The following is a 140,384-nucleotide window of genomic DNA, read 5'->3' as shown; positions in this document are numbered from 1 at the left end:
TCGACCGTGATTCAGCTGCCTAGCATGGGTCCCTGTGCCTTAAGGTTCAGACTCCTCAGAGAGGATGTGACTGGCCCAGCCTGGGTCCACCCTGCTCTGGCCAGGAGGGCAGATTCAGGGGGAATGAACTTGGCTGCTAGGGAACTGTGTTTGTTTGATATAGTTGGAGGCCTAACCCTAACCCTAACCCCAGTGGAGGAGCTGGACAGACACTCACCCAGATGATACTCTTTTGTGTCTCCTTTTTCTCCCCCAATTCCCAGGTTCCTAAGAGAGGGGATTTTTTTCAATGAATTCATCTGGAGCCTGAAAACCTTAAGAAAAAAAGCTGTTCTGTGGGATATTAAATCCACACAGAAGGACCATCTCTTGAGGAGGGAGAAGAGCTCTCCTCTCTGTGGATACACGTGGCCCCTGGGAGCTAGGAAGTGGAAGGAATGTCAGAAAACAGCAGACAGGGGACACGGCCAAGGAATTGACTTGCCCATTGTGGCTCACCGCCACGGAAACCTTGTTTACTGTGTTTACCGTGGATGGGCAGCAGGGTGAGGGATTGAGGCACATGCCCCTTTTCTGACCACCCAGCTCTGGTGCCGCCACATGGAGGCGGGCGGGTGGGAGGGAGGGATGCTGGGTAGAAAGCAAACAAGTGTGGGGGGGTGGGGGGCAAGGGGGTGGTTGGGGACAGCCCCTGGCCCCCCATCCCTGGCAGAATGTTCACTGTTACAGCTGAGTTCACAGTCATGACCATCATGCTGTGCTGCCTCCCCGGAGGGGAGAAGGGACAACCACTGGGATCAGGTGGACTTGCGTTGAAATTTCTGCTCCCAGATTCCCGGAATTCAGTTCTCATCTCTGACCCTCTTCTCTCCCCCGACCTCCCCCATTCTTAGCACTTGATCCCTCGTTTTGATTCTCGGCCTCCCACCCCTGCCTACGGAGGGTAGTTCAAATTTGGATTCCGTGGAGGCCAAGGGCCCTCCCCTGGGCCTTGTCCTGCTTTTTCTGAGCCCAAGGTGGGGCTCAGAGCCTTCCTGAGCCTCCACGGACAGGAGGAGGATGAGGAGGCAGGAGGACACAGCCCAGGGGATGGGCTCAGAGTCAGAATACCTGATTCTGCTCCCGCACCTGCTGCTGACTCACTGGGCAGACTTCGGCAAGTCCTTTTCCTCCAGTGGAGAGGGTGGTACAATGTTAGCAGCCACCGCTTCCTGAGGGGGGGAGCACCCGCCAGGCTCTGTGCATCATGTGCGTGGCCCCCCGTAAGCCTGCGGTTGGGTACTGTGAAGATTCCTATTTCACAGATGATGAAACTGAGGCTCAGGAAGTGCATTGGTTGAGTTAAGGTGGGGAAGCTTTGTGCGAAAGCCTAGATGCGGTCCGGGGACCCTGACCCCCGCCTTCCCTCCGCTGTATACGAACCTGCCTAAAATAGCCTTCGATGGTCTGGAGCATGTGCTGTTTTCCGGAAACCGTGCCAAGCACTTTGCATCCATTTATCTCCTTGAGTCCTGGCTCCTTCACATCACAATCGTACCTTAAACGGCACCTCTGAGCCATCTTCTGAGGCTTCTCCCATCCCATCACCCACCCCATCCCTCCGCTTGCTGAGTTCCTTGATTATGAGAAACCCCTTCATCTGCTTACTTGTCTCCGCTCCCTGTTGCACATCACAGGCGTCTCAAGGGCTGCTGTGTCCTCGACACGTCTGTGCCTGTGTGGCACACGGGAGGCCCGATAAATATTTGTTAAATAAATGAGTCCCGACAACAACTCTACGGAGTACCATGAGCTGCGTTTTACGGAGAAGGAAACCGAGGTCCAGGCAGGAAACAGCTTGCCCAGAGCCCCAGGGTCCGCGGGTGATGGAGCAAGGAGTCAGACTCCAGCAGGAAGGCTCCAGCAGCTTCCTCGATGAGCCCTCGCGGCCCCTCCCAGCTGCAAATGTGGAAGTGTGGACGCGCTTGGTCTTTATCTCCTAGAAAAGGGAGGGACCGTGCTCCTCCCGGGCCCCAGTACCAACCCTCTTGAGTGGGCAGGACTGGGAAGGAAGGCCTTGTGCTTGTTTTCACTCTCCAGGAGAGTGCAGAGGTTTGCACCCCTGTCGAGGCCAGGCTGACGGGATTAGAGGAAACAGCTGGCCCGAGCCCGTGCCCTGCGGGAGGGAGCTCACATTCCCGGGACTCAGGGAGGGAGCAGCTCCCCACAGCCCAGTCACATTCCAGGTCGGTCATTTTCTTGAGCCCAGATGTTTGCTAATGAGCTGGGGAGAGAGGCTTTCAGCCCTCTCCCCCAGCTCTGGGCCCCACATTACTCGGCCCCAAGAGGCTGGCCCAGGGCCAGCAGGCTCTGGCTTCAGGCCCGTGCCCTGTGCCAGCCAGGCCTGTCGGGGCAACTGGCACACTGTTGCCAACCAGGTGCATCTCCGTGAGCCCGGAGACTCTGACGTGACAGGTTCTGCCTTTCCTGTGGGGGCCCCGTCGCCCAGGCTCCCGGTGGGGTAGCATCCCCACCGCAGCCTGGTGGGGGGAGGCTGGGAGGCAGCCAAGAGGGTGTGGCAGGCAGAGGAGCACAGGCTTGGGACTTGTCAGGTCTGGGTTCAGGTTCGTCTTCTTCTTCAAGTCACATGTAGCCGTGTGACCTTGGGCAGGTCGCTGAACGTTCTGGGGCCTCGATTTTTCTTACCCGTTAAATGGGGATGACGTTGAGACTGGGGTAAGGATTCCGTACGATCAGGCAGGCCTCGTGCTTTGCACGCTACCTGGCACGTAGGGGCGGCTGTTGATATTACTGACAAGTCGTTTTCCAGACCCCCTGCCCACACTGCAGTCGTTCTGCGATGGCCAGTCTTCCCCAGACATGTGTGACACCAAGCCCCGTGTCCTTGATGAGGTGGTCGGGATTGGTCTAGAACCTCCCTGGGTTTGAGAGAGTGGCGGCTGAGCCGTCAAGGCCTTCTAACCCCAGGCTCTCTGTGTGATCAGATAATCTTATTGGGCTACGCAATTAGCTTCCCGCAGTGCCCGAGAGGCTTCTTTCGAAACGCAGGCATCCCCTCCCTGCCCTACCCAAGGTCTGCACTGAGAATGGTGGTGGCATTTCCTGAGTGCCTCGTGTGTCCCAGGCAGCGAGGCCAGGCTTTGTGGGACACGGTCATCCACCAGACCGTAGCTGGCCTCATCCCCTACTGTGTGATTTGAGCCACTCACTCGACCTCCCTCTAGGTTTTGCGTCTTTCTTCTGTAAAATGGGGACAACGATACTGTTGATCTTACGGAATTATCTTACAACGGGGACCAGGCACCCACCGAGGTGCTCAGTGTGTGTGAGCTAGCATGACTGTTATTGGACCTACAAATACACATTGTCAAGAATATGCATATTATATGCCGCATGATGGTTATTATGGTTGTTCTCCTGGGAACACTTACCTATGGCGAATCGAGCCAAATACAACAGGTGATCACTGCCCTCAAGGGGCCGGACCGTCTAATGGAGGGAAGAGATGTGCACTGATAGAGGTATGTAGTCCATGCTTCAGGATTACACCTGAGGAGGGAGAAGTTTATGCTACCTGAGGGCCTTGGAAGTCTTCCCAATCTGGTGCTTGAAGAATGCTTTTACCAGGTGAAAGGGGGAGAAGGGTACCCCGGGCGGACAGACCAGCATAAGCAGGAGCTAGGAGGCGTGCGGATGCGCCTGGGTTTGGACTCATCGCAGCACACCTCGGAGTCCCCAGCAGGCCACCAGCAGCCACCCAGGATGCTCTGCAACCTGGGAGACCGATCGGCCGCGAGCTTCCAGCCAGGCTGGGGCAAGATACTTGGGCACGCACAAATCTGATAGGAAAGCACGATCTCCCAGTCCCACGATTGTGTTCTGGGCCGTTACTTTCCAGGAGCAAAGCTGTTTTCTCGTTCCACCGAGAGCATACGGAATAGATAGGGCACGACCGCCACCCACCCGGGTGCGGACCGATCAGTTGGACCTCCGAGGCGGAGTCGCGCGCTGGGCCTGCGCTCTGCTCTTCCCGGGAACCGGACAAGTGAGTCTTTTCCCGGCGCTCCGGCGCCGTAGAGCCCACCTCCGGGGGCTCTCACACCCTTCTCCGCACGCTTAGACCAGCGCCCGAGCTGAGAGGAGGCTGGGCGGAGGGCGAGGGGCACCGGGGTACCAAGAGCCGGACGTGCCCCCGGGGTCGTGCCCGGGAGCGGATAGGTTGGGCGCACCGCGGGACTGTGGGGCGAGGGCGGTCGCCCGGAGCGCCACACTCTCGGAGCAAGACTGCAATGCCCGGTCCCCACAAAAAGGAACACCTCCATCTTTGTCACCCCGAGGCCCGGCCCGGGAAAAGTTAGGCGGGGGGGGGGGGGGGGGGCAGTCGGCGCGCACAGAAAGCCGGCGGAGGGCGCTTTAGGACGGGTCGGGGCGCCGGGCTCTCGGCCCCCATCCCCGGGGCGCCGGCCGGGGCGGCCCGAAGCTCCGCCGCGCCGTCGGGTCTCCGCGAAGGCCGGCCGCGGCTCGCAGGCGGGGACAGGGGCCGGGCCGGGCGGCCGAGGCGCCCCCTCCCGCGAGCCCGGAGGGAGCGGCCGTGCGCGCCCGCCCGCTCTTTCTTTTTCGCGTCCCTCCCTCCGCTGCCCCCGCCCTCGCTCCCTATTTGGAGCGGAGACACCCCTGACGTCGGAGCCGCTCGGCTCGCCGCTCCCCCGCACCGCGCGCCCGCCCGGGGCCGCAGACGGCGCGCAGCGCAGCCCAGCCGAGCCTCGCGGGGCCGCCGCCAGCCCTGCCGGCCGCCTCCCGAGCCTCCCGGGGGCGCCGGGCCTGCCGCCCCCGCCGCCCGCACGCAGCTCCGCAGGAACCGGCGGGCGCGCCGCGCTCCCCGCCCGCCGCTGCTGCCGCCGCGCGCGCGGTAAGTCCCGCCCGGGCCGGCACGCGGGCGCCCGGCTTCCAGAGGCTTCGGCCGCAGGGGCAGCGCCGCGCCCCCGGGCCCGCCGGGGCACGGTGCGGAGGCGCCTCCGGACGCCGGGGCCGGGGCCGTGGGCGCGGGGCGGCTGGGGGCACCGCTGCGCCCCGAGCCCGTCCCCGGACTCGCCGGGGGTGGGGGGGGTGGGGGGGTGGGGGTGGGGGGTTCCAGTCCTTGCTGGGAGTTTCGGCGGCCGCGAGAGAAAGGGAGGGAGGTGCGTGGCGAGCGCACGCCGGGCGGGTCGAGGGCGGGTCGGGCCGCGCGGGCGCCGGGGCAGCGGCCGGGGTTCGGCCGCGGGGCTCGCGCGTCTCCCCGGCTCTGCCCGGGCCTCGCCGCGCCGCGAGCCGCTCCGCTCCGGTACGTCTCTGCCTCCTTTTTGTCCCTCTCCTTGTCTTTCTGTCTCCCCATCCGACTGCCTGTGTCTCTCGTCTCTCTGTTTCCGTCCCTTTCTTTCTGTTTCTTCTCCCCTTCTGCCTTCGTGTTGGCTCTCCCTGGGTTCGTGCCTCTCCGCCTTTCTGTTCTCTCTGTCTCTCCGTGCTGCCCCTCTGGGCGAGTCTCTCCATGTCTCTGCGTCTCCCTGATCCCCCACCCTCAAACTCCGACAGTCCCCCAGTATGGGCGGCACGAACCGCCCCCCACCCCACCCCATTGGGGTTCATGAATAGTTTCCTAGACCCGGTAAAAGAAGCGAAACCCTCCCCCTACCTTCCGCCTGCCCCCGGGGCCTGGCCTGGGTCATCCCCCTGGAATTGAGTCTGGGGCAGGGGGAGCCAGCCTTTCCGGGGGCTCAGTTTTCTTAAGAATTCCACCCCCGCGAGGCGGCCTGGACAACGGGGCCGTGCCGCCGGCCACCTGCCCGCCCCGCTCCCTGGGCGGGGCGATTCTGATCTTTTACAAGCCGCAGTAAAGGGGGCGGCTGCCTGCCTTGGCGTGGCCAGGGGCTTGGCAGGCATCAGAGGAGAAGGGCACATTTTCAGGCTTTCTGAGGCCCTCGCCCAGCTGGAGGACACCAGCCTGTAACTACGGGAACCCCAGGAAAACAGAGGTCAGGGCTGGAGGCCAAAGGCTGGGCGCTGGTGGGGGAGGGGGGTGGGGAAGCAATTTGTCAACAAGGAGCCCCTCACCCTTTGTTACTGTGGAAACCATCAGCCTCCAGAAACTCCCCCAGATGCTGGGACTGCTTGGGTGTGGTTTGCCTGTAGTTGGGGCCAAAGAAAAGACGAGAGGAGCATTTCCTTGGCGACCCTTGCCCCTCTCCCCCCCCCCCCCCAGCCCCTGCGAGCTGGACCTCTTTCTCCTGGGCCTGCCCTGTTGGAGGGGTGGAGGGGGGAAGTAGGTGGTCTGCATTAGCCACGGATATATCCTCATTCTTTTGACGTGAGGTTTTAGACCGAGTCTGGCTCTTTCTCCCCACCCCCAGCCCCTAGGGTCGGTGGCTGCAGAATGGGCAGGGGTGCTGGTGAGGTCTGCAGTAGGACTTCTGCTGAGCAGATGTGCGGCCAGCCCTGCAGCAGCTCATTAGCATAGATTTGTTTTGGAGACAGTTTTTGGTCTGTGGGCAGGAGAGTCTGCAGGTGGGAGGGCCGTGGCCTGGGTGGGGAGGTTGGGGTGGGGTGGGGGTTTGTAGCCCGGAAGGTGGAGCTGCCTGGCGTGATGGAGGGGCAGGCCTTTGGGGCATGGGCTTGGCCCTGTGTGTCCACCCCCCGGACAGTCAGTTCATGGCCTTGCCAGCGCTGACGGCCGAGGGAAGGAAGGAAGCCACCCTGCGGTGAGATGGGTCATGGAGTCACAGTGGCCTTCAGCAACACGACGGAGCCGGCCTGTCCTTGGGGGAATCTGCTAAAATGGACTTCCCCAGGCCATGCTCCCCGTTGTGGAGGGTGCAGGTGTGAGGCTTACGGAGGCAAAGCAGATGGTCAGTGGCTCCGTCTGTAACTACTAAACTCTCCGCGCCCAGGCACACAGTGAGTCAACAGATGAGCTTGGGCCTGAGCTTGTCCTTGCACCCCAGAGCGGGCGCAGGGGAGCCCGCAGAGCTGAGCGAGGCTGGGGTCTGACGCAGCTTGGCGGGCCTCCCAGAGCGACCTTGCCAGCCGCACCTTTCACGGAAGTCCTGGAAGTCCCGGCGTTCCTTCCAAGACCTGCAGGGACGGCCCCACCCTCACCGAGTCCCAAGCCTAGGGCTGTGGCCACAAAGGCCACACCTTCTGCACCAGCAGTGAGGACAGCCTGGCAGCCATGCCCAGCCTGTTTTCTCCAGGAGGGGGTTTTAGGGGGCTGATCTCTCCAAGACCCTGTTCCTTCCGTCAGTGGCCCCCGGGGTGAAGGTCTGAGTGGCCTCTTCCTCTCAGCTCCCACCCTGGCTAGTCAGTGTGCTGGGTAGTGCTCCACAGTTTATAAAACCCTTTCTGAGCCATCATCTCGAATGGTTGAGTTTCCCCTGAATCCACTTTTACCCGGGCGGCTGCAACCCCGGATTTCGATATTTTCAGGACCCGCCCAGGATCTGGTGGGAGGGGGTGGGGGAGAGGGGAGGGCGAGGGGCATCGTGTGGGAGGGAGGAGGGTGCGGGCAGAGTTCAGGGACCCCAGGCTAGCACTAATGGTGACCTCAGGATTTATCCCGTGGTGGCCACGCTCTCCAGACCTTTCCACGCACTGCTCAATTCGGTGCTCCCAGCTGGCCTTTGAGGCAGGTGTTATCGTTGTCCCCACTTTGCAGATGAGGACATCGAGGCACAGAAAGGTTAAAGCGGCAGAGCCAGGATCTGAACCTGGGTCTGTGGCAGTCGGTTATGGAGAATATGTTGTGGAGAACCCAGATCTTTCTCTCTGTGTGTGTGGACAGGAAAAGAAGGAGAGGGAGGGACTTGGGTCACCCTGTCTGATCAGTTTGAAAACAACACGCGACAAACCCCACGTGCTTGCCACGGGAATCGCGACGTCTCCCGAATGCTGAGCACCACAGTTCAAGCCTCCATCCGGGTCAGTTGGGGCCCAGAGTGGGAAGGGTTCCCGGAGGAGGTTCCGGAAGCAGGAGCTGAAGTTGGCGAGAGGCTTACTTTGCTACCAAGGATTTGCCAGCCCCGCCCTCACCTGCTTCCACACCAGGCTGCTTGTTTGCTGGGAACAGTGACACCAGGGGCCTGGGTGTGTGTGTGGCCGGTGGTGAGTGGACCATTCTACCCAGAAAATCCTCATGTGCCTGGCCTGAATGTTCAGATTGACTCAGAAGAGGAAACGGGCAGCCAACTTTTCGCTTCTTATACAGAACAGACTCTTCGCTCTCTATAGTGTTTCCCAGGGGGTGTGGGTGTGGGTGTGGGTGTGGGTGGGCTGGAGGAACCCCTTGAAAGCCAGGCCCCTCCAGTGACTTGAGGACTTGATTCCAGGCCCTAGAATCCAGACAGCAGGATGGTGACTGCCGTCAGCAGTGCTGTTATGGGGGATCCTTTCCTGGGGAGTTTGGGGGGGGCCGTGGCTCCTAACCTGGATGGGCCTCAGAATCCTGTGGGAGCACTTGCAGATGCCCAGGTCACAGCCCGGACCTGTGGGGTCAGAATTTCCAGGGCTGTGGCCCCAGGGCATCTGGGTTTTGGCAGACATCCCCGGGAAGATGCTGGGTTCTGGTAGGTGTGGAGAGAGAGGACCCCGAAGACCCTCCCACGAAGCCTATTCTTACTGCCCCACCCCCTGCCCTTCCCCAGGGACCTTCTGAACCAAGGATCCCCAGAAAAGCACTCAGCGGCTCCCCTCTGTTCGTCCACTGCCTTGTGCCTCAGTGTGAGAGATCTGGGTGCTCACCTCCTTGATCTGTGCCTCAGTTTCCATGGTGCTGGAATGGGTCAGCCATTGTCCCCTCCCTTCCCCCCGGGAGCTTCCTTTCTGTCTTGTTGGCAGCCTCAGATGTGTCCGGTGTTTGCAGGTCCTCTGAGGATCTGGGGGGTTTGGATTTGGGTGGCAGTGGGGTGAGGTGCCTCCATTGAAGCTTCTCCATGATGCTGAGGAAGAGTTGTATCCAAGGAGTCAGGGATCGGCCATGGCTGCATGCTCGTCAGCGGGGGCGTCTCATAGGCGGCGGTGGGGGGTGGGGGGGTGTCTCGTGAAGGAGTGGGACTTGAACTCTGCTCTGAGGGGGTGCGAATAAGGATAAGAGACACAGCCTGCTGGGGCAAAGGCAGGAAGCCCCAGGCCTCTTGCCAGCTCCAGACCATTCCCTGGATTCCCCGGATGCCTTCTCTTCCTCTGTTCCTGGCTTTGTCCTCTGGGAGCCTTTCCATCTGCAAAGGTAGCTGGTGGTTACCTTGCTTCTGTCCATGTTCAAATCTTGGTGTTCGTAAATCCAAAGTTTGTAAGCTTAAATCTCTTAACCTCCCCGTGCCTCAGTTTCTTCATCTCTAGAACGGGGGAAATAGTAGTAACTATCTTGTGGAGTTGTCGTAAGGACGTGTAAATGACTACGTGTAAAAGTGCCTCGAACAGTACGTAGACCACAGCACCAGCTCTTGCTACCGTGAGATGGGCAGGGGATGTGCTGGGCCGTTAGGGATAAAGCCTCCCCTTCTTGCCTTTGCTTGTGCGGTGCCCTCAGCCAGCAGCTCCCTCCTCTCCCCATCATTGGTAACTAACTGTCATCCTGAATTAAATCCAGAATCACAAATCTCTCCTTCCCTCCGCCCCAGCCATCTCTGACTGCCCGTCCGAATAACTACTTCCTCCAAGCCCATCTCCCTCGACCTCCCTCTTTAGGCTCTGAGTTCTGAGTGGGCGTAGAGTCTGGACCCCCAGCTCCCCTGCCCTCGCCCTCGCCTCTGTCTCCACCCGCCTAGAAGGTGCTTAGTGAACTGAGTTTGACCTGCAGGGAACTGCATGCCTCAGTGGAAAAGCATTGCTTGGCCTGACTTGCTGGGGGGCCTTGGGATGACTCCTTGGTGGGTGCGTGGGGGAATCCCTCTTCCCACCCTGGCGTTCTAGGAGTCCCCTGACTTGTGGTGTGACCTTCAGGGAGGGAGGAAGAGATGAGAATCTGTGGGTGAGGCTCTCATCTGAAGAAGGAAGGTCCCCCTACTGTGTAAAAAAAATCAGCTAATTTGCTGCTTGAAAAAACAACAAAAAAGCATAAACCAACAAAAACAACAACAAACTCACTAGCAAAGAGCCCGACCCAGTGTGTGTGGGGGGCAGCAGGGGTTCCTGGGGGTTGGGTGTGAGAGTGGGCCGAGGGTGGGTGCGTCCTGATGACAAGTGTCTGTGGGAGAGGCTAGCCTGGGGTCCACCCTGCCCCGCCCCCCTGCTCCAGTGCCCCACCCTCTGCTGCCTGGCCCGCCTTTCCCTCGCTCTCCCAGGGGAAGAGGGCTGGCCCGAGCTGGGTGCCCGCTGATTGCATCCGCCCAGTCGTTCTCCCCAACAGGGCCCTGCTCCCCATCTTAGGGTTGAGGCCGGCACAAGCATGCAGAGAGATGAGCTTTATTTCTGGAAGTCACACAGGCCCTGGTGGGAGGGCCAGACTTGAACTAGGAGACTCCAGGGGCCCCGTGCTTGTGCTGTGAGCTGGGCAGTTGGCTGGAGATCAGGGCTGCTGGCCTGGGTAAGCAGAGTGTGGCTCCAGCCCCCTCTGAGGTCCCGGTTGGGCCTCGCAGGTTGGCTTATGGCACGACAACCCCCCCCCCTCCCCACTCCTTCCCTTCACGCTGTGGGCACAGCTGGATTAGTTCTGGGCTATGTGCTAGAGACGGAGACTCACTTTCTGCTATAACTTGGCCCTAATAACCAGTCCCCATGCTCCAGGCCCCTGACTCCCAACAAAAACTCACCCTTGCCCTGTCTCCCAATAAACGTTGCTTTATTAACCCCACCCCCAATCACAGCTCTGCCCCCCTGTAGCCTGGTTCCAGCCCATGGCCTCCATTCCAGCCCCCACAACCCCCTCACCAAACTGAACTGCAAAGCAGACCCAGCTGGGCTCCAGGCTGCTTCCAGTCAACCCCAGTCTCAACTCCCAGTGAACACCGCTCCCGGCCCCAGTCCACTCCTGGCCTGGACCCGATTTTCCTGAGGACTCTCCATAGGGTCAGGTATAGGACAAAGTCCCCAGACCTCTCTGAGGTCTCTGAGGGGCTGGTCCAGCCTGGGGAGGCCTAGGGAGCTCTGGCCTCAAGTGGGCCTCCAGGGCCCCCTCGTGGGCCTGACTCAGAGGCCAATTCCCTGGACACGGGAGAGGACCTGGTGGGGTCAGGAAGCCTCCTGGATGTGCAGCTTGTTGAAAAATTAGTTCGGTTGCCAGTTAGGAACAAGCCCATTCTGTTTTGTTGGGATGTGGTTGTACTGAAAACATGGGCTTCGCTGCCCATCTTATGAGTGAGACCGGAAATGCGTGGGTGAGAGCTGGGGTCATGACACAAACACATTTGGGACGGGGCAGAACACCCTTCCCCCTTCCCCACTGGCTGGAGCAGGGGTCACCCAGGCACTGGGGTCCAGTGACATGGGGCTTGTCTCTTCTCCTGGAGACCTCCGGCAGGGAGAAGGGGCTGAGCAGAACTTTCTGGGTGGAGACAACAGATCGAACAGCCCTGCAGGCTGGCCCAGGCTCTCCGAGCAAGCCCAGCAGAGCCAGCCCACCTAGGTTTTCCCTCCTCGGGGCACTTCCGGGACACTCCCTCCCCCTTCCTGGGCTTTTCACCAAGGACCTGCCACTTTCTGCAGGAGGTGGGCTGAGGGTAGGGTCGTTCTGAATGCGATGTTCCCCTCTGGTGCCTGGGGGACAGCACCTGGCCCCTGATCCCGAGTCAGCCACCCCCAGGCCCCTCTTGGGGGTGCCTGAAGACACCGAATCCGGGACCGACTGAGCTGGACCAGTTCTCAAGCCTGGCTCCATACCAGAAGCACCTTGGGAGCTTCCTAGAGGCTCAGTCTGATCTAGAACCTCACCCCACAAGCCCCCAGGGGATTCTCATGCTCCACCAGGTTTAGAAACCAGTGGTCCAGGGCATTTCACTCATTTTTTGGACGGGGACGCTGAGGCCTGGGTGTCCAGGGTCGCACAGGCACGAGCACTCCTGGCTCCCTGTCCAGTGCCCTTTCTCGTGTCCTGTCCCCAGAAACCCCCTTGCAGGCACTGACCTCGTTTCCTAGCTGCTCTGAATCCTCCCTCGTCCACACGTTTGGAGGTGGGGGAGAGGGCGAAGTCTACAGAAGATGAAGTTGGGGAACAAACCCCGGGAGAGCCCCCTCTGAGTGGAATCCTTCAGACACACGCTGCCCTGCAGCGCCATCTTCTGGCAAATTCTGGTATTACTGTCTCCTTCCGTCCGGTTTACAGAGAGGGTCCAGCGCTTGGCTTGGCCTGCCTCGGAGGTTGGGATGGAGCTGGGAGACGAATACACATTCGTCTCAGGGCTTGAGGCTCTGGTGGGGCAGCCAAAGAATAAATGGTCTGGTCCAAGGTTAGCTGTTTCACCCGACGCCCAGCCAGCCGGGGCGGCACCAGACTTCACGGTGACGGACGAAGGTTTTCCTGGTGGCTGACCCCCGGGGCGGCATGCCCAGGAGACGTGCTGGGTGGCCAGCCCCTGGAGGGCAGGCGCTGTGCGGGCAGTCTTTTGTGTTTCCCGGAGGGCCCACAGCATCACAGCAAGGAGGGAGCTAACGCTTGCTCAACACTCACCACGCGCTCGGAGACTCTGCGTCACGTTGGGCACTCGTCCTTTGCCATCCGGTCTCACCATCCCCATTTCTTAGATGAAGAAACTGAGGCACAGACATAAAAGGTGACTTGCTCAAAGCTGCACAGTAAGTTGGAAAAGTAACGCACGTGGAGTGTGTGTTACCTGCCAGCCTCACTGCCGAGGGCTTTGCAGCTCGTCTTTGTGACCCCCGCCCCATGCACATCTATCAGCAGCCCCATTGTCGAGGTTCAGAAAGGAGAAATAACTTGTCTGAGGTCGTGCTTCGCTGGTAAGCGGTAGAGCTCGGATTTGCACCCCGGCAGCCAGGGGTCAGAGCCCATGCTTGTAACACCACCGTCCGCTCTGCCCACGGCCCGCTGGGCCCTGCTGGCCTCACCTACTGTCTGCGCTCCGTTCCAGGGCTCTAGAGGCCACGGGCATGATGCTTCAGGTCCTGGTTGGGGCTTTCCTCCCCGCGATGCTGCTGGCCGCCCCACCGCCCATCAACAAGCTGGCACTGTTCCCGGACAAGAGTGCCTGGTGTGAGGCCAAGAACATCACCCAGATCGTGGGCCACAGCGGCTGTGAGGCCAAGTCCATCCAGAACAGGTGGGAACCCCGGGGGTGTGAGGGGAGTGGATGCGTCCAGAGGCCCGGAGGGAGGCGGAGACAGGGCTGGCCGCCCGTCCCTGCCTCCGCCATGGTGTCACGGGTGCCGTGACCGTCTCCTCCCACAGGGCCTGCCTAGGACAGTGCTTCAGCTACAGCGTTCCCAACACCTTCCCACAGTCTACGGAGTCCCTGGTTCACTGTGACTCCTGCATGCCGGCCCAGTCCATGTGGGAGATTGTGAGTATGGCTGCCCGCCCCTGCCCAGCCTCCCCGCAGAGACTTCCCGGGCCTTGGCCCCAGTGCTTATGAGTAAGGCCCCACTGTGTGCAGGGTCCAGGGCTTGTGCTGGGGATACACGTGTGGTCCTTGCCACGTGATGGCTTATGAGTCTGACACCAGCGTGTACAGGACAAGGGATCTCTTGAAGCTCCATTCTGATGTCAGTCACATTCCGAAGTCCTTTTAGTGGTTTCCCATTGTCTTAAGATGAGACCGAACTCCTTGTCGTGACCCGCAGTGCCTGGCGTGGCCTGGCTCACCAGTCTGTTGAGCTTTGGCCTCTCTCATTTCCTTTACTAGCTCGACACTTGACATCAGTGTACTTTCTTTCAGTCTCTCATGCCTACTCTTCTTGCTGCCACCACAGGGCCTTTGCACATACATGCTCTTTCCCCTGTTTGCTTCTCCTCCTCACCCAGTTAACGTCTGTTTATTCTTCTGCTTGTGGCTCAGCAGCGTTTTCTCGGGGCCCTAGCCCACCGCCTTGACCGCTGTGTGCCACTGCTTTGACTCCTGTCACAGTTTCCCATCTGCATTTGGGTGATTTTGACAAATCTGTTTCCCCCACAAGATTCTGAATTCTTTGAGGAATCATGCCTGTCCTTGTGTCCCTAGAGCTGGCAGGGAGTAGGTGCTCCGTGGAAGGAAGGAAGGAAAGGAAAAGGAAAGGCCGTTGGAAAAGTGTGACCTTAGGAGAAGAGCAAAACCCTGGAGGGCTCAGTGGGGCTGACCTAGGCTGGGCTGGGGGTTTGGGATTGGGCTCCTTGAAGAAGTGATGTCTGAGCACAGATCCAGAGGTTGCATACAAGTTAACTGGGCCAGTTTGGTGCGGGTGGTAGGGGTGGGTTAGGCAAGGACCTTTCAGGCAGAGGGAACAGCATGTGCAAAGTCTCAGATCAGGCAGCTCAGAGTTGGCGGTGGGAGGGGCTCAAGGTCAGGGGCAGAGAGGTCAGCTGGAGGCAGCCTGAGGGTCCTGCGGGGTCTTAGTAAGGAGTCTGAACTTTTCTTTAAGTGCACTGGGGAGCACTGAGGGGAGTTTTAGGCAGGGGCAGGCCCTGTTGGGTTTTCCCCTCAGGCCTCTGTGAGGGAATGGTAGGGAGGCGGCAGGACTGGGTGTGAGGAGACAGGTTGGGTGGGACCTGCAGGGGCTCACCCCCACCCCCAGTGGAGGGGCCCACAGAGGTAACTGGGGTATCTCGGGTGGGCTCAGGGATTCTGGGGTCTCTGGGATTGCTGGTCCCGTGAGGAATGTTGCCCTCGGGGCCTCCCTGCCAGCCCCGGGCCTTTGGAAATATGTCTTCCCTTCTCTCCTGCCCTCCCCAGGTGACCTTGGAGTGCCCCGGCCACGAGGAGGTGCCCAGGGTGGACAAGCTGGTGGAGAAGATCCTGCACTGTAGCTGCCAGGCATGTGGCAAGGAGCCTAGTCACGGGCTGAGTGTCTACGTGCAGGGCGAGGACGCGCCGGGCTCCCAGCCGGGCACCCGTCCCCACCCCCACCCTGGAGGGCAGACCCCTGAGCCCGAGGACCCGCCCGGGGCCCCCCACGTGGAGGAAGAGGGGGCTGAGGACTGAGGCCCCAACTCTTCCTCCCCTCTCATCCCCTGCGGAATGTTGGGTGTCACCCTTGGGGGAAAGGTGGGGAGAAAGGCTGAAGCCCCCCTTTGGCACTGGACGGACTTGGATTCAGACTTGGACTTGGAATGCTCTCTGGTTGCCGTGGAGATCCGAGGGGAGGGGTCGGGGGCCAAGCTGCACAATTTAATATATTCACGAGTGAGGGGAGGGAGCAGTGGATCTTCAGGGTTCTTTTTCGGAGGGCGGGGGGTTCTCTTCCTTTCTGCCTCCTAGTGATGTGCCTTTGGGAGGGGGAGGAGGTTGGCCACGCTGCTGAGGTGGGTGCGCGGTCCTCACAGCCCCTAGTGGGGCCCTGAGTCCGGCGGGGGCGGGGGGGGGGGTTGCCTTGCCAGGAGCAGCCTTGAGGGAGGGGCTGGGTCCAGGCTGGGGGGACCACAGGAGAAGCTGGAGCCCCACAGGCTCCCCCAAAGGCCTCCCGTGCCCAGGGCAGCTGCTCCCAGGTGGCACCGAAGTGGCCCTCCCTCGATGGCGTGCTTGGGAGTCAGGTCTGGGCAGGACCCTGCTGACTCATGGCCCTGGAGCTGGGAGCCAGGCTCTCTGGGCCTCTCTGGCTTCCTTGGCTTTCCAGAGGGTGGAGGGAGGCAAGGAAGGAGCCTTCCTGGGCCAGGGAGAGGGGAGGGCTCCCAGACCATCACCAGAGTGTCCCTCCCTCTCCCTCTCCCTCTCCCACTCCCCCCCCCCCCACCCCCCCAGTTCCAGGTCCCTCGGAGAGCTGGTGGAGCCAGCCTTTCCCCTCCTGGGGGGCGCTTTCTAAATATCTGACGGTGGGGAGGCTCCAAAGAGGGACCTGGGTGGGGTGGACTCTGGCTGAGCCTCAAGAAACTAGGGAGAGGAGGGGGTGGGTCCTTGGTGGCCAGTGTCCCCATAGCTCTCCAGCAGCTCTCCACCCATCACCTCCCGCCCAGCTGCACTTTAACCCAGAGGGGGAGTGGGGTCCTGGGGACAGGGCAGGCGGGCAGTGAGGAGTGCCCCTCGGGACCCCTTCCCGCCTGTGTCTGCTCCTCTGACCCCAGGGCGGCTGGTAGCTCCCCCAGCCCCCTGCCTGGGGGTGCCCCCGGCCCTCACGGCTGTTCCGACAAGAGCTTCTGGAGCTTGTAACCAGCAGATTGTTTCCCTGACGGACCCTGAGTTTTCTCATGAATAAATTCGTTCAATGCTTGTGTTCTCTTCCTTACTAGGGGTGGGGGTGGGGGCTCTGTTGACCCAGGGTACCCCAAGGGGCCCTTGCTGAGGCCTAGGGGGAGGGGGTCAGGCTGCACAGTGAGCCCCCCCTCCCCCAGCACACCCTCCCTGCGGGCTAGTGACCCTCTCACTTTCCTGCCGTGTTGTGCGCTGTGGCTCCTGCTTTCCTGGCTCCCACCTCTTTCCTTGGGCGCCCACTTCTGGCCTTCTATATGTCTTGGGTGGGCCTCCAGACCAGGCACTTCCAATCTTGACCTTGGTCCCTTGGGCTTGCCTCCCGTCAGCCCTCTTCACCCTCACAGTGAGCCAGCATCAGCCCTTTCCTGGACCCCAGCCTAGCCCGGCCCAGAAGAAGGGGACAGAAACAAAGCCAGTGGTTCTAAATGAATATACGAGGTGGGGTGTTGTACCGACTACGTGCCAGGCTGGGCACCTGACCACCTCACAATGACCCTATGGGTTTGGTATCATTGCCCCCATGCCATTTGGTCCCCCCACATTCTCCATTGAGACGCCGCGGAGCTGGTGGTGTGGGTGAGGACTCTGACCCTTTCTTCCTCACACACATCGCTGTAAACACCATGTACCAGGCAATTTACATATATTATTTCTAATCCATGGAAAATCCTCCTTTTGCAACTGAGCGCGTGCGTTCATGCCCCGGGAAGGCTGTGCCCAGGCTGGGAGGCAGCGGTGCCGGGAGTCTAACCTTGCGCCCTCTAGCGACAAGGGCTGTGTACTACACACGTGGTTTCCCCAGTGGACACAGCCTTCCCTTCTTGGCTGCTCCGCGCTGTTGTGTACTTCCCAGCTCCAGGACGTCGCTCCTTGCAGTTGTTTGGACATACCCATCTATGGGTATGACCTGGACTTGGATTGGAGAGAAGTATACCTCCTGTATGCAGACTTTAGTGACCCCTAGTCTGGTAGGGACAAGCCCTGGCCATCTTAGTAGCCATTCTTTACGGCTAGTGGTGAGGACTGACGGGAGGGCACAGAGAAGATGCTGCGGCGCTTCCAAGGACTCAGAGACCAGGTCCAAAAGAAGGACTTCCTGGGACCGTGTCCTTGGTGCTGGACCTCTGAGGCCCAAGGACCGTCTTGGCAGGATGAATCTTGGTCAGGAGCCGCCTCCATCCTGTGTGTGGAACAAGGCAGTGTAGACATACAAAGAGATTAAGAGGCTGGTTGGAAAGAAAGCAGGAAGGTGGGTTGGCGCGGCTGGTGGCACGTCTGGAATGTGAGCCAGAGTTCAGACTTCATTCCCTTTGCAGTAAGCGCCCCGGAGGCGTCTGCACAGAGCTGGGTTTCTGGGAGAGCGGAGACCCGCGGCGGTGACTGCAGTGGTCCAGGCAGGAGAGGACGGACGCCAGAATTGGGCGGGGGCAAAGGCGCGCTGGGGAGGCGGGGCGAGGAGGAGAGGCGCCGATGATTGGATGCGGGAGCAGCAAATGGGAGGAGCCAGACTTGATTGCGGGCAAACCCTTGAGAAGCGGCGCTAGCTGTGCCAGCCTGCCCCCGGGAGTGAGGTGCACGGAGCAGTGACTTCGATTTTCCTCCTGGCCAACCTCAAGCTGAACCACCCAGAGAGCCCCCCGCCCCACAGCGATGGTGGAAGGACCTAAAATCTTTACAAGGGATTAACGCTGACAGCACAGGCCCCTCCCCGCAAGGGCGGGCGAGTAATTAGCTCCAGCTTCCCCACCTCGTTGGCTTACGTGGAACCTACAACTCCCAGCTAGTTTTCTTCCCCTGCTGCATGCCTCTGGGAATATCCAGTCGCCCTGGGTTCAAATCCTGATCGGGCCACTTCTTAGCTGTGTAATCTTGAGGAGGTCGGTTAAACTCTGAGGCTCAGTCTCCCCATCTGTAGCATGGGGACTAATGATCACACCTCTCTTAACCCCAGGGTCGTGGTGAGCTTTACATAGATTGATGTACAAATGGAGCTTGGAACGGTGCCTGGAAAGTAGGAAGACCTTGAAAAATGAGCTGTTGGTGCAGCTGGCTGGCTCAGCCGGTAGAGGATGTGACTTTCCATCTCAGGGTCCTGAGTTCAAGCCCCACATTGGGTGTAGAGTTTACATTAAAAAACAAAACACACATACACAAGAAAAATGCCAGCTGTCATTCTAATTATTGAGAATGAGTGATTGGGTCACAACTGCTGGTGGATGGGCTGATAGTTTTGTTCACTCATTCATTCATTCATTCATTCACTGAACAGGTGTTTACTGAGGAGCTTAATATATGCTGAGCCTACAGCAGTGATTGAAACTGACCACGAACACAAGGAATTTATCCAGTTAATCAGCATCTTCTGCAAAAGCAGCTTTGGGCAGACCTCACAACCTCCCTGGACCTCAGTTTCTCCCTCCCTGTAATGCAGAACTCTGGCAGGCATAATAGAGGTGGCACCAGCCTTCTCCTCCAGAGAGGGAGCTCCCCATGGCTAGAAGTAATCAAGAAGAGACTGAGCATCCCTGAAGGCCCCTCTCTACCCTGAGACATTAAGGGTGTTTAGGACTTTATTATTCCATGACAGAGATGATAAACTTTAAGAGCACACACATGGAGCTTTAAGAAAGTTCTTACATTCAAGATAATAACAGTGTGGCCACAAGGTGGCACCACTACCCAGCCCAATCTAGACAATTTTTTTTTTTTTTTTTTAATTATAGTTAAGTACAGATCACAATATAACAAACATCTTGGGGGGTGCCTGGAGGGCTCAGTCAGTTAAGCGTCCGACTCTTTATTTCAACTCAGGTCATGATCTCCCAGTTCGGGAATTGAGCCCCACATCAGGCTCTGCACTGACAGCTTGGAGCCTACTTGGGATTCTCTCTCCCCACCCCCTACCCCCACACCCCTCCCCGGTTCACGTGTGCACGCTCTCTTCCTCCCTCTCTCTCTCAAAATAAATAAATAAACATGAAAAAAATCCTCAAACATTTGTGAATCTGGCACCCAGAATGAACAAATAATAAAGTTGTCATGTTTTCTTTAGACTTATAAATGAATGAATGAATGAATGGATGAATAAAGGCCTCCTCCTCCTCCTCCACAGCCCCATCTGTGGGCAAGCCTGGGACTCTGAGCACCAAATAGTGACTTGAGGGTGGATGGGGTGCTGCAGGGTCTTGAGGTTTTTCTGTCTTGGGCGTTGGACGGTCCTGAGTTTCAGTTCCACTAGACTTGCTGACCTTGGGTGAGTCCCAGCTTAACACCCACATATCAGCATTATGTAGGGGTAGGAATAATGGAGTAAAGCCTCTGGAACATGGCGCGAATCGTGTACGTGGGAGGTACTCCTTTTCAGTTTCTGTGGAGGGGAAAAGACCCCCTCCCCCCTCAGATTCCCTCAGGTTGCTTGCTCTCCGTGTTTTCTTTTTTTCCCCATAGCAGTGATCCCTTTACGGCGACTTTAAAAGTTTATTATGCTTATTGTTTACTGTCTGTCTCCTTCGACTAGAATGTAAACTCCGTGAAGCTGGATGTCGGTTGTGGTTACTCTCGTGTCCTGATTGGTCAGAATAGTGCCTAACACCTAGTAGGTGCTCAATAAATGTTTGTTGAATGAATGAGTGGAAGCCCCAGTATTGATCTGTGAAGTTTCTGGTAGAGATTCTTCTTAGCTAGGGGAAGAGACACACAGAGGGGTCACCTTCCGGGGGTGTTACACCCAACCTCTCTACCTGCGGTGTCTCCACCGCATCTGGCCTAAGGATTCCCGAATCGGAGACTTCACCCTCAGTGAGGCTGTCGGGAATGTAGGTTTCTGCTCAAAGGAACCCAAGGAGGAGGTAACCTGCTGTTTAAAGGTTTGAAGGACTACATATACTATTCTATACGCACATATGTGCACATATGCGTGTGTGTACACACTGGAGGGCAAGCGAGCTCCCCAGTAGCTCCCAACGGGCTCCCCCTGCTAGCGCGACGACCCCCGCTGCGGGTGGGCAGCCCCCCATTGGGGAGCAGTCCTCGGTAGCCGCGGCCACAGCCTGTCCTTTGAGTTCCTCCTGCGCCGCCGCCGCGAGAGGGTCGGAGAGGGGTGTGCGGGGTGGAGGAGGCCGAGGCTGGGGCGGCGACCTGGGGGTGCGGAGGGCCCCATGCGCGGCGGGGCGGGGGCTCGGCTGTCCCCGCCCACCGCGGGGCGGGGCGCAGGCTCCGCGGCGCGGGGGACCGCGCGCTCCTGGAAGCGCCACCGGCTCCTTCGCGCGCGCCTGCCCCTCGCGGCGCCTCCCGGGCTCCCTGGGCGCCTGCCCGGCCCGCGGCCGCCTCTTCCTCCCCCAGCCCCGCGGCGCCTGCCGCAGTCGCCGGGAGCGGAGCAGCGCCGAGCGCCCAGGTACCGAGCGCGGGCGGGAGCGGGGCCGGGGACCCGGCGGCGGCGCGGCCGCCGCTGCTCCTGTCCCCGCGGGTCGGCCCGGTGTCCTCCCGCACGCCGCAGGGGGCCGTGGCCGCCCAAGCCCGGGCTGCCTCTGCGCCGGCTCGGAGACCTGCCTTCCCCACCGGGGGCTTGGCCGGGGCTCGCGTGCGGCCCCCCCCCCCGCCCCCCATCCGCCGCCACCCGAGTCACCGCGGTACGCCCACCTGCCACGGAGGGGCTGCCCCGGGTTGAGCGCGTCCCCCGCTCCCGGCTCCCCGGGTCCCCGCCCCAGGCAGGCGTCCGCGCCCCGATCTTCCCGCCCGCCCCCTCTAGGGGGCTCTGCTCCCACCCGTCCAACCGTCCAGTCACTTGGCGTCTCGTCCTCCCGACTTCCCGCCCGCTCTCCACTTGGCGCCTCATCGTGTGCCCCCTCCCGAACTCCCCACCAGTTTGCTCCGTAGCCCCACCTCACACCATATAACCCCTCTCCACCTTCCTGGGCCGTTGCCCCTTCACCCGGTGCGCCTGTCCCTGTCTTCCCGCCTGCTCCCTGGTGGCGGTCTGTTCTCACCGACGACGCCCATCCAGTCTCCGCTCCTCCAGGTCCCTTGCCGAGTCCTCCCGCCCACCGTACCTCGTCCTCCGGACCCCTCTCGGGCCTGACGTCCTCGCTCTCCACCCCCTCGCCCCCATGGTCCCAGAGCCCGGCCCAGCCAACAACAGCACCCCGGACTGGGGGTCGCGGCCGCCTTCGGACCCCGCAGGCAGCGGCTGGGTGGCGGCCGCGCTGTGTGTCGTCATCGCGCTGACGGCGGCGGCCAACTCGTTGCTCATCGCGCTCATCTGCACGCAGCCCGCGCTGCGCAACACGTCCAACTTCTTCCTGGTGTCGCTCTTCACCTCGGACCTGATGGTGGGGCTGGTGGTGATGCCGCCGGCCATGCTGAACGCGCTGTACGGGCGCTGGGTGCTGGCACGCGGCCTCTGCCTGCTCTGGGCCGCCTTCGACGTGATGTGCTGCAGCGCCTCTATCCTCAACCTCTGCCTCATCAGCCTGGACCGCTACCTGCTCATCCTCTCGCCGCTGAGCTACAAGCTGCGCATGACGCCCCCGCGCGCCCTGGCGCTGGTCCTGGGCGCCTGGAGCCTGGCCGCGCTCGCTTCGTTCCTGCCCCTGCTGCTGGGCTGGCACCAGCTGGGCCGCGCGCGGGCCCCTGCCCCGGGCCAGTGCCGCCTGCTGGCCAGCCTGCCCTTCGTCCTCGTGGCCTCGGGCCTCACCTTCTTCCTGCCCTCGGGCGCCATCTGCTTCACCTACTGCAGGATCTTGCTGGCCGCCCGCAAGCAGGCGGTGCAGGTGGCCTCCCTCACCACCGGCATGGCCGGCCAGGCCTTGGCGACGCTGCAGGTACCCGGGGTGTGCGGGGAGAGCTGGGCTTGGGGGGGATGGAGGGGAATGAGCAGCCACTGGGTACCCACCGGGCAGCGTGCACTTAATATGTGCACTTGGTGGTGACCTCCGAGTGGCCATCTCCAGCTCCCACCCCTCTTCTGTGCTCTAGACTCAATGCTGTCTCTAGGACAGCTCCATCAGCATGTGGGGCAGGCTTCTCGAAGGTTCCATGTGCAAAAAGGGAATTCAGGAGGTCCCAGCCCTCCCTCCCTACTCCTCTCCCGTCTTTCCCATCATGGCAAATGGCAACATCGTGGCATCACCCGACAGAAAGTTAGGAATAATTTTTCTTCCTCATGCCCATGGGATTCATTCGCAAGGCCTGTTGGTGCTGCCCTCCTAAAGCTGTGCCACCTGTAATGCCACCCTCCCCATCTAGGCCACCAGCGCTTCTTACCTGGAGGCCTTTTCTGGTCTCCCACTGGCTTCCCCTGCCTCCACTCCAGGCCCACTCTTGTCTCTTCCCTGCATAGGAGCCACAACAGTTTACAGAACGAAAGTGATCCCATCATTCCTTTTTTTTATTGTTTATTTATTTATTTTGAGAGAGATAGAGAGAGAGAGCGTGCGCACACACACTAGGGGACGAGGCAGAGAGAGTGGAGAAAGAGAGGAAAGAGAGAGAGAATCCAAGGCAGGCTCCGCTCCGTTGGCACAGGGCCTGACGCGGGGTTTCGATCCTATGAACCATGAGGTTATGACCTGAGCCGAAACCAAGAATCAGAGGCTTAACCGACTGAGCCACTCAGGCGCCCCATCACTCTTAAGAGAAAAGAAGACACCCATGTCAAGATCTGGCCTCGGAATCTGGTGCTGACAACCTCTCTCGCTTCACCTCCTCCCCTTGCCCTCTCTCTGCACCAGCACGTTGGCCTTCCCATGCTCCTGGAAGGCACCAGATGGACTTCTGTGTCCAGGACTTTGCACTGCTCTTCCCCCTGCCTGGAACGCTCTTCCCCTGGGGCTGCCCTACCCGACTGCTTTTCAGCTCACAGGTCACCTCTTCCCAGAGTCCGTGCCTGCCCACCCTGTCTTCAGACCCGTCTGTGCTCCCTTACTCTGTTATTCTCTATCCTGACCACAGGTTTATCTGTTGACTTGTTCATTGTCAATCTCCTCTACTACAATGTAAGCTCCGTGAGGGCTGGGAACATCTGGGTAGGTTTTGATCCCCACTGTACATAGTAGGTGCTTACTAATTACTCGTGAGTGGTAAGGGCCTGCAGTGCCTGGAGTAGACTGGCCGCTCTTGTCACTCAGGCCAGTTGGCACTGGAGTCTCAGTGCCTATTGTTCGAAACCCCTGACGAATGGGGGTTTAGGTTGACTAGGCCTGAACCCCAGAGAATGAGGTCACAGGCTCTGAGGAAAGTCCTGACTGGGCCCTCCAATCTTTTTTTTTTTTTTAATTTATTTTGAGGGTAGGGGGGAGCGGGGCAGAGAGAGAGAGAGAGAGAGAGAGAGAGAGAGAATGCCAAGCAGGCTCTGCATTGTCAGTGCAGAGCCTGACGTGGGGCTCGAACTCACCGACTGTGAGATCGTGACCTGAGCTGAACCGACTGAGCCACCCAGGCACTCCATCAGCTCTCCAATCTTGATCTATCTCCAGGTGCAGGAGGCTCCTGCAGGATCGAGGGGCGGTGCCTGGAGGTTTGGGTGGTTGGGGGCTGAAAGGCATTTCCACAGAACAGCTTGCCTGTCCCACGCCAGCAGTGTGGCTGGCCCATAAACCGGGGGAACAGGCCTTGGGTGGACAGGAGGTCCTGGCAAAGCAGTCCTACTCCCTCCCTCTATCTGTGCTTGGAGAACATTCTTGAATCTCAGTAGGTGACTGTGACCCTGACTTGGTTCTCCAGTGGTAGGATGGCTGCCTTGGGCCATCCACACTCTCTCCCTGGGTTCTTGTAAAGGAGCGTTTCCCAAACCTCAGGCATCTGGAACCACCTTGGAATATCTACCTTCCTTCTTTCCACCCACCCGCACGCCTCAAGTGGCTGCCTCCCTATGTACTTAGCATTTTCTCTAGATCATTTAACTTATCTTTTTACTTCCATGCACTTGTTTAGAAAGGAAACTTCTTATCTCTTCTGGAAATGGAAACTCAGTACCTTTGCCATAAACGGAAGGAAGGCAATCACAAAGACAGCTTCAGTGAGCGGCAGGAACCCCAGCAGTGTTATTGAAGTCCAGCTTGGCGTGATTGGAGTGGCCGAGCCCCCAGGCCCGCTTTCTCTCGGGTGTTAGCGGGATGTTAAAGGCGCAGCGGCACGAACACGAGACTTTCTCTGGACGTGACCAGAAGAGCTGGGAGGATGCTGGACAAGCCTCATGTTCTCACTCTGTGATTCAGTTATTTTATGGGTCCATTTACCATCTAGGGTCATCTTCCACTTTTGTGCTTTGGGAGGTTCTGCTCTAGTGGTGACTAAGGATGTGACGAGCTGTCTGGTCTTGATGAGCTTGGGGTGGGACTGGGCTGGATTCTCCATTCCGACGGTGCTTATGACCCATTTTTCTTTCCATGAAGCCAATCGGCTGGTACCAGGATTGCACCTGAGACTGTGGCCTCAGGACCTGGGCAGGAATCCCCCCGGGGTGCTGACAGCTGCAGCCCCACAGTCTTTGAGCACTCACTATGTGCCGGGCACCGAGCTAAGCTCATCCCCCAAACACCCACCCGGGCAAGGACCACCATCATCCCGTTGGACAGATGGGGAGACTGAGGTTCAGAGAGAGAGGAGGTGTCAGACCCCACCACTGACCTTGCTTCCAGAACCACTCAGCTCCTCGGCAAGCCTCCTCCATGCCTGTTTTCCTCATTTCCCGGACACTTGCCTGCATTTGGGGAATTTGTTTCTGGACTATTGCCTCTAGTCCGTCTTTCTGGGTCACCACCCCTTTCCTCCCACCCAAGCTGACCTGCCTCAGAGACCGAGCTTTCAGCGGGCAGTGGGGGGCTCTCAGTGCCAGCAGGAGCTGATGAGAATGAACAAAACTTGGGGTGCACTGGACCCCTTTCCTCCTGTCCTCAGCCCCGCTTAGCCCTTAGCTCCCTCCCTTCCCCAGTCCAGCTGCTAGCTTCCCCACGAGGGAGGGGTGGGGGACATGCGTTTCTGAGGCCCCAGCTCCTCTGGGGTTGAGGACATGGTACCTGAGCGGGCTTGAGCATTTTACTCTCTCCTGCTACCTCCCACCTCTACCTAGTTATTTGAACGGGGTTTTCTGAAGCCACTGGTTAGCTCAGTGGTTTCAGCCGTTGTCCCTGCGGCCGTGAGGAAGGGGTCCCACTTACAGCTGAGGCAGGGATTGGGCTGGGGGTGAAGAGAGGGGCGTGGGAGGAGTGGTGTCAGAGTGAGTGAGATGCTTGGAGGGCAGGGGGAGAGAGAGAGAGAGATCTGTGCCAGGGTGGGCTGGTGCCCATCCTCGGGAGGGACCCGCGTGGGAGCTCAGCGATGGAGAGCAGCCGGAGAGAAGGAGGTCTGCCTGAGACTTCGCCTTCCCAGCTGTCTCAGCACCAGGACCTGTGCCTCTGGTCTGGAGCCCTCTCCCCTCTGTCTTCCTCGGCACCTCATCTTTCTCCCCTTCTCCCACCCCTGTCTCCAGATCCACCTCGCCTCCTTCTCTGCCTTCCTTCTACATCTCCCCATCTTCCTCTCCCCCGTCTCTCCCATCGGCTTCTCCCCCTCTCCTCCTCCGCCCTCACCCAACTCTGCACCACTTTGTCTCAGTGATCTGCCTTCCCTTCCATCGCTGTCCTTCCTCCTCCTCAGAAGAGGCTGTGATCACAGAAATATCTCGGGGGCGGAGGAGGGGGCTGAGCTGGGGAAGGGTTGCAGAGGAGCAGTGCTGAGCATGGCAGCCTCGGCTGCTGCTGGGAACAAGGCGGCCCGGAGCAGCCAGAGCTGGTGCGGGTGCTTGTACATCCGGCTGGTCAGGGGTTCGGGTCCTGCCTCCTTCCCATCGCTGCTGATGACTTTGGACCAGGTCGTTCACCTCCCTCTACCCCAGAGTGATGCCATGTATCACATGAGGCTGTTTGAAGAATCAGTGAGATAATGTATATAAGCCTGGCACAAACTGGGTGCTCAACCAGTGGCAGTTTCCCCCCTTTCCTCTTGGTGGTAAGATATATGGTTCCGGAGAAGTTATCCCTTCAAGCCTTTCTAGGGGAAATCCCCACGATTGCCATCAATAGCAGCCACATCACCAGAATCAGAGCGTTGAGCTGGACTCTAATAACAGAGAAGATAGCTGGCTCTTACATGGTGCTTACTATGTGCCAGGTGCTGTTCAAGGGACTTTATGCATATTATCTCAGTTAATCCTGACTACAATCCTACGAAGTAGATGCCATTACAATTGCCATTTTACAGATGAGAAAGCTGAGGCTCAAAGAGGTGAAATACCTTGCTTGAGGCCACACAGCCAGTGAGTAACAGAGCCATGATTTGAATCCAGACGATTCTGGCTCCACAGTCTGTCTGAGAACCCTTATGCTAGGAGTAGGTGATTGTGGACAATTTAAATCACACAAGGGAATACATCAGTACACTTTAAAATAAAAATTCAGGAGGTGCCTGGCTGGCTCAGTGGGTAGAGCATGCGACTCTTGATCTTGGGGTCACTAGTTCAAGCCCCACATTGGGGGTAGAGGTTACTTAAAAAAAATAATAAATAAAAGTCTGGCCATAGGGAGAAAATGAAAGACCTCTCAAGTTCCACCCAATCACCTTCCATTCCCAGGGACACTCTTATCAATTTAAGATATGTCTTTCCACTCCTTTTTCTTTGTGCGTCCATATTTGTTGATGCACCCAAAGAGACTTAGTGCTTTGTTTTGTGTATTTCTTCAGCAATGGAATCACGTCATCCCTATTATTTTGCAACTTGCTGTTATCACTTAATATCGATATTACGTCTTGGAGATCTTTTCATTTGATCGATTATGTTCTTTTAATCATCTGTGTCATAGTCCATAGTGGGGATGTACCATGGTTTACTTAGCCACTCTCTTTCCTTGCACGTTTAGGCTGTTTCCAGTTTTTTTCCTGTGTTGTGATACACATTTCTGTATATGCAACGTGTACAGACATGTGTTTAGGTATTTTTTTTAGTGTTTACTTATTTTTGAGAGAGAGAGAGAGAGAGAGAGAGCGAGTGGGGGAGGGCAGAGAGGGAGACAGAGAATTCAAAGCAGGCTCCACACTGTCAGTGCAGAGCCCAATGCGGGGCTCGAACCCACGAAACATGAGATCATGACCTGAGCCAAAATCAAGAGTCAGACCTCCACCGACTGAGCCACCCAGGCGCATTTATTGAACACAGGAGCCTGTAGGTGGAATTGCCTCCTGGCAGCCTGCGCTCTGGCGGTGACACGCATATCCGAGGGGCAGGCAAACAACAGATCACGGCCCTGAGGGGCCATGAGGTGGTTACAGGGCAGAGAAGTGGGCAGGGTGAAGGTGGCATCAGCTAGACCTCAGGGTGAGGCTGGTGGTTGCCACTGGCTTCTGCTTCATGAGGGCTTCTGGCTGACACTGGTGGGGGTTTCTGGAAGCCCCCAAATGGAGGCAGTGTGGTGAGTGGAAGAAGTGCAATTTCTGGAGCTAGAAAGGACTTTGAATCCCTGACGCAACACTTATCTGCTGTGTCACTTCCGGCAAGTTGTTTTGCCTCTCTGGACGTCACCTGCAAAATGGGGATAATAATGCCTACCTTGTGTAAAGATTAAATGGCATGATGAATATCAGATGCCGACACATAGTAAGTGGGTTGTAGTGTGGGCTATAAATGTGGGTTATAGTGCTGACTGGGGGTCACTTGGAGTGCTTCTCTTTGAGACCTTGTACTGGGACAATGTGACCTGGGAAAGGTCCCCTGTTCTCTCTGAGCCTTGCCCTTTTGTCTGTGTTTTTGGGTCAACTCTTTGGAGAGAAGAAAAGAAAGAAAAACCCAGGGTTTCCCCAGGAAGATTCCTAGAGAGGGAATCTGAGGCCGTCTTTAGTTCCTTTTCTGGAGCTCCCTCTCTGATGATTGCCCCCAAATATCTCCCCATTGTCTCAGTTCCCCAGTGTCATAGAGCTCTGACAAGATCAAGGCTGTCTCTTGCTCCGTCCAGGTCACCAGAGGTCAGGGGGGGATACTTGTATGAGTGGTCCCTCTGAGAATGGTGGCTCCCTCCTCCCCTATTGGCTATCCCCACTGTTGGAAGCAATTTGAAGGCAAGGCAGATCTTTGGGGGAAGCAGGAGTCTCTCCTCCAAGTTGACCATGGTGGGTCCACAGAAGCCATATAGAGTCTACTCTGGAGGGGAGAAAATGAGAAGAGGAAAGAGAAAAGCAGATCCTTTTTTCCTCCCTTGCTACATACAGCATGGTGAGTCAGAGCATTTGTCCTGACATCTGTGCTGCTTCGGGGAGCCTGAGTTGCTGGCAGAAGGACAGGGTTTCGGAGGGTGCTCAAGATTTCCCCAGCCTCCAACACATGCCACTGGACCAACATCAGGGCTACCGTGTATTTAGCACTTACTCTATGTCAGGCACTGTGCATGCATTTATTATCCACAGCCTCACAATGACTCCACAGCTGAGTATTGTTTTTCCCATTTTACAGATGTGGAAACAGAGACTGTCTCAAGATCACAGAGCGAGTAAGTGGTAGAGGCATGACTTGAAGCCAGATCACTTGTCTTTACAAACCCAGCTCTTGCCTCCGCACAGTGCTGCCCCACCAAGACAGAGGGGAGAGATCAAGTGCTTCTCATAGGCTGCTCCTTGTGAATTTGTCTCTGGTGGTCCTATAACCAGATTTCACCTGGATAAACATACTGATAAGCTCCCTGGTGGGAGTTACAGTGTGCTTCATCTCCGACTTCCTGCCCACTGTCATTCTAGAATAGGACTCCTTGATTCTATAGAAAGAGAATATATACCTGGGGTTTCAGCACCATGGACAGGACCCCAAGTCTGCATACCCTGAGGAGGCTGGGAGAGAAGACACGGATGGAAGAGGGCCCCTGTGCCTGAGAGCGGGGTGGGGGTTTGGCTTTGGTGCTCCCCAGGACTGACATGTCTTCTTGGCTTTGCCTCCTCCGCCCCCTTTCCATCTGTGGAGGTTGCCTGGGAATCTGGTTCCCTTCCTGCCTCCTTCTGACTCTTTCATCACCCCATACCCAACCCACCTCTTGCTGCCTCAAGAGCTAAGCTGAGCTCTCATGCAGTTTAGGAAATGTTAGAGGAATCCCTGGCTTCCAAAGGCCAGGCGTGTTCCCAGGAAGCACACGCAAACTTTGCACAGTTCAATTAATTGTGCACACCTCGGCACACTGATATTTACTTAAATTGCAAATCTCGGTGGGTCTCACTTTGTGTAAAACTGGTGTATGAAAATCCAAATTGACTCTAACATGCAGTTCAGAGGGGGGCTTCGTCTCCCAGCTTTCATGGGCCCCAGGGGTTTCATGGATGAACCTCAAGGTGGTCTCTGAACCCACTGGAAGTGTGGGATGTTTTTTTCCTTCTCTGTGTATGCATGTGTAAGAATTTATAAGCTTTTCGTTTTCTGGGAAAAGGTTTTGTAGATTTCATTGGATTCTCAATGAGCTCAGGAGGTTGAAAAAGTTAAGGGAATAGCTGGGCTAAAGGATCATCCAGTTCAAGGCTTTTAATATTTTGGGACTACTGGTCTCCAGTTTCCAAAGTCAAATTCTAACCTCCTCACGCCTGCGTCCCCTTCGATGGTTGCTGTGGGGCAGCTCCTTTTTCCTCCTTTTCTCCCCAAAATCCAGCTCTTAAGTCAATGTTTGGGAATGAAGATGTCTGTCTGCCAGTCCACATTGTAATTTGGGTTATAAAATGCCAAGGTTAGTGGCATCCCTAGTAGTCTAAATTGATTTTATTGCAAACATTGCTCTGTGCACACGTTTTCAGAAAAGCACGTTAGCATGAGGGTAATGGTGCAGGCAAGAGCATTACTCCCAGATATGAGGAGAATCTGTATATGAAGAAAGTGCCAGACCTGGACAGCATCAGAACTTCTTTTGTCAAGTACTGTTCATTTTTCTTTTCAAAAAATTTATTAATTAAAAAAATTTACGTCTAGGTTTGTTAGCACATAGTGCAATAATGATTTCAGGAGTAGATTCCAGTGATTCACCCCCTACATATAACACCCGGTACTCATCCCAACAAGTGTCCTCCTTAACGCCCCTTGCCCAATTAGTCCATTCCCCCACCCAAAACCCCTCCAGCAACCCTCAGTTTGTTCTCTGTATTTGAGAGTCTCTTATGGTTTGTCCCCCTCCCTGTTTTTATATTATTTTTGCTTCCCTTCCCCTATGTTCATCTGTTTTGTTTCTTAAATTCCATGTATGAGTGAAGTCATAGGATATTTGTCTTTCTCTAATTTCACGTGGGATAACACACTCTAGTTCCGTCCATGTTGTTGCAGATGGCAAGATTTCATTCTTTTTGATCGTTGAGCAATATTCCATGGTATATATATATACCATATCTTCTTTATCCATTCATCTGTTGATGGACATTTGGGCTCCTTCCATACTTTGGCTATTGTTGATAGTGCTGCTATAAACATGGGGGTGCATGTGCCCCTTCGAAACAGCACACCTGCATCCCTTGGATAAATACCTAGTAGTGCAATTGCTGGGTCATAGGGCAGTTCTATTTTTAGCTTTTTGAGGATCCTCCATACTGTTTTTCAGAGTGGCAGTACCAGTTTGCATTCCCACCAGCAATGCGAAAGGGTTCCTCTTTTGTCGCATCCTTGTCAGCATCTGTTGTTGCCTGATTGTTAATGTTAGCTATTCTCCCAGGTGTGAGGTGGTATCTCATTGTGGTTTTAATTTGTATTTTCCTGATGATGGGTGATATTGAGCATTTTCTCATGTGTCTGTTAGCCATCTGGATGTCTTCTTAGGAAAAAGTGTCTATTCATGTCTTTTGTCCATGTCTTCACTGGATTATTTGCTTTTTGGGTGTTGAGTTTGATAAGTTCTTTATAGATTTGAATGCTAACTCTTTATCTGATATCATTTGCAAATATCTTTTCCCATTCCGTTGGCTGCCTTTCAGCTTTGCTGATTGTTTCCTTCGCTGTGCAGAAGCTTTTTATTTTGATGAGGTCCCAGTAGTTCATTTTTGCTTTTGTTTCCCTTGCCTCCGGAGACGTGTTGAGTAAGAACTTGCTGCGACCAAGATCAAAGGTTTTTGCCTGCTTTCTCCTCGAGGATGTTGATGGCTTCCTGTCTTACATTTAGGTCTCTCATCCATTTTGAGTTTATTTTTGTGTCTGGTGTAAGAAAGTGGTCCAGGTTCATTCTTCTGCATGTTGCTGTCCAGTTTTCCCAACACCACTTGCTGAAGACACTGTCTTTATTCCATTGGATGTTCTTTCCCGCTTTGTCAAAGATTAGTTGGCCATATGTTTGCAGGTCCATTTCTGGGTTCTCTATTCTGTTCCATTGATCTGAGTGTCTGTTCTAGTGCCAGTACCATACTGTCTTGATGATTACAGCTTTGTAGTATAGCTTGAAGTCTGGGATTGTGATGCCTCCTGCTTTGGTTTTCTTTTTCAAGATTGCTTTGGCTATTTGGGGTCTTTTCTGGTTCCATACAAATTTTAGGATTGTTTGTTCTAGCTCTGTGAAGAATGCTGGTGTTATTTTGATAGGGATTGCCATCAAGTACTGTTTAATTGGAACTAATTCTTGTAGGCCAAAGGCTTTGTGTGGTGCTGGGGCTCACAGTCACGTGTGTTAACTGAGTGTTGTCCTTTGTGGGGTGAGCAGGGTGGTCTCTTCTGAACTGTCTGATTTGTGTTTGGGGCAGTGTTGCTCTGTTTACTGTGCTTCCTAGAGGTCCTTGTGTCAGGGTCAGGGCCAGGGCTCAGTGCAGGGCCAGGATCAGGGCTCAGTCTATTGCTGAGCTCAGGCCACAGTCTGGGGCTAAGGTTGGGCTCAAGTCCAGTCCAGAGATGAGGCTCAGTTTGGGACCTTGGTTATGCAGGTCTCAATCTATAGTAGTTATCAGGGCTCAGCCTGGGACCAGGAGCAGGGCTTGGTTTACTGCTGATGTCAGGGCTTGGTCTAGAGCCGGGATCAAGGTTCACTCTGGAGTCAGGGTAAGGTCTGCAACTGGGGAATCTAGGACCACAGGGCTCATTCAAGGATCAGGAGGGCTCCGTGTATCGCTCGTACTAGGGCTCAGTCTAGAATTAGGATCGAAGCTTCATCTGTGGCTGGGGTCAGCGTCGAACTGGAGCTCTTCTCTCAGGTATCTTATGTATGTGGCCTTCTGTTTCACAGGTGCCCAGGACCCCACGCCCAGGGATGGAGTTGGCTGATAGCAGGCGTCTGACCACCAAGCACAGCAGGAAGGCCTTAAAGGCCAGTCTGACACTGGGCATCCTGCTGGGCATGTTCTTTGTGACCTGGCTGCCCTTCTTTGTGGCCAACATAGCCCAGGTAATGCCACCACAGGGCGCAGGTGAGTCCAGGCCTTGCTGGGGAGGCCCCGAACCACACCCCAGCCCAGACATGGGGATGGAGGAGGGTGGGCTGCCTCTCATGGCATTTGTGTTTGTGTGTGCCTGTCCCATCCACGCTGGGTGGGGTGGTCTGTGAGCCTGCTCCGGGACCAAGCATGACATACCCCATCTCTCCAGGCTGTGTGTGACTGCGTCTCCCCAGGCCTCTTCGATGCCCTCACGTGGCTGGGTTACTGTAACAGCACCATGAACCCCATCATCTACCCACTCTTCATGCGGGACTTCAAGCGGGCCCTGAGTAGGTTCCTGCCGTGTCCCCGCTGCCCCCGGGAACGCCGGGCCAGCTTGGCCTCACCCTCCATGCGTACCTCTCACAGCGGCCCCCGGCCGGGCCTGAGCCTGCAGCACGTGTTGCCACTGTCCTTGCCACCTGACTCCAATTCTGACTCGGGCTCAGGCTCCGGTGGTTCATCGGGCCTGCAGCACACGGCCCAGCCGCTGCTGCGTAGAGAGGTCCCCCGGGACCCCCCGCCCTCTGCCAGGGTTGCTGCTGTGGTCAATTTCTTCGACATCGATCCGGTGGAACCCCAGCTGCAGCTGCATCCACTTGGTGCTCCCACGAACTGACCTGGGCTTGGAGCTGGTCAGTGGGGAGCTGAACCGGATGGGACCAAGTCCCCAAGGCCTTGGACTGGCTCTGGGCTAAGGCTGGAGGCTGCAGGTCTCCTGGGAGCCCTCTGAATTCCGGTGGGGTGCATCGAGCCAGCCCCCATTGCCCACTCCCTGGGATAAAAACTGGCTCAGATACTGCTTTCTCCAGGATGCTCCATTGCTGAGTGTTACCCGTGGATGTGTGTGGAGGTGGCTGGGGGACTCTGGCAGAGGGGAAAAGGACCTCTTGGTTCAGGTTGGGGGGAAGACAGCCATCTCCTTTGACATTCTAGGAGACTGTAGGGAAGGGATGCCTCTGTCTGCAGAGGTAGATTAGTGCTGAGCTGAATCCCCCACTCCTCAAAAAGTGTAATCCGTGGGCCACCAGCATTAGCGTCACCTCCCTGCCATTTGTTACAAATGCACACCTGTACCCACGCCCCCACCCAAGACCTGCTGAGTCAGAATCTGCATGTTAGCGAGAGCCGAGGGGTGAACTGTGTGCACATTACAGTCTGAGACGTGCTGGCTTGGATGATCGTTAGCCCTGAGGATGATTTGCCGGTTTTCATTCTGGCCACTGCCTTCAGGATGCACAGAAAAACACCTGCCCCGGGTGTCAGGAAGGCATACGTTTGAACCTCTGCTCCACTACTCCTAGCTCTTAACACGAGTTCTGTAACCTCTCTGAGCCTGATGTTCCGTGTGCAAAGTGGGGTAACAATGCCTGCCTCCTAGGGTGTCATGAGAATTAGGACAGCATGTGTGGAACAGAACCCGCAGAACCCGCCGGTGGTGCTGCTGTAGGTGGTACCTGCTGTTGTTAGAACTCCTGGCCCAGATCCCACCACCTGACTATGGCTCCCCGACTTCTAGCTCTGGATGCTGAGTGGGGCTCCCGTGTCCACTCCCAGGCTGCGGCCCTGCCTCTCCTGGGGGCCAAGTGGGGGCAGGTGGTTCCTTGCTCAACACCAGGAATAGATTTCCCTTCATCTTGGACTTCCTTGGACCTAGAAGGGAGCCAACTGATGGGGGACAGGCCAGCCCATTGCCCCACCTCCTTCTGGCATTCCCTGGGTCAGTGAGGGAAACAGTGGTGGCCCCTCAGTTCAGCAGAGTGGAAGAGCCATCGCTGGTGTGGGTTACTGCCCTCGGGCAGGTAGGTGGACCCTGGCACAGGAGCCTGGGTTACCTTTGAGGCAGGGGGACTCTTGGTCTCCACAGTTCACCTGCCGTAAGTTCTTTTTCAGTCAGAGGCCTCCCCAGTTTCCACCAACCCAAATTCCCAGGGGGCCCTCCATGGCGGCCGGGCGCTCTCCTTGGTGCTGATTAGAGTCAACTCTGGCCCTGGCCACCAGCCACAGAGGGGTCACGGTGCTTGTTGGGGCTTCCCCTCAGCCCCCCGGCCTGCCTGAGTGGACTCCCAATAAACACTACCTGAGGCAGTGACCATGGTGTGGACTGGATTTGCTTGAGGGGCCCCTTGGGATGGAGAAGCAGCTGGTGAAGTAGGTTGAGACCCTGGGCGAAATGGGCTGTTTGGACTCAGAGCAGCAGGAGTTCTGTAAATATCTGTTGAATGAACAAGCAAACGCATACGTGAGGATCCATTCGGCGCTAATATTCTAGTTCCTTCTGCCGTCCTCCTCCTGGCAGCCTGCCCCAGAGCTTGTCAATACTTACTCTGCCTGGACCTCGGTTTTCCCCTCTGCACAATGGAGGATGACCTTCTCTGGCCCTGTCATTCAGGAACACTGGGAGGAGCAAAGGAGATACAGATACAGTGGCCAAGAGTCTGGAATCTGACTGGAGTTTGAGACTGACCAGCTGTGTGATGTTGAGCAGGTTACCTAACCTCTCTGGATCTCAATAACCTTCAGTAACATGAAGGTAATAGCAGAAGCTACCTCATAGCTATTGGTAGGGTCAGCTGAGACAACTCATGAAAGCACTCCGTCCATGGTAAATTCTCAATAAGTGGTAGCTATTGTTACTTTTATTATGATAATCATGATCACCTCTTCCTGTTCTAGGAAATCCTTCCCCACCATAGTGCATGCTGATTCAGCATATATTCACCACACTGTGACAGTTGGATCCAGGGCCACCACAGCACAACTGGGGGAGTGTGCCCGTTATATCACGTTCATGTGATTGACGCTCCTGTGGTTCTGCAGTGCACAGCCTGGGTAGCTGTACAAGGCAAATCTGATGAGATCTCCCAAGAGCAGAGAGTAGACTGCTGGCTCCCCGTCTGTGCCTGCTCTGCCTGTGGGCTGCTGGGCAGCCCTGGAGTATGGGCATTCACCTGGATTTACTGGGGCTTGGGGGGGGGGATGGTGCCTTGGAAGCCTTGGGCCCCAGAGAGCCCCCCAGGCCCCCAGATGGTCAGCCAGACTATCTGTCACCCAGGCCACAACTGTGACCTGAGTCCTGGGGCTCTAAACTGTGCTTGGTCGTCTCTGCAGGGCTCTGGCCTTGCTTGCTCACAGAGGGAACGCTGTCTCTCTGCGAATCCCCCGCCTTCCAATTCCTTTCTTTTCAATTCCAACGCCTTCGACTTGGGAAAGGCACCGGTGGACATTCGGACTCGTGGGGGGCACCTGGTGGAGGGGTAAGAGAGTGCTGCATGTAGGAGCCTGGGAAGACAGCTCCAGTCCCCTTCTGCGGTCAGTCCAGCCCTGCGCAGGGCCCCTGGGTCTCGCTGGCACAATCGGGGCAGCCCAGTGGGTTGGGGCCCACGCCGTGGCCGCAGGTCTGGGGACTCTCGGCAGGGTCCAGCCCTGCTGGCGCCGGGGCTCGGCTAGGGTCAGCGGCTGTGGCCACTTTGGGGCTGTCTCCAGGTGTGGTCTTGTCTGATGAGGAGGCGGCTGCTGTCTGGTGAGGCTCCTCCTGGGGCAGGCTGCCTGGGGCCAGCAGGAGCCCCTTTTCGTCCCAGCCTGGCTTGGTGTGGATGCCCACAGTCTTCAGGATGACGTCCATCTGCTTGGCGTAGTCCAGATGGCCGCTGACCTGCAGAGGGGGAGCAGTGAGTGACCCGTGGTGGGTGGTCGGAGCCCTGCCCTCCCCAGGGCCCCAAGCTACACTCCTGGGCCTCACCCTCTCCTCCCTCAGCAGCCTCAGCAACCTGATCCCTGACACCAGGAGTCTAGCTCTCAAGGACTCTCAAATCCAGAGTGGGTTGGGAAGCCTCTGGGTTTAAGGCCACTCCGGAATTCATTAAATATTTTTTTAAGTTTATTTATTTTTTTTTTTTGAGAGAGAGATAGAGGGAGGGAGCGGGGTTGGATAGGGGCAGAGAGAGAGAGAGAGAGAGGCAGAGAATCTGGAAGCAGGCTCCGAGCTGTCAGCACAGAGCCCGACGCGGGGCTTGAACTCACGAACCCATGAGATCATGACCTGAGCCGAAGTCGGACACTCAACCGACTGAGCCACCCCAGGCGCCCCTAGAGTTTATTAAATAAAGATGAAGGATGTTTCTCTACATAGTCTGGGTCTGTTGGGGGCAGGAAGGAATCTCCTGATAGAAAAGTTGGGGTGGAAGTTCTCATTCTCTGCCAGCAGCTTTCAGGTACGGCAGAAGCTCTCTGCTGCTCACAGCTGTGGGACCGCGAGCGAGCCTCTCTAGACCTCGGACCTCCACTTGCCTCAGCTGTAAAATGGGAACAGTAAGAGTAGCTACATCAGAGCGTGGCTGGGAGGATTCCTTCGGGAAAAGCCCCCAAACTGAAAACAGCTGCGGCGCAGACTGCTAGGTACGTCCTGCAATTCTCGCTCCCCGTTTCTCTGTCATGAGAACTCATAGCTGAGTACATTCTCCCCCGTCCCTTGTAGCTGAGTGTACTGTTGTGACAAGGGTTGGCCACGGGAAGCAGCAGTAGTGTTACGTGGCACCCTTTGGGTGCCTCTTTATTTTTATTTTTATTTTTTGGGGGTTCTGCTTGGCTTAGTCAGTGGAGAATGCGACTCTTGATCTCAGGGTCGTGAGTTCAAGTCCCGTACTGGGAATAGAGCTTATTTATTTATTTTATTTATTTATTTATTTTATTTATTTTTGAGACAGAGGGAGACAGAGGGAGACAGAGCATGAACAGGGGAGGGTCACAGAGAGAGGGAGACACAGAATCTGAAACAGGCTCCAGGCTCTGAGCTGTCGGCACAGAGCCCGACACGGGGCTCGAACCCACGGACCATGAGATCATGACCTGAGCCGAAGTCGGACGCTTAACCGACCAAGCCACCCAGGCGCCCCGAGCTTATTTTTTTTTTAAAGGCAAAGGGAGTGCCCTTCTCTCCTCCACGTCCTCTTTCCTGCTTGCTGGAATTCAGACGCGATGGCCAGAGCCTGAGCAGCAATCTTGGGCCAGAGTTGGGCCTCTACAAGCAAGAGGGAATTTTGACCCCTGAAGCCTGCACAGCTACCGTACCAGCCCTGAACTGCCTATTGTGGCCTTTCCTTCCCTGACAGCAGCAACTCTTGTGTGTTCAAGGGCCTCTGTTCCTTGGACCTGAATCTTTACTATGACAAAGGTTGAGGACTCAGAAGTGCCCACCTTCTTCCTCGGAGAATAGGGACACCCCCACTTTTGTGTTGGCTTCAGGGGTGGCTGAGAATGCCCGATGCCTCACCGTGATAACGGACAATGCCCCGTACGGAGTAGGTCCATAATACACCGCAGGAGATGAACTTAATGGATACCGTCCTGTGACAGGTGTCGGCTGCTAACTGTAGATGAAGAAATTGAGCCCTGCAGAGGTAAGGTGAGTTGCCCAGGGTCATCTAGCTAGGAAGTGTCCGAGTCGGGATTGGCATCTGGGGCCTGGTCTCTTCGTAGAGAACCGGCTGCGGTGGGGAACGCTGAAAATCATTGGTCATTTTACTGAAGAGGAAAGCAAAGTCCAGAGAGGGGTGGTGGTTTGCTTCACGACACACAGCACGTTTGAAGGCCAAGCCGTGTGGTGCTGTTTTCGAGATGCTGCAGTGGGGGCTGTTCAGCTCGGATCTGCTCCCTGAAATGCAGCCTCCCGCTCTCCCTGCCAGTTCTGGGGGGGGTCTGCTTAGTGCCCAAGGTGAGTGCAACCCAGAACATTCCTTGTTGTTTAGAAAGAAGACAGGAAAAACGCCAGGGACGCTTAGGAAACCGCACGAAGGCTCTGCTGATAACATTCACCGGAACCACACATCACACACTATTCAAATGATTTCTCAAGAACACGAAGACACAATTTCCTGTACAGCCTGGTGGTTTGCTCATGACCAGAACCTTTCTCTACAAACACTTTTTAACAGTGTTCAGCGAACACACACGCACGCACACCCAGATGGGGGGCTTTTTGGATCCCTGCGTTCTGGGCGGAGGGCAGGGTGGGGCAGCGTCTTTCCACAGAGGGTGGACCTTAGTGGCTGCAAAGCACTAGAGAGGACCTAACTTCGGGCTCAGAGAAACGGGGGTTCCAGCTCCTTCTTTTACGAGGAACTGGGGTGAGTCTCAACGATGTCCCGACCTCCAGCTTCTCCACCTGTCAAATGAGGATCATGATACCTACCTTGAAAGTCTACGACAAGAGTGCAAGGGCCTGGCACTTTGTAGGAATCAGCATACATTACCTCTAACTAGGACGTGTCTTGTGTTATGGCTCAAAACACTTTCACAGGGACATTACCCAGTTAGAGCTAGTGATGCCTACCTCAGGGGGTGCAGGGGAAGAAATAATACGTACAAGCCACGAGGTACACGGCACATGGCTGGTGCTGCGTGAGCATGAGTGAGTTCCCTTGCCTTAATTTCCCTGGAAGGGACAATAGGGGGTAGAGGGTAGGGAGTTGGCTGGGCTGATCCACCTGGGAACCCAAGATGGCTGACCGGGCTCTAGCCATCACATCTCAGTGTCCGGCCAGCAGAAACCTAGACCCACAGGGACAAACAAGTGAAGGGCCGGTGCTGGGCTGGGTGGAGGCAGGCAGGCAGGAAGGGAGGGGTTTGTGGCCCCCGGCTGCTGCTGACTGCAGGTGGAAATCCCACCACGTGGCTCTTCTAGAATGCACGGCTCTGGCCTTCCCTGGCTAGGGACTGTCCCCGGGGGCTCCTCTGTGACCGTGTCCGCCGCACCCCACTGTCTTCGTCTGCTTGCTCGTTTGTATCCTCCGATGGACTGTGAGCCTAGGGGGCGCAGGGGCCCCTTCTAACTCGCCGCACTGCCCACGGCTGGCCCGGCGCCCGGTGACCCGCGCTGCCTGGACTGGCCTCAGCACTGCCTGGTTGCTGCCTCGTGAGGCATCTTGGGACCCGCCTCGACTGGGCCGCGGCTGCCCGCCTCTGCCCGCCAGTAACTCCTTCCAAGCCCATCGGGCCCCTTCGGGTTCCTTTACCCCTTGGGGCTCAGTTTCCACATCTGTCAAGCGGGGGCGCGGGTGGGAGGAGTCAGTGAGCTAACACGCGAGGCAGACTCCTTGACCCGGAGGTAGAAGTCCCCGGTGGGACACCACAGAGACGTGTGGGCGCGGGCAGCACGAGTCCAATGGCAAAGAGCCCGGGCCCTGCCCGCTGCCCCCAGGTTCACCTGGCTCGACCGCTCACATGCAGCCTCGGTTTCCACACCTGTACAATGGGCTGCCATCCCTGCCTCACGGGACCGCTATGGGGACGGACGACATAAGGTCTGCAAAGCAGGTACAGCGGCACCTGGCACACGCTGGCTTTCTTACTGCTGCCGTTGGAGCCCAGCCCTGCGCTAAGTCCTACAAGTCGGCTGGCCTTTCCTTAGGGCCGTGAAGAGCGGAAACCCCGTGACACCTCAGCAGTTGGCCCCGCCCGGGCCAGACGCCCCCAGCCGCTGCACCCCGGTCCCCACACGGCACAGGCCGAAGGGCAGGAGGGCCGCCTGGCCTTTGTCGGCTTCGTTCACCCCAACAGGAGCTGCCTGCGGGCGACAGGGCCAGCCCCTCACTCCCTGCTGGCTCAGGCTTGTCCGCCACCAGGAGCCACCGCGGACCACGTCTGGGTGGGTGGCTGACGCCGGGCTGGTGCTCAAGGGCTCTGCCCGCGGCCCGGCAGGGAGAAGGTGGACCGCGCAGGCCTCTGCCCGGAGCACCTGGGCAGCAGCGAAGGGAACTCACTGGCCAGTGGCCTCTCCTCCAGCAAGGATTTTCAGCACCAAAGCAATGCTAACTACCTCCAATTACCCAGAAGGTGTTCCTGAAGTGATAAAGAGCTGCAATCAGGTAAGATAAGAGCCCAAGCCGCCTCAAAGACGGTCTGAGGAGGGAGAGGGGTCTGAGGGGCAAAAGAACTGAAGACGGTGGCAGGGGTAGGACAGGAGGGAACTAGTATTAAATGAAGGCCTACGAGGCAGCAAGCATCTTACTTTGCTGCCCCAGAAGGCAGGGGACTCCCCCCATCTCGTGTATGAGAAAACTGAGGCACAGAGAGGCTGAGCAACTGGCCTGAGGTCACACAGCCAGTATACCAGCGGCAGAGCCTGGCCTCTCTGGTGCCAAAGGCTGCTGTGCTCTTGTCACTGTATCCCACTCAGGGGCTCCCCAGGGCAGAAAGCGGGTCTTGCCAGGGCTCTGTGGTGTTTAAAGGCAATTTCACGCACGAGGACGTTTCTTCTGACCCTTTGCACCTTTGATTCTTCTGGCAGAGGGAGACTGGACATGGTGAGGCACAAAGTCACTTCTGTCCTTCACCCCTTCAGGGAACAGCGACCCTTAAATAGGACGGCGACCCCTGGACACGGTCAGGAGGCCTCGCTGTGGTCCTGTGGTTTCCCGGTCTTGTCACTCAGCCTACCTCACCCCACAGGGAAGTGGACAGCACAGCCCTGGGCCTGGTTTCAGGGCCCAGATCCACGACCTCTGGCTCCATGAACCCATTCTGTCAGGTCTCAGTTTTCCAACCTGTGACTGGGGATGCCCAGTACCGACTACACAGGCTGCCATGAGGTTCGCATCATGTGAAGCTGGTCTATCAGGGAGACAGATGACCCAAGGAGCCTCCTGTGGCGTTGGGGGTAGAAGCTCTTATCTGTCCCGGGAAGACCGTCTCTCTAACCAGGAACCATCAGTCTTGCGTATGTGTGAGTCTAGAAGGTCCTTTTTCTCGGGCCAAACGCCAGCCTCTGAAGCTACCAGTTAGGAAGGCAGGGGGTTGGGGCACCTGGGTGGCTCAGTCGGTTAAGCGTCCGACCTCGGCTCAGGTCATGATCTCGCGGTTTGTGAGTTTGAGCCCCGTGTAGGGCTCTGTGCTGACAGCTCAGAGCCTGGAGCCTGCTTTGGATTCTGGGTCTCCCTTTCCCTCTGCCCTTTCCCCGCTCATGCTCTCTCTCTCAAAAAAAAAAAAAAAAAAAAAAAATTAAAAAGTATATATATTTTAGGAAGGCAGGGGGCTGCTCCATCCGTGTTCTTCTGGGGGGTTAGGACTTGTGTGCGAGCATCCTGGGTACTTGGGGAGCAAGGATGTAAGCGAGGAGGAAGTGACCCAGCAGCACGGCGGCAGACTGAGCGAGAGGCTCAGGCAAAGGACACGGCCCATGGGCTTCAGTGGCGGCAGTGCCTGAGAAAGTTCTGGCCTTAAGTGTTTTGTGCAAGAATATTCTCCTGTGCTGCTTTCAGACCTCGGGCAGGTTTCAGCAACCACGCGGCCCTGAGTGAACTGTGCGCGAGGGCAGGGTCCAAGGTGCCCAGCTCCATCCACCATCCAGGGGAGGCGTGGGTGTCGCTGGGGAAGCTGGAGTCTTCCAGAGCGCCCCTCCCCCCAGGGGCTTTCAGATGCCCCCCCCAGGGGTCTGCTTTGTCTGCTTTCGGGTGCCTGGTGTGGAACCTGGGAAGCCTGGGCCACACCTGGGAAGTGCTTGGCACCTGACGCCTGGGGCCAACCATGTAACAATCAGATGCTCATTCTTGTTCTCAGGGGCCCCTTGCATCGCAAGGATTTTCCCTGGCTGGAGGCGGCCTGTGGATGTCGCTGCAGCTCAGTGCCCTCGCCCTCCTGGTAGCGGGCCCCTGTCCCACTGCCGGCCACAGCTCGCCGAGCAGGGGCGATGCCCACTGGCTTCAGACTTGGGGTTGAGTCCTGCTTGGCCATGTTCCCACTGTGGGACCCTGGGCAAGTCCCTTAGCCTCTCTGAGCCTCGGTGTCCTCATCTGTACGATGGGGACACTGGTACCTGCAAAGGCTGAGTCCAGCTCAGAGCTGGACGGCAAGTGCCCCACAGACAGCTCCCTGTGACAGGCATGTGCAGGTGGATGAGGCTCCTTCAAGCCCGGCAGGTGGATCTAGAACCTCAAGTTAGGTTTGTCCCACCCCGTCTCCAGCAAGAATTCTTTTGAGCCATCTGCGCTCTCCATCGAAGCCTAGTCTTAGATGTCCAGAACCACTGGGGAGGGAGGGGTCTGTTCAACCGTAGACTGGCAGGCTGCTGGCAGGCTCTACCCCGAGAGACTGATCTAAAGGTCTGCATTTTATTTCTTTCCTTATTTATTTATATTATTTTTCCTGGTGTCCCGTGTGTGTGCGCGGGGGCGTGTCCCACATTTTAAATAGCCTCCCCCCCGATGATTCCAAGGTGGGTGGTCCTTGGAACACACTTTCCCTGCCCTGCATTCCACGGTGTCACAGCCTGGCAGTCGGGGACGTCTGCTGTGGTCAAGCCCCAGTCCCCCCACCTGCGCCCTCTGGTTGCTCTCCTTACTTCTGGGGGGAACAGTCTGTCCTGACTAGTAACTGGGGGTGGGAAATAGGGGGAGGGCACCAACGTAGGGGCACATCCAGGCTACTGATTGCCAGTTGTATGACAAGAACTTTTCTAAGCCTCACTTTTCCTCATCTGTGAAATGGGCCTAACCATGGCGGCCCCTGGGGCCGTGTAAGGATTAGAGACAATGTGTGTAAAGGAGCTGGTGGCAAAGCTCTGGCACAAAGACGGCGCCCGTAAACAGGCGCGATGACCTCTTCGCAAGCAAATTCTTATTGACCTCCCTCCTCTGGGGTGAAATGGGCCGGTGGCCCTGGGGCTGGCGGTGGCTGGGCTGGAGTCCCAAAGCGCCCCCACTGGCCGACGCAGGGCCCTAGGCGGGACGGGCGATACTCACGACAGAGGACAGGTCCACATTCTCCACCCTCCTGTCCTGCAGCAGCACGGGCTGTAGGCCGGCGACGCGGAGCTGCACCGAGGACGTGCGGTACACGAAGCTCAGCAGCCAGTCCCCCCTGCGGGCAGAGAAGTGGGGGCCGTCAGCCTTGGGAGCCCCAGCTGGCCCTGGACAGCCTGGCGGGACCGGCACGTTTGTGGGAAACCGGGGCCCTGGCCGCACACGGCGGGGCACGATGGTGGAGCAGTGGCCGCCTCTTTGGGGGTGCTGCCCGCTCTGTTCGTGCTGGGTCCCCACCGCCGACAACTGTGCCTGGCGCGCAGTGGTGGGGTGTGTGCTGGGTGAGTGAATGAGGGAGCCAGATGAGGTTCTCACAAGTCAGCATGTGGCTTTGGAGGGGGCTCCGGCTTCCAGGGTGGCTGGTCTGGGGCTCCACGAGAGAGAGGCAGCAGGGATCCTCCTGGTGTGAATGGGCTGCGGGGGGCTGGGGGTCTACCCTGCTCTGTGGCACGGAACTCTGAGGTCTGGGTTCCTGTCTGTCCAGCTCGCCCTCTGAGTCAGGCCCGGCCCAGCCCGCAGGCCTCCCTGCCCTCACTCATCTTGGAAGAGGCGAGGTGTTTGTCCAGGCAGGTCACGCCCTGGGAACTGTCCTCCACCTTCAGGGGTGCGGTGAACCCTGCTCCCGGCACCCGCATCCCCAGCCACACGCACAGTCCTGAGGAAAGAGAACCCTGGACCCCATGCTGCCTGTTTCCTCAGGTGCAAGGGGCACCATCTGTGGGGGACATGGTCTGAGGGGCCCACGAGGCAGCCTTCCCCTCGAACCCCTGACTTTGTCCGGCTGAAGCTGGGCCAACCAAGAGCCGTGCCCTTGGCCTCGGTGCTCAGCAGGTCTGTGCAAGTGCGCCTCCCCTCTGCATCCAGGACTTGCATCTAACTTGGCAGACCTGGTTGTCTTTTATTTAGACTGATTCTGACTCTGGTTCGTACGGCGACTTGAGTCCGTTATTTTTGCGTTCTTACGTGGAAGAAGGGCCCCCGTGCAGCGCGAGGGAAGAAGGGGTCAGAGTCAGGGGTCCCTGCCTGTCTCTGTGACTGCTGTCCGGGGCCCAGGGTTTGGGGGAACTCCCCAGGCTCCCTCGTAGGTGCTCTCTGACCGCATGGGCGCTTGTGTGCTTACCACCCCGGAGACCCCTGGACGGACCGGGGCCCAGAGTCGAGGGGCCCCCTACAGACCTTCCTGATGTGTCCCACACCCGAGCTCACCGGCCCGGATTCCCTCTCCACTGCCATCCTCCTGGTCCCTCAGGCAGAAACCAGCAGGGCAATGTCTTAGGCCCCCTTTTCCCCGACGACCAAGTCACCACAGAGTCCTGCTGATTCTTATTACCTGCCCCTGCACCCATCCCGTGTGCCCCAGCCCTGAGATCAGGCACTCCAGTCCCCAGGAACCAATGCAACAGCCTTCTCCCCGCTCTCCCTGCTCCTGGCCTCACCTCCCATGTGCCACTGCGGCTTTCCTTAAACCCTCATCTGACCACTGCTCTTCTCTCTGAGAAGCCGACTGTGCCTCCCCGTGGCCTCTGGGCCTTCTCTTCTAGAAAATTCCTTTTCTCTCTCCAGAGAGCAATCCTTGCAAGTCCCAGGGATTACCTTAATATTGAGGGCCCGAGAAGCACTGTCTCTAAGCACGGATGACTAAGGGGAGAAGAAAGATGAACTCAAGTTGTTGTTTTGCATTGATCACGACTTCCGAGCATCAGATACCGGGTAGGAGGGTGGTCTGTAAATATTTCTGCTGTAGACAGTTTTAAATGAGTAGAGTCAGCCTTAGTCCTTCCAAACTGTTTCTGTCTTAATGATCACAACACTCTACGTAGAACGTTGACTGCACTTACTTGTTGGTACACATTTAGGGACAGAACAGGAACATATGTTGGAAGGTTCTGTATCTTCCAAATTGTGCTGAGCAAACCATAGGGTCTTCACTGGCATTCGGGACTCTTCTCCATCTGGCAGCTGCCTCTCTCGCCCAGGGCGGGCCGTGATCCTATGCACGGGACCACACAGAGCCAGGCTCAGTTCCCACCTTGTTACTCGCTGTGTGACCTTGGGCGAGTTGCTTGCCTCCTCTGAGCCTCAGTCTCCTCACTGCATCTTACTTCCCAGGGTGGGCAGGAGCATACGCTGAGGTGGCACATCACGTAGGTGGCGCCCACACACGTGAATCTTCTGGAAGCATCTGGTCTGATTATGCCTCCTGCTGTGGGCCTTCTTGCTTGGCCTTGTCTTCCAGCGTCTGATGGGCTCTTGTCCATCCTTTCAAAATTCAGCTTGGATATCACCTCCCCCAGGGAGTGCTCCTGAGGCACCCCCCCCCCCCCAGTATTATTAATCCCTTGTGCCTCACGTGCCTGGTATATATGTTCCTTTGGGAACGTTAGTCCCATGCCTTCTGTGTGTCCGTTCTTGGGTCTTTTTCCTTTTCTAGGCAAAGAGCTTGCTACTGGCAAAACTGTGCCTTAGTCCTGTATTCTGAGCTGGATCAGTGCTCCCTGGTGGGGGCCCGGCGAGCCAGGCTTCAGTGGCCCTCCAGGCCCTGCCGATGCGCCAATCATGACCGAACTCTTGATTCGCCACCACAAGGCCTGTGGGAGGGCTGCCTTGGTTGCTCCCAGGCCTGGAGGCCACGTGCAGGCAGGCGTCCTCACTGCCTCTTTTCCCATCATCCCCTCCTCACGGGGTACTCGAAGCGGCGACCGCAAGAAGTGCCCCGGGAGGCTCAGAATGAAACCCTGTCACCGTGGAGTGAGACAGACCTGCCTGAGTTCATATCCTGGCTCTGCTGTGTGACCTTGGCAAGGCACCTGACCCTCTCTGAGCTTCGGTTTCCTCACGGTACAACAGGGAGCATTACCACTCGCCCCGGCTAGCTTCCGGGCGGTTCACGAAAGCCCAGCCAAGCGAACAGATTTGCAAAGAGCTTTATTAATGCATATGATAAAATTATAAATGTATGCTGTTTGGTAGTGTTGCCCTGAAGCTTCCCCCACCCTTTCCCTCCACCCATCATATTTAAGTAGGTTCAATGCAAGTAAAACACCTTTGGGGGCCAAGAATGTAAAATCCTGGTCGGTGCTCAGTTTAACCAAGAAACCACAGTTATTGTTTTGTCTGTGTTTCGCCCCCTTCTTTCCTGGATTTCCTCCTCCTCTTCCTTTCTCTAGAGAGATGGCTCAGGATCCCACAAAATAATTGAAAACCAAGCTTATTAGCCTCAGGTTTGCAGCAGAACAGATGAATTTAATACGTTTTTGCTGCTTTCATATTGCACCCATGCAATTTTCATTCTTTCCCTTTGCTGTTTATAAAAAACCCCCAAAAATCATGCGCCGTGTGAACAGGCCCCGTTATTATAACTGCTATGGTTTATTGGGCACCTACTAAGAGCCAGTGTGTTTCCTAAATAACGTCGTTTGATCTCCCCAGAACCTCTGTGCAGGAGGGACTGTTATCACCACTTCACAGGTGGCAATACTGAGATTCAGAGTTGTTTGTCCAAAGCCACCCAATAGGTAGGTAACTGGCAGAACCAAGATTTTAACTGAAGGCTGCTTGACCCCCAATTGAAGCTCTGTCCATTCATTTTCTTCTCTTGTTTTTAAAACTATCCTTACTTAAAAAAAAAATCAAATTAAAGTCTCTTTTATGCCCGACTTCCAATCTTTAGGGGTGGCCACCGTTACCAGTTTCCTATGGGCCTTCTGGACCTTCCTGTGTATGTACAGACATATAGATACGCATACGCACACACAGAAGCTTCTTCCCTCAGAAGTGGACTCACGATATGTGAGCTGTGCTTGCTTCCCCCCCTTAACTGTTCTCCAATTCGTGGTCATTTAGATTGTTTTAAATTTTTAATTAGAAACGAAGCTGCAATGTCTCTCTTTGCACATCTGTTTCTGTGTGTGTGTGTGTGTGTGTGTGTGTGTCCCTGTCCAGTAGAGCAGGATCACAGAACTCAGAATGTGTGGGATCAGAACATCGGCACATTAAAAATTTTGATGGATATGGGCAACTGTTCTCCATAAAGTATTTACTAAGTTCAACTGTGGCCAACAGTGTATGGCAATGCCCATTTCTCTACATCTTTACTGACACTGAATGTTATTCATGTTGATAAATGGTATCTTACTGATTTTACCTGCATGTATTTCATTAATGATGAGGTTGGCATCTTTTAAAAAATTTATCGACTGTATTTATTCTGTGAGTTTCTGTGTAGATCTCCTTTGACTATTTTCTTATTAGGTTTTTTTTATTGATTTGCATGAGCTCTTTATATATTATGGCTCTGTCTTTTGTTTCTTTGTTCTTCCTACAGTATCCTAATTCTTTTTTTTTTTTTTTTTTTTTTACATTTATTTAGTTTTGAGAGACAGAGAGAGACAGAGCACAGGGGGCAGGGGCAGAGAGAGAAGGAGACAGAGACTACAAGGCAGGCTCCAGGCTCTGAGCTGTCAGCACAGAGCCTGACGCGGGGCTTGAACCCACAGCACGAGATCATGACCTGAGCCGAAGTCCGACGCTTAACCGACAGAGCCACCCAGGCGCCCCTACCGTATCCTAATTCTAAGAACTCAGCTTACAGTACGAGTGATAGAGCCAAACTGATTGTCAGAACTCCTGTGTCCTGACTAATGCCCTCTATCTGTGCCTGAAAATTGTATTTATCTTTAGCTCTGAACTACCCAGTCATTGTTGCAGCCTCAATCATCAAAATGATGAAGACTTTTCGAATCTGTTCCATTTAGGTTTGGGTCCTACTTAGGATGGTTGGGCTTAGGTCAACATTAAAATTAAAGTTAACTGGCTTCACGACTGAACCTGAGCTTCAGTTTTCTCATGTGTAAAACGGATGAACGTAGTGACACCACAGGGTTCTGGGTAAGAGTCTAATACTTGTTATATCCTTCCCCCTCATATTGTATCTTTTTAGTTTTGACTTGTTTCATAACTGTCTATTTCCACATGCGGCCTTTCCACCGGACGTGAGCCTCTCTCCTCTCGCCCGTCTTTGTGTTCCCATGCCCAGCTACGGTCTCGGGCACCGAATGCCAGATGATCCCGAGTTGCCCCAACCTCAGCTTGGAAGCTCTTCCTCCCTGAAACGTATTACTTAGAATTGGGAATCCAGCGCTCTTCTCTCTCTACACTTTGCCTTGCCAGTGATCTCTGCCGTCCCCTGGCCTCGGTGGCAGCTGGTGACCCCACTGGCCTTCACTCCAGCTCTGACTTCTCTGAGCTCCATGCTCTGTTTCCAGCTGGCTGGTGGAATGGTCATGTCCAAAACCCAGGGATCAGTTGCTTCCCTGAGGCCTATCTCCTTGTTTTCTAAACGGCTGTATGTTAAGTTGTGTTCACGGAGCCCACAACTAGTCGGCCAACCTTCCTGTTTACTATACTCCAAACCTGTTCTTCTGGGCTCAGAATGTCACCTTCTGATCAATACCCTGTGCTTTGTATCAGGACCATAAAATGCAGGTCCCTTGTCGAAAATCCTTGGAGGACCGCGTTTCAGAATTCAGGGTAATGGTTTGGATTTTAGGGAGGTGATCCAGCTTGTAGCCCGTGTGTCACATGATCTCCCTGTGAGGTTTGGGTGGGGGGTGGGGTGGCCCAAAGTCACCCAGCCCAGAAGCCCAGCAGGGGGAGTCAAGCCTAGCAATCCCTCTCGGCAGCTCAGGCCCCACGGAACCTGGGGGAAAGCCCTTGATTTTACAGCTTCTGGAGTTTGGTGTCGCAGATGAGCTTCCAGATGCCTGATCGGAGCTGCCTGCTTTCCTATTTTCCTTGCTGGACGCTGGTTCCACGGGGCTGGGGCGTGTTCCTTATTGCACCTGGCGCGAGGCTGGTTGTCACAAGTCTGTCGAATGAATATCCCAAGGCTGGTGGTCCCGGGGATAAATAGTGACACCCTCTGTCAATCACAGAGCATGCGCGCACCGCGTGCAACCCTGTGGATCACTTAACTATCGTCACACCCTGGGGGGAGTTACTGCTATTACCCACCGCCCCCTTTTTCCGATGGAGAAACTGAGGCCAGCATGAAGACCCAGGTCCGTGCGATTCCAAACCACCGCTCTTCAGTACTGTCAGCCCATCCTTGGCTTCATTTGGCTGATGGGCCTGGGACCTTGTCAGGCTCACCTCCTGCGGTCTCCTCTTCCCTGGAGGCTGGGGCATAGTCTTGGCTGAAGCCCTCGAGTCCTTCTTCTCCAAGCTCCAACAAGTAGGGGGGGGGGTCCCTTGCAGCCTCACGGCTGCCAGCCTTCACGGGCCCCCGCGTCCTGCCGAGGGTCGCGGCACGGTGTGGGGACTGGCTCCTGCACTGTCGCCCTGCCCCGCCTGGAACGGTGCTCTGAGAGCTCGGCCCCCCCCCCCGCACTCGCCCACCCCTTCCCGCACGGCGCACCTGCAGTAGCCGTTGATGATCCTCCCAGACACCACCTTCCGGAAAGGCTCCCAGTGCTTGGCTTCTCCTTCCACGGGCGCACCCAGCAGGACGACGTCCTCAATGATCCCTTGGCAGTCTGGGAAGAGACCCCAGAAAAGGCTGTCAGTGTCCCTGGCCACAGTGGGGCCCGGAAGGGGCTCTTCAAAGTGGCGGAAGAGGGGGATGTCTCTCTCTCTCTCTCTCTCTCTCTCTCACACACACACACACACACACACACACACACACACACACACGCACACGCAGCAGTGGGGGCTTCCGGAGTGTGGCCCAGGCCATGGGCTTGATCTAGTCCTGCAAAGCACCATTACCGCTATCTTATTTATTTTTTGAAAAAGATACTCTTTTATTTAAAACGTTTATTTATTTATTTATTTTAATGCTTACTTATTTTTGAGAGAGACAGAGACAGCGTGGGAGCGGGGGAGGGGCAGAGAGAAAGGGAGACAAAATCCAAAGCAGGTTCCAGGCTCCGAGCTGTCAGCACAGAGCCCGACGCGGGGCTCGAACCCACGAACTGTGAGATCATGACCTGAGCCGAAGTCGGACGCTCAACCGACGGAGCCACCCAGGTGCCTGTTTATTTATTTTTTTTTGAGAGAGAGAGAAAGTGGGGGAAGGGCAGAGAGGGAGAGACAGAATCCCAAGCAGGCTCCTCACTGTTAGCACAGAGCCCGGTGTGGGGCTTGAGCTCACGAACCGTGAGATCATGACCTGAGTTGAAACCAAGAGTTGGACGCCTAACTGCCTGAGCCACCCCGGTGCCCATTAATGTTTATTTTTGAGAAAGAGAGAGAGAGGGAGAGAGCTGGGGAGGCACAGAAAGAGAGGGAGACAGAGGATCCAAAGCAGGCTCTGCTCGGTTAGCGCAGAGCCCAACGTGGTGCTTGAACTCCTGAACCACAAGATCATGACCTGAGCCGAAGTTGGATGCTTAACCGAATGAACCACCCAGGTGCCCCCCATTATCCCTATTTTTTTTTAACGTTTATTTTTGAGACAGAGAGAGAGCATGAATGGGGGAGGGTCAGAGAGAGAGGGAGACACAGAATCCGAAACAGGCTCCAGGCTCTGAGCGTTCAGCACAGAGCCCGACGCGGGGCCCGAACTCACGGACCGCGAGATCATGACCTGAGCTGAAGTCGGCCGCTTAACCGACTGAGCCACCCAGGCGCCCCCCATTATCCCTATTTTAGAGTTAAGGAAAACTACATTTTCAAGATCACATGGCTGGCAAGGGACACAGCCTGTGTTGGGACCCAGATCTATTTCCACCACCCACGAAGCTCCCAGCCGGCCAGGAACTCGGAGGGGACGTCTTCCTTTAGAAGGGACGGGTGAGCCCTGGATCATCACACACACCAGGGGGGAGATGCCCACGCAGCAGTTCCCTGGGGCCTGTGCAGCGTGACGGGAAGGCAGGAGGGAAGGGAAGACGGGGCGACTGGGTCCCCAGGACACGGGGTACATTCACCAGCTGCACTGACCAAATGGTTCAGAAATATTTTAGACAGGGTTATTCCAAGTGCGATTCAGACCAGGGCTGGCCCATGGACTGTTTGTCCCATAAATACAGAAAGAGGAAAGAAGCATCTCCGTCCACCCCCGCACCTAGCAGACTAGAACCTGTCGGTTCAGAGCCAGCACACCTTGAGCAGCAGGGCTCCTGACCAATGAGAGGTGCACATGCGCCACCCCACCCCCACGGGCTCTGTCACTCTCCGTCCCTTACTCTGCTGTGGTCTTCTGGTCACGTACCACCTGTTGATGTCTGTCTGGGTTCAGTGAGGCCGGTGCTCTGACCGCCTCGTTCTCAGCTGTATGGCAGGGTCTGGAACAGTGCCTGGCATATGCCTGGTGCTCAGTAAAGATCAGTAAAGATCAGAGTGAATGAACGAAGAGAAAATAAAATGCCGTCCCTCAGGAAGGCCAGTATGTGCACTTTGTAGTTGCAAAGCCCTGGGTTAAAATCACGTCTGAGTTTGGGACTTGGGCCAGGTCACTTTTCTGAGCCTACAAGTGGGTAATGACAGTGGCCTTGAGGGTCTTTATAAGGGTAAGTCACAACGTGGGGAAAACCCAGCACGGGGGATGCACAGTGGAAATTACAGTGCCCTCCGCCTGCCTTGCGCTCCCGCCTCCCCACATTCAGCTCTTACGATTCTGAGTTTCCGCATGTGCCGGGAAGCTATGCGCTCAGTGTCACTCCTGGGGCGTGTGCCCAAGAGGGACGGCTCTGCCCAGGGTGCCACTCTCCTGATGAGTGATGCTGGACCAGTGGCTTCCTCTCTCTGGGCTCCAGTTTCTTTCTTTCCTTATTAAATGTTCATCCATTATTTAGAGACAGAGAGACAGAGAGACAGAGTGTGAGTGGAGGAGGGCAGACAGAGAGGGAGGCACAGAATCGGAAGCGGGCTCCAGGCTCCCAGCTGTCAGCACAGAGCCTGATGCGGGGATTGAACCCATGAACCATGAAATCACGACCTGAGCCAGAGTTGGACACTCAACCGACTGAGCCACCCCGGTGCCCCTGGGCTCCAGTTTCTAACCAGAGTGCTTCCAACTGTCTTCTGTTTGGGATTCCACGTCGGCGTTGGTCTGAATAAAGGGTTCCAGGCTAACAGGTTGTCTGGGAACCCCTGTAGTACCACGTGCTCTTCTGGCTCTGACGTTAAAAGATGCCACGGCACAGAATTCTCATTTCACTCCTTCTGCTTCCAGGGAGATGACAATCTGGCAGAAGGACTTAAAACTTCAGTGAGCTGGGTAAGCATGTGCTGGGCAGGAAGCAGGCGCCCCTCGAGAGAAGGGCTATTTTGGGTACTTACGTTGCTGGCAAGGCTGTGGAGAACGGGACTTTATTCTAACCCCTTCCCTTGGCAGATGAGGAAACTGAGTCTCAGAGGGGATGGGATGCGCCCAAGGTCATGCAGGTAGTGAGAATAAAGCTGGGACCAGAACCCAGACTGCGCGGGTCCCTGGGGCCGCGCTCTGTGCTGTTTGCACTAACAACGCGAAGCACAGTGATCGCACGTGGGTTATCGTTGCTCCCACAGTGCCACACGGTCGTGGACCCAGGGCCGGAGCTCTGCAGCTCTCTCTGGGGGCTGGCCGCTCAAGGCACCTGCTCCGCCCTACAGAATGTCGCCTTCCCCGGAGGGCTGGGACCCCTTGTGGCCAGCAGCGGTAAGGCGGCATTCCTGATGGGCGGCCGATCCTGGAAGTGGCTGCAAGAGAACTGTTAGGAAAAGCCAAAAAAGCTAGTTCCCCGGGACCTTGAACTGAGACCGGTAGTTGAACTTCATAAGACAGTCGTGGATGCGGCCAAATCAAGTCAGGGTGGGCAGTGAGCTGGAAACACATTTACTTCGTCCTCAGACTGATGCCACATCCAGGCACGCTCCCTTCCTTCTTTAGAGAGGGTTTGCTCGCGTTTCAACAATAGCCAAATTATGGGACGGGCCCAAATGTCCATCAACTGATGAATGGATAAAGAAGGTGTGGTTTATATACACAATGGAGTACCACTTGGCAATGGGAAAGAATGAAAACATGCCATTTGCAGCAACGTGGCTGGAACTGGGGGGTATTATGCTAAGTGAAATAAGTCAGTCAGAGAAGGACAGATATCCTATGTTTCCACTCATATGTGGATCTCGAGAAACTTAACGGAGGCTGCGGGGGAAGGGAAGGGGGGAAAAAAAAGTTACAAACAGAGAGGGAGGGAGGCAAACCATAAGAGACTCTTAAATACAGCGAACAAACCGAGGGTGGTTGGCGGGTGGGGGACAGGGGAAAGGGGGTGATGGGCAGGGAGGAGGGCACCTGTTGGGATGAGCACTGGGTGTTGTTTGGAAGCCAATTTGACAATACATTATATTCACAAAAAATAAAAAATAAAGAAGTTTGAGAAGCAAAAAAATAATAAGTAAATAAAGAGGATTTGCTCTCCGCAGGGCTGCAAGCTTGGTGACAAGCCGTGTGGCATGGCAGGCCCCCGGTAAGGCGCAGGCGTTAGCTAAGGGAAGTCGGCAGGGATAACTTCGGACCCACCCGAGGTAAACCCTCTACGCCAGGCCCTCACCACCTGCCCGGACTGGGAACGGGGACGGTCCAGGAGGGAAACCTGGGGCGAGGAGAAAGAGGCCGCTGGCTGCTACAGGAAATGCTGCACAGGAAAACCTGTCAAATGTCACTGCTCAGCCCCAAAGCCTGTAACACCAGCAGATTTCATGCTTCCAGGTAAAACAGAGAAAATCCTCACTCGGGAACTATTCGAGGGTCAAGTCGTGTCTTCACTGCCTTTTTGCTGCAGGGACAATGAATGTTTGCTGAAACACGTTTGGATTTACTCCTCTCGCTATCATCTGCTTCTCTTGCGAATTTTTACGGTGTGAAGATAGTTCTCTGGCTTTGCAAATAGACTTCTGGGGCGCCTGGGTGGCTCAGTCGGTTGAACATCCGACTTCAGCTCCGTGATCTCATCGTTCGTGAGTTCGAGCCCCACCTCGGGCTCACTGCCGTCAGCACGGAGCCTGCTTCAGATCCTCTGTCCCTCTGTCTCTGCCCCTCCCCTTTTGTGCGCACATGCTGTCTCACTCAAAAATAAAATAAAACAAAAAACCCCCAGGGGCGCCTGGGTGGCTCAGTCGGTGGAGCGTCCGACTTTGGCTCAGGTCATGATCTCGCGGTCTGTGGGTTCGAGCCCCGCGTCGGGCTCTGTGCTGACAGCTCAGAGCCTGGAGCCTGCTTCGGATTCTGTGTCTCCCTCTTTCTCTGTCCCTCCCCTGCTCATGCTTTGTCTCTCTCTCTGTCAAAAATAAATAAACATTAGAAAAAAGAAAAAAAAAAACCCAAATAGTCAGACTTTTAATATAAAGGAGGGCAGGGATCCAACGTGCGTTCAGTGACTCTCCAGTCAGGGGACGCAGGGTTTCTAACGTTTAAAGTTTTCTGTATGATACTAATATCCTGCTTTGTTAAAGCTGGAGGCCCTCCACCCTGTTATAACTCTGGCGACAAGGAGGCTCTGAGCCTCCAGGAGTTCAGAAAGAAGAGCTTTGCCAGTCATGTCTTACCTCCCTGCTTCTAGTCCTTTCTGTCACTCGCAGGTGCGGCGAAAAACATTTCCTTCCCCCACTTTCTTCGTTTCCACCTCTTCTGTTTATTCTTAACACGGGAGCCCAAGTGATCCCTTTAAAAGCAAGTCTTAGGCACAAGGCATCTTTCGGGGGTGATGGAAATGTTCTAGAATCAGGTGGCGGTGATGGCTGCACGACTCTGTACATTGACTGAAAATCACTGAGTCGTATACTCAGAATGGGGGATTCTGTGGTAGGTAAATTATACTGCAGGAAAGTCACATCATTTCACTCCCGTGCTCAAAACTGTCCTGTGGGACCCATGTCCCCTGGAGCCACAATGACTTGACCTGGAGCCAAGTCGTTGTGACAGCTCCCAAAGGCCCAAGTGACCTTCCCCATGCTTCCCCCTTGCTGACTCCCCTCCAGCCACGCTGGCCTTGCCGTTCCCTCTTCCCGAATGCTCTTCCCTCTAATATCTGCGCCTCCCTACTTCCCTCCCCTCTTCACTTAACTGCCACCCTCTCAGAGTAGACAAATGCGCCTCACCACCCCATGGGCCCCACCTCCCTTCTCCGATTTCTTTTTCTCCATTGCACTTAAGACTACCTGACTTCCTACCTGCTTTACTTTTAAAAACCTCATTTCTTGGGGCGCCTGGGTGGTTCGGCCGGTTAAGCGTCCGACTTCAGCTCAGGTCATGATCTCACAGTTTGTGGGTTCGAGCCCCGCATCAGGCTCTGTGCTGACAGCTCGGAGCCTGGAGCCTGCTTCACATTCTGTGTCTCCCTCTTTCTCTGCCCCTTTCCCACTCCCACTCTGACTCTCTCTGTTTCTCTCTCACTTTCTTTTTTCTCGCTTACTTATTCTAAGTACACAAACTTTAAAAATAAAAAATAAAAATAAGTAAGAATAAAAACCTCACTTCTAGTCTGTCTCTCATTAGCACACGGGCTCCCCAAGGGCTGAGATTGGCTCTTTGTGCTCTCTCGTGAGCCCCCAGTGCCTGGAACAGTGCCTGGCACAGAAGCTGTGCTCAACAGATATTTGCGGAACGAATGAAAGTGAGCAGCGCAACTCAGCAGTATGAACCCTTCGTGTTGAGGATACAGGCACAGAGGGTATTTCCTCTTTTCCTTTTCTTTGTTCTCTCCTGGCACTATTTCTTCCCGGCAGCTACGGTTGGGGATCTCTGAAGACTGGATAAAAGCAAACGAAGAGTGCTAACCGAGGTGAAAGCAAACGGAAATGTCTTTACTGTTCTCAGCTTTTCAGTGGCTCATTTCTAGAGCTGTGTTCTGGGGGACGGATGCTACTGAGCATGACTGCAGGCTGCAACGGGGCAGAATAGTGAGTGGTCCTTCTAAAGCTAACGCTGCCTCAGTCTCCCTCCCCTGGCCTCAGCACCATCCACAGGCTCAGAGTAACCCGCCTCCCCGCCTAAGAAGAACCTGACGTCGGCTGTATTTAGAAACTCCCTTGTGTCTGGCCTACAAAAGACTCAGGGTGTCCAGCCCCTTCATCTAATTCCTGGTGCAGCTCAGGGGTGCCCAGTCTCTGGGGGCAAAGGTCCAGAGCGACTCTGAGGGCCTAAGACACTGCACAAGCGCCAACCACCGTTGGCCAATTAAATGCCTCACATGGGGGCGCCTGGGTGGCTCAGTCAGTTAAGCGTCTGATGCTTGACTTCAGCTCAGCCCATGACCTCACAGTCATGGGATCGAGCCCCACGCCAGGCTCGAGCATGGAGCCTGCTTAACATTTCTGTCTCTCTCCCTCTGTCCCTCCCCCCACCTCTAAAATTAAAAGAGAGAGAGAGAGAGAGACAGCCTCACACAACACACACATCGGGTGTCGTCATTTTAAGACTGTAGGCAGATGCTGCGGTGACTCACAGAATTCCTGGTGATGACAGCTCTTGGCCATTCCGTATCTCCTCAGCCAGGAGACACTGAAGATACGACCGCTGCTGTGGGCGGGTCTGTGAAGACGTGCGCCATTAGAAAGGGCCCCTGGGCTCAAGAGGGTTGGGAATCACCTGCCCGGGGAGAGCCGCCTGGCTTGCGGCGTGAGAGAAACCCGTGTTCGAATCCTGGCCTCACGGCTGCCTGAACGGAGGCCAGTTATTTAATAATGCGGATTCTCAGCTGCCTCATCTGTCAGAGGGAGATAGAGAAGATGGTAATACTGATAATTGATAATATTGATAATAATATTGATTTCCCAGCGCTGGTGTCAGGCCTTGGGTTCGGGGCACGCGGCTCGGTCCGTGGGGTCAACTCCGCGTTCTCCCCACACGGTCAGTTTGGTAATCGGGGCGGGGGGGTGGGGGGAATGGGGTGTGCGAGGCCCTGTCTGTGCAGACGGCCCGGCCGTGTATAGAAACACTAGCGGCAGGCACTGCTGTGGCTCAGCAGTGTGGGTCAGATGGTGGCAGGAAACAGCAGCACCGGCCCCTCGGAGCAGAGCCTCTGCAGGAAGCGGCTGAAGGGCCGTGAGCTATGGTCAACCGCTTCCTCGGTTACTTTTCTTTGAACAGAGTTTTTCATGGTGATAAGACACGTGGAACATAAACTTCACCATCTACCCATCTTTAAGCGTATGGTTCAACAGAGTCAAGTATATTCCCTTTGTCATGAACTATCCTCACTTTTATCAACCGGAAATTAGGTCAATCAGTGTATATCCTGTCAATTACTCTTCTCACGCTTCTGGCAGGTCGCACTGGACTCCTGATGGGAGGCTTTCTACGGGACGCTTTTTTTTTTTTAAAAAAAAGTTCACTTATTTCTTTTGAGAGAGAGAGAGAGGGGGAAAGCAGGGGAAGGGCAGAGAGAGAGAATCCCAAGCAGGCTCCGTGTTGTCAGCACAGAGCCCGACACGGGGCTGGAACTCACGAACCGTGAGATCATGACCTGAGCCCAGGTCAGACGCTTAACCGACTGAGCCCCCCAGGTGCCCCCACACAGCGGGCTTTCTCCAAGGGAGGCAGGCCTCTGCAGGGCTCTCCAGGTATTTCCAAATAGCCCCCCCCAAGAGTTCGCAGAAATCTCATCAAGCGGCTGGAAAGGCGACATCACATGCTCCCCCATGCCTCTCACGTTGTCAATAATGAGATTCTCCTGGGCTGCAAAGACCAAAGGATCTCAAACCTGAGAAGCAAAAAAAGAAGCATTTTCTCCCTCCTGGCAGGGGGTCCATGTGTGCAGGGAGAGATAAGGCGGGAAATGAAGGAGGAAATTATCTCCCAACCACGGGTCCAGAAAACAGACCTTGAAGGAAATGATACGAACTGCATCAAACACGAACAAAATCCATTCCGAAGATACACACACACGCACACTATAAACACACAGATGGAAGCAGCCAAATGGACAGGGAGGGAGATGGGTGGCTGGGCAGGAAGGGACTAGAAAAAGGAAGCTCTGACCGTCCCCAGGAATGAGGTTCACACTGGAAAGAATCGCTTCGGGGAGCCCGTCTGGATACACTGTAAGGATCCAGGATGAATTCTTTAGAGAAGGAGTAAACCTGCATCCCGCCTTTGACTTGGCTGTGCAAAGTGATAAGGCTGGCACGAGCATCCCGGGGCCCTGGAAATGAACCTGCCCGAACTCTCGCCGCTCTCGACCAGGGAACTGAAGTGTGGTCCATCTGAGGATAAAGCAACTGGTGGGTGCGGTTCCATGTGAGGGAAATAGATCGCGTCACATGTGATGTCTGCTATCGTGAAGACGGAGGAGCCAGCTGACCGAATGACAGTCCGTTCTGCATGTCAGCTGGTGACAGCTCAGAAACAGTTTTCCGCCAACTGGGAGCTTAGGGACTCACAGGCTAGGATGCTGAGATGTATCTGTGTGAGCTTATTTTATTAAAAATTTTTTAAAAATATTTTTGAGAGAAAGAGGGAGAGAGAGCGTGAGCGGGGGGAGGGGCAGAGAGAGCCGGAGACACAGAATCCGAAGCAGGCTCCAGGCTCCCAGCTGTCAACACAGAGCCCGACGCGGGGCTCGAACTCACGGACTGTGAGATCACGACCTGAGCCGAAGTCGGATGCTTAACTGACTGAGCCACCCAGGGGCCCTTGTTTGTTTGTTTTCAAATAATTAATTTTTATATAAGCTCTGAACTCAATGTGGGGCTTGAACTCAACCCTGAGATCGAGAGTCGCATGTTCTACAGACTGAGCCAGCCAAGTGCCCCACTCACTGCTTTCTGAAGTAGATCCTTGAGTGGTTATTGCAGCAAAAGTCTGTTACAGGTAAAAGTGCTCAGTTTGAAAATATCTGTGCTCTTTTCTCTTGAATGATACGACCGTTCTTTTTCTTTCTTCTCTGGCTTCTATTGTTGTTTTGTGAGGTCTCCACAGTCTAGTCGCTCTTTCTTTGTAAGCAATCTTTTTCTTCTTCCCTTTTAAAGTCTTCTCTTCATCCTGGCAGTTCTACAATCTGACTATGGTGGGTGTGGGTGAGATAGTTATCCTGCTCAAACATGCTTCTTGAATCTCAGGAATCAATTCTGGAAAATTATCAGCCAACAAACTGCATCTCTCCCCTTTTCTCTTCTTTTGGAGCTGGTATTAGGCAACTGGTAAGCTCTTAACTTCCCTCTCCATCTCTTGGCTCCTTACCTTTCCATGGTGCACTGTCGGTAATTTCTTCACATCAAAATTTCCAATTCACGATCTCTCTCTCCAGCTTTATCTAATCTGCTATTTAACTCATCCAACTAAGGTCATCCCAATGACCTTGGTTTTTCACTTCTAGAAGTTTCATTTGATTTATTGTCAAATTTCCCTGTCTTTCCCCACCCCCACCAGTGTCGTCTTCTTTTGCCTTATTTATAATGTTTTAGTTTAGGTCTTTAATAATTGTAAACCTACTTATTTTTTCAGAGGGTGCTCCTTCAAACCATTCTGTCAAAGACTGAGGGTCTATTCCTGGTGTTTGTTGTTTCTGTGACTTTCCCACATGGTTGGGCTTTTCCTTGTGCGTTTCAGAAGTCTGGATTATGGGCTCATCTTTAAGCCGGTCTTACATGTGGCCTGGATTGAGGACCTATTTTCTCCAGAGTAGTCTGGTGTCAGGTTTTTGACTTGGGGGTTCCTGGATCCTGCGGGTAGTATAATTATGACCCCTAAATCCCAGTGATACCTTATCCCGGGTCTCTGAGTTCCCCAAAGAAACTTTTTTTTTCTCTCTCCAGTCAGGGCACATGCTTACTCTTCCTCCCTGTTTCTGCTTCCTCCTTGTTTCTCATCTCTGGAAATTTCCTTTATTTTTAGGAGAGCTGCTTTACAACTCTTTGTTCCATTTCGAAATGAATAGCACAATGATTGCTGGTGAGGAAGAGTCAGGGCAGACAGCGTTGATCAACCTGCTGGTGGCAATAATTCTGTGTGACAAACCCCGCCATCTCTTTGAATGAGTGGCCTGCCAAACAGCAGAGCCCCGGACTGTGGAACGGCCAAGACCCAGCTGCAGTCTGCGTCTTTGAACATCTCTGTGAGCATGAGTGTGCATCCACGGACCTCTTAGGCCAAGCCCAGTTCACAGGTAACGACACATCATGAACTTGGTCTTCCTCCTCTCTGCCAATGATCTCTCCATATGAGTCTGCCACGTGGCAGGGGCCTCTCAGTGTCCTCTGGGATGCCGTGGAATTCTCAGAAACAACCCCATCTGAGTTCCCTTGCATTTTTAAAATGCGCCACACCACCCTGCTTGTGTATAGTTTTGGTCATTTTCAAAAAAGGGGACTTGTCCCTGACGGGATCCAATTTTTCTTTCTTTCTCTTTTCTTACAAGAAATTGTTCATCAGACCATTTCCTCCTGATTTTCATCTGAAAAGCACAAGGTCACTGAAATAGTAGCCCATTTCTGGCAGCTGCTGCCAGAAAGTCCAGTCGTGCCTGGATGAGCAGAGCTTTTGCTCGGATAGCGTGTAAGCAGGGGTCTGAGGCTGGCCCTGTGCTGTCTGGCTGTGGGGGTCGGGACTAGAGAGCACCTCTCCATGTGCCCATGTCCTCATCTGGAAAGTGGCCCGAGAATCCCTCACTTGCAGGGCTGTTGGGAAGGCTCCATGGGATGGGGTCTGGAAACCCCTGTTACAGTAGGTATTCACTGTTTGGTAGTTCCTTCCCTTTGTATCTTCGGTACCTAATAAATGCCAACAAAAAGGATGTAACTGGGCGGCGTGCGAATTTCTCACGAAGCAGGAGCAACCGCTCGGCTTTGCACCAGCCCTCAGTGGAAGGCAGACTGTAGACCCTCCTGGGCCAGCATTTGCTGGAACCCACCCATCACTGGGCATGGAGGAGCCCTTTCCCTGTGAAATGTGTGGCCCCTCTGAAAGTCACCACAAGATGGTACTGTGGTGCCCACAATGTATCTCCAGGACCCGGCACTACTCCAGGGTCTTCCTGGGTTGCTATTCAGGTTAGAGGCGGTGGCAATGCCCTGCCAGGGGGTGCGCTGACCACACTGCGGGGCACCTGCTCCCCCAGGTGAGAGAAGCCATAAGAAGAGGGGTCTGGCACTGGCCCTGCCTTTACCAGCTGTGCAGTCTGGGCCGGCTGGGTAAATGCTCAGCTGAAAAATTAAAGGGACGAGTCGAGGGTCCCTGTGGGCGGTAGAGAGAGGACCGCTGGGGGAGTCTTCACTTACATCTGTGTGACTGTGGATAAGTTCCCTGGGCTCTCTGATCCTGTTCTCTTGAGCACCAGCAATAACACGTCTCCCTCTCCCAGGCTGGCTGGGATGGTTGGTGACACTACATGGGAAGGGTCTGGCATGAAGGGCACTCGGTCAGCTGGCTTCACGTGGTGCAGTTCACCCGGCCCCAGGCCTGGGGAAGCAGAGGAAAGAGGCCTCCAGGCCACGCAGAGGGGCGGGTCGGTGCAGCCACAGGCGGGGATGCTGAAGGACGGGGAGGGAGTGTGGTTGGGAGGGAGGTCCTGTCTCATGCAAGATCTCGCCGGGTGGGGCTGCAGTCTGGCTGACCTCGGTCCCTGAGCCCTGTGCAGGTCATGGCACATGGGGGGTCCTCAGCAGGTCTCTGCTGACCGACGGACACAAAAACGCAGCAAGGGAAGAAGCACCAATACCAAAACCTCAAGGCAGAGCCTGCATCCGGGTCCCTGTCGTTCCATTCGACAGGTCAGGTCCCTGAGTTCTGGACCCTGCTCACCTCTCCAGCCTTACTTCTCCCAACTTCCCAGAGAAACCCGGGATCCGGCGGCCTGCCCTCCCGTGACCGTTCAGCTTCCTACCTTGGGATCTCCGCTATTGCCAGTCCTGGGACCTGAGGCATCCTGTCTTCCTCACATCCTTTCAAGGCTCATTTTTTTCTCTGAGGCCCGCCACCTGCTCCCTGAAGCCGTCCCTGCCATCTGGAAGGAAAGGCTCTCTGCTCTGAACTGCTTCATGCTTAGGCCCTTGCGACGTGGCATCTGGTTTTAAGGCTGGCATCTATTCTCTTAGCCAGACTATCGGGCAACTTGAGGGCGGCAAGCTTATCATCAGAAGCAGCATAAGAGACGCGTTCACGGGAAAAGGTTTAGAGTAGGATTCACCTGTGTTAGCATCCCAGCTTTGCTGGGTGTAATCCCAGATCACTAGCTGTGGGCCCTTCGACAAGTCACTTAACCTCTCTGGGCTTCTGGCTCCCCATCCTTAAAAAGAGAAAATGCAATACCTGCCTTTCAGGTGTAGTAATGCCCACACCTTAACACTGAGATGGGTTCTGTTCCCACCTGGCACACAGTAGGTACTCAACGCGCCTCAGCTCCCTTCCCGGCTCCCCATCTTGGAAAGATGCTTTCTTGTTTTCGAGATGAAACTGTTCTCGATCAAACTTCAGCAGAAGAATGTGGCCGGCCGAACCAAAAACCATGTTTTCCACTGCTCTGTAAGCCGGTGATCCAGGCTCAACAACAGTCCCTGAAGCCTCAGTCTCCGGCAAGTGCCAGATGACAAACGGAAATGCAGCTGGGGACGTGTCGCCTGATTAACAGTCTCCCAAGTACCCAGCTGCTCGGGAAAGCTCAAGAGATCATGATCTCCAGACCGAGTTTCCGAAGAAGCCCCTGCTCCAACCCTCCCCATCACCAGGAGGCACCTTGGGAAGATTATTCCCCACCACGACATTGCCCTCATGGTTCCGGTTTGTAACTTCCAGTCGTGACCTTCCTAGCGAGGCAAAGGTAGAGACGTTTGAGGCTCTGAACCTGTGCGCCCAGCTCCCCAAAGGCGAAGATAAGCTGCTCTCAGACAGAGGAAGTGAGGGTGAAACAGAGGGTCTCGTTACCTGTGCAGCTGGCATCTCCACGTCCCCCCACGGAAGTGAGAAACAGGCAGTTGTGGCCTTATTCGCAGCTCAGTTACCGCAACTGGGTCATCACAGGAGAACTTATAACAGTAACAGTGACAAAACTCGTGGTTACCGAATGCCAACTACTGGCCAGCCATTCCGCTAAGTGCTTTACGTATATCACTCCCCTTAATCTAGTCCTACTAGACCCGTTTCACAGGCGAGGGGACCGAGGCACAGGGACTAAGTGCACACGCCTCTTTGCTGAGCTAGTATTCAGATCCAGGCCTGGCGGCAGGGTCTGAGCCTCCTCCGGCGCCGGGCCCTGCTCCCCTGCATCCGAACTTCCGGACTGGCTCAGGCCCCTATTCACAGGTGCCGGGTTTTGTGCTCCCGATGTTTTACATTTAACCCTGAGTTGCTGCGTTTGAGGCTGTATTTGCTGAGAAGTCCTGCAAGTCCTTTGAGGAAGGAGATGTGGATTTGCGTAAATTAATAAATGGATGTCTGAGAAAATGAGTCAACAAAAGATGGAAGAAATAAAGAATAATGGAGAACCCTTGAGAGACCTGAAAGGTCAGAGTTCACACAGGGACATGCTGTGTTGGGGGGGGGGGCAGGGACAGGGGCCTCAAATCTCAGACCCTGTCATTAAATCGCCAAGTATGGGGGACACACTGACCCCACAGGTAGGAACGTTTTAATCTTCTGCTGCAAAGCGGGCCTGGCTGTTTTCTAAAAGACAGCACTTCGAGGATACTGGCTAAGCAGCCTTGATGATCACGGACATCTTAGATACAGGGGAAAACCCCAAGAGTTTCCATTACAGAGTGCTGTGAACCGAGATGGTCAATTAATATGTAAATCAGTGGGACTTGGGGTGTTTTCTTCCTTGGATGGAATCCCCCCCCCCCCCCCAGGAGTGCTCCCTCACTGCACATCGTCTGGATTCTTCCATTGTTATTAAGCAGGACTCATACACAGGACCTATTTATACAAAATTCTGAGTGTGGGGAGGCCTGGGGTGGCAGGGGTGGGGGAAGGAAACTGGGAATGGCCACTAGAGGGCCGATCTGTCCATGAGATTGGGATGGTCATCAGGGCTGATCATGGCCAGGAAAAGGAACATTCCCAGAGTCCGTCCCCTCCCCATCCCTGTGCTCACCATAGAAATTCTGGCAGAGAATCTGTTTTCCCAGGAGGCTGGGCAGCGAGCAGGGACAGCTGCTCCATCTGCTTGAGGGTGACAATTATTGGTGAGCCTAATGAATCAGCATTCAGTTCCCAGAGCTGTCTCTTGTGAGTTGGCTTCATGGGACTCTGATCAGCTCTGGGTGCAAAACGGACACAATCATGTTTCTGAAAAGCCTAGGAACAGACCTGGGGATGTGCTGGCCGCCCAGGTGCTGCTGCAGCGCTCGGGGCTTCATCGTGGTGCCAGCAGCCACTCTGGATGACATCTGAGCACAAGCAGCCTGAACAGATGCCCTGGGGCAGAGCCCGATGTCCCGCCGCCCACAAGCCACGGATGCGCAGATGAAGTCGACCCATTCCTAAGTTCCTAACCACTCCTGGGCAGAGTAGTAAGCTTCCTGTCACCAGAAGCAAGTAAGCAGAGGCTGGTAGGCACCTCTGACGGATGATGCCAAGGAGATCCCGTCTGTGTAGAGGTCTGAACCAGGCGATTCCAAACAATCCCTCGGAACCTGCGCGTAGGAGTCTGTACTTTCTGGTGTTCATGGGATGGAAGAATGAAGGCCTTGCTGACCGACCCCAAGAGGACGCTGTGAAATGCCCCTGGATCGTCAAACTATGATGGCCTGGAGTGTTAAGTGCCCCTTACGATGTTTTAATGCTTTCGAGGCTCAAACCACCGACCGTACCATAGTCAGTTAGCTAGCATTTACTATGTGCCAGGCTCGTGCTAGGTGCCTCCTATGTGCTGTTTTCTCGATACATCACCATGAGGTGGGTAGCATTAGCTCTTACTCACAAGGAAGGCTTGAAGGATTTATGTACTCTGCACAGGGTCACAGAGTTGGTAGTGGAGGCAGAATCTGAACCCAGGGCTTTCTGACCCTGAGCCCCGGATCTTAACCTTGTGGTGTGGAGAACAGTGGCCTGCTGGGTAGTTGTTAGCAGACCCTTCCATGGCTTTTCATAAAGCTACCCCTCCTCATTCCCCACACAGGCAGGAGGAGGAAAGCAGGTCTACAAATGGCTAGACCAGGCGGTAGGAAAGCCAGGCTGGGGAGACGGGTTGGTTTCTGGAGGCCCCGGAAAGGTAAGAGGACTCATCTCGTAGGGGCTGGTGGCCAGTCTGTGGGAGGAGCTGGGTCAGCTGGTGGCTCTGCCCCGTGGGTTGACGGTGGAGCAGGGAGGCCGGGCCCCAAGCGAGAGCAAGCCCTCCAATCCTTGCCTTCTTCACACAACCATGACAACCCAGGTTCTGTGTGTGAATAAATGCATTTTAGCAGGTGGCAACCACCAAAGTTAAGGGTGTCTGCATCCCCGGGATGATGCAAATGCCTTTCCAAGGGAGCCAGGGGCCTAATCTGCAGCCGAGCCTGGCAGGAAGACCCCACTCGTTTGGACGAAGGCAGCAAACAATCCCACGTTCTGCTGAATCATTCCTCCCCTGGGAGCTGCCATCCGAAGACGTTACTGTCCTAGAGCGAGGTCAGAAGCAGCGTGTGTTACAGCCTTGGAAAAATCCACGTGGATAAACTAGCGGAAAGAGGGAGAAAGGAGTTCTTACTTCCTAAGGGCCCACCGTGTGCCAAGCACTGTGTGGTCACATCTGCCATATCAAAAGGCCAGCAGTGGGGTAGAGTTGAGCCCCGGGGCTGCCATACGCACATGACTGTACCCCTTCCCTGCGCCGAGTCCCGGGCCAGGTGCTGGTGACACAGGAGAGGAGGACATGACACAGTCCCTGCCTTCAACCTCTTCACACGCAAAACACAGCACTAACAGCTTAGGGCCACTCATACGTGAAAGGAGAGAGAACATGCCAAGTGCTTTTAGCATCGTAAGTGTTCAATAAATAGGAGCCATTAGGGGCGCCTGGGTGGCTCAGTCGGTTAAGCTTCTGACTTCGGCTCAGGTCAGGATGTCACGGCTCGTGAGTTCGAGCCCCTCATCGGGCTCTGTGCTGACAGCTCAGAGCTTGGGGCCTGCTTCCGATTCTGTGTCACCCCCCCTCTCTGCCCCTCCCCCACCCACGCTCTCTCTCTGAAAAATAAACATTAAAAAAAGATTAAAGATAAATAAATAAATAAATAAATAAATAGTAGTTATTAATCCCAGGACCAGCCCGAGAGGCCTTGGTACCCTGCTCCGAGGTGGGTGACTAGCCTCAGGGCACCCAGAGAGTAACAAGCAGAGCCTGCATTTGAACTCCGGCTTCCAGACTCCAGGTCCAGTGCTCCTTCTTTCTCTCATCCGCCTTGGCTGCCACGATCCCTTTCGTCTTGGAGATACAGGAAAAGTGAATGAATGGAGCCAGCTTACAGATGGAGCGTGGATGGGGGAGCCAGGCCGAGTGGATGCACGCACCCCAGGACCCAGAGCGCGGCACGCCCGGCAGGCTTCCGTGTACGGACTGAATACGCCGACAGGTGGGCTGGCTCATCTCAGATGTCTCGCTGACTACCTGCCCGGAGCCACGGGGCAGAGATAATATGGAATGCCTCTAATTAATTCCCCTCAAATCCTTTCGGAACGAAGAGGAGAATAAATGCAAAAATAAACTGAAACAGAACTGATTTTCTTGCTTCATGAGGCCATTTCCTGGCTCAGCCTGCTGCCATGAGTCAGCCTGAATTGAGCTCGCTCTCCAACTACTTAATTTTTGAAAGCTTTTGACGCAAATGCAGAGAAAAACGAACAGTCTATCATGATCTGGGGCCCAGAGGCTCTCAGTGAGTGCTTGCATGGTGGTTCTTCTTGGCAACGGGCACCGCTATAGTCCCCCTGCCACCTGCCGGGGCCAGAAATACCCTTGGTTTGGACGGTCAGCCACTCCCAAAGCACATCCATCCCGTGGGCTGGCAGATGGACCGCCGGAAGTGGACAGTTCGTCTCTGGGAATTCTGGCTACGTTCCTTTCCTGCCCAAAGGCACAAACGCTTGTTGGCAGGCGCCCATTGTCTCAGTTTTGAGTGGGCAGGATCGGTGCATGGGGGTGTGGGGGTGCTGGCCGATCGTGCCTGCTGGGCACGTGCCGGCTGGAAGCGGAGCGGTGGGGAGGCTGGCCCAGGTCTTGGGGGCTGTCGTCACGTTCCGTAGGCAGCACTCACAGCAAACTTCCCGGCTACTGTCGTGTGCCTCATCAACGAATTGGCTACTAACACCTCCTATGTGCCAAGTCCTGGGTCAGAGGTGAACCTGAAAGACAGGTCCTCCCTGAGGCTGACCGCCCTCTAGTCCGGGAGAAAGACCAGTAAGCAGCTGCACAGCACAGTGTGGTGTGTGCGGGGACAGCCGGCTGGGGAAAGAGCGGGGGGAGAGGCAGCAGAGAGGTGGCCCCCCAAACAGAAAGGCTCACACTTCGGACTTGGGTGCTGGGCATGAATCTGAGCTCTGCCGCCTCCCGGCTCTGCCTCTGGGCGAATCCCTTCGGCTCTCTGGGTCTCAGCCTCCTTCTCCGCAATTCTGTAAAATGCGACGAGGAATACTGCCTCGTGAGGAAGCTGTGAGGATCAGTTAATAAAACTGTGCCATCAGGCCAAAGCACGGACGTCCCACCCTGTTGTGGCCCAAACCCCAAAGACAAGCAAACGCCCACTTTATCCTCTGAGAGAAAGCAAAAACAGGAGGGCCCCCTTGTCACATCTAGTTCCCCAAATGAACGAGCACCTCCTTCAAGCTGCTGACTCCACGAGAATAGCTCTGTTCGCAGCATCTGGAACACGGATGGCCGAAGATCCTGACACCCCGTGTGGCTTCCATAATCTCATGAGAACATGGCAGTTTTCCCACCGTGTGATAAACACGGGGTAACCCTGGGACTCAGGAGTGTGAGCGTGTGTGTGTGTGTGTGTGTGTGTGTGTGTAATTTGACAAGCCTGGCCTTCTGAAGTCTGACTAGTTTACACCTTTTTGCAAGAAACACCTTTTCCTTCCTAACTGCCTCCGAGTCTGAGACTTCTCCCTTCACGAGGAGTACGGGGGAGGGGATCTCTGAGCCAGATCTTGAAGGATGCGTCTGAGCTGGCGCCATGCCTGGGGCTGGGGGAAGGCGGAGAGCCTTCTGGGCAGCAAGAACGGCTGTAAAGCACAGGATGCTCTGACCCAGACAGACAGGAGCCGCCCTGAACTTGCAGTTGTCTTTCCCGGGCAGCGGGGAGCTCTGAGGGAAGGGCAGCTGATGGGAATCCAAGGCCTTGCAACCAAAAAACCCTACTGGATGCACCTGGAAACGTGGCTTTGCTTCACACTGAGCCTTCCCGCAAAATGGAGAGAATCATCCTGATCTCAGGTTGCTGTCAGGGTTAGCGACCAAAATCACGAATATGAGCACGGGTCGGCCACTGTGGATGCAAGTTCCAGCGGCACCATCAGCAGCCCTGTCACCGTGGCCCAGTCGCTTCACCTCTGTAAGGCGTGGTCTCCTCATCTGTACAACGGGGTTAATTAGAACCTCACAGGATTATCGCTGAGGATTAAATACGGTACGTACAATATGGAGCTGTGGTGGGCACAGAGCAAGTGCCGATGTCTGTTAGCTAGCGAGGCGAGGATGAAGAGAAGATGATGACTGGAGTGAGTCAAACAGGGAGCAGCCATGAGCACACCCCGGCACAATCTGGGTCTATTTCTGTCTGAAGACGACGAGCTTCCTTGGCCACACGACGCGTTCAAAACGCTCATCCAGAAGACAAGGGATTCCCAAGGGGGGAGTCAGTCCTTCCCGCTGAATACGCCGCCAGGCTGCTCTGAGAATCCGAATGACAGATGGAGAAAGCTGCATGGGCAGAGCATGGTCCAGCCCCCACGCACCGCTGCGAACTCCGAGCCACCTGCCTGGAGCCCCGGGAGGAGCAGAGCAGCCCTGGAAGTCTCGCTAAGCATCCGACTGCGTCCCGGGGGGCTGTGTTTCCTTCTATGTTCTAAGCCAACTCCTTACGGGAGATGGTGGTCTCCCCGTGAGGGCGGGACACTCAGGTTAAGGATGTCAGCCCCCACCAGGCTACTCTGTGCCAGGTGCCTTTCAGGTGACTGACACACTTCATCGGCAACCTCCGTGGCCATTCTGCAAGGCCCCACCTCCTGTCTCAGGTGGCAGGTTCTTTCAACAGACTGGGCTCTTTGCTCCGTGGGCGGGGAGGGGCTGTACTGGCTTCCGCACTGCCACCTCCCCCAAAGCCCAGCACAGTGCCTGGCACACGGCAGGTGCTTAATGTGCGTGGACAGGTGGAGCAAATTTCTTTTCTTTTCTTTTCTTCTTTATTTTTTGTTTTTGGAGCGAACTGAATTTAGAGTAGTTCTGTTTAGCAGGTCTGAGGTGAGCTCCTGCTTCGAGTGAATATATCCAACCAGAAGGGGCCCCAGATACTAATGTAAATAAAAGTTCTGGAGCCAGAGAAAGGTTTCAAGACCTTGGTTCTAGGGCAAGATACTTAGGGTTCCTTTTACGGAACCATGAGGCCCCCATCGAGAATATACAGGAATGGCAACATCGGCCTGGGTCTCTGAGCGACGACGAGGATCGGAGCCCCTGCCCGCCCACAGTGGACAGAGAGCAGGGGTGAGAAGGGAACCTTTGTTGTGTTTCGCCTCTGAGATTTGGGGAATGTTTGTCACTGTGGCATAACCTAACCTATCCTGACTGATACAGTGTGAAGGCTTATAACTCTACACTTGAAGTTCAATTCGCTTAAACAGCATGCACTCTCTGTGGGCTTCATCCCAGGTGCAGGCAGCACAGAGGTTAGTCAGACGCAGTCCCTGCCCTCGATGGGCTTGTAGCCTAGGCGCCTCTTTGAAAGGATGCTGAGCCTAGGACAAGGGCAGGTGCGGCTGGGAGGGGCACCTTGTGAACACTGGCATGTCCCCCAAGCAGTAACCCCCTGATGTTTGCAACATCACCCAAGAGAGGAGATAACGCTGTGAAAATGGTTAATTCTACAAGCAGCTTTTCTTGGGGGCGAGGGAAGGGAGAATGAGTGGCAGCTAGGAGGCAGTGGGGAGGGGGAGGCTGGCGGAAGTGACTCTGGGATTTCCTGCTACATTTCATTACTGGGCACCAAGGGACTGCAGAAAACAATTAGTGGATTCGGACGCATTACAGCAGTTCCTTTTTTACATCCCCTAACTCAGATAATGACAGCTTTCCTGCAATTAGGAGAGGGTCTCCTTCGTGCACAGATTAACTGGGTGTTACAGCTGAGCTGGAATGAACTAGCTGTGAGGCCTCAGCTCCAGGAAAAGGGTGACTAACTCATTCACAATCATTCACAATCACAGCCAGCTGCGGACTCGAAGATGCCCCCCCCCCCCCCCCCCCCCCGTCAGTAACACAAGGCGGGGGTTGGAAGGGGCCGTGGAGGAAGCCGGGAGAAGGTGGGTGCAGGGGCGAGGTCACGGTTTCTCCACCGGGTCCATTTTCCAGGCACCACGTGCGTGGGGTGCCCCGATACAAAGTGCCGGCTCCCTTTCATAAAGCTTAAGACAGTCCCTCGCGTAACAGAAATGCTCAGTGAGTGTCAGGGGTGCATACATGCTGGCCTTTAGGCATACTCTCGCGCTTAATCCCCGCAAGCACCTCGATGAGCGACTGTCCTTTTCTGCCGTGTTTCGCACGAGCCAGGGCAGCTGAGAGAGGTTGCTAGGTGGCTTGCAGCGTGGTGGGTCTGGGGTTCCAACCAGACGCCCTGACTGCGGAGCGCGTACGCGTGCAGCCCCTAAGCCCGCGCAGCTTCTCAGCTGCAACCCACCCCCCCCACCCCCCCACCCCCCCACCTCATGACCACCCACCGCAGCTCCTGCTGTGCCGGGCCTGGGCGGGGACCGGATGGCGGGTTGTGGAGCCCTGGAAGGCCAGAGGCTTGCTGGGATGCTGCTAAGTGAGCAGGTGCAGGAGGAATTTGAGGGCCTGAGTGGAGGGTGGACGCATAACCGTGCACGTGTGCGAGCGTACTTTTGTGGGCGCGTGTGTGTCCGCGTTTTCGTTCGTTTTACTTTCTGGTGTGGGTTAAAGAACTGTGGCCTGCAAGGTGCTGCTGGAGTCCCAGCCCTGGGCCCCCTGACCCCCCCTCCCCCCCAGGGGCTGCTGGCGGGGGGGTGGGGGCGTCACGCTCTCGGGATTCAGGACCTTTCAGCTCCCTTTTGCAGGTTGGTATGTTTTGTGTTCAACTTCCCATTTGTGGGAGCCATCAGGAGTTCCCTCACCCTCCAGAAAGAGAAAGGGAAACGGGTGGGGTGGGGGTGGGGTGGCGTAAATGGCTCGGAGGCCTAGCTTTGGCAAGCGCCCCTCTATGTGGAGTCACCGAGAAGGCCAAGGGGGTGCAGTGGGTTCAACTGAGTGTGGCCTGCACAACCCTGGCACAGGAGCCAGCTGGGCCTAGGTTGGGAATCAGCCAAGACTAACCAAGGGACGGACCTGCCGGAGTGTTCGGGACCGGGGTCAAGGCAGAGGGTTCCTAGAGCTCTCTCACCTCCCGTCCAGACACAGGATGGGACAGGACGTTAGGAACCTGAGGGGGAAACTATCAGAACTACCAAGAATGAAGACTTGTTCATGGGGCGCCTGGGTGGCTCAGTCAGTTAAGCATCTGACTCTTGGTTTCAGCTCAGGTCGTGATCTCACGGTTCGTGAGTTCAAGCCCTGTGTCGGGTTCTGCGCTGACGGCACGGAGCCTGCTTGGGATTCTCTGTTTCTCTCTCTGCCTCTCCCCTGCTCACGCTGTCTCTGTCTCTCTCAAAAAAAAAAAAAAAAAAAAAAAAAAAAGAAAGAAAGAAAGAAGAAAAATGAAGGCTTGTTCAGAGTCTTCTGGCCGTGAGTTCTCCCTTCTGAGCAGAGGCGAGATCAGACCAGGGGCACTTTGGACCGATGGGTTTCTGTTCCGATTCCTCCCGAACTCTCGTTACTCGGAGGGCTTCCCATCCTAGTGGCTCCTGCTTCTTTTTATTATTATTATTATTATTTTATTTTATTAGTTTTATTTTTGAGAGGCAGAGAGAGACAGAGTGCCTGTGGGGAAGGGTCAGAGAGAGAGGGAGACACAGAATCCGAAGCGGGCTCCAGGCCCCAAGCCGTCAGCACAGAGCCCCACGCGGGGCTCGAACTCACGGACCGCGAGATCACGACCTGAGCTGAAGTGGGACGCTTAACCGACTGAGCCACCCAGGCAACCCTCGCTTCTTCTTTTAAAATGCAGAGGTTTTCTAAAGAGAACATGGATGACTCTTCGCTGCCAGCATAAAAAGGCCTCCCTTTTACCTGCAGAAATCTGTGAGCGTCCACTGTCGGCCCTGGCAGTGCAGAGCTGAGCGCGACACGGTTCTTCCCCGCAAGGCGGGGGAGGCCGGCATGCAGACCCCCGCCCCTGACCCATGGTGGGGCTCATTCCTTCGCTTGGTCCACTTGTCACGTGTCCCTTTACGTGCCAGACGTAGGCTGGCCACAGGCTCGGGACGCAGTGACGAGGAAGACGAGGAAGCGGCATGCCCTGCCCCCGCCTGCACTATGGTTCCTGGCCAGGGGACCGGCTTCCACCACAGGGGGTGACTGACCCCCGCCGTGTAGGGTCCCGGCACGTATACTTTGGGGAAAGAATTGCCCAGGTCGTTGTGCTATGCGCTCCTAGCTCATAGTGACTATCGGACCGGCAGGACAGAGGAGTCGACAGGCCGTTGTTAACGGTGACGCCGGTGCTGGGAAAGATGCTTGGCTAAGAACGGAATGGTGGCCTGGAGAGGTGGTCTGGCTTTGGGGTCGAGGTCATGCAACCCGTGGCTGGACCGCCTGCTCTGCCATGAGCTGGCTGTGTGGTTCGGGCACGTTACCTGAGGTCCGTATTTCAGTTTGTTCATCTGCCAAATGGGTACCGTAACAGCATCGACCTGATGGGGCTGCTATGGAGGATCACGTGAGATAAGACACGGGAAGAGCCTCAAAACCGCGGCCGGCAGACGGAAACACGGAGCGTGTTAGGGGAGCGCACTACGCGGCAGTCACTACGAGTGCTGTTATTACCGATGGAGGAGCTTTCACCCTTGCCCGAGACACAGCCCTGAGAACACCACGTAAGGACGTCAGGTGAGCCTATGGGAGGATGCGCAGTCTGCCAGGAGGGACGGTGTGGGGGGCCGGGCCCCGGTGCCAGGCTGAGACCAGGTCGAGCAACGTTCCCTGTTGACTCAAGCCAACCCCGTGGTTCCCCCACTCTCAAGGGCAGACGAAAGCCTCGTCAAGGCTGAGAAAGTTAATTCCTGAAGCCTGTGGTCTGCAGGTGTCGGCAGTAATGCTACCTCCCTTTTTCTACCCCGAGTCAGATAGAAACAAACATGGGAATTGTGTTTTGCTAGCAATCTTATCAACAAGGTCTTGTGACCCGTCTAGAAAATGCACAAGAAACACAGAACTAAATGTTTTGGTGGGCAGCGATTATGTGAAACCTGATTATTCTTAGAATGACCTGATCCAGAAGAGTCTTATATTATAAAAGATTGTGTACAGCAACAATAAAGCCGTCACTTGGGCCATCAGCCCAGGGGACCCTCCTGTTCCCAAACTTTCTCTTCTCTCTTTTTTCTTGCATTCCCCTACCCTCAGGACCCTGACCTCGGTGTTGGTCGCGCCGGCCGCGACAAGTGGCGCCCGAACAGGGACCTGAGACAACAAGGAGGAAAGCGAAAGCGGCCGGCGCGGCGTCTAATTCAGGTAGGGGAACTGTGCCAGCAGCACAGACGACGGGAGTAAAACTATGGGACAGAAACAGTCTATGGAACAGGGGATATTTTATAACTGCCTTGCAGGCTCTTATGAAGGAGAAGGGAATTAAGGTTTCTCAGTCAGCCCTTAGGGAATTTTTTGACATAGTGCGTGATTATTGCCCATGGTTTCCAGACGGGGGTACAGTTGATTTAAAGGATTGGCAGCGAGTTGGTCAGGAACTTAAAAAATCAAATGAAGATTCGTGGAGCTGAAGTTCTAGGGACTTTGTGGTCTACTTGGACCTGTATTAAGGAGGTCCTTGATCTGCAGGATTCTATTGAAATAGTTTCTCTTAGCTCGGAAGTAGCCCAACCTTTAGTGACTTCAGATGCTCCTCTCCCTCCAGAAACTACTTTCAATGCCCTTTCGGGACAGTCACGGGTGCCTTCACCTTTACCTCCTCTCCCCCTCCTAGAACAGTTATCTGTGCAAGATCCAGAAAATAATGATGACTCTCCTTTTGGGGATCAGGGAGATGATGGGCCGTATTTGGAAGATCAGAGGAAGCCTGCCTTCTTGGCCCCTCTGGTCCAGAAGGTACCTTTAAAACGACCTTCTTTTCAGGCACAAGATAGAGGCTTACCTCGGCTGGCTTTCCCTATTACTCAGAATCAACAGTCCACTGAACCTTACCCCGTTATGGGAACTACTCCTTTGCAGCGGACTCTGTATCAAGCAACACAGTATGGGGAAGACACCTCTGCTTTTCACGCTTACCCTGTTATTCAGCAGTGGGGACAGAGAGCGTACTCCGCCCTAAGTTTTAAATTGCTGAAAGATTTGAAATCCTCTACAGCCCAGTATGGTCCAACAGCTCCCTTTACCCTGTCTATGCTTGATAATTTGAGCAGGGAGGCATTATGCCCAGGAGATTGGAAGGTCATCGCTCAGGCTTGTTTGAGTGTGGGAGATAACCTCTTGTGGAAAGCAGAATTTGCAGAGAATGCTGAAAAACAGGCTATGCATAATAAAAGAACTAACATACCAGTGGATTTTAACATGCTCACAGGTACAGGACAATATTATGACGTGGGCCTCCAGCTAAGTTATCCTGAAATTGCGTATAATCAAATTAATACCTGTGCCATTACAGCTTGGAAAAAACTCCCCTCCACAGGGGGCAGAACTGAGGAATTGTCTAAAATTAGGCAAGGGCCAGAGGAGAAGTACCAGGATTTCGTTGGGCGCCTTTTGACTGCAGTCAGTCGTATCGTTACTGATGGGGAGGCAGGTACCATTATTGTAAAACAACTGGCTTATAAAAATGCTAATTCTGCATGTCAGGCAGCCATTCGTCCTTGGAAAAATCAGGGTACCTTGGAGGATTATATCAGGCTATGTGCTGAGATTGGACCAGCCGCCTTAAAGGGAATAGACCCCTTACAGGTCCATGCCCAGCTTCAGGGTAAAAACGTAAGAACTAATCCAAGGAAGCTGGGTGAAGAGTGTGTTTCAAATGTGGCCAAAAGGGCCATATGAAGGCCCAATGTCATAGTAAAGAAATAATTCCAACCACCCCCGGTTTGCCAAGTGGCCCTAACATTAATAATAAGCTGGCAATTATTTGTCCCAGATGTAGACGGGGGTATCACTGGGTCAATGAATGCCGCTCTAAAACTGATTGTAATGGCAAACCTCTTCAGGGAAACTGGGAGCGGGGCCAGCCGCAGGCCCCTCAAACAACTGCGGCAATGTTCCCACAGGCACCTTCCCACCCATTGTGTCCAACACTGGAGACCTCCCAGGTATTAGCCAACTACACCGCGGCACCCCCGCCAGTGCAGGACTAGATCTTGCCCCAGCTCAGTCCGTTTACCTAGAAGGAGGACAGCCCCCTAAAGCCATCCCCACAGGGATATGGGGGCCTCTACCCAGGAATACTTGGGGGTTATTATTGGGAAGATCCAGCTGGACTCTTAAGGGATTGATGATCTATCCTGGAGTTATTGATGAAGATCACACTGGAGAAATAAAAATTTTGGCCAGCTTACCTATGGGAACTTTGGTGCTTGAGCCCAAGACTCCCATAGCACAATTGATCTTGATACCCCGGATATCCTCCAATAATAAGGCTGTTAAACCTTATCGGGGAAATCAAGGGTTCGGCTCCACAGATCTTTATTGGGCTAAAGTGATCTCTGTAGAAAAGCCCATGCTTACATTGCATATCCAAGGAGTCCCTTTTGAGGGACTAGTGGATACAGGTGCAGATGTCTCCGTTACTGCTCAAAAAAATTGGCCTGTCACATGGCCTACTCAAGTGACTAATATTCCAATTAAAGGTGTTGGTTATGCCTCTGCTCCGTTGCAAAGCTCTGATTATTTACATCGGAGACTGCCTGATGGTATGACTGGAACTTTTCAGCCTTTTGTTTTGAAGATAGATCTTAATCTCTGGGGCAGGGACATATTAACTGCAATGAATTTGACTCTGGAGACTAAGGCAGTCCCGATTCAAAAACAGACTAATCTTGCTATGCACCTTATGAAGGAAATGGGCTATATTGAGGGGAAAGGCTTAGGGAAGGAGTTGCAAGGGAATCCTGAGCCATATGTCCCTGAGCCTAAAAGAGACCATTTCGGATTGGGTTTTTCCTAGGGCCATTGGAAACTCCCCACGCTATGCCTCTCCAGTGGATGACTTCCACTCCAGTGTGGGTTGACCAATGGCCCTTACCTACTGTTAAGAGGGAGGCTGCTGCTCACCTCATAGAGGAACAACTGCAATTAGGTCATTTAGTTCCCTCCACCAGTCCCTGGAACACCCCAATCTTTGTGATTAGAAAAAAGTCAAATAAATGGAGGTTGCTGCAAGATTTGAGAGCAATTAATGCTGTCATGAAGCCCATGGGGGCTTTGCAACCTGGCCTCCCTTCCCCATCGGCCATTCCTTTACAATATCAATTACTAGTTTTGGACTTAAAAGATTGTTTTTTTACCATTCCGTTGGCCCCTGGCGACGGAGAACATTTTGCATTCTCCCTGCCTTCCACTAACTTACAGGAACCTGCTAAGCGGTTATCAGTGGAAGGTCTTACCGCAAGGCATGGCTAACAGTCCGACTTTATGTCAAGAGTTTGTGGCCAGAGCAATTACCCCTTTTAGACAGAGTTTTCCCCATGTATATTGTATCCATTACATGGATGACTTACTTTTGGCCGCTGAAACTGAGGAATTATTACAGGAGGCTTTTATTTCTCTTCAAAGATGCCTTAAAGCATATAATTTGATTGTTGCCCCTGAGAAAGTTCAAAGGGAAGCACCTTTTGAATACCTAGGGTATCTCATCTCCAAATCAACTGTCCGACCTCAGAAAGTATCAATTAGAACCGGACATTTGACTACTTTAAATGATTTTCAGAAATCATTAGGAGATATAAACTGGATTAGAAATACACTAGGGGTCACCACAGAACAATTACTGCCTTTGTTTAACATTCTAAAAGGAGATAGTTCTCCAGCGTCCCCGCGAAGTCTCACTCAAGAAGCTAAAGAAGCTAGAAGACATATAGAACAGGCCATTCAGCAGGCCCAAGTCACTAGAATTGACCCTTCTCAGCCTTTGTATTTAATAATATTAAAACCTCAGGTCATCCCCTTTGCAATTCTGTGGCAATCTCATGGTCCACTTGAATGGCTACATTTAGCCTTACACTCTCTGCATGTCATTAATCCTTTGCTATCTATGGTTTGTCTTCTCATCATTAGAGGAAGATCCCGAGCTGTTCAGCTCTTTGGACACGATCCAGAATTTATTGCATGTGCCTTTCTGACACAGAAGCTGGTGGACGCTGCTTTTGCTCAGTCCATCGAATGGCAACTTGCCTTGGCTAATTTTACAGGTCAAATTAAATTTCATTTACCTTCTGATTCTTTAATACAAGGTTTCAGTCTTACAGATATTTTGCCCTCTAATCCTATTGTTTGTCAGCCGATTGAAGATGCTGCTTCCATTTTTGTGGATGCTAGTAAAGAGGGTAAAATTGCAGTGTATTATGTCACTTCCCAACATAAAAATTTGATCACTTTAAATTATATGACTAACTCTGTCCAAAGGGCCGAGCTTTATGCTGTACAGGTAGCCCTAAAAACTTACCCAGAGTCTATAAATGTCTATTCTGACAGTCAATACGTTGTCAAAGCCGTGTTGCAGCTTCCCACTGCCTTTATACTGACAGCAGATGAGGAACTTTATCATCTATTTCATGCTATACAAAAACTTCTTAATTTACGGCACAGTCCGATTTATATTTCCCACATTCGAGCTCACACCGATCTGCCTGGTCCCCTAGTTGCTGGGAATCGGATAGCCGATGCCGCAACCCATTTATTGCAAGTTCTGCCCATCACCACTCCTTTGGAAACAGCCAAAAGGAGTCATGATAATTTTCATCAGAATGCGGCCGCCCTTCGACGAGAATTCAAAATATCTCGTGAAGCGGCCAAATTGTTAAACAGTGCGGCATCTGTCCGCAATTCTTCCCACAGCCGGTCTGTGCCATTAATCCCCGAGGTCTTCGGCCCAATGACTTGTGGCAAATGGACGTCACCCAATATTTACCTTTTGGGAAATTGCAATATATACGTGTGTCTGTAGATACTTGCTCAGGCTATATACATGCTTCAGCCCACTCAGGAGAAGCATTTGTTGATGTTCAAAATCACCTATTTTCTGCCTTTGCAGCAATGGGCAAACCTCATAAAATAAAAACTGACAATGGTAGTGCTTATACTTCTAAATCTTTTATAGAATTTTGCCGCCGATTCTGAATTGAGCATACAACTGGCATTGCTTATAATTCCACAGGACAGGCTATTGTTGAGCGAGCTCATCTGACTCTAAAACAATATCTGCAAAAACTTAGGGGGAGATATTAAAGGGAAAGATAAAGTATTCCCCACATGTGCATCTCACTCTTGTGTTGTATGTTTTAAATTTTTTAAATGTCAGTGAAGCAGGGATGACTGCCGCAGAGCGTCGCTGGGGAAAGAGTCAAGAACCTCTCTTGAAGGCAAGATGGAAAGATATGCCGGAAGGCATTTGGCGAGGCCCAGACCCAGTCCTTCGAAAAGGGCGAGGGTGTGCTTGTGTTTTTCCACAGGATGAGGAAGCGCCACGCTGGGTCCCGCTTCGGCTCCTCAGAGACATTATGGTTGCGCCGAAAAATGGCCAAATTGACAGAGACGGAGCCCCCCCAGAAGCGACAACGGCGGAGTCGTGAGGCGGGTACACCCACCTGGGGACAGATAAAGAACCTGCTGACCCAGGCCACTGATGTAGTGATGGCCTCAGGTAGAGAGGTAACGGCCACACATGTCTTCTTGGCATGCCTGTGCATTCTCACTACAATCGGAGAGTCTGCCCTCTATTGGGCATACACGGTAGGTCCTCCTGCAGTACAACCTGTAACATGCAGAGACCCCACACCCAAAGTATACACTTATCTCACCTTTATGGGAGGGGAAGATGCAGGGTTTTTGCCCACCGTGTCGGCCTCTATAAATTGGACGGCACTCTCCGCAGGAGTACCCATCTGCCTGCAAAGGGAGTCTACGCCGTACAAACTTGCTTATGGGTGTTTGGGTACGAAACCAGTAGGGCGGTCTATTACTTATACATTGTGGCAAAATGGCAAGCGTCCTTCTGAACGGGTACCCCGCTCTGTTGCCGCTTCTTGGCAAAAGAGAGAATTATTAGGAGAATGGATGTTTTTTGGACCGCGTGATACCCCTCAGAATCTTCCTGTATGTCCCTCAGCTGGTCAAGGCCTTACTGGGGACTCACCTTGGGGTATATGTGCCCGATCCTCTTCATTGAGGATGACTCCTAAAGACATAAACTATACCATTACAGATTATTCCCGAAAGGCCCGGCTAGCTCAGTCGGTAGAGCATGAGACTCTTGATCCCAGGGCCGTGGATCCACCTCCTAACGAGGTACAGGTACACCGTAAGATTATCCCACAAACCATTTTGCAATCCCCTGAAGGAAGAATTCATTCTGATCTTTGGAAATTATATGCTACCTTTGATAAAATATATACTAATGACAGCTTTAGTTTTCCAGAATATTATGTTTCTCCAGTTCTGCAACTGCGTGCCTGTGTTCCTCCACCCTACTATCTGATTGTTGGGGATGGGACCGTTACTCCAGTGAAAGAAGATGGTCATCAGTTATACCGGCTGACGTGTCCTGCTTGTGTTTTGACCAATTGTCTACCAGTAGATGGACCCTCTAGAAGTGGGATGAAGGTTTATCTGGTCTTACAACCTCCCTATTGGATGTTGCCAGTAAATGTTACAGGCCCTTGGTATCCTAATTATGGGATGCAATTGGCTTTAGAAATCAGTAAACGGCTGCGCAGGACCAAACGGTTTCTTGGACTCTTGATTGCTGGACTCATAGCAGCAGTGACTGTGATTGCCCCTGCAACTGTATCTGTAATATCCTTACATGAAAGTGCCCAAATGGCATCCCCTGTAAATGAATTGGCTCATAATGTATCCAAAGTGTCTGTCACTCAAGAACGAATAGATCGTAAATTGGAAGCCCAATTAGAGGCACTACAAGAAGCATTAATGTATCTTGGTGATCAGTTTGCTGTTTTGCGTACCAGACTTTCTTTAATTTGTCATGATGCATATAAGCATATCTCTGTTACCCCTTTAGAGTATACCAATATGACATGGGGACAAGTGCGTCATTTACAAGGGGTTTGGCATGATGCTAACACTAGCTTAGACCTCTTACAGCTACAAGAAGAGATAAATGCTGTTGCAAGTAGCTCACTCAGTTTCCCTGACCCTGGAGATCTCGCTGAAACCATACTGCACCAACTTAATGGGTTTAATCCATTTAATATTCTTCAGCATTCCTTTTGGATCTTTATTGGAATTGTTTCCGTAATATCTGTTATACTTGTCTTGCTGTGTTATTTCTGGAGATGGGGTCTTACTGCCTTTACCACATACCAAGCCAGGATGCACATGTTGCAATTACAAACAATAGGGGGACATGTGGGGGGCCGGGCCCCGGTGCCAGGCTGAGACCGGGTCGAGCAACGTTCCCTGTTGACTCAAGCCAACCCGGTGGTTCCCCCTCCCATTCATGTGGGAGGCCGGGCCCCGGCGCCAGGCTGAGACCGGGTCGAGCAACGTTCCCTGTTGACTCAAGCCAACCCGGTGGTCCCCCCTCCCATTCCTCCACTCTCAAGGGCAGACGAAAGCCTCGTCAAGGCTGAGAAAGTTAATTCCTGAAGCCTGTGGTCTGCAGGTGTCGGCAGTAATGCTACCTCCCTTTTTCTACCCCGAGTCAGATAGAAACAAACATGGGAACTGTGTTTTGCTAGCAATCTATCAACAAGGTCTGGTGACCCGTTCAGAAAGTTCACAAGGTACACAGAACTAAATGTTTTGGCTGGCAGTGATCATGTGAAACCTGTTTATTCTTAGAATGACCTGATCCAGAAGAGTCTTAGATTATAAAAGATTGTGTACAGCAACAATAAAGCCGTCACTTGGGCCATCAGCCCAGGGGACCCTCCTGTCCCCAAACTTTCTCTCTTCTCTCTTTTTTTCTTGCATTCCCTTACCCTCAGGACCCTGACCTCGGTGTTTGTCGCGCCGGTCGCGACATACTGGGGCGTGCCGGGTGACCGCCAGCACCCGCGGCCAGTCAGTGGGTGAGGTCAGCCTGGACGTTCCAAGCCTTCCAGCTGCACCTGCAGCTGCGCGAGTGAGCCCAGGTGCAAAGAGGAGAGGAACTTCCTGGTCCACCCACAGAAGTGTGAGAATTATCCAGTTATTGCTGTGTTAAGCCACTACATTTAGAGAGGTTGTTTGCAGCAATAAACAGCGGACACAGAATGTTAGCAAACACGGCACGAAAAGAGATCCTAAATGTGCACATGTGGTTGGCCTTGGATCCGGCGCTCTAGCGATCTACCGTAAGGAGGAACATGCCCTGGGTGGCTGCTCCCCTTCAGCCTCAACGGGACAAATGCACACGGAGCGGATGTGGGCCCAGCCCGCAGCCTGGGGCCAAGCCTGCCCGACCCGCAGCCAGAAACAGAGCCTGTTCTAGAGCAGCCGAACCACAGCCAACCCACAGATCCTGAGCGGGAAAACATTTGGTGTCGCTGCCCTTGGAGTTTAGGGGGTGGCTTGTTATGCAGCATCGCTACAGCAAAAGCTGACTGCTACGCCCATCCTGCTTCTCTATGACCCACACGTTTGTAACGAAGGTCCCGTGTCCTGCATGAGAAATGCCTCCCCCCAATTTTCGTGACAGATTCTGTCATTTGCACAATGCTGCAGGAATACAGAATATGGCATTATGCAGGAGTCGACGGTGTCGCTGTGTGCCAACAAAGCCCTTTACTGCAAGAGGTGAAGAGCTGAGGACGGGGAGACATAGAAGGTCTCTAGGGGGTTCTTCCTAGCAGGCCAGAAGGTCCCAGGTGGATTATTATATTTTTAAATGCTTATTTATTTATTTTGAGAGAGAGAGAAAGCAGGGGAGAGGGGCAGAGAGAGAGGGAGAGAGGATCTTTAAAAAAAATTTTTTTTAAATTTTTTTTATGTTTATTTAGATTTTGAGAGAGACAGAGCACAAGTGGTAGAGGGGCAGAGAGAGGGGGAGACACAGAATTGGAAGCGGGAGCCAGGCTCTGAGCTGTCAGCACAGAGCCCGACACGGGGCTCGAACTCACAGACCGGGAGATCATGGCCTGAGCCGAAGTCAGATGCTCAACCGACTGAGCCACCCGGGCGCCCCAGGGGAGAGAATCTTAAGCAGGCTCCATGCTCAGTGCAGAGCCCGATGCGGGGCTCAATCCACACCCGTGAGATCATGACCTGAGCTGTGATCAAGAGTCAGATGTTTAACTGACTGAACCCCCCAGGAGCCCCCCCAGGAGCCCCCCAGGTGGATTATTTGTACCAGGTAGAGCAGGAAAGGCAGGTAAGGGATGTCTTTTTGACTCATTCTGCTCTGGTGATGCCTGGGTAGGGGAAGAATTCATACAGAAAGGAAAAGTACAATGTTCTCCACGGTGTAAGTGGAAACTCACTTTCACCAGAGCCCCAGATTCAGCCCTGCTTCCTCCGTGGTTTTTGCCTGAACTCTGACCCCAGCCTGGATTTTCCTGGTGAACGCAGCTCCGAGCTGGCTCCCCAGGCCCTTCTGCATGGTGGCCCCAGGTTACCCAAAGCTCCTGGAAATAGGACAGAGCTACCTCCTCGTTGCTTAGTGATGCAGACAACACCGGGTGATGGGGGGGCGGGGGCTGCTGAAAGCTACAGGGGAGTGGGGGTGGGGGGGGTCCTCCAAAATGACACAGAGAAGACACGAGGCTCATCTGCAGGCCTGACACACAGGGCTTGGCCTTTCCATGGTAAATGCCAAGGACGGCACATCCACCTTGCCCGTGTAACCAGGAAAATAGCTCTGGTCCTCAGTCCAAGGTGGGGGACCATTTTAGCAAAAGAGAAGAAGCAGGAATGAGTCATGCCCCTCAGCTCCAGGGTCTCTCCCAGGCCCTCCGGGGCTGCCAGCACTGCAAATAACCCGGGTCAGCCCGATGCGTCCGGCTCCCTCAGGTCCGGCCAGCGGTGGGCATTCCCGCCCCTCCCTGCTTGCTGGCAACCGGCCAGCAATCCGGTCACACACTCGGGCCGGCCGGGGAGCGGCCAGGGGCCTCCTTCGGGGCTGGCCTCAGGCCAGCAGCAGCTCTGAAGAGCAGAAGCTGCAAAGCGATATACCTTGAGCTGAATCTGGTCAACCGTGGGTTTTGCCATTTGCAGAAATACCGTACGATAAGCGGGGCACCCCAGAACAAGCACGCGGCTGAGCAGAACTCCACGGAGTTCGAAGTCGGGGAGCTGACGCCCAGAGAGGCATTCGAGGCAGCCCCCAGTGAGACCGCTGGGCGGAACTCTGGCCCTCCCTGCCAGCCACCCTCTGCTCCCAGGCCAAGGAGTCACCGTCTCAGTGCCTCCTCCTGCTCCAGGGTCCTACTGCTGCTGTGTTCCCCCAGGAGACGTTAAGTCTGGGCCCCGCAGACCGTGGACCACTCCGAGCGCCCCGGGCTCTGCACCCGACTCCCCCAGCCGTCCCCTACGGGCTGTCCCAAACCGGCACTCTGTCCTGGAGACCTCACCCACCAAGGCCCGGAGCAATGGCACTCAAGCTTTCCACTGCCTCAGCACTCCAAGTATGTCCCCGGACGGCACGACACACACCCAAAGGTGTCTGTGGAGGCTAGCTCCCAAAGATACATCCACCTGGCACCCGTGAATGACAACGTCTTTGGAAAAGGTGTCTTCAGATGTAATCGAATTATGCAAACGTAATTAAGTTCAGGATCCTGAGATGAGATCATGCTGGCTTTGGTGGGGGGGGGTGCTAAATCCAATGAGACTGTCCTGAGAAGAGAAGAGAAGAGAAGAGAAGAGAAGAGAAGAGAAGAGAAGAGAAGATAGGAAAGAGAAGATTTAAGGATTCAGGCAGAGAAGGGAGGGACGCATCTACAAGCCAGGGAGGGCCAAGGGCCGCCAGCCACACCAGAGGCCGGAAGCGACAAAGAAGGATCATCCCCTAGAACCTCCGAGGGAACGTGGCCCTGCCGATGCCTCGATTTCAGACTTCTCGTCCAGCTCCCTTCGCTCCCACTCAAGAACGCACACGAGAACACCAGGGCAATGCCATTATCATAGGACCATCTCGCATCCACTCGAATTTGCATACAGAGAAAAAACAAACCATTTTTCAAACGACTTCGCCGTTTTGTCTATTGTCAAACTATTTTTAACTTTTAACGACTATCACCAAGAACTGGGAACACATTCACAAGGCTCGTGACCCCTGGCCCAGAACCTCCCGCCTGGGGGATGAGCTTGGGAAGGGTCTTCATCCGTGACAAGCCAGACTCACCTTTCTCCTGAGCCATCTCTTGCAGACAGAAGTAGATGACTCTGGCTCCCAGGCTGAAGCCAATCAAGGTGACAGGTCGCCGGCCCTGTGGGGAGACAGGACACAGGTGTCTGGGGGATGCACAGCCAGTTCCGGCAAAGCATCAGCCCTGACAAGGACGGCCCCCTACACACCCCTTGGTGCCCGCCTCACGCTGAATGAATCATGCATGTGCTATTCCTGTCCTGGAGCTCTGATGTCTTAATTAATTAACTAATCTTATTTGAGAGAGCGTGGGGGAGAGGGGCCGAGGGAGAGAAGGAATCTCAGTGTGGAGCCTGATGCAGGGCTTGATCCCCTGACCCTGAGATCATGACCTGAGCCGAAATCAAGAGCCGGACGCTCAACCGAATGAACCACCCAGGCACCCCCAGAGCTCTGATGTCTTAATCAGGACGGGCAGGGCCCTCATTCATGCAGGAGTGCACCTGCTGTGGAACTGCAGGCAGCCTCTGGCTGGGTTAATTCCCTTTCATCTCCAACCATCATCCGGCCACTGTCTCTTCTCCCCCAGGGGACAGGACTCAACTATCAGGTGGCAAATGACTGCAGGATAGCGGGGCCCTTCTGGAGCCAGGAAGAGGAGGAGGAAGGTACCCCCAGGGGTGATGACAGGTAAAGAGGCAGAGACAGGTGAGGGATAATTGTTCTGTTTCTAGATAGAAAGGTGGGACATGAAATCAGGCAGTAAGTTCGACATGGGGACAAGGGAAATCTTCTGACTAAAGAACTCGCGGAAAAGGCAACTCGTAAGAAGAAGAAAGTTCCCTGAGGTGTCTGGGTGCAAGTTCTCCACGGAAGGAGGAGGAAGGAGCAGAGGAGCTCCAAAAGGTCCAGTCGGGTCCTGCCAGTCTATTCCTTTTCCTTGTTTTTGTGCCAAAATGTGTATCCCCCCTCTCCCCACCCCCGCCCCCTTTACGACAACAGGAAACCCTTGATCAAATAGTATCCCCGTCCTGCAGGAACTTTGTGGCAACGGCTGCTGGCCATCCCCCGACACCCACTCTCCCTGGGTCCCTGGGAACAAACTCCTGAGTTTTGCTGGCACACAGCTCCTCGACCAGGGACGAAGTTTCTCCGACTCCCCTGCAGCGAGGGATGGCCAAGGGAGGAGAGGGGAAGCAACTGTGTGTCTACGCCTTTCCCTTCACTTGCCTGCCTCCAACTGTCTGTAATGTCCATCTCGAACTGAAGGAGAGACTGAACGCTGAGGACGTGTGGCCATGACGTTGAAAGCCGCCCACGTGAGGCAGAGTGACAGCCCCCGGGAGACGGTCCCATCCTAACCTGTGGGCCCTGTGAATGCCACCTTATATGACAAAGGGGGAGGCAGGAGGGTCCGAGTCAGACAGGTGACCTGCTGGCAGAAGCAAGGGACAGAGAGAAAGATCTGAAGATGCCACGCTGCTGGCTCTGAAGACGGAGGAAGGGGGCTCCCAGCCAAAGACAGCAGGTGGCCTCTGGCAGCCGGGGGAGGCAGGGAAGTGGATGCTCCCTGGAGCCTCCATAAGGAACGCGGGCCCGCGTTTTAGATTTTCATTTATTTTTCCTTAATGTTTGTTTATTTTTGATAGAGTGCGATAGAGCGGGGGAGGGGCACAGAGAGAGGGGGACAGAGGATCCGAAGCAGGCTCCAGGCTGACAGCAATGAGCCCCACGTGGGGCTTGAACCCACGAACCGTGAGATCATGACCTGAGCCGAAGTCAGGTGCTCGACTGACTGAGCCACCCAGGCACCCCTATTATTTATTTACTTAGAGAGAGAGAGAGAGAGCGAGCGCATGGACAGGGGAGGGGCAGAGAGAGAGGGAGAGAGAGAATCCCAAGCAGGTTCTGAGCTGTCAGCACAGAGCCCAACGTGGGGCTTGAACTCACGAACCGTGAGACCATGACCTGAGCTGAAATCAAGAGTTGGATGCTTAACCGACTGAGCCACCCAGGTTCCCCACCCCCCTGCCATTTTTAGATTTCTGACCTCAGAGCTGTAAGATAATAAATTTGTGTTGTTTTAAGCCAGTATGTCTGGGGTAGTTTGTTACAGCACCACGAGCAAACGAATACACATCGCATTGCCCTGGATGCTGATACCCGGGCTATTCCACGGGAGGGGATAAATGTCTACCTTGTTTAAGCCGAGGCCACTCTGGTCTCTGCCTTACTTCCAAACCTGTCACAGGACCTCCCTATTTCTTCTGGCACAGACACAGAAATCAGATGGGGGTTTGGGGTCTCAAGCAATTTACCCGCTGTGGCAGAAACTGCTAGCTGTCCCTCAATATCCATCCTCCCCTTCCCATAGCTGAATTTCAGCTGGGTTCACTGACACCCAGAATAAAGACGGCGTCCCCCAGCTTCTGCGGCAGTAGGCGTGGTCCTACGGTGAGGGTCTGGCCAATGAGACGTCAGTGGAAAGGCTACAAGGCCTTTCTTTTTCCTGCTTACCTGGCGGGCGGATGCTGGCATCTGGTACCACGAGGTCAAGACCCCCTACAGCAGAGCAACAAGCCAGACGGCCCTGGGCTGCCTCGCCATGGCACAGTGTTCTAGCGCAAGACTGCCTTCCTAGGCTTCTCCTCGAGCAATAAACTCCCACCTCGCTTAAGCCACCGTTATTTGGGGTTTTCTCTCGCCGCTAAAACTAACCCTAACCGCACAGTCATCTCTGGAACTTTTCCCCAAACTTCTGTTTCCATTTACTCAAGTTTATTCTGAAGTTACGGGGGGGGGGGGGGGGCATCAGTTTCATTTCCCTGGTAGGTACTGGATTCAAATTTTAAAAGTATTCTGATTGTTTATCTTCCTGATCATTTTACACGGTATTTGGACCACGGGACATCTGCTCAGATGGTGGCTCTAGACTTCCAGGAGGGAACACCTGCCCTTGTCCCTTCCCTCAACGTCCCTGTTATTCAGTCTTCACCTCACTACCTGCGAGAAACGCACAACCTACAATTCTCACTGGTCCTTCCTGGGATATTCTTGTGACTTGGACTGTAGGGGCAGTGAAGGCCATCCACCCCCAAAAAGCCACTAGACTACCTCCATGTGGGCTTGTCTTTAGGGCTGACATCTGTGCACAAGTCAGTTTCCACACTTCCCTACTTCCCTGCACCTCCCCCAACAGCCCAGGTACCTGCTGCCGGGAGAGCAGGATGTGGGCCAGGTGCTTGCCAACCTCTGCGGATCGATGGAGACACACGCCCCAGGGGTTGTCGATGACGTTGGCGACAGTGAGGAGTGAGGCTGGCCAGGTCAGGGCAGCCACGATGCCTGGGGAGGTGGGAGATCAGTGATGAAAGCAGTGGGCGGAGGTCCTTCTCGGGAAGTGGCGGGCTGGCCAATGGATGCCCGAGTGAATGTGTGCAGAGTCTTGAACTTGGAACCGGTTAAGTTTTCCAAGTGCTGTCAAACTGCTATTAGAGCAATGAAGAAAGCTGACGCTCGTGCATTTCTGACTCATGGACTAAATTCCTTCTGTTCAAGCATCGGTCATCAGTGAGATGCCAAAGATGGCCTCAGTTTGTCACCCGACCCTGTATCCTCCCGCTTTGTGTTATAATTCTGCAGGGCCCGGGCCCCTGCCCCTGCCCTGCCCTCCACTCTAGCCTTGGCCATGTGAGTTGCTTAGGCCAATGAGCTATTAGTCGACGTGAAGCTTGAAACGGTTTTGTGCGTTGGGTCCAGGCTCTCACGCACTTCTTTTAATTTTTTTTTTTTTTTTCAACGTTTATTTTATTTTTTGGGACAGAGAGAGACAGAGCATGAACGGGGGAGGGACAGAGAGAGAGGGAGACACAGAATCGGAAACAGGCTCCAGGCTCTGAGCCATCAGCCCAGAGCCTGACGCGGGGCTCGAACTCACGGACCGTGAGATCGTGACCTGGCTGAAGTTGGACGCTTAACCGACTGCGCCACCCAGGCGCCCCCTCTCACGCACTTCTAGCGCTGGTGTGGGCTAGCCTGCTGATCCCAGGAGGAGGTGAGAGACAAATGGAGCAGGGCCGAGTTGTCCTAGTTGCCCCAGACCAGGCTAGCCCAGATCGGCGGACATTTGGCTGACCCACGGACGCATGAGCAGGCCCACCTGAGATCAGCCAAATGAAGCCTTACGACTTCTCAGCTATTATGAGAAATGATTGCTGTTTTAAGCTACTGAGTTTTGGGGTTGCTTGTCATGCAGCAATAGCTAACTGATATGCCGTGTGACAACGTGATTGGCTGTTTACCGGTCACCTCCCCACAGAGACCATAAACTTGATAGACAGGAATGCAGTCTTAACCTCTCTGTTCCTAAGACCCAGCACCAGGGTCACCCGGCTCACCAGGGGCCTCAGGCATGCAAAGATATGCTACTGGTGTGGGTTGGGAGCTGTGGGCCTGCTGCTGGCGGTGGTGGCCGGGTCGGGGGGTGCTTACCAGACAACACTGTGTACTTCAGGGCCTCCTGGGCTACCATGTTGGCGAGACCACTGAGGATGGTCTCCAGGGCATTGCCGAGCTCCATCAGGTACTTGGCCTCCCAAGCCAGGCAGTACTGCTCGCGGCTGCGGGCCAAGGCCGCCCACGGGGCGCTGAAGGTACCTAGGGGAGAACGCAGGTAGGTGGGGGGGGTGTCTCTCCTGTCTGTGACAGAGGGTGGCCCACCCCACCTTCCCAGACAGGTGGTGAGAGGGGACCGCTTGCCCTTGTGGGGAGACAGAGCCCCTCCCCCCCGCTGCTGAGCGTCAGCTGTTAGCAGAGCAGACAGAGCGCAGCGCCACCTTGTGAGTCAGCAGGCTGGGGTTCAAGTCCCAATTGTGCATTCAGTAGTAGCCGGGTGACCCGGGCATACCACTTTCCTACCCTGAGCCTTACTGCGCTTATCTGTGCAGTAGGAGATGAGTATTTATCTCCTTCTATAAAGTGGGTAGGAATGAAGTCTTCGAACTTCCGTGCACGTGAAGTGCTACTCTGTCTCTCCGTGCAGAAATTCTGGCATCAGCTGCCGGGGACATACAACAGGAACATGCACTGCACACCGGGACGGGCAGCTGGCTCTGTGAACCAGTGGCAGGTCATTCAACAAGCTCGGGCTGGGAAACAGTCTGGAAGCTTGGGGCAGATGTATCTGAGCCCGGCTCTGCCACGATCTTGCTGGGTCAGCCAATGCTTCTGGGCCTCGTTTTTCTCACTTAGGGACGAGTTAATGGGGAGATGTGGACAGCACCACCACAGTGACCAACGTCAAGCAGGAAGTATAATGTCGACTGTCTGCCTCCCTCCTTTTCCTTGCTCTGTGCCCTCCTTCTGCCCCTAGGATAGTGTCACCTCTCTGCATGACACTAGCCCTCTGCCCTCTGTGATGTGGCCCCTGCCTCCTTCCCAGCCCCTCCCTCATCAATGCCTCACTTACGCCCTGCCCTTCAGAAACACATTTCACCTCATGGCCTCTGAAATAGGGTGCCACAATTAGCCTGATTTAAATTTTTTTTTTTACGTTTATTCATATTTTGAGAGACAGAGCGTGAGTGGGGGAGGGGCAGAGAGAGAGGGAGGCACAGAATCCGAAGAAGGCTCCAGGCTCTGAACTGACAGCACAGAGCCCGACGTGGGGCTCGAACTCACAGACCGTGAGATCATGACCTGAGCTGAAGTCGGACGCTTAACTGACTGAGCCAGCCAGGCGCCCCCAAATTAGCCTGATTTTATAACTGAGGAAACCGAGGCATCCAGCCCTCTGGCTGGGCACAGACAGGGACATCCACACATCATGCTGTCACTCTATTCTGGGAGAAGGGAAAGGGGCCCAGGAGGATGCCTGACCAGTCCCCCCGCCCCATGCTTTCCTGCCTGTGGCCCCAGTGACCTTTCCAAAACAGAACTCTCCTCCCACCCCCGCCGAAACCACCATTTCCTCCCTTCACTCCTACTTGCCCTTGAGCTTGTAGTTCAATCACCTCTTCCACAGGGAGGCTGCGTGGCCCCTCTGGCGGAGCAAATGCCTTTCCGCCGTAAGTTCTCATACAGCCTGCAGTCACACGCTTACTTTTGCGACCGTCTGTGTGACGCACGTCTCCCACAGCCTGTTTGCCAAGGACCAGATTCTCAAAGCCCAGTGATGTGGCACAGGGTAAAACTCATGAAAATGCGATGATGAATGAATGTGCACCATCAGCTTCCCGGAGGCTTCGGGTTCTGGACGTCCGCTACCTGCCCGACTCAGAGGTGTCATCCCTACCTAAGGGCGCCATGCGGACACGAGGACCACCCTGGAGCTGCTCCCTGCTCTGCGGGGACCCTGCCATGGCTCTGCAGCAGCTCAGGGTGGAGAGCAGGGGCGGGGGAGGGGAGGCGGTGGGCAGAGTGAGGGGGAGGAAGGTAGGCCGTGCCGGGTCACCGGCCTGGGCTTGCACCCGGCTCAGTAGCTTCCTGGTCGCTTAGCTCGCAGCTAGCCGGGCCGCCCTTGTGGGCCTCGGCTTCCACATCTGTAAGAATGGATGATACCTTCTGACTTCCGAGTGTCGTGGGGCTCACGTGAGATGTTGCATGAATAGCATTCGATACACGTAAAGCACTGTATCGCCCCGTGGCCCAGAACACGGGGTGTGGGGCCAGACAGAAAGAAGAGTGGTGAGTTCTGCCCCAGTCCCTGGCTACCCAAGTGGACCCTGAGCAGCCCTTACCAGCCTCAGTTTCCTCATCTATAAAATGGGGGTGACACTGATGCCCACCTCCCTGGCTTGGAGTGAGAGACCAAGAGAGCGAGGCAGGCAACACGCTTGGGTTAGTGCCTGGGTTAGTTCCTGTTCCCTACAAAGCAGTGGTCATTATTGCATATAATCCTATCCAATGAAAGGGTGGGTCAGGAGACACGGGTTTGAATCCTGCATTAGCCACACCCCTGAGCTCACGTGACCGCCCTGGGTTTTTCCCCTCCTGCCAGATCAGGACAGGAAAGGCCCCCACCTCAGAGGGTGGATGTGAGGCTTGTGGGAGGTAACCCATACAAGTTCCCATTGAGAGGGTAAAACGTCTGACTCAGGGTAGGCGCGGGCGAAGTGCTCAGCTGACACTTAGAGGCCCGCTGTGTGCGGATGGGGCCTGGTGATCACATACCAATGAGACTGGCACCTGGGAAGGCCGCCACACAGAGATGGGGCATTTTCTCACTCGCTTTCTTCTGTGTCACGTAGAAGGACTGTGGCTTCCAGCCTCAGAGCCCAGAGATTTGGAAACTCAGGAGGCTGTCAGCATGGGTCTGGCTGGAATGTTCCAGATTCCCTGGCCCACCCTGCTCCCTCTCTCTCAGTGATGAACTGTTTACGGAGCCTCCCACTGGGCACTTGCAACAGAGAGCCAGGCAGTGGGTGGACCACGGTGTTAGTCCTCGATGCCACCCTGGTTGGCCTCTCCTCCAAAACACAGATTCAGATTAGAGCAGCAGAGGGAACTAATGTTTGCAGAAAGTCAATGAGAAACCAGGTGCCTTCCATGTGCTCTGTTTAATTTAAACTTTGTAAGTGTCTTGAAAGGCAGAGATAATTTGTTCTACTTCACAAATGAAGCAGCTGAGGCCCAGAGAGGTTAAGTAACTTGCTTGAAGTCACGCAGTCAAGATGTACTGATCTCGCACCTACTTAAAAGTCCTTTCTCCTTGAAGCCATATGCTTCAATCCTTTGCTCTTTCCCACTTGCTCTGAGGATAAATACAAACTCCTTGCCATACCTCACATGCTCCAGCACGATCTGACCCTGCCCACACTCCTGTCTTCTAGCTCCCTGTTCCAGCCATCCTGCGGTCCTTTGTACCTGCTGCCCCTTTACTTAGTGTATACTTCCTGCTCCTTCTTACCCAGTTAACTCCCAGTCCTTAGCCCAAAGTCACTTTCTCCAGGACCCTTTCCCTCATTCCCCAGAAACACTCCTGATTTCCTCTATTGTGCCATCCATAGAACTTCCCTGTAATTACTGCTCAGTGGTCTTTCTTCCACCCGGGACCGTAAGTTCCACGAGAGCAGAGGCCGTGACTGTGCCGCTCACCACTGAATTCCTAGGGCCTGGCTCAGTGTCTGGCAGGTGGTATGAAGATACCCTATAAATATTGCTCAATGGAGGAATTAATAGGTGAATGGGTGGGTGAATGGATGGATGGGTAGATGGATGGTTGGGTGGATGGGTGGATAGATGGATGGATGGATGAATGGGTGGTTGGCTGGATGAATTGATAGACAGTTGGATGGGTAGATAATAGATAAATGCATGGATAGATGCATAGATGGGTGGATACATGGATGAGCGGGTGGAGAGATGAATGAGTGGATAGGTGAGTGGGTGGATGGGTAGGTGGATGGATACATGGATGGAAGGGTGGATGGATGATGGATGGACGGCTAGGTAAATGGGTGGGTGGATGAATGGACAGATAACTGGATGAATGATGGATGGATGGGTGTGTGGATGCATCAGTGGATGAGTAGATGGGTGGACAGAAGGGTAGAGATGGTTGAGTAGGTGGATTGTTGGGTAGGTGGATGGAAGGCTGATGGATGGGTGGGTGTGTGGATGATGGATGGATGTGGGTAGGTAGATGGACGGTTGACAGATGGATAGATGGATGGGTGGGTAGGCGGGTGGAAAAATGGATGTGTGGATAGATTGGTGGATAGATCAATGGGTGGATGGACACGGGATGAAGTCATCTCACCTCCTTGAGCCTCGGTTTCCTCCTCTGCAAAATGAGGCTCCCCTCCCCACCCTCTAGAGACATCCACAGGCAAGAGCCTAGGCTGGGGTCTGGCCCACAGCAGCAGTCATAGTTATTCAACACCCACCTCTCCCCGCTCCACTCCCCCACCCTCATCCTTTTTTGCTTTGGCCCCGGTCCTCACGGTATTTGCCAGACGCCAGCCACCCTGTGATGGCGATGGTGATATGCAGCTGCCTGCCTTCTGTCAGAGGCAGAAACGTGAACTCTTCAATGGCCCCGACACGCTTCTTCATCTTGTATCCTAAAGACGTAGATACAAAAATGAGGATGGGATTAGTGGGAGTGGCTCTCTGTGCTCTCAAACTCACAGTGAGTGCCAACTGTTTGCCTTGCCCCTGGAAACATGTCTCATTTTTTAAATCGTTAAAGGTAGGTGCCATTATCGTCCCCGATTACAGCCAAGGGTCAGAGGCTTCCAAAGGCTGGCCAGCTCTAGTGGCAGAGCTGGGGCTGGAACTTGCTGGTCCATTGTGACTCCGTTGGTTCTATGTGTTTTCTCCTGCCCATGCGTGTCATGGGTGTGATATACGCCTCTCAAAAAAGCGGATCAAACTGACGATGATTCTCAACACGGGGAGGGATGGACCCCACCTGAGGAGTGGAACAGGAATCTCTGTGTGTGACTGGGGGGCTACTGGCACATATGATCTGGAAAACCCACCCAGGAGACACTGGTAATTCCAGGGTATCCTCATGGCCTCTGAACATGAAGAAGCCCATGTGTTTCCGAGGTGGCCTGCCTGGAAATTTCCTGGATGGAGACCAGCAGGTCCAATCAGACCCTCCTCAGAAAATCTGTACAGGGGCAGGTGCTCACATCCAGCTCTTTTCTGACCCACACTAGGCTCCTGGGGCAGGTCTGTGGGAAGCCTGCTATGGGTTCTGGCGGGGCTGGGACCCAGCGTGAGAAAAGCCGTATCCTCCTCCGTCCCCGGGGGAGCCATCTTGGGTGAGAATCTGGGCATGTTTTGGAACAGCCGGGCCCCCCTGGCTGAAAATCCCCCCTAGGCCACCACCCCTGTGGAGCCTTACCTGTCAGGCCGGCTCCAGCCGCACCAAACAGCGAGGTCAGGACAGCGATGCCGGCCACTGAGCCCAGAGCCGCTGCCCCGGCACTGCCGATGATAGTCGCAGCGCCGGCGGCAACAAGAGGGGCAGCCAGACCCCCGGTGACGCCTGCAAGAACAATCCATGGTTGGTGAAGATGGGACGATGCGGCCCACTGGGCTCTTCCCCCATCAGCTGCCCAGTGCCTTCCGTGGATGCTTCTAACGCTAATGAATGCGCTTTCTGCTGACAGAGCACCTAGTGCGAGCTGGGGCCACCTCCCAGCTGCCCTCCTTACGCTCTCCTCTCTAGCTTCGAGCCTGGCACCATCCCTGGCTCCGCACTGGCCCACGTGCCCCCGGCTCAGCCTGGGCTGGCCTTACCGATCACCGTCCCGCCTCCGACAGTTGCCAGGCCTATCAGGAGATAGCGTTTCCATTTCCTCCGGTTTTCCTTCTTCTTCCGGGATGCCTCAGCCGTTCTGGGGGAAAAGAGGTTGGTCGTTAGGGCTGGCTGTGCCCGGGAGCCCGTGAGGCCACCCCGCCCCACTCAGCCCCCAAGACTGGGATCGATGCTGCCATGCAGAGCAAGGTACCAAAGTCACCCTGGGCCCATCGACGGTTTTAAAAAGCTGAAAAGTTTCTACAACCCAGCTGGGAAATCCCAGCGAGCGGGACGTGCTACTTACCCGACGGATCCATCCTAACAGGGTTGCGATTTGAATAACAAAAAGACAAAAAAATAATAGTAATAGCAAGAGCAGCACAAAAAAAATATCTTTGAACAGACGGACCCAGAATGGGTAGCAAATATAATCACAGACTCCTTCACCGCCATCTTCCCATCCCTCCCTGCCCCCCACCATCTGATCCCAGCTCCCTCGGGAAAGGTCTGCCAGTTGGAGACCTTGGCCTTGAGGCAATAGCCAGAACCAGTCAGACTTGACACTTAAAAGCTATCAAGTGGAGCAGAAAGGAGGCACGTGGGGTGAACGGGGTCAGGCGAACGGGAGAATGGCCGCTGTGAGTGTCCCTGAGCCTGGCTCTGGCGTCTGGCGAGCAGCCCTCGCTGCTGTGGGGCAAGAAGGAGGAGGACGAGGGACCAAGGGCAGGTCGGTGAGGTCTTCGCGAGCTCGAACTCTGAGCTGACGGTGGAGTTTGGACAGCAACTCAACGTATGGTGTGATAGCAGACGATAATGATAAAGAGGGAAAATGGTTAATATTTACTGAGGAATTCCTTCTCGCCGGCCACTGTGCTTTGTATTTCACGTGGCTTATCTTATCCTGGAAGCAGGATCATTATTGTCCGAGCTGGGCGCTCAGGATCTGCTATGCCTTCTGGTTCCCTGCCAGCTCACCTCTACAAATTCTTGTCCTACGTCCCTCCTGGGTGTTCAGGACAGCCCTTTGCAGCTACTTCACTACAGGGAGGCAGAAACATGGAAGATAAAAGCCTCCATGCACGGGGCGCCTGGGTGGCTCCGTGGGTCGAGCGTCCAGCTTCAGCTCAGGACGTGATCTCACGGTTCATGAGTTCGAGCCCCACAGAGTTCGGGCTCTGTGCTGTGAGTGCGGAGGCTGCTTCAGATCCTCTGTCCCCCTCTCTCTCCGCCCCTCCCCCACCTGCATTTTCTCTCTCTCTCTCTCTCTGTCAAAAATAATAAACATTAAAAAAAACATCTCCATGCACACCACAGGTGCTGGTTTCCCAGGGCTGAAATTCATGCCAGCAGACGTGGGATGAGGCGTGAACGGTGTGCACCTAGCCAAGTGGAAGGCAAGGTGGCGACACAGAGTGTGGGTTCTGACATCAGAATTCGACCCTGTGAACTTGACTCTGACCTCTGCGGTGTGGTACTGGAGCACCAGGTTCGATTCTCCCTGCCTGCACTGGCCCTCCCCGCAGAAAGAGGACATCCTTGCCCTGTGGAACTGAGGGGCCCCGTGACCCACTTCAGCCACTGAAACGTAGGCAGGAGGGAGCTGTATCACTTGTGGCACAATCTTTAAGAGTCAGTCAGATGAGTGTCCTGCTCTGCCCTGAATCAGCAACGTTCCAGATGGAAGTCACTCTGTCACCCCAGGCCCAAGACAGCGTGGACTAAAGCCACCGGGGTGTGCAGTGGACAAGTACTGGGAAACAGGACCCACAGCTTTGCTGCTGTCAGCCATCGAGATGTGGAGGTCATTTGTTACTGCAGCAAAACCCAGTCCATCCCGATGGGAGAGCCACTTACTAACTGTTTGACTAAGCACCAGTCTGACCTGCCTCGCCCAAGTGGGGATAATAATAGCACTTAATCCCTGGGGGCGTCATGAGGGTAAGTGAGATCATCCACATCCAGTGGCTGGCATATTGTAATGGGTCGGTATGTTTGCTGCTATTATCGTTCTTTTTATTACCACGACTTATTCCTACACACAAGGCTGGAGATACACTTTGGCCCTTAATTGCTAGCACCATTCCAGGCAAACAGGAAGACTGGGAATGAGCTGCTTTCGGCAGGGTTCAAGGTCTGAGGTAAAACGCAAGCTGCTGAGGACGTGCCATAAGATCGCGCACTGCGACAAGCGGCTGGGTCTGTGAATCAGCGGCATCTCGTTTAACCAACTCGGGCTGGGAAACAGTCCGGAAGTTCGGGGCAGAGGTATCTGAGCCCGGCTCTGCCATGATCTCTCTGGGTCAGCCAATGCTTCCGAGCCTCGATTTTCTCCCTTAGGGCCTGGCGATGGGGGGGATATGGACAGCACCACCGTAGCGATATATACAGTATAACCCCGACTGTCTGCCTCCCTCCCTCCCCACCTGTGTCCTCCCTCTGCCTTGAGTGAGGGCAGCGTCACCTTTCCGACATGACACCTGGCCCCTGCCTCCTTTCCAGCTTCACTGCTCATTACTTTCTCACACTCTGCCCTCCAAGAACACACTGCCTACGCCTCAGTCCCTGTGCTCCTGGGACCTCCACGGTTTCACCTTCTCACCTTCCTTTGACTGGCTAAACATTAGTCACCATTCAAGATGACATCATTCCTCCTCCAGGAAGCCTGCCTGAGCCCTGCTCTGGGGCCCCTAACCCTCTGTCCTCAACAGGGAATTCTAGACCATTGTTTTTCAAAGGGTGGGGCTCCAGGGTAGCTGTTAAAAGCACGCACGGCTGGGGGGGGGGGAGCGGGGGGGCGGGGGGAGCGCCTGGGTGGCTCAGTCGCTTTAAGCATGGCACTTCGGCTCAGGGCACGATCGCACGGTTCATGAGTTTGTGAGTTCGAACCCCACATCGGGCAGTCTGCAATCAGCACTGTCCCCCCCCTCTCTGCCCCTCTCCTGCTTGCACATATTCTCTCTCTCTTAAAAATAAATAAACGTTAAAAGGAGAAAAGGCACCACTTCCTGGGCCAGAAGCTCTGGGCAGGACGGTAGGAAAGCTGGACCTGGAACAAGCCGTCCAGGGACCCGCTGTATCTTGAGCTGGAGGATTGCACAGATAGGACCTTTCTTGCTCACCACCCTCAGCAGCTTGTCCAGGGCTTGGGACCTGGAAGGTGCTCAGAAAACGTTTCTCGAGCAGGACCTAATCACTCCAACAAGGACTGGACGTAAACGTATCGCTGCAGTATCTATCCCCCGATCACTGCCCACATCTACAAAGCCAGCGCGGCATTTTGGCTAAATATTCAGCCAGAGAATAGGCCGATCACCATCAATAATAAAACTTCTGAGATATTAGGACAAATCTGGAATGTTATAAAATCTCATAAATTTCTGCTCCTACATTGTTCCTGCAGTGACATCTGCACATCCATGATACTAGATAATCTTCCCTTTTAGCTGAGTTTACGGAAGGGGAAACTCAGAGCCTAAAGGGAATAAAATAACTAAAAAGCAAATGTGGTTCTTGAAGCTGTTTTATTTCAATGTATGAGTGCTGGTACAATCAGATCAATTTTACAAAGATTAGATGGGTGATACACTCTAATCTCTAGTATTCAGCTTTGTATTATTGTTGGAATGTTCATAAAAATTTGCTGAATCAAAGAGAATACAGTATTTTCCCCAGAGTTATTCAGCTAATTCCCTCTCTAATGTTTACCTGAACTAATCTCCTTATTTAAGTCCCCAAACGTTAATAACTGTTTTTCCCAATCATCGTTAATTATCACAGCATTTTACCCCTGCAATTAATTCCATTGTGTGAATTTCAACATCTAAAGCACCACAATGTTGGCTCGGGGTTACGTCTACGATGCTTCCTACATTAGGAAGTGGGAATTCAGATCACAACACTAAATCCAAATGGAACCCTGTCCCCATCACTGACTGCCTACGGGTTAGATACCAGGCCAATCTCTGCCATCCCACCTATGGTCCTGGCCACATTCATGCCTTAGGATGCTAGAAATGACCTTGAGTTGGCTTCCACGTGAGTCTTCCCAGGCCAGAGGCTGAAGCCATAGATAGTGAAGGGCGAGACACCCACACCGCCCGTCTCACGGATCCACAAATAAATGTCGCTCACGGCTATCTCCTCTCCCATGACAGGGTGGTTCTTACCCTTATCACCATCACCACCACCTTCTTGTTGTTTTCTTTTTTAATCACCTTCTCCAGTTCACAGACGGTGAGTTTATTTCTGGGAGGTCTGGAGACACTTTCCTAGTAAACACTCAGAAAGCCCCGTTAAGAATTATCTTTACTGCTTTTTTTCAGAAGGAAGGAAGGAACTGGGGCTTGTCAACCATGAGGTGAGGGATGTACTAAGGGCCGTTCAGAGGGATATGGTAGTTGAGTCTGAGGGCGCCACTGGCCAGTGGTGCAACCTCGGGTGAGGCAGTCAGCCCTCTGACCTTCTGTTTCTTCTTCTGCGAAACCCTCAGGGGCTTGTGTGCCCATCTTGTCCCGCATCTACTAAGGGCTCAGTGAAAGTTAGACGTTGACCATGTCATTCTGATGTGATCAGTATCAGCCTCCAGCAGCACAGCAGCCAATATTTACTGGCACCTACTATGTGCTAGGGCATTCTTCCAAGTTTTTGATATGTAGCCGTTTAATCCTTGCAACAGCCCTATGACGGGGATACTGCCATTACCCCCATGTAGGAGGTGAAGGAAATGAGGCACAGAGAAGGGAGGTCACCAAGCCTGTGGGGGAAGCCTGGATGGCCTCAGGGCTCAGACGGGGACCTGAGAATAGCAATGTGGTACCTTACACCAGAACTAGAGTAGCAAAGGATCGCCTCAGGGTGTCGAGTGATAAGCTCACCTTGCAGAAATGCAAACCTTGGAGCTAAAAGAAACCTGCACAAAATTTGATCTTGTACTTGTGCAGGTGAAAAAAAACTGGTGCTGTTGACCAGAGAGGGAAAGCCACATGCCCAGGGCCACACAGACACTTAACAGAATCACGCTGAGACTAGGCTGAGTCTAGGTCTCCTGGCCCAACAGTTGTTAGCTTCCTCTGGGTCTCAGACCCTTCCGGAGCCCACAGGTAGAACCTGAGAGGTCTCTACGGTCCCTAAATTGGAATTAAGAAAATTACACACGTGGAGTATTTTTTGAGGAAAGGGAATATCAGCAATGACGACTGTACTACAGCAAATGATGATGTTTATCAACTAGTTTACTCCATGCGAAGCCTGCTCAGAGCACTCGTATGAACTAATTTGAGCCCTACGAGAGGCCTAGAAGGAGGGTGCTATTATTATCCCCATTTTGCAGAAAAGCAAACTGAAGCCCAGAGAAGTTAAATAATTTCCCCAATGTCACATGCCGAGAAGTGGCCATATTAGAACTTGTTTCACAGGGTCCCTGATCTGGCATTACTAGTATTATCAGAACAAATCCTCTGGACGATACGTTTTTTCGGATGATAAGATTTCCAAACAAATAGCTAACAAAACCAAATAGCTCTCCCTTCATCTCAAGGCGTGTGTGTGCATGTGTGTGTATGTGTGTGCGTGCGTGGGCGATACATCCAAAGAATCGGGGCGGTGCTTGTGATTATGGGAATTGGCCTGGCTCCGGGTGTTTCTTTACTGACCCAGCTCTGGGAGTCAAAACAAGCCGGTTTTCAGGTGATTTCAACAGATCCAGTTTCCCCCTTTCTCAAGGAACCAACCCCTTCCTGGCAGGAGGGCAGCTCCAGCCCTGAACCTGGCTTCAAAGCTAACTTCCCAGTGGGGTTGAACTGGCTCAACCCGGCTGCTCAAAGATAGCCATGGCGGCCCAGACCAAAAGGACGCTGGAAGACGTGCCTGGTTCAAGGAGCCTGCAATTAGGCTGTGACTGGGATTGGCTTTATTGCTCTGGGATCAGATCCTGCGCGAGGTGTTCCGCAAGGAGCTGAGCTCTGGCCAAGTTACCAGGATACTTTCCCTCTGCACACTCCTGACCACACAGAGATAGCAAAGTCGCTCTGCAGCTGGTAGGTATAGGCGGCCGTGGGGGAAGGGAAGGCCTCATATCTACTGAGCACTTGCTCTGTGCCAGCCCCAGGCCAAGCCCTCTACGGGATCCCATTCGTTTTTCACAGTGACCCTGGGAAGACTCTATCCTTACACCCATTCTACAGATAAGAATAGTGTGGTTTAGAGACGCGGCGGGGGGGGGGGGGGGGAGGCGGGAAGCACCTGCCCAAGTTCAAAAAGCAGCTGGGTGTCAGAGGTAGGACTTTAATCTAGGCCACTCCGGCCCATGGACAAGACGTCATGAGAGCCTGAGGCGGAGGAGCGGGGTGTTGGGGCCATCAGTGTTAAAGTTATAGACTCACAGGCCTCAGGAATAATCCATTCGACCCCCATTTCCTACAATTGAGGACTGGGGCCCCCGAGAGGGGAAGTGACTTGGTAAGGCCACACAGCAAGTCAGGGCTGCACTGGGACTCTCGGTCCAGTGCTCCTTCCACTTCAACGGACCATCTCTTAATGGGGTCGTGGGGACAGAAGGGGAACCTCTGTTATCCGAAAAGTGCAATTCCTGATTCCTGGCAAGTGGAGCTAGGGTCACAGGGCTCCCTTACTCAGATTCCTCCTCTTTGGTTTCCTTCAGGCTCTCAAGGAACGTCTCTTCAAGGAGATCCAGCTCCCCCACGGGCACTTGGAAGAGGGAGGTCATGTGGCAAATGAGGACTCGGGCCCGTGCATCATAACACCCTTGAAAGAGAGACACAAGGGCAGAGAATCAGTTTGGCCTTTAAGCACAGAGACATTAACAGCGGTGTAACGGATAAAACCCACACCCTGGAAACGTCCTACGTGCCCAACCCCAGGGAAGCGGTCCGTTAAACCACAGGACAGACTCCCAGACGGAATAGCGCGCAACAATGAAAACCACTGATCGGGAGTAAGGTGGTCTTTTTCACCAGTCGAATGAGCAAAGATGAGTTTTTTCCAACCCCAGAGCTGTGAAGAAGGTGGTGAAAACAGGTAGGTGCTCGAGGACATCGCTGCTGGGAGTGTGTGTTGATTTTAACCGCCGAGGGCAGCAATTTGACAATATGGATCAAAACCTGAGCACAGTGCACACCCCCAAAATCGTAGAGACAGAAAGGAGAATGGCTGCCGGGGGCTAGGAGAGGGGACAAGGGGAGTCAGTGCTGATGGGGACAGACTTTCAGTTTTGCAGGATGAAAAGAGCTCTGGAGATGGATGGACGGTGGTGGGACCACAACATGGCGAATTGGGGAATGCTACTGAACCATACACTTAAAAGTGGGTAAAATACTAAAGTATATGTTACGTGTATTTTGCCACAATTAACAAAAAGTAGGTGGGAGGAGGTGTGCATCCCCATTGGCCCAGGAATTCCATTTCTGAAACTCTAAATCTTTTTTTTAAGTGTTTATTTTTGAGAGAGAGAGAGAGAGAGAGAGAGAGAGACAGAGCACGAGTGGGGGAAGGGGCAGAGAGAGAGGGAGATACAGAATCTGAAGCAGACTCCAGGCTCCGAGCTGTCAGCACAGAGCCCGACGCGGGGCTTGAACCACGAACATGATCATGACCTGGGCCAAAGTCAGACGCTCAACCGGCTGAGCCACCCAGGTGCCCCTCTGAAACTCTAAATCTTAAGAAAACAATCCCAGATGTAGAAAACAGTAAGTGAAGGCCCTACTTTACAAGGTGAGAGTGATAACAATCTGGAGACTTCTAACATCAGGGGGTTAGACAGGTAAACCACAGCACGTCCACCCTGTGGAGAATAAGCCATTAAAAAAAAAAAAAAAGATTCCTAAGAAGTTTGTAAATCTGAAAAAAATGCTTATGTAATGAAAGAAATTTTCAAATGGAGAGATTTCTTGATAATATGGCATCAGGGCCCAACTGAGGGAAAAAAAAAAAAACAAAAACACTGCATAGGAAAAAGGGAGAGAAATATACCAAATAGGATTTTTTTTCCATCTTTCCAAAATTATCCATAATGAGCTTGGGTTAATTTTCTAATTGGAAAAATTAAGCGATCAAAGGTGGTCTGTCCAAGCTCTATTTATTATAGCCCGGAAGCTTGTAGGAATGCATTAGTATCTGGTTAGGGCAGAGTGGGGGACCTGAGGGTGCCCCATGTCAGAGAGTGACACGGCTCAGCCACCCAAACGAGACCGGGAATACACCCATCCTCCTCCTTCACCCTCACAGCCCAAGGGCCCGGGACCCTTAGTTTATCCAAAAGCAGCTCTAATGCGTCCTTTCCCTGCTTCTCCCCCGCCCCCACCCCATTCCATTGGGAGGGCGGCCTTTCCGACCAGGACAGTCTGGTGGTCCCTGTTCTCTGTAGAGAACCTGGCCACATGGTGAGCTTAGCGGGGCAGCGAGGCCCCTCGGGGTGAGGCATGTCAGCACCTCAAGCCCCCAAACTGCCACCATAGTCTCCTGTCATCCGCTGACACTGGGGCTCTCCTCTGCCTCACCCAACTGGCTCCAAACTCTGGTGGGGACAAGAGGGGTGTTACTCGGACCCCTGAGTGCCACTCCCCCCCACCAAGAGATTCTGGTTCCATAGTGGTGGGACGGGCCCCCGGGGCCTGTCCCTGCAGGTGCACAGCCAGATTTGAGGACCACTGGCCTGGGGGCCGAGAGTCGGAGGCACAGAGCTGCTGTTACTCCTGACTCTGCTCTCGGGTCTCCCTCCCTCAGTCTCCCACTTGCCCTCCTTGATTCTTCCCCAACCCAGAAACAACTCCATGACTGGAGATGGGACTCCAGTCAGGGGTCTCACTCTGCTTTCTTTTTTCTTTGGTGATAATGAAGAAATTGGTCATGACAGAACCAAATCCAAACCCTAACTTGACCTATGAGACCCCCTGGTCAAAGTCCCTGACCTTGCCTTCTAGAATGTTCTTGCTTCAGGGCCTGTGCACTTGCTGTTTCCACTACCTAAAAAGGCTCATTCCTCAGATCTTCATGTGGGGCGTCTCCCTATTCAGGTTTCTGTTTATTTTTTAACGTTTATTTTTGAGAGAGAGAGAGAGTGAGCGAGCACGAGTTGGAGAAAGGTAGAGAGAGAGGGAGACACAGAATCTGAAGCAGGTTCCAGGCTCTGAGCTGTCGGCACAGAGCGCGGGGCTCGAACCCCACAAACCGTGAGATCATGACCTGAGCGGAAGTCGGATGCTTAACCGACTGAGCCACCCGGGCGGCCCTCAGGTCTCTGTTTAAATCCTCCTGCCCAGAGAGGCCTCCCTGACCATCCCTCCAGCACTCTCCACTCCTTTTCCCTGCATTTCGTTCCGCACAGAGCTTCCTACTGTCTCGTATATTCATTTACTTGTTTGTCTCTCCTCCCGAAATATAAATGTTATAAGGGTAACCACTGCTCTATCTTTAGTCCTTAGCATAGTGTTTGCCACAAAGAATAAATGTTCAATGAGTAACTTGACAGATCCGGGTAGGGACCCTCTCTGTGTGCCTGGCCCTGGGCAAATAGCACGTCCTCATTCAGGTGGAAAACGGAAGTGGTGAGAGTCACCTCACAAGGTTTTGAGGAGAGGACTCCTGGTCCACGAGCGGCCCCTGATGAATGTCACGGAATTAGACTCCTGCGCTGGGTGTCCGCAGTGTGGGCCATCACATTATACTAAAGTAGCGGTGGCTGGCCTTCAACATGACATAGCTCCCCCCGCAAAGTCCTGAAGTTTCAGCTTCTGTGGAATAGACCAGCTCCTTCCGTGCACTAGGGCACTCAGAGCGAGCCACGATCTGGTAGCCTTTGCCCTGCTGTCCTGGACTGCCTCCTTAGACAAGCAACTGTGTACGTGCTGGGGAACAGACACGTCGTGGCTTGGGATCACTAGGTCAGTTAAAGCCTCACACGGGAGCTCCTCACTTTCTCAAAGGATCAAAGACGACTGCACCCAGGTGATAGTCGAGCTGTGGAAATTAAGCCAGCCTTGGCCATGGGGATTAATTGGTGGCAATCATAATTACCTGCTAATTCATACTCCACTGGTTAAGCCAGCAGTGATTCAGCTTCTGGAATATAGGTTACCAGATGCACAGGAGATTAACCTCCCAAGATATTCTCAGGCACGGGGTTCTGGAACGTCAGCCTCCCGTAAGGGTCACTGGGGGCCAGGCTGCAGGATTTGGGGCTGAGGTTCTTTTAAGGCAGGTGGTGGGCAGTTGGGGAGAGGCAGGAGCCTCCGGAAACCTTGACACTGGGGTTTTCTGGTCTCTGCGGCCAACTTGCCGGGTGGCCCAAGTTCACTGCCCAAGGGCCCGACTATCCTGCTGTGGAGCTCAGGTCAAACGCCTGGGCCTTGTTCCTGGTTTTTCTTGTTGCCCTACCCCGACATCCAGTCCCGCCAGTGCCGTCAGCTGCACCTCCACAATCTATCCTGAGTCTGACCCTGGCACCCGATTCCCACCACCGCCGCCTGCCGCTGCTCCTGTGACCACCTTCCCTCTTCAACTACCAGCCATCACGCAGGTACTCATCTCACTCTTGCCAGCACTGTACTTGCCACACAGCAGCCAGAAGGGCAAAGTCATACGGCAGATCGCGTTCTCTCCCCAACTAAAAATTCTCCCAGTGCACTCAGAATGAAATCCACACTTCCTCCCCTGGTCCACAAGGCTGTACATTAGCTGGCCCCTAGCCACCCTCCCTCTCCCGCATCACTTTGCACTGATTCCTGTGTCATGCACCAGTATCTGGCCCAACAGGAAGGCAAGCTCTTTCCCACCCCAGGGCCTTTGCGCTTGCTTTTCTAACTCGAAAGCTCCTCTCCCGGAGCTCTGCCAGGCTGGTCCCTTCTCATCACTCAGGTTGCAAATATCACCTCCTTAGAGAAGCCATCAGCCTCTAAAGTACAGCAGCCCGCTTCCGGTCATGCTGTCCCCACCCCCGGTTCCCACCACTGTTGGATCCGTGGATAGAGTTATTGTCCGGCTCTCCCCACCAGAGAGTCAGGCCCACGAGGGCAGAAACCTTGGCTTTGTTCCTTGTCTCCCAGTGCCCTGGACGATGCTCGGCAATTAGTAAGACGTGTTGGCTCATTAACTAACTGAAGCTCTCCCTTGTCTGCCAGGATTCTCTGACATGCCCACTCTTTTCTGCTTCCTACCTCCAGCCGAGACTTATTCCCTGTTTCCAGGACCATCTGAGTCCTGCTTCCCCAGGAGACAAAGGAGACAGCGGGTTTACTGAGTAAGGCCTCTCTCCTCCTCTGGGTAGGGTCATCTCTTACAGTGATGAATTACTCTCGAATGTCAAAGTCTTCACAGCGCCTAGCATACTCTCTCGGACCTGTTTATCACTCAGTTCCTTCCTTAAGTGCTGCCTCCTCTGAGAAGTCCTCCCTGACTCTATTGCTTTTTATCCCTTTATCAGGAGGTATTTTCTTACCACCATTTAAAGCTTAATTTTTAGTTTTATTTATTTATCTATTCATTTTTAAGTTTATTTATTTTGAGAGATGGGGGAGCAGAGAGAGAGGGAGAGAGAGGGAGAGAGAGAGAGAATCCCAAGCAGGCTCCACACCATCAATGCAGAGCCAGGCATGGGGTTCGAACCCACGAACCGTGAGATCATGACCTGAGCTGAAATCAAGAGTTGGAGGCTTAACCAACTGAGCCACCCAGGCACCCCCTATCTATTTATTTTTTAATGTGCATTTAGTTTGAGAGAAAGAGAGCGCATGCAAGTGCGGGAGGGGTGGAGACAGAGAGAGAATCCCAAGCAGGCTCCACGCTGTCAGCACGGAGCCTGACGCGGGGCCCAAACCCACAAACCGTGAGATCATGACATGAGCCGAGATCAAGAGTTGGACGCTCACCGACTAAGCCACCCGGGCGCCCCTAAAACTTTTCAATTTGCCTACTAGTTTATCATTTTTGTCTCTCCTTCTACGAAATAAGCTATAAATTCATTGTACATCCCTAGCACCTAGCTCTGTGCCTAAAACCAAGCAGATGTGTAATTATCTTTGTAAGAGTGAAGAATGGAGTATTTGTAGGAATGAACGAACGAGCGAACGAACGGATCTCAGTTGGGAGAGGTCCAAAATAGGGGAGCATAATTATGCTGGAAGAGATTCGTATCCCCTTCTGGCAGAAACACCCTGCGATTAATAATCATATTCATACTGGAAGCTTCATGTATGCACTGCTCACTCGAAACCACACTTGGTGCTGCCCTCCACATGCACTGATTCCCTGAACCCTCACAGCCACTACAGGAGGCAGCTGCTATGGTATCTCCATTTAATCAAAGAGGAAACAGAGGCACAGAGAGCTTGGTCGCTTGCCCCGGGTCGCCCAGCTGGTGAGTGGTGAAGCGGGCAGTCTGGCTGCAGAGGCTGTGCCCTTGTCCTGGCCCAGAACACAGGAGCCGCAGCTGAGACAGCAAAACACGGTCTTGACGCACCTCCCAAGCTGACACATGGCTTTTGGCTTCCGCTCCTCCCTCCTGGCCTCCCCTCGAATCTGTGTCAGGCTTTGATCTTCCCCAGCCTGCCTGGCAGTGGGACCCCACGACCGCCCCGGCTGCTCCTGTCCCAGTCCAGCGTCTGGGCTGGCACTTCTGGAAACCCACCCAAAGGACTAAGGCCAGAGAAGCTGGTCTCCTGAGGTCCCTTCCAGCTCAGAGATCTAAGGGTCAGCCCCAGGGTACCTGTCCCCACCCTCACCGTCCCCCCACCCTCTCTGGGAGGAACCTGCAAAAGTCCAAGGTCAGATGGGCTTGGAGCAGCCCCAGGGCAGCCTCTGCACCCCCACCTCTCGGGACCTCAGGAGACGGGAATCTCCAAGTCAGTGAGCATGTGAATGCAGATGTGGTGACCTGCGGTCTTGAGACCCACAATGGGAGGTCACAGGGGAGCTGGTGAAAATTCAGATCTCCAGGCCCCACGTGCAGGTCTGGCATGGGGCTCAGGAATCTGCACCTTTAACAGGCTCCCCAGGCAATCCTGGAGCAGGTGGTCCCCACTATGAGAAATACAGAGGGGGCGTCCTGGTCTGAGAAGGTCTGGGCACCCTGATGCCCAGAGGCAGGGGCGTGATCAAGATGGCCCCTTGTGCTACCTGGGCGGGAAGGAAAATCGTTGTCCACGGCACCCCTACTAAAGTGCCAGGTATCACCACCCCAGGAGCTTGCACGTGTGATTGGCCGCCCTCCCAACGGTCTTAGGAGCTTGGAATGATGATGCTCAGCTTTGTACAAGAGGGAAGCCCAGAAGCAGGGAAACTTTCTAAGTCACTCATCTGAGAGAGTGATGGAGCCTGGATAACGATGCGGGGCTTATCTGATGCCAACGTTTCTGTTCATTCCACTGTGGCTGTCTTTTTTTTTTTTTTTAATGTTTATTCATTTTTGGAGAGAGAGCATTCACAGGGGAGGGGCAGAGAGAGAGGGAGACACAGGATCTGAGGCAGGCTCCAGGCGCTGAGCTGTCAGCACAGAGCCCGATGCGGGGCTCAAACTCACGAACCACGAGATCATGACCTGAGCCGAGGTTGGATGCCTCACCAACTGAGCCACCCAGGCGCCCCTCTGTGCCTGTCTTTTAAAGGCAAATCTAGGGGCGCCTGGGTGGCTCAGTCGGTTAAGCGTCCGACTTCGGCTCAGGTCATGATCTTGCGGTTCGTGAGTTCGAGCCCCGCGTTGGGCTCTGTGCTGACAGCTCAGCGCCTGGAGCCTGTTTCCGATTCTGTGTCTCCCTCTCTCTCTCTGACCCCCCCCCCCCGTTCATGCTCTGTCTCTCTCTGTCTTAAAAATAAATAAACGTTTAAAAAAAAAAAGGCAAATCTACTATGGAGTGAGTTTGGGGGTTCTAGGGCAATCCCGTGAGGTCAGCGGCAAATCCTATTTTCCGTGTTCCGTGTTCAGGGGTATGTAGCGTGTGCACACAATTCCAGGCATGGCCCTAGGCCATGGTCCACAAGCACATATAAAGGTGACAAATCACCCTGTTCTTTAGATAATCTTGGTGTGGTGGTCGGTGGGGGAGGGAGCGGGGGCGGGGGGGGGGGTGGGTAGTGACGGGCTAGTGTGGGGAACCTAGGGATCTCAGCTCTGCCACCAGGGGGCAGGAGCGTGCCAGCCCCCACACCGCTGCTGAGCAGCCCCAGTGCCCACCTCAGACACACAACCACGTACTGCGGAACCCCTTGGTGCCCAGCTGGTCCCTCTGGCCGAGGAAGAGCAAGGGGCATGTCCGAAGTCACCCAGGGTGTTCATGACAGAGCCAGGGGCCAGAACCCGCCCTTCTGGGCTCCTTCCTCCCCCAGCATCTCCCAAGAGAGAAGCTACTGCATTTTGCATGTCATTGTCCAGCGCTGTCCTGGGCACCAGAGGCCAAGCAGCACCTCTGGAGCGCGGTGCGAAATGCGGCTGCACCCCAGGTCTTGCAATAACAAGGCTGCCCTCCCCACGTTTTCTTTTTTCTTTTTTTAATTTATTTTTGGGAGAGACAGAGAAAGACAGAACTTCTTATGCGAAGACCCCGGCTAAGAAGTCAGGACAGGAGGTACTACCCTGCTAGTGTCCACACCGTGCACCGTGTTAGGCAGGCCGGGGGCTTGTTCACTCCTCTCCCGAGGGTCTGAGGACACACGTCTCAGGCTGTACACATACAACTGTCACCCAGCCTGCTGTGCCAGCATCCCCTCAACTGACTGACTTAAAAAAATTTTTTTTTAATGTTTATTTATTTTTGAGACAGAGAGAGACAGAGCATGAACGGGGGAGGGGCAGAGAGAGAGGGAGACACAGAATCCAAAACAGGCTCCAGGCTCTGAGCTGTCAGCACAGAGCCCGACATGGGGCTCGAACCCACGGACCGCGAGATCGTGACCTGAGCCGAAGTCGGCCGCTTAACCGACTGAGCCACCCAGGCGCCCCTCAACTGACCGACTTTTAGAAACTTCGAGAAAATGTATCCCCATTTTAACACTAAGTGAACTTTTTTTGCATATAAAGAATCTAGCGCCATCCCACGCTGCCCACCACTAGGCCCTGGGTTTAAGCTTTTCTGTCTGCCTGGCGTCTTCACTTTGCGACGCAGAACACAGACGGAGGGATGCGACCTTTAGGACGGCCCCCCCCCTCACAGGGCAGGAACTGAACTCGGATTGTTCCGGGTATGACGCCTGCCTTTTCCGTCCACGGCTTATTTCAGGGGGACAATTAAGGGCATGAGGGTGGTGACAAGGCTACTTCAAGGTCATGGTCCTTCAGCTCCACCTTCTCGTTCTTCCTGCCACCCGGGGTACCCCCCTCTCAATTCTGACCTTGTCAAATCTCCTCAAAGTCAGCTACGAGGAAGAGGATTTTTTAATCAATTTCTACCTACGTGGGACGCACAGCAGGAGCTAAGAGTAGACTCTAGAACCACGCTGCCTGTGTCTGAACCCTGGCCCCACCGCTTTGCAGCTGTGTGACCTTAGGCAGGTTATTTCCCTCTCTGGGCCACAGTTTCTTCTTTTGTAAAATGGAAACAGTAATAGCATCTGCGCATTAGGGTCACTGTGGCGTTTAATGAATTAGTATAAAGGCTTAGCTCAGGGTGTGCACACAGTGGGCCCTCAAGGAGTATCAGCTATGAGGAGAATTACTCTCAGGGCCTCGCACAGGACCAGGCGCACACAGTGGGTGCTCAGTTCTTACCTGCCGGTGTTTGGACTGGTTTTTGATACCGATAACAGGTTGCATGAATCTCAAGTTGCAGACAAAAAAACTCAGCAATCAGGTGATGGTGTCTGCAATCTCACCACGCCAAAACACCAACACCTCAGTCTTCTCTGACTCATCAGGGAGGGAGGGTTTGCAACTCAGTAATAAAGACCTCACAAAGTAGAACCAAGTCTGTGCGAAGACTGCCTGGATGTCCAGTCCCGTAGCCTGGAGTCGATGCTATCTTTGGATTCAGAGTACAGAGGGCAAACCCCACGATTCAGGTGAAGTTTCCTGGCCACCAGCGCAGAGCTCACGGTGACACTTAAGCTCACTTTGCCTTAAACGGAATTTCGAAACTTCCTTTGAAATGTAACCCTGGGCTACTCATTTAACCTCCTGAGCCTGATTGCCTCCCCGGTCAGTGGGGGTAATATTGCCTTCCTCAGCAGTTGACCTGAGGATTATATACTGTGTAGCAATTCCCAATCCACGTGCAGAACCTAGGAGAGCAACTAGGATAACTTATAAAGACTACCAGCTGTACACAAACCAGCCCCACCTGAGATGGGCAAATTCTGGGTCCTAGAGCACTGGTTCTCAACCAGGGACATTTTTGCTCCCCAGACGACATTTGGCAACTTTGCAGACATTTTTGGTTGTCACAACCCAGGAAGGGCTACTGGCATCTAGTGAGTGGAGGCCAGGGGCGCTGCTCAACGTCCTACAGTGCATGGACGGCCCCAGAACAAAGAATGATCCAGTCCCAAATGCCAATAGTGCTGAGCTTGAGGAACCTGGCTGAGAGCTATCAGTTTGGATTCAGTGGAACCTTCACATAGAGAAGACTCATTTTTTTCAGTTGTGTGGGGAAAGAGTGTGGTGGGTTGTTAGTGGATGAAGAGAACATGATTAGCGCACACACAAGTCCACCCAGCTGCCAAGATGGCACCGTCTGGTGACGAAGATCCCAGTACTGTCGGTAAAGGTCAAACTTCCAGGAAGTTCTGAGAAATGCCGTCTTTCATACTGATTTCCTGGGCTGATTCCATGACTAATCACCCCACCTCACACCCAGAGAGAAACCTAGGGGCACAGAAAGCCTCTTCCTATTGTATTAATCTCTGTAGAAGAAGATGGTTTAACCCTCAAGTTCAGACAAACCACCTTGCTAATATCCAAGCTCATTCTCTAAAGGAAGGCCATCCATCCACCCACCCATCCATCCATCCATCCATCCATCCTTCCATTTATCCATTCATTGATTCATCCATTCACCCTTCTGTCCACCTGTCCACTTGTTCTTCATCCATCCGTCCATCCATCCATCCATCCGTCCATCCATCCATCCATCCTTCTATCCATGCACCCTTCCATCTATCCATCTATTACTATATGCCTACTACGTGCCCATCGGTATGGTAGATGTTGGGATGCAATGGTGAACAAGCCAGACCAGGGCCCTGTCCTCGTGGAGTTTATGGGGGAAGTAAGTACCTAAAAAAATGGGCCAACAATGACCCTGATCTTCTCCTTCCAAGATCCCTAATTGTGCTCTTAGAACCAAAGACAGTTTTTGTTTGTTTGTTGTTTTTAAGGAGCATCTGGCTGTTGTCCCTTATTTTTATTTGATATTGCAGTTCAGAGAGGCTAAGTGGCTTGATCAAGGTCACACAACGAGGGCGTCTCAGGGACAGGGTAAGTATCCAGCTTTCCTGATTTCCAGGGCTTTGCCATTTACGTCTAACCCCCACCACATGTGAGCGGCACTCATGGCCGGCTCTGTTCACAGCACTTGGCATGTGTTTCTCACTGGATCCTTACCACCACCCTGTAAAGACTACTCTTACTCTCATTTGACACCTTAGGAAACCGAGGCACAGAGACGTTCAGTTATTTGCCAAAGTACAACCTGAACTTTAACACCCAGGCAGGCTGGCTCCCGAAATGCCCCCACTTCTTGGTCCCTGGTTCTTCATTAATATGGATAAAGAGTTAGCCATGACAACTACTGGCGAGCCAGTCCCATCTCTGGGCCTCAGTTCCCCATCTATGTTATGAGATGGCGGTCTAGATGGTTTCAGGGTCCCACCTCTGACCTCTGTAGACCTTTGGAACCCCGGCACCTGCCCCCACTGGGTCCCAGTGTGTTGCTGAAGCTACTCTTGTTCATGTCTGCAGGCACTTGGTGAGGCCATCAGATAAGCCAAAGGCCCCCCGATGCGATCGGGGACTGGTGTTATTCAGATACGGGGTTCTATGACATTCCGTGGGGACGCCTCTGGATATCCCACCCCTTGGGGGTAAAATCCGCTAAGGTTTTGGTTAGCAGTACTCGTTTTGGAAAGTCGAGCTCTGCCACTCACCAGCTTAGGCCAGTTACTCAGTTACTCTGAGCTGAGGTTTCCTCATGTGTAAAGCGGGCGGGGTGCCTGCAGTAAAGGTGGCTGTGAGGGTGAAACGCAACAATGTGTGAAAAGGGCCAGGTGCCAAGTGGTGGTTACTGTCAATAGAATCTAAAAGGCAGTGCCGGGCTCAATGCGGCTCAGAGAACGCCCCTGGGACGTACCGGGTGGTGACATAAGACCCGCAGTTTTAAACCCACCCCAACTGTTCTGCAAGAACAAGACCTTGTGGCCAAGGTCACCCATAGCAGAAGGGGTAAGTTGTGTCCTAACTGCTCGAGGGTGCTCGGGAGGGTTTGTGGTTTGCAGGTGGGGGGCAGGAAGCAGGGTGGGATGAACACGGCTCTCCAGGTAAGGAAAGGGAGAAACTGAGGCAAATGCAGGAGCACTGGGACAGCTTCTCCTCCCACCCAGTGGTAAGGCAGTGGGACAGAGTGCTGGTCCGGGAGGCCAGAGACCTGGGTCTGACTCCTAGTCTGCCTCTGGCGCTGTGTGTCCCTGGGAAAGCCTCTTCCCCTCTCTGGGCCTTAATCTCTCCACTTGGAAAAATGAGAGGCTCACCCAAGATGACCTTGACCATGTGTCTCAGACCTACAAAATGGAAGCAACAGCCTCAACCATGCCCCACCCCCCCCACCCGGGGGGAGGGGTGCTGCACAGCCCTCAGCAACAGTGGACACTCAGTGAATGCTCGGCTGGTGGCTTAGTCATTACAGGATTATAATGTGAGAGTGTCTGTGCTCTCCAGCCACTTGGGTCTCAGACCTCCGTGCAAACTCAAATCCTTTCCTCTGCAAGCATCCGGGAGAATCAGACATGATTATCCCTCCCTTACTTCTGTTAAAAAAAAAAAAAAAAAAAACCAAAAACCCAAAAGCAGTGATATGACTGAGCAATGTTCTCAGACCACTTGTGCCACTTCCTGGGGCAAGCCTCGCCAGCAAACAGAGGAGTGTTACTTAATGCCACACGTGTCCGAGACCAGGGGCTCAGCAAATCACCCTTGGGGCCCCATTCAGCTCTGAGATATGGAGTGAAAATATTTTGTCTGGATACAGGAGGACCAAAAAATATACTTTGGGTTTTGAGCCTTAGAGCTGCGCTTCTCAGACTATAAAGGAACCACCTGGGATCCTGTCCATGCACAGATTCTGGTTCAGTAGGCCTGGGTGGTGCCCGAGTGTGGCCTTCCACCTAAGTTCCCGGATGCTGACGCCGCTGGTCCACGGACCACACTGCGAAGAGCAGGGACTTAAGGCTCTTTCTTTTTAAAAACAATACGAAAGAAAAATGTATTCGTCTCATAATAAGAAGCCCCAAGGTAGGGTGACCTCTGTGCCCTGCCATCCTCACGGACCTTGCACTGAACAAAGCTTTAGTTGCAAGCGTGTGTGAGAAACCAGCTTCTGTGACCTGTCGCGTCGGGCTTGTGTAGGCTCCCTACTCTCTTAGGGTCCCTGACCGCCACTGTGCCTGAAAGCGTCACTTAAGACACACACCAGGATTCCCCAGCTGGATCCGAACACGCAGGCAACCGGCATCGGGCAGCCAGAATTCCAGAGACGAGACGTCACTCCTGGTCGCTCTCCTGCATTCCTTCTATCTGGTCCGTCAGCCATTCTGCTGTCTCTCCATCAGAATGACTCCTGGGGCAGCCCTTCACCCCAGAATCTCGGCTGCCCTCGCTGAGGCCACGTTTCCTCACGCCTGGCCGATGGGGACGCCTCCTAAAGTCTGCCCAGGGGAAATGCACCCTGCTGTCTTCCCCAGCTCAGCCGCCAAGGTGGCTCAAAGCCCTGCCCGCTGGGCTCCTGCCCCCAGTGACCTTCTCCCGTGTGCTCTTTCCTCCCGTGTTCCTGCACATGCTGTTCTCGTGATTCCATTCTTCTTCCTCCTCCCACCCTCCCCTCCCACGAGCCAGGGCCCCAATGGGAAGTTGGTGCCACTTTCCCTATGTACCTTTTTAATGTAATTTTCTGTAATTTTTCCAGCAAAATTTTGCCCCATGTGATGGTCTGGAGGTTGTTGGGATTTCACCCGTCATTCTCTGTTCCTCCTCCCTGCTTGCCGTCAGAATAAACATCGGAGGTCTTTGTGCCAAAACCCCTCGCCAGCTCAGGGAACAGAAGAAGCCGCACACACAGTAACAGGGGAGCCCGGGCAGAGAGGAGGTGGTGGGGAGAATCTGATGCGGAGCTACGGGGGCAGGGGGCTGCTCACGAGGCAGCCCAGGCGTTTGATGGAGAGCACCCTGGGTGCTGCAGGGGGTTGAATGGTGACCCCAAAAGATACATCCACGCCCTGACACCTGGGGACGTGACCTTATTTGGAAAAAGGATCTTTGCAGATATAATTATGTTAAAGATCTCCAGAAGAGGACAACCTGTACAACGTCCTTACAGGAGGCGAGGAGAGGAGAGGAAAGGGAGGAGGAAGCCGCGGGACAATGAAGGCAGAGACCAGAGACATACGGCCACAGGCGGAGGAACACCGGGAGCTAGCAGAATCTGAAAGAGGCAAGAAGGAGTCTCCCCAACAGCCTTCAGAGGGAACAAGACCCTGCTTGACACCTTGCTTTCAGAATTCGGGCCACCAGAGCTGTGCGAGAACACATTTCTGCAGCTTCAAGCTGCCCAGTTTACGGTAATTTGTCATGACAGCCCCAGGAAAGAAAGCAGGTAGAATCCCACACCGCCACTTGCTGTGCAGCTTTGGGTAAATCACTTAACCTCTCTGAGCCGACTTCCTCATCCACAAAACGGGGCAGTAAGATCTATCTCCTTAATTCATTCAACAGATAGCTACTGAGCATGTACTACGTTCCAGGTGCTATGTTAGGTACTAGAAACACGTGGTGAAGGAAACCAGATGTGGTTCTGCCTGCCTGGCACTGACGGTCCGGAGGAGAAGTCTGCAAAGAATCACGTGACCATTCAACTGCAGCTGTGGCCATGTGGTGCTGGGAGGAGCATCCCAGACGGGGGGGGGGGGGGGGGTGAGGGGGTGGGGGCAGAGGCTTCCCCAGGGAATAGATGCCTGAGTGGAGGGTTGAGGGCAAGGTAGGAGTAACTGGATAAGAGGAGCAGGGAAGGGCATGTGCAAAGTCCACGGTGCAGGAAGCACAGGCGCTTGGGGAGGCCACTGTGGAGAGGGGGGACAGGTGTGCTGAGAGATGAGGCGGGGTAGGCTGGGGGCCACGCTCCTGAGGGCAGTGGGAGCCGCGCGTGTTCCCACGTGCATCTGGAAAGATCACTGAGTTGCAGCGTGAGAACAAAGTGCTGACTGGAATGGAGGCAGGAAGACCAGTGAGGATGCCAGGAAGGGGCAATGGCGGCTGGGGCTGGGATGGCAGGTGGAGACAGCGAAGGGACCAGACCCAAGAGCTACTTAGGAGGTAAAACTATGGGGCCTTGAGAAATAACTATCGAGCACCCACAATGTCTGGCGCAAACAAAGTGTTTACTGGCTCCCCCATTACACAAGGGTCCCTCTCCTTTCCTGCACCAAAAGACCATGGTGGGGGCGGGGGGGGGGGGTAGGTCCACAGGTCGCAACACCTGTCACTGGCTTTCCTGGCCAAGGGTGGAGATGAGCACCCCAAATATACAGAACTTAGAAAATCAACTCACCATCCTGGAGGGAGAAGCTCAGAAGGTCCTGGGGGAAAAGGGGACAGGAATTAGCAATACGTTCGATACGTAACTAGCCTGCTTGTTTGAACAGCACTTACTGACTTTTACCAAGTGGGGGAACGAGACCGACAAAATATCTCTGCCCAGTGTTCTAGTGGTGAGCCAGCCACACAGGTAGGAAAATAAAGAAAGAAATGGGTAAGACTTTCAAGGAGGGAAACCCACTGATTCGACAACAGCCCGCGTCATAAGCTGCCTGCTGTAACTGCACCCTGAGCAGGTTGAGTGACATACCCAAGGGCACAGAGCAGAGCTCCTGCTTCCAAAAAGAGGCACCACAGCTTAGCACTCAGGAGCCCGGACTCTGGGGTCAGACTGCCAAGGTTCAAGTCCCGGCTGAGCCACCTGTCAAGCCGCATGACCCTGAACAAGTTACTTAACCTCTCGGTGCCTCAGTTTTCCCATTCATAAAATGGGGATGATCACGCACTCTAACTCATAAAGTGGCTTGCAGAATTAAATGGGCTAATATTTGTAAGGTGCTAGCACATAATGAGCACTGTTTAAGTATGAAATTAAAGCCACAGTAAATATTCAGTAACGGTAACTTACTATTAGCTCTGATCATCATCCTGTGATATTATGATGAACTGTTTTAGCTTTCAATGACCCCACCCCACTAGAAGCGATTTCTAGGCTGACTCTGAAAGGAAATCATTTGTTCTTTCCCCCGCAGCCAGCTGCACCCCCTGGGTGGTGGGTGTACCTGAATGATCACCAATGGGTCGTCCTTCAAGATGGGGTCCTTCAATAAAATGGCAGCAAACACGTCTGCTCCTTCGCCTCCCAGACCGTTGGCAAAAGCGGTCATGGTTGGCAAGACGGCTCCAGGCAACTCCAGCCACTTCACCAGGCCCGCCACAAACTCCGTGCAGAAGGAGCTGTAAGACAGACATGGCTTAGATCCCAGGGCTCCCAGAACACGTCTCATGAGGCCACTGGGAAGTTCGGGTGAGATGCGCTCATGGGTGTGAACAGCCAGCTTGTACAAAAACCACGGTGACCGCGACCCACGGAAGGAGACAGAGAGCCAGAAACTTAATTTCAGGTGATGTGGATCTTAGCTTCTTCTCCCACCAGAACTTTCACCAAAGCAGCTGATGAACCACAGGAAGGAGGGTAATGAGCAGTTACTGACAGGTGCCCTGCGCCCGGCCTGTGCTGGGGGATTGAGGAATCAGAGGAACAAGGCACCCCCGCCTCAGGGGAGAAGCTCACAGACACGTACGTGACTCACACACCCTCGTGCCCTGCCACAGGCCAGGCCAGAGGCAGGAATGGAGCCCCATGTGTCCAGAGAGGCAGTGCCCAGACCCACCTGCAGAGGTGAGGGGCAGCTGCTAGAAGCTGCTAGAAAAGGCATCCTACAGGTGATTTGATTTGCTGCTGTCGGAAATCACTGAGGACATGCTTTCAGGAAAGAAGCCGGCCACCGCAGGAGCAGGTAAGCGCACAGGAAGGGTCTTTCCCCCCACGGTGCCCATGGCCGTCGTCTGCTTTAGTCCCACAGGAGTCCCTGGGCAGGTGATGGACCCCTGGAGGACCCCAGGAGGAAAGGGACCCCTGAGCTGTGGGAAGCACACAGCGTTTGGGAGACTGGGACAGAGTCCACATCAGGCTTTGCTTCAAAGCCACCAACGTTCCTCACGGTGACCGTGGTGAACCAGGTGGGGGGGTGGGGGGCCCCCGGAGCAGAGGGTCAATTAGGAGGTGAGTCCACCAGTCCAGAAAAAAAAGGCTGAGGCCTAGAGGCCAAGTCTTTCTGCAAACCCACGTCCCAGCCTGCCTCGACTACACTACCCTGGGGCTCATGCTGGCTTCTGCACCCTGGGTTCTGACGGGGCCAGGGTGGAATCAGGTCTCCCCAAAACAAATTGAGCTCCCTGGTGGTGTGGGCAACCTCAGGGGGCCCCCATGGATCCCAGGCAGCCCACCCACCCCCTCCCTAGAGCCGCCAGTGCCCAAGCCCAGTGGAGAGGTCGCTGCGGGCCAGCTACAATCCTGCCCTGACAGTGTTATGGTTCAGTCTCCAGGAAGCAAGACTGGCCGCCAGGCCGAGCTGCACTGCAGCCTCAACAGAAGCCTCAGCCAACCCTGCAGGGACATAGGAGACCCTTCAGGGCTGCCCCCAGTGGGGACTTTCCATGCCCGCCCCATCAGGCCATCACTGGAAGAGGGCTGCCCAGGAAGGGGGCAGAAGTGTGGGCAAGACGGCTCTCCTCAGCCGAGGCAGCCCCGGCCGTGCGGGCAGCCCTGTCTCAGCAGTGGTGGGAGGAGGCCATTCCCGAAGGGACATCTGAGTAATGTGGCACCGTGCCAAGTAAACTGACCTCCTCTTGCCCCAGTTTCCCTATCTGCAAATGGGTTTAAGAGACCAACTTCAAATTTGTTTAATGTTTATTTACTTTGTGTGTGTGTGTGTGAGAGAGAGAGAAAGAGAGAGAGAGAGTGTGGGGGAGGGGCAGAGAGAGAGGGAGACCCAGAATCCAAAGCAGGCTCCAGGCTCTGAGCTGTCAGCATGGAGCCTGACGTGGGGCTTGAACTCACGGACTGAGAGATCATAACTTGAGCCGAAGTCGGACGCTCAACCGACTGAGCCATCCAGGCGCCCTGAGATCAACTTCATTAAGTTGTTTGAGGACTCAATGAGATGATACATACGAAGCATCCAGAGCAGGGCCTGGCATGTAGGAGATCCTCAAGTCATGTCAGCTGGCCTCACTGCTTTGGTTATAACGTGGCCAAGGGAGGCAGTGGAGAATAGGTTTCAGAGTCAGGCTCTGAAGTCCGGTGCCCGGGGAGTCCTGGCTCCCTCAGCGGCTGGGTTCATGTCCTTACTTCACTTCTCTTAGCTTCGTTTTCCTCTGCTATAAAATGCGGATGTGCCTCAGAGATCGGATAGAAAGATTAAGTGACATCGTAATAGGGCCTGGCACCTGATAACCCTTCAATAAATGCTAGCTATTGCTACTACAATTATAATTTACCCGACTGCAATCTACTGGGATAACCCCGGGGGTGGTTACATGGGTGTGTATGGAGGCAGGAAACGACGTAGTGAACTAAACATTCCTTCGGAGTAAACTAAGCAGGGCCTGGCCCTGTGTCCAACAAGAAAGTCTTGGATGTAGACAAGCATCTCCTAATAAGAGTGGAGGGGTAGAGAGCACAGCCTCTGGTTCAAATCTCAGCTCTGTCACTGGCTGTGTCATCTTGGACCAGTTACTCAACCTCCGTGTGCCTCAGTTTCTTGGTCTATAGAATGGTGGCGATAATGACGAAACCCATTTCACAGGGTGGCCGACCGGATTAAGTAAGTTAACATTTGGCCTTGTGCTCAGAACAATAGCTGGCCCGTATAAAGCGCTATGCGTGTGTTTCTTTAAAGGAACAAATGAATAAATATGGTCGTAAAGCGGCAGCACAGCCATTGATTAATCAACAAACAGCGTTTAGATCAGCGGGGTTTTGGTAATCGCTTCTAATGTGGTTGTTGGTTTATCGAAATGTGTGATATCAGCAGCAACCGTGATCACAAAAGACAATCACAGAGCAACCATCCGTCAGTCCCTGCGCTAGGTAAGCGCCTTCTACACACCGACTCATTTACTTCTCGCCATACCCCTACCAGGGACGGACGTGTTATTTTTACTCCAGTCCAGAGATCAGGAAACCTAGACCCAGAGAGGTGACATGACAGCTCTAGGGTTCAAACCCCCATCTCCATGACACCAGGGGCCGTGTTTAACCACCGCAGAGACTGCCCCTGTCCAGGGATTATATTCCCGGGCACTCACCAAGCTCTGGGCACTGGCTGGGCAGGTGCATCAAACGTCCCCTTGCATCCTGCGCCACCCCTCCCCCCCTTCCCCACGGATGGAGCACGTGGGCCGCAGAGGTTCAATGCCATATCGAGACAAAGCCTCAACAGGAATCCAGCGTTTCTCACGATGAGTCCAAAGCTCCAGCACCAGGGGCCGGCAAACTACCCACGTGGGCCAAAGCTGGCCCTGCTCTTGTAAATGAAGTTTTATTGGAATACAGCCACGCTTATCCTTTACATGCTGTTCCTGGCTCCTACCAGGCTATGGCAGCAAAATTGAGTGACGGCCACAGCAGCTACGTGGCTCGCAAGCCTAAAATACCTGGCCCTTTACAGAAAACGTTTGTGGTCCCCTACTCTACCCCATTAATTTCTCCATGCTTAATAAACAGAGTTAATTTTAGGGAATATTATCTGTGATGTTTATGGCTCAGATAATAAATACATTAAAAAGGCTTGCTTTTATGTCCCACGTGACAAAAAAATCCAGAGTGTTTTTCTAAAGATTACTGAAACTGGGGCACCTCGGGTGGCTCAGTTGGTTGGGCACCAGACTTTTGATCTCGGCTCAAGTCATGATCTCATGATTCCTGAGCTCAAGCCCCGAGTGGGGCTCTGTGCTGATGGCTCAGAGCCTGCCTGAGATTCTGTCTCTCCTTCTGTCCGCCCCTCGCCTGCTTGGGTGCGCTCTCTCTCTCTCTCACTCAAAATAAATAAATAAACTTAAAAGGAGAAAGATTACTGAAATCAACAAGTATAGCTGGGTTGTAAAATGACTGAAGTCATTTTTAAAATGTGTTTTAGGCCTAAGAAAACAGAGATCTCGTGGAATGAACTGACAACTGGATTGTAAACTTTCAGAAAGGAAATACCCCAGGGCAAGTGCTTCTGGCCAGGCAAAAGCATGTGTGCTTAAAGTGGTACCTGGATGTGTGTGTGTTTGGGGGGCTGGCGGCACACAGGTGATGACTCACTTCTCCGTGTGCCATCCTAGGTGGTGCCCAGCACAGGCCTGGCACACAGTGCAGGCTCATGAACATTTGTGGGGTTTGTAAAAACTTTAAAACAAATGTCTTTTTAATTAAAATTTGTTTTTAAATTTTAAAAATTTTTAAACATTATTTTATTTTATTTTTTTATTAAAATTTTTTTTTAATGTTTATCCATTTTTGAGAGAGAGAGACAGAGTATGAGCAGGGGAGGGGCAGAGAGAGAAGGAGACAGAATCAGAAGCAGGCTCCAGGCTCTGAGCGGTCAGCACAGAGCCCGATGTGGGGCTTGAGCCCACGAACCATGAGATCATGACCTGAGCCGAAGTCGGACACTCAGTCGACTGAACCACCTACGCGCCCCTAACTTTTTTTTTTTTAAGTGTTTATTTATTTTTGAGAGAGAAAGAGACAGAGCACGAGCAGGAGAGGGGCAGAGAGAGGAGACACAGAGTCCGAAGCAGGCTCCAGGCTCCGAGCTGTCAGCACAGAGCCTGATACAGGGCTCGAACTCACGAACTGAGAGATCCTGATCTAAGCCAAAGCTGGATGCTTAACTGACTGAGCCACCTGGGTGCCCCACGAACATCTGCTGATGTGAACAAAGTACACAAAGTTCTCCCCACTGTGTACTGGCTTGTCAGCTACACCAACCTGTATGGGAGGCTCTGGGGACTTACAGGTGAACCAGGCAGGCCCTGCCCTCCAAGAGTCCAAACTGGAGGGGTGGTGGGTATGGGAAGAGCGTGGTGGTCGCAGGGCTGGGTCGCTGAACATGTGGCTGGAGAAACACCCTGGTCTAGGGTGTGGGGAGGGTCCCAGAGGTGCCCCCCAAGTAGAGGGCTGTGTTCAAGTATTCAGCGGGACGGATGAAGATAAAACACAAACAAAACAAATAAAAACCCAGCTAAGACCTAAAGCATGGGGAAGTTTACTCACGGGGGACCTTTGGGGAGGAAGTCCTGAAAATACTGCAGACGCAAAAAATCTCCTGTCATTTCCTGCCCTCATCTGTCGCTTCCCCTCTCGGTGATGGTATTTCTGTCCTTCTAGCCCCACCCTCCACCTTGAACTTTGGGGCCATAGACAGCTCCTCCCCCTGCCCCATCCACAGCATCCAACCTGTCCCTGAGTCAACTCCATTCTCCCCAAGGAAAGTCTTACCTGTGTGCGCCCCCCCCACCCCCACGCCTACCCCCTGGGGTCTGTGTCTCACAGTCCTGGGGAGACACAGAATCCTAAAGCAGGCTCCAGGCCCTGGACCACTCCGTCTGCCTCTCTACGCCCCCTCGTCTTGCTTCTAAACTCTCTCCCCCAAGAACCCTCAAAGGCTTGGAGGCTTTTCACAGCTCTGCTATTCTGACTCCAAATGTGTGATTGAAACACATCCGTCCAAGATACCAGCAACAACAGATACTAATGTTGTCATTAAACCCATCAATCTTTTGTTCCTATGACACCTGGTTTGAACTCATCCGGGCACTTACCCCATCTGTCTAGTATAATGGTAGTCAGTTATTTGGGTGCCTTCCCCCATCCTGACCATAAGCCCCTAGAGGATAGGAGCCAGGCCTTGCTTGTTTTCTCCACAGGGCCTAGCACGACACCCAGCACAGAGTAGGTGCTCAACGAAGGCACGCTGCATGCATGAATAAGCATCTTTTCTCCATTAGGCTGTGTCCCGTTTATGGGCAGGGACAGCATCGGCCTTGTCCATCTTATTTGCGTATTCCTTCCATGTACTCCAAATCATGCCTGGCACAAAGTAGGTGCCCAGAAAATGCCTGGTGAAGGTATGAATGAGTGAGTACTGAAGGAAGGCTATCTAATCCTCTAGACTGTGAGCTCCTTCAAGGCAAGGGCAATGACTTTCTCCTCTTTGCCAGTAATACCCGGCAGGTGGCTTGGCTGTCAGTAACTGCCTCCCCAAGGAAGCATGACATTTCCTCTGTAAGGACAAAGGCACTCACCTTTGCTCAGGTTCTGGAAATAGCTGGGACAGGGAGATGCCACAGAGGGCGGCATAGGCAAAGCGGTTGGCCTCAGCCAGCTCCCGGCCCACGGGCAGATGAGGCTCCCCCTCCACGGCTGGCTCGGCCACCGGAGGCAGCCCCTCACTTGAACTGTTGCACGTGGCCATTTCCAGCCCTGCAGGAAAAAAAAAAAATCTCAGTGAAAAACGCAAACGGGGGTGAGGGGTTAGGCCAAAGTTACTTAAATGGACACAACAACTACCAATCATGAAAGAAAAGACTGATAAATAGGCCTTCATCATCTTCGAGAGAGTGAAAACACACACCATGGACCGGGGGAAGATATTTTCAGTATGTGTATCAACAAACGATTTGTATCCTTAGTATATAAACAACTCTTAGAAGTCATGGTGAAATAGAAATGAGGCAAATTTAAAAACTGGCAAAAGACTTGAACAGGCACTTCATAAAAAGATATCCAATGGCCCAATAAGCACACGAAGAGGTGTTCAACACCATTAGTCATCAGAGAAATAAAATTAAAACTCCAAGACGCTGCTACTCACTCATCAGAATGGCCAAAATTAAAAGCCTGACAATCCTAAGTGTTGGTGAGCACAAGGGACACACGGAACTTGGACACACGACTGAGGAGAGTATTCATGGTACAACCTCTTGGAAACTGGTTTGACTTTATCATTAGAGCTAAACGTGTTTTATACGCAATTCTATACCCCAGCAATTCTACTCCTGAGAAATGAGGGCTTTTGTCCACCACAGGGCATGTACACGAATGCTCACAGAAGCTTCGTTCATAATAGTTGCAAGCTGGAAGCAAGCCACATGTTTGTCCACGGCGGAATGGGTAACTTTGCCATATTTGTAGCAGGGAATATTACAAAACAATGAAAAAGAATGAAGCCTGGCTAACCACAACAATAGGAGTGAGCCTCACAGACACAATGATAAACAGATACACTTATCTGCGGAACTGAGTTCATTCCATACCTTCCCAGTCTAAGGTAAAAGAAGACAGAAGACAGGTTGCCCATGGCAAGCCATAAGTATTGGCTCAGAAGGGGCACAGTGAGGCTTCCGGGTGATGGAAATCTTCTCCATCACCCAGTGCTGATTACATGTGTATGAATACGTTTAAAAACTTATCAAGCTGTATGCTTAAGATTTGTGCACTCTGTGTATGTTATGCTTTAATGAAAGGAAGGAAAGAAGGGAGGGGAGGAGGTCTCCTTTCTCCCCTCCTTTTATTCTTTCTTTCCTTCCCAGGGGCAGAAGGGGAAGCAGGGAAGGCAGGGGAGGGAACAAACCAAGCCAAGCCAGGCATTCAAGGGGCAGGAGGGGTCCTGGGAGTGGATACCAGGAAGGGAACCCGCCTCGACCACAGGGCACTGTGGATATGAATGCAGGCTCAGAACCAGACAAACCTGGGCACGAATCCAAGCACCTCCATCTGATAGATATGGAGCCCTGGGCAGCTCAACCTCTCTGCACTCACATTTCTTCACCTGCCGATGGGACTATAACATTATCTGCCTGGAGGAACTGTGTTAGCAGTAAATGACATAGCCATGTAGGTTAGTATTTGTAAAGCACTTAGCACAAAGCCTGCCAAAGGGCCCATGCCACATAAATGTCTGTTAAGAAAATAAATGCATTAAAAAAGTCAACAAACAAATCACTGAAATGCTCAGCACGGTGCCCGGCACACAGCAAGGTGTATAGATAACGGCAAGAGCTAACATTACGTGCCTGTTGCTGGGGGCCAGGCCCTGGGGCTGCAACGTTAACATGTTCAGTCTTGGCTAACTCTATGAGCCCAGGCATCACCATAATGTCCAGGCTCAGAGGAGAAGTAAATGAGTCCGGGTCACCCAGCCAGTAAATTGCAGACTGGAGCCCAAAGCCAGAGCTCTTGGCCACTACCTCTGTTTAAATACTCATCACAACTGCCAAGAGATATCAAGTCTAATACCCACACTCAGCACTGCCTTTGGCCCATAAATGCATTCTTCTCCAGCTGAGCAATAAAAATGTTTATCCTCAGGGGTGCCTGAGTGGCTTAGTCGGTTAAGCGTCCGACTTCGGCTCAGGTCATGATCTCGCGGTTTGTAAGTTCAAGACCCACCTCGGGCTCTGCTGTCTCCCTCTTTCTCTACCCCTTCCCCATTTGTATGCGCGCGCTTTCTCTCAAAATAAATAAATAAACTTAAAAAACAATTTTATCCTCAAAATATTACTTCTACAGAGGAGTTATTAAAAGTCCGTGCAATATTAAATATTAAAAAGTCTGTGAAACTAAATATTTCGTTAGTTTTTTAAAGTAACCCTGAAGCAACAAGTCAACTTGTGTAGAAACATAATAGTTTGCAAAGCACTTTACAATGCACTTAAATCTCACAACTACTATGTACGGTTAAGAAGGACATGAGCTATTAGGATTCCCTCCTGTAGCTGAGAAACAGGCTCAGAGAGGCCAAGGGCTTTTCCCAAAATTACACAGTAACTAAGTAATGAAAGTCACACCAGACTTCCGGCTCCAAACCCTGGGTTCTTTCCTCTACGTATGCACAGGGATCCTTCTTCCCTTGTTTCAGATGAAGGAACCGAGGCCCAGAGAGGTTAAGACCGTGGTTAGTGTCACCCAGCAAGACTGGCCTCCAATGGTTGCTCCAGAAACCCAAGTTTGAGGTTCGCAGCAGATCTCCCTGGCTCACAGGATCAGCCCAGACCGTGGTGGTGGACAAAGGGGACAACAAGTCACAAACGAAGGGGCAGGGGCAGCGCCCAGCCATGATGTGGCAGGCTTAGTGATTTAATCCACTCCATTCAGAGGCCGTGGTAATTGTGCCTCTCATCCAGAAGAGCCCAAGGTGGTATTTTATCGGGCTGGTACTTGGAGGGCCCCACGTTAGTTCTCAGTTCAAGAATAAACAGCCTTCCAGTCAGAGAAGCACGAGCTGGCCTGTCTCTATCCACAGGGGAGAGGGGATGAGCTTGGGGCACAAAAAAGCTCTGATCAGGTCAAACTGCCTCATAATCCCTTCTCTACACAGCAGCTGGAGTGGCCCTTTTGTCATATATACCAATCATGTCACTTGCCCGCTTAAAGGTCTCCAAAGGCGTCCCCTCACACCAGGACGCACACTAATCCCCTTAGGATGGCCCTTGCCTGGCCCTGGACTCATCTCACGCCCCCCAACCCGGCCTGCTCACTACACCACGGCCACACTGGCTGGCCATCGATGTGCTTGCAAATATGCAAGCTGGTCCCCCCTCCAGGCCTTTATACCTGCCGTTCCCCTGCCTGGGACACTCTTCCTCTGACCTTCACATCATTCTGCTTCAGCCTGAATGTCACCTCCTCTGAGAGGCCCTCCCTGACCTCTCAGGCTCAAGTACTCCTGCCCTTCTACCCTAGCACCCTGTTCTAGCTTTATACTTACTCCCGTCTTAAATAATATACAATGCAAATTATTTATTTACCCATGTATCCCAATAGAACATACGCTTGAGGGAGGCCCCTGGTTGTTTTGTTTTTTGTTTCTTTTTTACTGCCATGCTTCTAGCTCTCTGAACAGGCTGTGGAATATTGCAGGCATTCGATAAATATGTGCTGGGTGAGTGAAGAAGGGAACGTGATGTGTGACACCCTGGTCCGGGCCTTGGGACAGATCAGGTGACAAACTGACAAATTCCCTGCTTGCGTTCTGGTGGGACACAGGCAGCAATCCAGCAATATATAATAATAATCTAAGTAACTTGCCCAAGATCATGTGGCTGGTAACTGGCAGAACTAGAGTCACAGTCAGGTCTGACGGTCGGATCCACGAAGGGATCATCGGGGAAGAAGCATCCGGATGAGGGGGATGCGAAGTGATGTGGCAGGAGTGGGTGACGACGGTGTGCAGTTGAAAGGGACCGCTCTAGCGGAGGCCTGCGGGACGCAAGGGCGACAGCCGGGCGGGTGGATAGGAGAGGGTATTCCGTAGAGGAAGCCGTGCGGTGGTAGAGACAGACAAGTAAACAGACGATGACAAACCAGCAGGATAAACGTAAGGGCAACACGGGTGGAGGGATACAAACAGGGGCCTGCCACCCAGAACCGGCTTCCGAGAGAAGGTAGCGGTCAGACAGGGGTGAGGTCGACAGCAAGAGCATGTTCTGGGCACAGGGGACAGCACGTGTCAAGGCCCAGAGGTACAAGAGAGAAGATGCTTTAAAATTTTTTTTTCTTTTAATGTTTATTTATTTTTTGAGAGAGAGAGACAGAGTGTGAGTGGGGGAGCAGCAGAGAGAGAGGGAGACACAGAGACAGAAGCAGGCTCCAGGCTCTGAGCTGTCTGCACAGAACCCGATGTGGGGCTCGAACTCATGAACCGCGAGATCATGACCTGAGCTGAAGTCGGATGCTTACCGACTGAGCCACCCAGGCGCCCCTAGAGGGAAGATGCTTTTGAAGAACCAAAAAGATGCCCGGTCAGACTTCATTGTGAAGGCAGTGGCCGTGGGGGCGGGGAGCTGAGTTAGGGTATGGGTGGATGTCTTGGTACTAATATTTTGCCTGTGAGATTGTAATTATTTTAAGATAAAGAACTTTTTAAAAAGCAGCGGGATGTCTCTATAGCATGGCAAAAACCTTAAGTTCCAAGTAAATTAAAAGCAAATGTTCACCTTACCCCAAATTAACCAGTTCATTCTTTTATTTATTTATTTTTGAGAGCGAGCGAAGAGAGAGAGAATGGCAGAGACCGAGGGAGAGAGAGAGAATCCCAAGCAGACTCCGCAATGTCAGTGCAGAGCCTGATACAGGGCTCGAACCCATGAACCGTGAGATCATGACTTGAGCTGAAATCAAGAGTCGGATGCTTAACCGAATGAGCCACCCAGGCACCCAGAACTAGTTCATTTAATAAATATACGTTTGATCTTGGCCAAAAGGTCAAGAAGCAATTAATTTAATAAATACATATCGGCACCTATTACATGGAAGGCGTCATCCTACATGCTATGCAAACAGCGGAGACTAAGACAGACAGACAACAGCCCTCCATCATGGAGATATGTTCCAGGGAAGGAGACAGACAGTAAGTAAACTCATATTTACAATAAGACAATTTTAAATAATGGTGAGGGTTTGAGGAAAAAGAAACCTTAAATAACACGTACCCAGATTTCAGAAAACAGTTGCTGGCTTCCCCTGGCCTCTCCTCTCTCCAAGTCTGGAAACAGGCTGCTCAGCTTCCTGAAGGTTCTTGGAGAAATATGCAAATTGCCCTAGTGGGGAGCAAACCAGAAAAACCAGCCTGTGGGTCCATAGGGTGTGGGATCTGGAGGAGGAGGAGAGAGAAAGAGGCATCTGTTAGCTAATGCTTTGTCCTCTGGGCCTTTGCCCCAGTAGGTTCCCCTACCTGGGATACTTTTCTCTGCTAGACGGCAGGCAGCGGCCATCACTGAGCACAGCCCTGGCATTTCCCCTGGGCTCGTGCATTTGTTGTCTCATTTAATATCTCTGTTCTGACTTCTCCTAACTTGAGATGTGGTCGCAGCGCCCAGCTCCACGATTAGCCTGGCAGTAGCTGGCAGGCACCGGATCTCCTTCATAGCTGTACCTTGTGCCCTGAGCACATACCAGCCACGGAGGGAGTGTTCAGAAAATGTCTGTTGCAGGAATGAATGAATGAACTAGCTTTTAGGCTTAAGCAAGAGCCATATTTTCCTGCTAATTCTCTCCCCAAAGGTGCTCCTGTTCTTATTCTTTGCTGGAGCATCAGAGGAGCAGGGGAGATGGGACAGGGGGCCAAGCAAGCATCTGGAATTACCCAGGGTTCCCCACAACCTCAGATAATCTGCGCTTCCTCCTACTGGCCATTTTCCATGCCAAAGAACCAGAGTATGATTTTCTGCCTCTTTAATCCTTAAAAAAATTTTAAGTTTATTTATTTATTTTGGGGGAGAGAGAGCGAGAGAGTGAGCGGGGCAGAGGCAGAGAGAGAGGGAAGAGAGAATCTCAAGCAGGCTCTGCACTGTCAGCACAGAGCCCAAGGTGGGGCTCGAACTCACGAACCATGAGATCATGCCCTGAGCTGAAATCAAGAGTTGGACGCTTAACCGACTGAGCCACTCAAGCACCCCACCTCTTTAATCCTTTTTAAGGAATTATCAGGGATAACGTCCTTCTCCTGGAGATGCCCTTCCTATGGGGCATGGCAAAGTGACTTCACCATGCCTACAAACTACGAGATTCAAGCTGTGAGTCCAACCATGTTAAAAAATGCAGAGGAGACAAAATGGCTGGAAATAGTCTCTCAAATTCTCCATGAAAGGTGAGATAGCTGAGGCTTTTCTGCCATACATATGTGTTGCTTTTGCATTCTGAAGAAATGCATATCTGGTACGTGTATCTGTCCAGAGAGTGGAGACTGTTAGGACTCCTATCAGGATGGCAACGGTGGCTGTCTCTAATCGAAGCAGGGGGCTCTTGGATTCTGGATCATCTTAATTGTTTTTCTTTATTAATTATGTTTTGTGAATTTTCAGTAATGTGTTGATTTTATGATCCAAAAAAGGACATGATTTTATTTATTTTTATTTTCTATTTTTTTAATGTTTATTTATTTCTGAAAGAGACAGAGACAGAATGCGAGCGGGTTAGGGGCAGAGAGAGAGGGAGACCCAGAATCCGAAACAGGCTCCAGGCTCTGAGCTGTCAGCACAGAGCCCGACGCGGGGCTCAAGCTCACAAACCACGAGATCATGACCCGAGCTGAAGTCGGACACTCAACCGACTGAGCCACCCAGGCACCCCAGGACGTGATTTTAACTTATAACATGGGTTGCTGACACAGGCTTATTCATACTGGCTGGGGAGAGCTGATTCAACAGGTCACTGGCAGCCTGAGATAGGCCACAGTGGGAGTATTTCTACTATAGAAATTGGCAGATGCTACAAATGATGGATTTTATTTTCCAAAGAGGTGGTTAACAGTACATCACTGGATATACAAAATGATTCCAGGTATGTTTTTTGTTTTTTAAAAATTTTTGAGGAGACAGAGAGAGAGAGAGCGAGCACGAGCAGGGGAGGGGCAGAGAGACAGGGAGACACAGAATCCGAAGCAGGCTCCAGGCTCCAAGCTGTCAGCACAGAGCCTGCCTGATGCAGGGCTTGAACCCATGAATCATGAGATCACGACTCGAGCCAAAGTTGGCTGCTTAACCGACTGAGCCACCCCCCGCGACCTTCCAGGTATGTTTTTTAAAACAGTTTCACAGAACAAAAAGATCACTAGGAGGGGTGCCTGGGTGGCTCAGTCAGTTAAGCGTCCAGCTCTTGTTTTCTGCTCTTGCCTTTCATGAGATCGAGCCCCGCGTCGGGCTCCTTGCTGTCAGGTCACTATCTCTTGGTGGCAGGGTTGTGGGACTAGAACTTATTGGGTTTTGTTCTATTTTTCTGTATTTTTGACATTTTCTGTCCTGAGCTTTCATTGATGCTTTCATAAAGAAAACAATTTTTGTATTTTTAAGTTTATTTATTTATTCTGAGAGAGAGCGAGAGAGTGTGTTAGCAAGTTGGGGAGGGGCAGAGAGAGAGGGAGAGAGAAAATTCCAAGCAGATTTCGCACTGAGCCCGACGTCGGGCTCGATCCCACGACTGTGAGATCTTAACCTGAGCTGAAATCGAGAGTTAGATGCTTAACCAACAGAGCCACTCAGGAGCCCTGAAAAGAAAAGCAAATTTTTTTTTTTAACATTTATTCATTTTTTTGAGAGCCAGAGAGAGAGTGTGAGCAGAGAAGGGGCAGAGAGAAAGAGAGAGAGAGAGAGAGAGAGAGAGGGAGGGAGAGAAAGAGAGACAAAATCTAAAGCAGGCTCCAGGCTCTGAGCTGTCAAGACAGAGCCCGATGCAGGGCTCAAACTCACACGCGGTGAGATCATGACCTGAGCCGAGGTCAGAGGCTTCACCAACTGAGCCACCCAGGCGCCCCCCGAAAAATTTTTTAATTAAAAACAACGTTGCTCTTGCCCCAGAAGAGGAGTGCTTTACCTCAGAAAGCCCTGGTCTCATGTAGCCCACCAAGCCCACGGGGCTGAGGTCCCAGTTAAGTCCCATTCCGTTGACCAATAAACAGGTCTTGTAATCAACAAGATGGACAGGGGGTAGTGTGACCCATCTACCCAGTTTGTTGTGATGGAGGAGCCCCTGGTCCCAACCCTACGGACTGTCCACTTGCATGGGTTGGGTCCCCCAACTATGCCAGCTGAGGGAGTGTGGTGACAGCTCCCCAGCTCACTGAGGGAGTGTGGTGGGGCTGGGAGATGTACCCTTGAACTGTATACACTGGTCCTCACAGGGGACTCTCCCCCTTGGTCTGATTTAGCATCAGGATCCGGTCCAAGTTGAGCTGAGATGCCCAAGTATGTCTGACAAGCTAAACCGATTTCGAGAGGGAGAGCTGGATTCCTGCAGTGAGAAAAAGACCTTGCTGGTCGGGGCCAGTGGTGACTCCATGCCCTGGGGCCACCTAGTGTGCGCACAGCTGGTCCAGCAGCACCCACGGCCTTGGAGGTCACCGATGGACAGAGTAGCTTCTAGTCCAGGTACTGTGGAGACACCAAGAACTCCGAGAAAGGCCTGCACTTGACCTGCACTTGACCAACTGGCAGGGACAGAACATATACATGGTGAGAATGAATGGGGTGAACACTCAGCCATGGCTAGCCTGCACAGCCCAGGCCCAGGACGGACAGGCATGCCAGAGCGGGCCTTGTCATGATGGTCTGTGATTATGAGTTTTATCTAGCCAGCTACATTACCTACCACCGAAAAAACAAAAACAAAAACAAAAACAAAAGCAAAAACAAAAACTGGTTGAGCTATTTTTGTCAGTAGTGAGGGCAGAGAGCCACTCCACATCTGTCCTCGGCTCTGCATGCACCCACAGTAGGCACTCAACCGATAATCGTTAACTAACGCCATAAACAACACAACGGGATTTCTCCTTGGGGGGGGATGAAAACTTCCAAAGTCAGCACCAAGGAGAAAACCAGTATGATCAATATTATCCTTGGACGTCCTTTAAATCACCCTTAAAACTCCATGACCTGAGCCTTTCTTTAGAAGATCACATGCAAGGATGGATTTCTTGTGTTTTTCTTACACGCCAGCCCATTATGGACTTTTTCCCCCGCTTGGAGCAGCCAGTGAACGCCAAGGTCAAATTTGATGTGAATGCATGTGTATGGAGAGGGCGGGGAAAGTGTTCTCTTTCTCTCTCTTTCCTTCTTTTCCTGGTTAACTGGTTACAGTTGAGTTTTTATGAGTGAGACTGAAGTACAATGAAATAAGCATCACTAGTGGGAAAACTACAATATCACGGAAGGGCTGGGGAATGAACTGTGTTGAAGCCAAGGAGGAAGAAAAGCACGTGACCGAAGAAATTCTTCACAACAAAGAGAGCCACAGCACCGTCCTTAGGCCAGAAACTCTGAAGATGGTAGTTCTGAGCTCATGCCCACACACACTCTTGGGATCATCCTAGAAGGGCGGATTCTAGACAGTTCCAGTTCATTCCCCACCTCCCAGTCCCCTCCAGCATTTTAGGAGAGACACCCATTCGTTCTATACCTCTATCTGGAACTTACGTGGGAAGCCAGTGGCAAACGTAGCATCTCAGGAGGTGTCCATGGCAACAGAAGAACCCAGAGGGTTTCAGACGATTCCACTACAGACCAGAAGAAAAAAGAGATGTTGGCCCAGAGGGAAAGGTCCTATCCCATCTCACCTCAGCAGCCTGGAGGATAGTAGGTGGTGGTGACAGCGTGCCCCTGGGGTAGATACTCAGGTTGTATGACATCTCGTCCACGTTGTGGTCGCCCCATTTCTCCCCGACTAGCACCCTGGTACAAGCCGAGATCATCTCAGGTGGATCCCAGCGGGAGTCTCCCCACCGGTTTCCTGCTCCGTCTGCTCTCCCCCCTGGCTGTCCACCACGCAGTGGCCAGCGAGCTCCGTCTCCCCCTGAAGTCAGCTCATGTCCCTTCTCTGCTCCAAACCTCTACTGATCCCCTTTCCATGCTCGACAGTTCTTCCAGTGGTGCCTGGTCCATACGCAACCTGGCCCCTGGCCTCTCTGCCCTCCGCCCCCTCTCCCTTCACTAGCTCTGCTCCAGCCACACCATCCTCCTTGCCGCTCCTGGAGCCCACCAGGCACGCTCTCATCTCAAGGCCTTTGCACTTGCCCGTTCCCTCTGCCCGGATTGCTGTTCCCGCAGACAAACGCATGGCCGGCTCTCTCGCCTCCCTCCTGTCTCTGTTCAAATCTCACAGTTCGGTGAGACCACCCTGTCCCTGCCTTCCACCCTAATCCTCTTTACCTGGCGCCTGCACTTGGTCCACAGCACGAATCACCGTCTGACCTACTAGATCATTTTCCGGTTTACACTTAGGCTCAGTGTCTATCTCTTCCTGCCCTTACGTAAGCACGGTAGGCACTTACGAACATTTGTTGAATGAATGGTGGTCTCTACTTGGGAGGAACTAGAATATAACGTGAGGCACATTTGCCGAGGAAGGAGGTGGGGGTGGGGAGGCAAAGCTTGTAATGATCCACACCATCCACTGGTTCTCAAACAGCCCCAAAGGGCCCCAGGGACTTCTCCTGGTCCGGCGGGTGAGGCGAGATACGGTGGGGACCTTCAATGCCCCACCTTCAAATTCTAACAGTAAAATAATCCACAATACCACCTTTGGGTATTTTCCACTCGAAAGAAATGAAAGCAGGGTGTCAAAGACATCTGCACACCCATGTTCATAGCAGCTAAATAAAAGGTGCATGTAACCCAAGAGTCCGTCAATGGATGAAGGGATGAACAACAATAAGAAAGGACTCGAGCCCACGGAGTATTACTCAGCCTTCAAAAAGGAAGGAAATCCTGACATATTACAACATGGATGAACCTTGAGGCCATTATGCTAAGTGAAATAAGCCAGTCACAGAAAGACAAATACTGCATGATTTCACTAATGGGAGGTACCTAGAGTAGTCCAAATTATAGAGACAGAAAGCAGAATGGTGGCCAGGGGCTGGGGGAAGGGGAACTAGACAGGTTTAATGGATCCAGAGTTTCAGATTTGCAAGTGGAAAAGTTCCGGAGATAGGTTGCACGACTATGTGCATATACTTAACACTATTGACCTGCACGCTTAAAAATGGTTAAGGTGGTAAGTTTTATGTTATTTTATCACAATTAAATTTTATTTATTTTTTATTTTTTTTAATTTTTTTAATGTTTATTTATTTTTGAGACAGAGAGAAACAGAGCATGAATGGGAGAGGGTCAGAGAGAGAGGGAGACACAGAATCCGAAACAGGCTCCAGGCTCTGAGCAGTCAGCACAGAGCCCGACGCGGGGCTCGAACTCACGGACCGCGAGATCATGACCTGAGCCGAAGTCGGCCGCTTAACCGACTGAGCCACCCAGGCGCCCCCACAATTAAATTTTAAAGAATTGTAAGCCACCCCCTTGCACACATCATTTCATTTCCTCCCAACCAACCCTACAAAGTAGGTATCTCCAATCTACGAGAGAGACAGAGAGGCCGTGAGAAATGAAGGTTAAGGTCACCGGGCAAGTAATGTGGGATTTAAATGCACCTGGGCCTTAGCCCAGAGGTAGCCATCTCAGCTATGATGCTGCACCACTCTCTTTAGTCTAGCTGATGTCCTGAGGTGGCCCAAAAGATTTCAAACACAAATTGAAAGCCACCAAACTACATGACTCTCACTAGTTCCCATCTGACCACAGGCTAGCACCCCGCTTTTCAGCCAGCCCAAGCACTTCTGGGACAGACCTAACCTGTCTTTCCATCTTCATTTTCCTCCAGTCCCCTTCTTCCAGCCAGGCCTTAGCCAAACTGCATTATCTGCGGCTTCTAGCCCACACTGGGATGCCCACCTCGGGCCTCAACTCATGCCGATCTCTCGGTGTCCAAACGATGTCCTTTTTCAAAAGTACAGTTTAATACTAAAATCAGCGAAGATTTCCTGCCAGCTTATTCTCATGAGCCCAATTCAGCCTCACAACCGCCTTATGAGGAAGAAACTATCATTGTCCCCATTTTACATATGAGAAAACTGAGGCCAATCGAGGTGAAGGCCACACATCTGGCAAATAGTGATGCCTGGATGCACCCCCACAGGCCTGTGTGACTTCAAACTCCAAATTCTTCTCCACTTTATCAAAGGGGCTCAGGGATTGCCATGAGCCTCCCTGGATTTGTGCAGCTGAACTGGGGCCTGCTGCCTCTGGACACTGCCCCCCCCCCCCCAGGCTTTCTCTGGCCAGCCCCTCACCTGCTCTCGGGTCTAACAGCTGCTTGCTTAAGTGCCAGTCTCCTCCCCTAGGAGGGTCAGGGTCAGAGTGGACAATGCTCAGGACATCAGTGCTTCTCCCCCCAGGCTCCTCAGCAAAAGAGCGGGCCCTACCCCTCCTCCCTCCCAGCAGACCCTGCATAACTTCCTTATCAAATTTGTCACCAATGCACAACGGATCGATTACAGGTTTACTTGTTTGTGGTCTGTCTCTCCAGAAAAAGCTCCACCAGGGCAGTGGCTTTTGTGTCGTTTCCCTGATGCTCCCTACAACAGTGCCTGGCAGAGAAGGCGCTCAATCCCTGTGTGTGGAATGTGACAGCAAGGGTTGTAAAGGCTGAAATGCTGACTGTTGCAAACATTCCGTTTCTCGAGCCAGGCAGGGAGCCTCCTCGCCTGGAAGTCAGCCACCCCCACCTCTGCCTCTTTCTTACATTTCTCTACTGAGGGCAGTAACAGGTTACCAACAGGGACACCGGAGCCTCTGAATAAATACACCTTTGCTTACACCTGACTTGGCAAGGCCTCTGATACAGGCCACACTTTGGACCATGCTTTACCATTTGAGAAGCATTCGGACGTGGTATCATCAACGCTATGCACTTTTATGACCCCTGCTGAATAACAATGACAGGCTCACAGAGGTGGTGGGTCACATCACAGCTATAGAGTGGCAATGCCAGGTTTATGGACTCTGAGGTTGGTTGGACCACTCTCTATCCACCGACCTTCCCACCCCCTACCAAATCCCTGGGGAGTTGGGGAGAACGCTCAGGCTGGCTGAGCATCTAGATAGAGGCCCACGAGGGTTTGAGGCTCTGAGGTTCAGTCTCTCTCTGCCCTCTTCACATACTTCACAGTTGGTGAGATTCCAATGGTCTCTCCTCTCTGCTCAGCCCTCCCAACCCTCCCCCCACTCCCCAAGAGCAGGATTTTATTCCATTCTTTGTAGTATACTCCCCAAGGGCAACACTTGCCTTGTTCGCTGCTGTATTTTCAGTGCCTAAACATTACACACTGGCACACAGTCGGTGCTCAATTAATATCTGTCCAATGAATGAATGGATAGCCCTAAAGCTTAACGGGGTTTCATATTTTCTGCAGTGAAATAAACCCTGAGTCAGGGAAAAGAGAACTAACACGTTCACTCCTACTTCGTGTTAGGCACTAGTCTTAGGTCAAGGCCCAGAGTCCAGCCCCGCTGTACTCCCAGCTGTGGCTCCAGAGAAAGGACATGGTGAACGTCTACTCTGTCTCTGTGCCCGGCACAGGTAACCCAGGTTTTAAAATGTTCTCCTCCCTAGGGGTACTGTCTCGGGGAAGTCATCTCTCCCAGCCTGTTTATCTAGCTGTCAAATCCCCTCAAAAGTTTAGTAGCGCTGGTCCTTCTTTCCTACTCTGTCAACAGGTGGCAGGGTGAGAAACATGGCCCATCTGTAATTGGGGGCTTTTTTCCAGAAGAAATTCCCAGCCCCACCTTGGAATTCTCAGTTTGAAGGTGTGCTGTGAGCTCAGAAAGCCGCAGGGGCAAGGAGAGAGGACATCAGGGGTGCCCGGAAGCCTTCTTCACCGGTTCGTGGAGGGGCCACTTGCGACAAGGGAAAGCCCGCGACCCTGTGTGACCTTGGGCAAGTTCCTTCCTCTCCCAGGACCAGAGCAGCGTCGTCACTTGCCAAGGGAGGAGCTGGGCGACCTTTAAGGGCTCATAGCCCTGAGCCGGGAGGCAGGGAATGGCCTGAGTGCTCTGCCCGGCCTCAGTTTCCCCATCTGTCGCCCTACGTAATTTCTAGAGGCACTTTCCCTTCTGAAAGAAACCAAGCAACAACTAGGCAGCCTGGGCACCTGCAGTCAACGCTGGGAGCAGTGTGAGGCCACTCCTCGGGAGGCCTGGCGCCCACGAGGGCGGAGAGTGGGGTGGGGGGGGCAAAGGCCCGCGGGGTCGGGTCGGCCGGGCCACGCAGGGGCAACCCTCGTGCGGGCAGCCGCGGGGAGTGGCCCTGGGGTGGGGGAGCTCCACCCGCGGCCCACTTGAACCCGTACTTCTTACCTGGCGGCAGCGGCGGCAAAGGCAAGGACTCCTCCGGTTCCCCCCGCCCGCTCGGCCCCGCCCCGCCCCGCCCACTCGGGCGATTCCGCGGCCGGCGCAGCAACGAGCTCCCGGCAGCCCCGCCCCTTCACGCTCGGCCCCGCCCCACCCCTCCCGCTCGGCCCCGCCCTTCCTGCCCGGGTGGTGCCGCCGCCTGCGCAGACCTTCCTGAGCTTGTGTGTGGGTCGGCCTGCCGGGATCCAGGCTCCTAAGTGTCTCAGCCCTTTTCTCTTGGTCGCCACTCCCCGACAGGGGTGCCGGCATCAGGAGGTGACGGGCCAACCCGAGCGCGAGACGCGGTGTGTGGGTCTGTTGGCCTTCCAGGAAACAGCAGGACCTCAGGGCCAGAGAGAAGGCCCTTCGAGGTTCCACCTTGCGGACACTGCTAGCCTGGGGCTTGGTCCCAGAGTGGAGGGCCAGAAAGCACTTGGATGGACATCTTCAAAAGTAAAGCGTGTGACATCAAGGAGCCAGCCACAGAAACAACCTTGCTGCGTGTGTACACAGCACTTTGAAATTTACAGAGTATTGACATAGCAATGGCCTGTGTGATTCTTCTTTCGGTTTGTCTAACGCTAAGTTTGGGCCAGTCACGGGGTCTTTCCGTTTGGGGTTTCTGTGCCTGGCGCTCTGCCCGGAGACCTGCCTTTTCCTGCGTCTGTTTCTAGCTTTCCACTCAGGGAAGTTCTGTGAGTCTTCCCTGACCACCAGCCACATTCAGTCATTGAACAAATATTTACTGAGCACCTACTGTGTGCCACGTACTGTTCTGAGCACAGAGAATCACATACCAGGTGCCGCTTCTGTTCTCTTTTAATGGTAGTACTTACCACTGTATGGGATTAATTTATTTTCCTGTTTATTTATTTGACAATCTGTCTGTCGTCATCCCCACTAGAACTTAAGAACTCTGAGTGTAGGGGGTCTCGGCTACCTTGTCCTCTGCCGTGTGCCCAGCCCCGGGGACTGTACTGGACACTTGGTAGGTGTCCAGAATTTAATGAATACAAGAATTGCTCTTTATTCCTCTGGCAACCTTGTGAATTCTCATCATACCCATTCTACAGGACAGGAAACTGAGGATCAGGTCCAGGCTGTGCAGAAGCTGTAGAGCTAATGAGTGCCGGAGCCAAAGCCAAAGCCAGAATTGCCACAAAGCTCTTTCTCCTGGTGAAGACAGCCCAATACCATGAATGGAAAAGGCACTGGATAGGGTCAGAGACCAGCTTCCAGGGCAGAGCCGTTGACTCATGCCCCTTGTGGAATGCTCTATGTTTCCAGCTCCTCATTGCCCCAATGGCCAGTAATCATTAAGAAGAGCCGCTCTACCTACCTACAGGGCTCTTGTGAGGGTCAAATGGGTCAATGGTATGCACTCTTCAGGGGCTTAGGGGCTTATACATGATCATGCGGGTTTTGTGCAAGATGGAATAGTAATAACCATATGGAAGCAGACGCCAACAGAAAACCTTCAGGCAGCCCCCCCTTTGCTCAACGTCTGGTGGCCCCTTCCAGCAAGATTGTGTGGAACGATGCTGGACCAGGCACCACTCCACATTAAAGACCGGGTTTTGCCCGGTCTCTAATTTGCTTAGAGACCCTTTGTTGAACACTCTTGACTCTGGACACTGGATCCATTTACAGGCATGCCCACTTAACCATTCTCACCCCAGCCACCCCCACGGAACAGCACACAGGGCCTAACCCATAACCAAGGCTACAGGTAGGAAAGGTGGAGAAAAGATGTTTATCCCTCTGGCATAGGCTTTTGAAAGTGTTGAGGTTTGGTGTTGTGCACTGAAGAATTACTTTCCCCATCTGTAAACTGAGGATAATTATGGCCTCCACAACCTACAAGGATTGTTGTAAGATTCGATAAGAAAATAAAGGATTTTTTTAATCGATATTTT

General features: G+C 53.7%; 3 protein-coding genes across 8 annotated transcripts; 2 read left to right on the top strand and 1 right to left on the bottom strand.

The window, feature by feature from the left end:
* Positions 1 to 4,713: 4,713 nt before the first annotated feature.
* Positions 4,714 to 16,313, top strand: NBL1 (NBL1, DAN family BMP antagonist). 2 transcript variants are annotated; one of them, XM_053898897.1, is made up of 4 exons: positions 4,714 to 4,909; positions 13,050 to 13,238; positions 13,367 to 13,478; positions 14,844 to 16,313. In XM_053898897.1, exons 2-4 carry the CDS (start codon positions 13,069 to 13,071, stop codon positions 15,090 to 15,092), a joined length of 531 nt encoding a protein of 176 aa, XP_053754872.1. In that variant the 5' UTR covers positions 4,714 to 4,909; positions 13,050 to 13,068; the 3' UTR covers positions 15,093 to 16,313. The 2 variants fall into 2 exon arrangements, with proteins under 2 accessions (XP_053754872.1, XP_019317130.1); XM_019461585.2 differs by lacking the exon at positions 4,714 to 4,909 and adding an exon at positions 5,885 to 6,008.
* A 4,235-nt stretch (positions 16,314 to 20,548) lies between these two features.
* HTR6 (5-hydroxytryptamine receptor 6) lies at positions 20,549 to 34,761 on the top strand. The gene is made up of 4 exons (XM_019461593.2): positions 20,549 to 20,688; positions 21,313 to 22,114; positions 32,480 to 32,638; positions 32,839 to 34,761. Exons 2-4 carry the CDS (start codon positions 21,401 to 21,403, stop codon positions 33,286 to 33,288), a joined length of 1,323 nt encoding a protein of 440 aa, XP_019317138.2. The 5' UTR covers positions 20,549 to 20,688; positions 21,313 to 21,400; the 3' UTR covers positions 33,289 to 34,761.
* Positions 34,762 to 35,745: 984 nt separating this feature from the next.
* Positions 35,746 to 133,789, bottom strand: TMCO4 (transmembrane and coiled-coil domains 4). 5 transcript variants are annotated; one of them, XM_019461586.2, is made up of 15 exons: positions 133,660 to 133,788; positions 129,184 to 129,344; positions 123,997 to 124,174; positions 117,921 to 118,095; positions 117,152 to 117,179; positions 102,032 to 102,164; positions 95,402 to 95,499; positions 95,004 to 95,147; positions 94,093 to 94,212; positions 89,642 to 89,806; positions 88,359 to 88,495; positions 85,187 to 85,271; positions 49,881 to 49,998; positions 43,406 to 43,523; positions 35,746 to 36,324 (listed from the first exon to the last, which is right to left on the bottom strand). In XM_019461586.2, exons 3-15 carry the CDS (start codon positions 124,164 to 124,166, stop codon positions 35,983 to 35,985), a joined length of 1,833 nt encoding a protein of 610 aa, XP_019317131.2. In that variant the 5' UTR covers positions 124,167 to 124,174; positions 129,184 to 129,344; positions 133,660 to 133,788; the 3' UTR covers positions 35,746 to 35,982. The 5 variants fall into 5 exon arrangements, with proteins under 5 accessions (XP_019317131.2, XP_019317134.2, XP_019317137.1 ...); XM_019461589.2 differs by having other exon boundaries at positions 129,184 to 129,291; positions 133,660 to 133,775; XM_019461592.2 differs by lacking the exons at positions 35,746 to 36,324; positions 43,406 to 43,523; positions 49,881 to 49,998 and adding an exon at positions 58,995 to 61,159 and having other exon boundaries at positions 133,660 to 133,789.
* Between the last annotated feature and the right edge of the window lie 6,595 nt (positions 133,790 to 140,384).

The sequence above is a fragment of the Panthera pardus genome, unplaced genomic scaffold (genome assembly GCF_024362965.1).
Source record: "Panthera pardus isolate Hobbes unplaced genomic scaffold, ASM2436296v1 HiC_scaffold_11, whole genome shotgun sequence".
In the NCBI taxonomy this organism is placed as follows: Eukaryota; Metazoa; Chordata; class Mammalia; order Carnivora; family Felidae; genus Panthera; species Panthera pardus.
Note: the sequence above shows the minus strand (reverse complement) of the source record. Positions and strands in the feature narration are given on the sequence as shown.

Excerpts from the sequence above, each read along its gene's own strand:
- TMCO4 (XM_019461586.2), bottom strand. The coding sequence starts at position 124,166 with ATGGCCACGTGCAACAGTTCAAGTGAGGGGCTGCCTCCGGTGGCCGAG. Across the intron at positions 118,096-123,996 it reads TTTCCAGAACCTGAGCAAAG|CTCCTTCTGCACGGAGTTTG; the intron begins GTGAGTGCCTTT and ends TCTGTCTTACAG. Across the intron at positions 43,524-49,880 it reads ATCATCAACGGCTACTGCAG|GGGGGACTGGCTGCTGAGCT; the intron begins GTGCGCCGTGCG and ends CTCTGCCCGCAG.
- NBL1 (XM_053898897.1), top strand. The coding sequence starts at position 13,069 with ATGATGCTTCAGGTCCTGGTTGGGGCTTTCCTCCCCGCGATGCTGCTG. Across the intron at positions 13,239-13,366 it reads GCCAAGTCCATCCAGAACAG|GGCCTGCCTAGGACAGTGCT; the intron begins GTGGGAACCCCG and ends CTCCTCCCACAG. Across the intron at positions 13,479-14,843 it reads CCCAGTCCATGTGGGAGATT|GTGACCTTGGAGTGCCCCGG; the intron begins GTGAGTATGGCT and ends TGCCCTCCCCAG.
- HTR6 (XM_019461593.2), top strand. The coding sequence starts at position 21,401 with ATGGTCCCAGAGCCCGGCCCAGCCAACAACAGCACCCCGGACTGGGGG. Across the intron at positions 22,115-32,479 it reads AGGCCTTGGCGACGCTGCAG|GTGCCCAGGACCCCACGCCC; the intron begins GTACCCGGGGTG and ends TCTGTTTCACAG. Across the intron at positions 32,639-32,838 it reads TTGTGGCCAACATAGCCCAG|GCTGTGTGTGACTGCGTCTC; the intron begins GTAATGCCACCA and ends CCATCTCTCCAG.